General features: G+C 33.6%; 15 protein-coding genes and 2 long non-coding RNA genes across 24 annotated transcripts; 8 read left to right on the top strand and 9 right to left on the bottom strand.

The window, feature by feature from the left end:
* Nucleotides 1–17593: 17593 nt before the first annotated feature.
* On the bottom strand, nt 17594–18141 carry LOC115700966 (small polypeptide DEVIL 3). Its single transcript, XM_030628648.2, has one exon. It carries the CDS (start codon nt 17943–17945, stop codon nt 17793–17795), a length of 153 nt encoding a protein of 50 aa, XP_030484508.2. The 5' UTR covers nt 17946–18141; the 3' UTR covers nt 17594–17792.
* A 29912-nt stretch (nt 18142–48053) lies between these two features.
* LOC115700529 (protein rough sheath 2 homolog) lies at nt 48054–49966 on the bottom strand. The gene has a single exon (XM_030628077.2). The coding sequence runs from the start codon at nt 49406–49408 to the stop codon at nt 48224–48226; it is 1185 nt and encodes a 394-aa protein (XP_030483937.2). The 5' UTR covers nt 49409–49966; the 3' UTR covers nt 48054–48223.
* Nucleotides 49967–51903: 1937 nt separating this feature from the next.
* LOC133029952 (uncharacterized) lies at nt 51904–54055 on the top strand. The gene is made up of 2 exons (XR_009683879.1): nt 51904–52084; nt 52805–54055. It is a non-coding gene; the product is annotated as an uncharacterized LOC133029952 (long non-coding RNA).
* Nucleotides 54056–59912: 5857 nt separating this feature from the next.
* Nucleotides 59913–61464, bottom strand: LOC115701529 (protein rough sheath 2 homolog). The gene has a single exon (XM_030629344.2). The coding sequence runs from the start codon at nt 60773–60775 to the stop codon at nt 60164–60166; it is 612 nt and encodes a 203-aa protein (XP_030485204.2). The 5' UTR covers nt 60776–61464; the 3' UTR covers nt 59913–60163.
* Nucleotides 61465–69412: 7948 nt separating this feature from the next.
* LOC133029951 (uncharacterized) lies at nt 69413–70138 on the top strand. The gene has a single exon (XM_061101971.1). It carries the CDS (start codon nt 69800–69802, stop codon nt 70121–70123), a length of 324 nt encoding a protein of 107 aa, XP_060957954.1. The 5' UTR covers nt 69413–69799; the 3' UTR covers nt 70124–70138.
* A 130-nt stretch (nt 70139–70268) lies between these two features.
* On the bottom strand, nt 70269–71692 carry LOC115701324 (allene oxide cyclase, chloroplastic). The gene is made up of 3 exons (XM_030629083.2): nt 71506–71692; nt 71303–71430; nt 70269–71206 (listed from the first exon to the last, which is right to left on the bottom strand). The coding sequence occupies exons 1-3, from the start codon at nt 71525–71527 to the stop codon at nt 70805–70807; spliced, it is 552 nt and encodes a 183-aa protein (XP_030484943.1). The 5' UTR covers nt 71528–71692; the 3' UTR covers nt 70269–70804.
* A 638-nt stretch (nt 71693–72330) lies between these two features.
* LOC133030076 (uncharacterized) lies at nt 72331–74559 on the bottom strand. Its single transcript, XR_009683973.1, has 2 exons — nt 74374–74559; nt 72331–73130 (listed from the first exon to the last, which is right to left on the bottom strand). It is a non-coding gene; the product is annotated as an uncharacterized LOC133030076 (long non-coding RNA).
* Nucleotides 74560–79008: 4449 nt separating this feature from the next.
* LOC115700991 (allene oxide cyclase, chloroplastic) lies at nt 79009–80318 on the top strand. Its single transcript, XM_030628671.2, has 3 exons — nt 79009–79386; nt 79482–79603; nt 79694–80318. Exons 1-3 carry the CDS (start codon nt 79164–79166, stop codon nt 80096–80098), a joined length of 750 nt encoding a protein of 249 aa, XP_030484531.1. The 5' UTR covers nt 79009–79163; the 3' UTR covers nt 80099–80318.
* A 5172-nt stretch (nt 80319–85490) lies between these two features.
* Nucleotides 85491–90803, top strand: LOC115700500 (uncharacterized). Of its 3 annotated transcripts, none has more exons than XM_061101969.1 (8): nt 85492–86537; nt 88126–88419; nt 88936–89061; nt 89202–89282; nt 89639–89783; nt 89872–89947; nt 90035–90166; nt 90296–90803. In XM_061101969.1, coding segments are annotated over exons 1-6 (1530 nt in total). In that variant the 5' UTR covers nt 85492–85654; the 3' UTR covers nt 89873–89947; nt 90035–90166; nt 90296–90803. The 3 variants fall into 3 exon arrangements, with proteins under 3 accessions (XP_060957953.1, XP_060957952.1, XP_030483903.2); XM_030628043.2 differs by having other exon boundaries at nt 85496–86537; nt 89725–89783; XM_061101970.1 differs by lacking the exons at nt 90035–90166; nt 90296–90803 and having other exon boundaries at nt 85491–86537; nt 89872–89949.
* Nucleotides 90804–93055: 2252 nt separating this feature from the next.
* LOC115698717 (uncharacterized) lies at nt 93056–96126 on the top strand. The gene is made up of 5 exons (XM_030625862.2): nt 93056–93410; nt 93511–93555; nt 93669–93980; nt 94062–94240; nt 95642–96126. The coding sequence occupies exons 1-5, from the start codon at nt 93197–93199 to the stop codon at nt 95855–95857; spliced, it is 966 nt and encodes a 321-aa protein (XP_030481722.1). The 5' UTR covers nt 93056–93196; the 3' UTR covers nt 95858–96126.
* A 1144-nt stretch (nt 96127–97270) lies between these two features.
* LOC115699708 (uncharacterized) lies at nt 97271–106892 on the bottom strand. 2 transcript variants are annotated; one of them, XM_030627237.2, is made up of 9 exons: nt 106432–106892; nt 106299–106345; nt 106101–106203; nt 105722–105808; nt 104866–104949; nt 98273–98326; nt 97878–97958; nt 97698–97743; nt 97271–97516 (listed from the first exon to the last, which is right to left on the bottom strand). In XM_030627237.2, the coding sequence occupies exons 1-9, from the start codon at nt 106741–106743 to the stop codon at nt 97446–97448; spliced, it is 885 nt and encodes a 294-aa protein (XP_030483097.2). In that variant the 5' UTR covers nt 106744–106892; the 3' UTR covers nt 97271–97445. The 2 variants fall into 2 exon arrangements, with proteins under 2 accessions (XP_030483097.2, XP_060957951.1); XM_061101968.1 differs by lacking the exon at nt 97878–97958 and having other exon boundaries at nt 106432–106889.
* Nucleotides 100139–105248, top strand: LOC115699707 (histone-lysine N-methyltransferase ASHH2-like). The gene has a single exon (XM_030627236.2). It carries the CDS (start codon nt 101041–101043, stop codon nt 103957–103959), a length of 2919 nt encoding a protein of 972 aa, XP_030483096.2. The 5' UTR covers nt 100139–101040; the 3' UTR covers nt 103960–105248.
* A 2512-nt stretch (nt 106893–109404) lies between the features above and the next one.
* Nucleotides 109405–114269, bottom strand: LOC115700494 (uncharacterized). Its single transcript, XM_030628037.2, has 13 exons — nt 113692–114269; nt 113487–113584; nt 113287–113373; nt 113018–113186; nt 112227–112934; nt 111804–111946; nt 111413–111598; nt 111181–111271; nt 110733–110901; nt 110478–110588; nt 110296–110392; nt 110134–110183; nt 109405–109838 (listed from the first exon to the last, which is right to left on the bottom strand). The coding sequence occupies exons 1-13, from the start codon at nt 113890–113892 to the stop codon at nt 109801–109803; spliced, it is 2148 nt and encodes a 715-aa protein (XP_030483897.2). The 5' UTR covers nt 113893–114269; the 3' UTR covers nt 109405–109800.
* A 3803-nt stretch (nt 114270–118072) lies between these two features.
* LOC115700962 (RHOMBOID-like protein 9, chloroplastic) lies at nt 118073–120811 on the top strand. 2 transcript variants are annotated; one of them, XM_030628644.2, is made up of 7 exons: nt 118073–118304; nt 118441–118866; nt 119015–119210; nt 119306–119471; nt 119881–120051; nt 120213–120367; nt 120458–120811. In XM_030628644.2, the coding sequence occupies exons 2-7, from the start codon at nt 118452–118454 to the stop codon at nt 120708–120710; spliced, it is 1356 nt and encodes a 451-aa protein (XP_030484504.2). In that variant the 5' UTR covers nt 118073–118304; nt 118441–118451; the 3' UTR covers nt 120711–120811. The 2 variants fall into 2 exon arrangements, with proteins under 2 accessions (XP_030484504.2, XP_030484503.2); XM_030628643.2 differs by having other exon boundaries at nt 118982–119210.
* A 123-nt stretch (nt 120812–120934) lies between these two features.
* LOC115700964 (membrane protein PM19L) lies at nt 120935–122430 on the top strand. The gene is made up of 4 exons (XM_030628647.2): nt 120935–121613; nt 121714–121891; nt 121976–122024; nt 122110–122430. The coding sequence occupies exons 1-4, from the start codon at nt 121478–121480 to the stop codon at nt 122251–122253; spliced, it is 507 nt and encodes a 168-aa protein (XP_030484507.2). The 5' UTR covers nt 120935–121477; the 3' UTR covers nt 122254–122430.
* Nucleotides 122390–126683, bottom strand: LOC115700963 (ultraviolet-B receptor UVR8). The gene is made up of 11 exons (XM_030628645.2): nt 126376–126683; nt 126127–126271; nt 125913–126023; nt 125730–125790; nt 125216–125334; nt 124395–124480; nt 124087–124288; nt 123651–123704; nt 123455–123568; nt 122904–122960; nt 122390–122768 (listed from the first exon to the last, which is right to left on the bottom strand). Exons 1-11 carry the CDS (start codon nt 126402–126404, stop codon nt 122553–122555), a joined length of 1194 nt encoding a protein of 397 aa, XP_030484505.2. The 5' UTR covers nt 126405–126683; the 3' UTR covers nt 122390–122552.
* Nucleotides 126684–127544: 861 nt separating this feature from the next.
* On the bottom strand, nt 127545–129913 carry LOC115698665 (14-3-3-like protein A). Of its 4 annotated transcripts, none has more exons than XM_030625797.2 (5): nt 129762–129912; nt 128304–128817; nt 128087–128209; nt 127889–128005; nt 127545–127798 (listed from the first exon to the last, which is right to left on the bottom strand). In XM_030625797.2, the coding sequence occupies exons 2-5, from the start codon at nt 128787–128789 to the stop codon at nt 127730–127732; spliced, it is 795 nt and encodes a 264-aa protein (XP_030481657.1). In that variant the 5' UTR covers nt 128790–128817; nt 129762–129912; the 3' UTR covers nt 127545–127729. The 4 variants fall into 4 exon arrangements, with proteins under 4 accessions (XP_030481657.1, XP_030481658.1, XP_060957950.1 ...); XM_030625798.2 differs by having other exon boundaries at nt 129704–129823; XM_061101967.1 differs by lacking the exon at nt 129762–129912 and adding an exon at nt 129239–129263.
* Between the last annotated feature and the right edge of the window lie 13188 nt (nt 129914–143101).

The following is a 143101-nucleotide window of genomic DNA, read 5'->3' as shown; positions in this document are numbered from 1 at the left end:
TTATTGCATATGCAAACATTCAATATTTATTGTCGACAAAAATTTCAATAAATGATAATTTCCTCCCATATTGACATAACTTATAGAGATCTCTTTAAATTACATATTTGAATTCAAATATGTTTATCATTTATAGGTACCTATATAGAATCACTTCAGGGATTCAATTATGATCAAATGTGTTATGTCTAACTTCTCTTGGGAGTCTTTTTGAGTACCGTTTTCATCACGGTTATCATTTTAATACTTTATAACATTAAGGTATCTCCATGAGTACCTCTAGATTTAACAACTTCAGGGCAAATCAAATGAACATTTATTAATAATTTCTACATTGTTCATTTACGCTTCAGGCGTTTTCAACTCATTCTATCTCAACTTTGAATAATATTGATTTGCAGTTGGTATATATCATTTTGAACTATATTGTTCTTATATACTTTGTGCAAGGATCATTTTTTAAAAATTATCATCGATCCCAACTGCTCCTCTCCCCCTGATCGAGAGAATTTTTAAAAATTGTGATATCTAATAATATTAATAAACCTGTAGGGATTTCAGTATATCACAATGAATCAATATTTGTTTAAACTCATACATACTATATGACATTGAACTTCAGGTTCAATTAACTTCAGTTTCAAGTTCAATCCTTATGAACTTAATTCATTTCTAAGAATGAGTCATACGTGTATAATTAGAAATACATAAATTTACACATTTTGTAAATGCATGATTATATAATCTTATCACATCGATAAGAAACTATGCAATAAAAATCTAACAATAGCTCAAGATTGTTAAAGAAATATAATTTAAATATTTTCTCTGTGCAAATATATGCACATTCTTCTTTTGAGCCTTATAAATTAACAATGAGAAGAATCTTTTGGTTCTTCAACAAATTTTAGTCAAATCCTTTGACAATTTATTGCATATGATCATGTCAAAATAATTCAATTAATGAACTTCAGGTTCACTATAATTTGTATTTCAATGAAACTTTCAAAATGTAATGTAAATTTATTACAACATAATCATTATAAGTTTCATTTTTATATACACGAATAATATAATTATATTATTCTCCAAAACATATACACTCTTCAGGAGTCACTATTATGTTTATCAAACTTTATATTTCTTCAGGAATCACTATCATCAATTTAATGATGTGTATAATTTAAAGATACATGACAACTTCATCATGTTATTGTAATGGTCAAATAGATATAACCATAATATATCATTCATTTTTCCTGGTATCTTTTTAACAAGTCGTCTAATTTATTAATAGACTATTCATTAGTCTAATTATCATGACTTGATATATTATATATTTAAATGTTCAACCAGTACATACAATAAGCTATTTCTTATTACTTTCATAACTAGATAAAAGTTATACATCTAAGTACATACAAATATATTTTACTACTTCAAGTAGCAATTGTATGTAAGACTTCTTCAGGAAGCTTTTCAAATAATCATTTTGTGATTCTTTATCACTTTGATTATATTGGATCACTAACAAATATTAGTAAATTATATATCCACTTTTGGGAATATGCAAACTGAATTATATAGTAACTATATATATACATATCCTGTACTAACAATAGTTTGAAACTATTGATTTCAAGAAATAATAAAATATGTATATATTAATTTGCTTCTGGCATTACCAATATATGTGAAATCTATATTCTTTGAAATAGAATTTCATGCCTATTCATTCTCTTTAGGTAATGATATTTAAATATTCTAAATGTACAATAAGTTTGTACAAATCACATTCTATTAAATAATCAAGTATACTTTTATCTTGATTATAAGTGTGTCCGTACTACAGGTACGCGACCACTATTATTCAATTCCACACATGATATATAGATTTCATGCACTTTGATTGTGTGTGGTATCTCATCTTTTGGTTGTTTCCACTTTTTTCTGGAAATATTTGAGTAGCAAACAATGTCATTGATTATTTAAAATCATTACATTCACTTCGGGGAATGACGTTGAACAAGTAGAACATTATTATAAATTTCTTAAAAATTTATTACTTGTTCATATATAAAAAGAAATTACTCAGCAATTTCTTTAACAATATTTCAAAGAATATATGAATACAATTTTTGCATAATCTCCAAGATGTATGCAAAATTTGATCTTTAATATATGTCACATGCAATAATTTTCAACATTGCAAGCAATAACAGTGTATAATAACATGACTAATACAAACAATCTTTAAAAGTAGTTGACTTCAATTCGTATCATTCTCTGCAGGGAATGATGAACAATAAATACATGTCTCATGTATTTAAATAACATTAGTCATGCTCACTGTTATTCTTATACTTTGATGTTTCAATGCAATTTTTTTAATATTCTTTTTAGGTATTCAAAACCCACTATAAAATTGCATCAATAATAATCATTTTTAATGATTCTTTAGTTGTATTCACATAAATACAATCATTTTTTTTGACAAATATAAAACATTTACTTCTGGAAATGTTTGTCAAAATCTATATCGATATTAAATTACTTTTCATTGTCCTCAAAGAATACAAGAACATATATATAAATATGTATTCATCTCTTTCATTATATATCCATCAACTATATAATGGATATTACGTTTGCATAATCTTCAGGATATATGCAAGATTTTATTGAGGACGCATAATCATCAGGATATATGCAATATTTTATCGAGGATGCATAATCTTCAGGATATATGCAATATTTTATCGATGATGCATAATCTTTAAGATATATGCAATATTTTATCGAGGATACATAATCTTCAGGATATATGTATAATTTATATAGATTTTCTTTATCATATCATAGGCAAACATATATTGTAAATATTATGAATGATAAGAACATAATATGTATATATATATGAATCAATAATAAATATATAAAAACATATACATATATATAATATATAGATATATATAGATAAAAAGAAAAAAGAAAACCAAAAGATTCTTGAAATTGTTTTAGTCAGATAAGTATATATATAAATATATATTTAGTGTATCGTGACTTTGAAACAATTCAAGAATTTTAACAAAATACTTACATTGGGTCTTAGGCAGAGACTCATGCTTGAAGCTTGGGCAGAGACTCGTGCTGATAACGTGTTATAAAATAATATAATATAATATAAAGTAGATGAGAAGAAAGAAGAAGAAGATGAAGAGAGAAAGAGAAAGTGAATGAGAATTTCTGAGTTGTTTATTCCAATAGTTTGAACCCCTATTTATACAAATATAAGAGTGAGATATTAAGAAACTAAGAAAAAGGGAAACTAAGAAGAAGAGGAATGTTGATTACAATTAATGGTAATAAATAAAAGATTTGGACATCCACATAATTATTAATATTTATAACATTTCTGAAATTTTTTTTTCTTTTTTACGTTTTTTACTTATTAAAACTTTAAAAAGCTTTTTTTTTGTCTTTTTTTTTTATATATTTTTTAGTTAATTTTGGCTCTCTTTTTTCTTTTCATTTTTTAAAACAGTTGGTGACTTTTTTTTTCCTTTCTTTCTCATCTCTCTCTCTCTCTCTCTCTCTCTCTCTCTCTCTCTCTCTCTCTCTCTCTCTCTCTCTCTCTTTTTTTAATTTTTTTGTCAAACTATTTTTTTACTCTTTGTATATATATAAATATATATAATAAGTGTACATTTTTATATCTTATTTTTTTTACCGAAATGAAATTTTTTTTTTATTTAAACTATTTTTTTTTTATTTTTTTGTTAAAAACTAATTATTCCATTAAAAACAGCAGAAAAAAATACTAGTTTCATCAACATTATCCTGAAAAAAAAAATCAATATAAAAAATTATAATCTAAAAAGATTACAAATTTTAACAACTAGTTTCATCAAGAAAGAAACTAATAATTTCATTAAAAGAATAAAAAAAATATTAGTTTCTTTTATTCTTTTAATAAAATTATTAGTTTCTTTCAATGTTGATGAAACTGATTTTTAAAATTTGTACTATTTTTAGATTATAATTTTTTTATATTGTTTTTTTTTTTTCAGGATAATGTTGATAAAACTGGTTTTTTTTTTTTTTTTTTTTTTTATGGTGCTTTTAAAGAAATAATTAGTTTTTAACATAAAAAAAAAGAAACAGTAGTTTAAATAAAAAAAACAAGTTTAATTTCTGTAAAAAAAAAATATCTATCGTTGAGATCATTTTTTATTTATTTTAGTGTTTTATTTTTTTTTTAAAAAAAAAAAGGAAAAAAAAAAAGAACCACAAATTTAAAGTTTTTTTATTGCATTCCTCATGACTTTTTTTTTTCCATATTTGTAAGTTTTTTTTTTTTAAAAAAAAAATGTCATATTTAGTGTAATTAGGTTTTTATGTCAAAACTTATCTTTATTTTCTCATATTTTTGTAATAGCTCTATATTAAATAATTGTAATACAATACAATACGGCATACCAAACCAGCTATAAATATTTTTAGCTTTACTAATTGTAATTGATATTCTAATTCCATAGCCCATAATTTTCAAAATGATCATTTCTTTAGATGATGCTATGATTTTGGAGGCCTGAACTTCCAAGATGTATTTGAGAGAATGCTCGGTTATGGCAGATGCCTTAATGATATTTTATTAAGAAAAACATTATTAGCATTTATATATTTATTAATGAGTATTTTATTTAAAGACAAATCTATATATCTAAATAAAGGAAAGCATAAGAGGATTGATGTGGCATCTTTTCCTTCCATTTCTCTATTTTTTCTATTTTGTTATGTTTTCTAATTTTTTTCTATTGAATAATAAGAAAAAAATAATGTAACCTCCCCATTCTTAATTTTTTATAAATAATCTATTAGTATTCTTTTAAACTATTAGTATTCTCATCTATATATATAGATAGATATTTTATTACACCAAAAAAATATGATATATGTATAGTAATTTTGTAAATATATATATATATATATATATATATATAAAGGAAGATTTTAGGGAATTTATGTGGCATGCCTAAGATTGTTATTATCTTCAATACTTATTTTTCCCTTTTTCTAATATTTTAATAATTTTGTATTTTTCTATATGTAGATAAAAAGTCATATGTATCATACCAACACAATATATTCATTAATCAATATCAATATATATATATATATCAATCAATTTATATACATATGTCAACTTAACAATCTAGGATTCTAATTTTCCTTTTTTTCTAATTTTTTTGACTTTATTTTATTATACTCTATTAAAAATTCTATATTTACATTATAAAACTGAAAATCTTTTTTAATTTATTTACATAATATGCATTAGTAACTTACATTTAAGCTTTCTTATGCATGCACGCATTAGTAACTTACATTACACTAGATATAAATTAAAAAAACGTTTTCACAACGTAAACTATTTCATTAAAAGACTTCAATTTTTTTATTTGATTTTATTTTTTTACTCTAAAAATTCTATTTACATTGTAAAGACTAAAAGTCACTCTCTATTTTACTTACATAATTCATGCATTACTAACTTACATTACACTATAGATTTCATTAAATATAAATTAAAAAACTTTTTTCACAACTTTCCTTTCTATTTCATTAAAAGAATTCAATTTTTTATTTACAATAAAGAAAATATATGTATACATTTCAAATTTGTAATTATTTTATATTCATAATAAAATATAATTAATGATAATTAACATTTTATAAATTCATGCGTTACCAACCTTTCTATCTATCCATAACCCCCTTGAGTATTTCATATTTAGTTACAACTATATAAATACATGTATTTTTCTCTTTTGTGAATCATGCTTTGATTATTACTTGTGCTCTACTATAATATTTTCTTATTACGTAAATTCGTATAGTTTTTTTTCTTTGTTGTGCTGTTTTTAGAGTGTGTATATATAAATATATGCATCTAAATACATGAATACATACTGATCACTCATAATTACATACACTATAAGCAATCTTTAACTTTTATAGATCGTCTACGAATGATTCTCTATATTTGAAGTCCTTTCTTTTTCCTCACCAATACCATTATGATCACCCTACTTTCATGTAAGTTATTATATCTTACTTTTGTTAAAATTTTAATGAAACATATATATGTTGTTTCCATTCTCACCAGTGAGCACAATTATTTGAGTTTTTTATTGGCTCAATAGATTGATATATAGTATGTCTTTGTGTGTGTTAAAGCATGGTAGCATGTAGTATATTATTTTTATGGTATAATATGGTATCTCTCAATATATATTGATCAGTAAACTAAGAACTTTCATGATTTAATTAATTCTATATTTGTGATTTTTTTAAGAGTGAAATAGTCTTTTCTTTTTTATTTTATTATTTTTCGAATAATAAATATATCATAATAAAATAGAACGATATTATAATATGTTATATTTTAAAACAAAAATTATCATATTCAATTATATTTATTAATCTTTCTCAAATTAAACTTTTTATTTTTTATCTCCCTAGATGCTAAGATTTTAAATAATATTCTCACAAAAAATAAATAAATAATTTAAAATACATTTATTTCATTTCTCTTTGTCAATTGTATATATGAAATAATAGTTAGTAGTTTAGACTTTTTATTTTTATTTTTAATTGTATTAAATATAATTTTTTTAAATTTTATTTATTTTTCCTTTTTTTTTTGTTAGTTGATATTCACCTTAACTCATAGTGTCTTTTCATTGACATATATGCATTAATAATAATAATAATAATAATAATAATAATAATATCAATATATATAAGGAAAAGAATAAGAGAGATTATGTGGCAACTTATAGGAGTATTTTTGCCTATTCTTTGTTTTCTCTATTTTTCTAATTTACTTAATATTTTCATTAATTTTTATCACTATTAATTAGTTACGTTTAACTATCATAAAAAAAATTAAAAGTCATGTCATTAAATATTATTTGAGGCTCTTCATTATCATTCTATATCTAAGACTACTCACATTCTTAACATATACCAATAAATATATATAAATATACCCTATTCATATTATTTGTATTCCTATATAGTTGTAGATTTAATTTAGAGTTTATTTGAGACTTTTAAATTTACTTTAACTATTTAACTTCTTCCTATACATATTAATTTTTTCCTATATATACATATGTCCATCTAGCTAATTTCTCACAAAAAAAAAAAAATGTAGAGATAGGAATCATTTTTTTTTTTTTTTTGTAGTTAGCATGTCTTTGATGGAGCCCCTCTTGACTAATTGGAGAGATGAGCTAGCGGCTATGAAGATAATAATAGTAAAGTTGAAATTAAAATGAGTTTATGTTATTATATATGTTTTTGTATAAATGGACGAGTTTTGTTCATTAATTTTGGATATTTGATCTATCTACAAATTTTTTATGTTGCAATTACATAATATATATAGGGTTTATTAAATATATTTTCATGTTATCCTCTTCTTCTACTAGAGAAGTTCCCTATATTTTTCATATTGAAATAATATAATTTAGTTTAAATTAAATAATTACACTAATATGTGTTTGTTTTGCATATACATAATAAGTAAAAATACCATACAAATCATTATTCTTTATCTCTTTTTTTTAAGCATATCTTATTATCTCTATTGATATTATTTATAAGTTTATTTTAGTTTATTATTTTTTTTATTTTATACGTATTTTACATGATTAGAGGTGATTCACTAAAAAATACAACTTTCAATAATTTAAACTTAATTAGAGTGCTCTAATTATCTCTCTTATTCCTTCTATTATATATTGATATTGACTGATGATAAATTATATGATGATAATAATATTATGATTATTAGTTTTTCATTAATCATCCACTTAATAATTATCACATATTTATAGTCATTTTTTTATTTAAAAAGATTAAGAGTGCCTTTTCATTTTTAGTAATTTAAATCATATAATTTATATCTATTTATATAGCTGTAAAAAAAGAGGTGACATTCTCAACATCTTATTTTAATTACTATATCTAATTTTCTATTTTTTAATTAATTTATAGTTTTTTTTTCTATTTTTTCATATTATTTTAATTTAATATAATCAATCAACCAATTAAATTATAAATATAATACTAAGAATACAAACGTTTGTGTTTTATAAAATTTTCAACAATAATTTTATTCATTAAATTATAAAACATTCTCAAAACTAATTATAAAACCAAAGGTCCATCTCAAGATTAGTTGTTTCTCTATTTGCAAATGTTGAGAACTTTAAAGAAAATAAAAAACTAATATTTAATAACGTACTAATATTATACATATTGAATCAAATAGTTAATTGTATTATATAATTCGTATTTATATATATATATAATTTTATACTAACCATCAAATTTAATTCATGTCCATAGGTAAGATGTATTGATGGTGTCATTTTTTTTTAAATAATTGGTAGTATCATTTAAGTTGTGTATATATCACTATTATATTATTATTACACCATATGATAATTTTGGATGTATATATATATATGTGTGTTCTTTTTAAGGATTAATTAATTACATTTTTTTTCAACTTATTATTTCTCATTGTGAGAATTTGTGTCAATTATCGTTTCTACATTAATCATAAAAATAATTAATAGTTATGATAATCATAATAATTTTATACTGTTGCTATAAATTATATTAATAATAGGGCCGAACCCGCGCGAAGCGCGGCTTAGTCCCCTAGTTTATTGATAAGGATGGGTCTTAATTAATCTTCTACATACCACACCCCAAGTATAAAATAATAATAATAATAACATATTTTGAAGCCTTATTAATTCTTTGTTATATTTTTGTTGAATGTGATATAGATAAGTAATAATATTTTGGTCACAATCACATTGTACAGTAAGTGGGTTGTCTTCTTCATGTGTCACCATAATGGGGAAGAGGAGGCATTCATGCGTCCATGATTAGGGGACAGTTTCATGCTCAAGAGGACCCTTTGCCTATATCCTCATAACCCAACTTAGTGGCCACTATATATAAATATCCTTGATCATTCTATAATAAAAAAATCACCAAGTTGCAACATTAGAAAAATTAATGCTTCTCTTTTTTCAGGATTTTTTTAAAAGAAAAAAAATCTTAAAAATAAAACTTATTAATGTTTATATTGGTATATCATGTATTTTTTATGTCCTTTAAAAAAAGAAAAGAAGAAGATATTTTTATGTGTATTATTTTAGGGCAATTTTTGTGAGTAGTGTTAAAAAGATATTTTAGGGGTTGGGGAAAAGGGTTTAACATGGTCACACGAACACGAAAACAATACGAATTTTATAGGTTTTGGTCAAAAAAATTAAGCATGACATCATCCACTTAACATAATTTGACACGTTTTGATAATTTTTTTTTTAAAAAAAGAAGAAAATAAAATAAAATAAAATATTATTAATAATAATATAATCATGTAAGAACATATATTTAGTGATTTAATGTTGAGTTAAAAGAACTAAATTTAAACAAATTGAAATTATTTTTAAAAAAATCTAGTTTTAATTATATATATTTTTAAACTACATATACACATAAGTTTTTTAATAGAACTCTAAATCTATATTTTTTAATAGAAAAATAGGTCAAAGTCATGAATTAACACAAATATGATACGATTTTTAATGGCCGACACGCCTGACACAAAATGTAAGTACAAGTCAAATAAAATATAAAATAAACACGATACAATAACATATTTTTCCACTCTTATATAGTACGTTTAGATAAATTTCAATAAATTAATTGATATATATTTCATTCATGACCTATATTATAATAAAATATTAAATGTTTATGTTTGTTTTACTTAATGCATTTGAAGGAAAATAGAGAAACTTTAAAAACATATTTAAAACACTTTAAAGCACTCATATCAAATGCTTTTATTAAAATAGAGAACCTGTTAAAATATTGAACTAATTAGACTAATGCTCAAAATTCATTATATATTTAAAGTTTCTTTAAAATTTATTATATTTTGTATTCTATATTTATAGAATACTATTCATTGGTCAAAATATATTTTACTAATTATTTTAAATTTTAATATGAGAAACATTAATTACAACCTCTTAGTCAACCTCCACACCTAAAATTACATGTCGAAATAATTCTTTGTAAAAATTTTTATCATAACAATATTCGTTATAGTTACAATTGAAGCAATGGGTAGTATTCTCAAAGGAGAATATTAGTTCTTCGATAAGAAGTCACTAATCATGAAAGCTTGCGATTCAGAAGTCTACTTCACCAAGGAAGAGGTTAGGAAAGTGTCAGTTTAGGTTCAACTTAGACAATTAGAGCTGAAATATTAGGGAGCACGTGTTGGATTAAAAATCCTATGTGGGCACATATGTATAATGTATATGCTATTATAAAGTGTGATACAAAATTAAGTGACCAATTATGTTATGGGTATCAAAAGGGTATTAAATTGTCATGGAATTAATGTGTAGATACCATAAGTTAATTTATAATTTGTTGAGGGGCCAAATTATAAATACCCAAAACTCATTCTAAGATGAGTCTATAAATAGGTAGTGGTCCCCAAGAAATACTAGGGTTTCTGTATTCTCTCCTTCCCCATCAGAGAAAATACTCTAGAAAATAGTGTATTCTTGGAAGATCAAAACCTTCTCTGCAATCTCCAACAATGGCTTCAAGTTAGTGCTTCCGCTCATCTTTTGTCATCTTCTTCTTCTTTAATTTAGCAAAGGCTGTATAGATTTATGATTTAGGGTTTTCTATATTAAAGCACTTTTAGGAATATGATTAGATCTGTGATATATATTTCTTAAGTGTTTTAATAAACCCTAACAGAACGATCCATGGCAAAAATTATAAGTACAGTTGGGTGAATGATCAAGCAACAATGAACAGGGACAAACTTGAGTTTGCCATAGTTTTTAATAGAGATAAATGTGATGAATGATTTTCTAAATCATCTCAAATTTGAAGATGAGAAGGGGAAGAAAGGTTTTATGGATGTCTCTTATGAGTAAAAACCCGAGAAATGTTATATTTGCAAATGTATTGGACACTCCAGTATTGCTTGCAAAATTATAAAAATGGTGGAAAAAGTTAAGACAATGTGGAAACTCAAAATGGTAGCTTAAAGTATAAACAAGAATCAACCTCCAGACAAAGGCAAAGATGTGTAAGGTTTCACCGTTGTCAAAAGGAAAAGGATCAAGCAAGACATTCTAGTCAAAGTGAAAACCATCAATACTATGTTTTGGAGGAGATTTCAATTCAATAAGTTCAAGTTGGGAAAGTGTTCTGTGAGATGCAATATCCATTATGGATGGAGGGGAAGATCCTCCACCAATAAATTGATGAAATTCTTATTTGGCATGTTAGGGGTATCAATAAATCTTCAAAGCAAAAAAGATGTTATGACGTTGATTCATAACAAGAATTTATGATTTATTGGCCGGTCTCCTTGAAACAAAGAATAAGGCTCATAGAATGGGAGCCTTATAACTTAATTAGAGATGGAAATTTATACCGCGGGGATGGGTAACCGCGGAGACCCGCCCCTAATGGGGCGGGGATTCCCTATCTTGGTAGTTAATGAGGCGGTGGTGGGAAACAATTTCAATACCCGAAGCGGGGATGGGGCGGGGATGGGGGCGGGAATAATACTATCCGCACCATATCCGACCCCGATATAGATATATATAATTTTTTTTATTCTTAAGATATATATAGTATATATATGATTGATAATCAAAATTATTTTAATTATCATCCATAATCAAAATTATATATCATATGCTTAAATTATGAAGATCTAATGACAATAGTGAAGTGATGATCATTGTGGATTACATGTGTAAAGATATTTTTTTCTCGATTCTTAATTTCATCTTTGTTTACTTTTTAATTTGTTGGAAGGCTTGAAAAGTATAAGACTATGATCCTATACTTGGGTTATGATTTTTTTGTTTTTTTTTTCAAACTTTGAGACATATTTAGTTTTTATTTTCTACTAGGTTATGCTTTTTTAGGTAGGTTTATCTTTTATCTTTTATGAATTATGAATGCATAATAAATATTTGTGAGAATATTGGTTTAATTTATTTTTTTCAATTATTTTTTTTTCATTTTACTTTAATAGATATCTGATGGGTTCCCCATAATCGATGGGTATTCCCCTACCCCGAATCCGTTGGTTATTAGACGGGGATGGGGCGGGGATGGGGGCGGGGATTGCATTCCCCGTACATTAACCGCCCAATTTCTATCTCTAACCTTAATTTGTTTAAGGAGTGGTGTTTCACTACTAATCTTGCTCATCATCTAAATAGGTAGATTATTATTGTTTGGAATCCTACTAATTTGGAGGTTGATATAAATAACTAGCCAATTGATACATTCTGTGACTAAGCCAAAATGAAATAAAAGCTTTTCACTAACTATTGTGTATGCGGTTAATGAAAGGAAAGGTAGAGATCATCTATGGAAGGACATTATTAGAACAATTTATAAAAGTATGCAAATACCTTGGATAATAGCTAGGGAGACTTTGATGAGGAGCTAAAGATTTTTTTATGAAGGAAATGCAAATGAAATGGTGCATTTTTAAACGTGTTGCTAACTGTGGATTGGAAGACATCAAATATAATGGAAATTTCTTCACATGGAATAACAAGCAAGAAGGAAACATTGAGTCTATGAAAAATTAGACAAAATTATGGCTATTACTGACTGGATGAAATTATATACCACTGCATAGGTCACTTTTCTTCAAAAAAGGGATTTCGATCATTCCCCAACGATCCTTTCCTATTATCTGAATATTCAAAACAAATAAACCATTCAGGTACTTTAATTTTTTTGGAAGGATTTGAATGGTTTTTCTAATGTTGTGAATAATCATTGGAAGGAGATGGTTGATTCTCTATGTATCGCCTTGTCTCTCACTTGAAGTAGCTCAAAAATAGTCTCAAAGTTTTAAATCGACAAGACAAAGGAGATGTGAATATTAATTGCAGAGCAGGAAGCTTTTATTGAAATGGTCACCGTGCAGCAAAAGCTTCAGCAAAATCCTAGTAATATGTATTTAATAAACTCAGAATTCAAAGCACGATATTTGTATATGTTGAAGCCCACAGAAACTACAGCCAATTCCATTGGTCAAAAAACTAAGATTTCTTAGATTGAAGGTGGGGATGATAATACCAAGATGTTCCATGCCAGTTTGAAGAAAAGGAGACAACAAAATGCAATACATTCCATCAGAGATTAAGCTAGGAATCGGATTGAAGACCAAGATGGAGTCCTACAAGATTTCTTAAGATTTTATGACTCTTTTAAGAACAAAAACTCGGGAAAAATACCAGAGTTCATTCTCGAATTGTTAAAGATGGATCGAGAGTAAATCAGGATCAATCAAAATGGTTAATTCAAGATTATTCAAAGGATAAGGTCGAAAGGGCCTTGAATTCCATTCCAGATGATAAAGCCCTAGGCCTTGACGGATATAATAGTGCTTTTATAAAGGACACTTGGGAGATAATTGGTCATGAAGTGATTGGAGCTATTCTATCTTTCCTGAATTCGGGTAAGATTTTTTAAGAAATAAATGCTATTGCGGTAAGTTTTACTAAAATGATTTGTTCTGACTCAGTGAATGATTATAGGCCCATTTCTTATTACAATATGGTCTATAAAATTGCACCAAAATGATATGTAATTACTCAAGAGAAATTCTTCTAGGAATCATTTTGAAAAATTAAAATAATTTCATTAAAGGAAAGCAAATAGCTCATGACATTATGATTTGTCAAGATGTAGGGAATACGATAGAAAGAGTGTGAAATAGACTTTTTTTATTCAAGATACATCGTTAAAAAAAACCTATGACACTCTAGATTGGGAGTTCTTGGAAGAAATGCTAAAGGCTCTTAACTTTCCAAAGAAATTTGTGGATCTCATTATGAGCTTCTTAACAACAACTCGCTTCTCCTTCTTTATAAATCGAGCACTTCATAGTTTTCTTCAACCTCAAAGGGGTCTAAGACAATGTGATTTTATGTCACCTCTTTTGTTTGTTATTGACATGGAATATTTATCAAGAAACTTGAAGAAAGTAGCAAGAAAGAAAGACTTCAAATTTCATCCAAGGTGTAAAAGCTTGAACCTTAACCTCCTTTTGTTTTGTAAGGGAGATTTACATCTCAGCAACTCTTTAATTAAGAGGTTTCAAGCTTTTCGCTAACTCTTCGGGCCTTCAAAATAATCTCGATAAATCAGCAGTGTATAGGTTAGGTATGGATTCTATTTTTGTTTTTTTTTTTGGATAAAATTGTTGATATCTTCAGTTGCCACAAGAGTTTTCTTCCTTTAAAATATCTTGGTATGTGAATTTTCTCCAAAAGCTTTCCAAGGCAGATTGTGAGTTGCTTGTTGATAAAATGACTAGTAGAATTTGAATGAGGATCAGTAGAAATCTGTTTTATGCGGGTAGGATTATCTTCATCAACTTAGTTCTCCTCACTATCAATGCTTTATTGGTAAATAGTGATTCTTCTTAAAGCAATTATCCACAAAATTAACTAAATCTATCGTGCTTTTTTTTGGAAGGGGGCTGATTTGTCTAATGGTTCAGGGTTTGTTTCGTAGAATAAAATATGTAAAGATAATGAAGGTAGATTAGGCTTAAAGGATATTGTTTAACCTTTGTGCTCTTAGTAACCTTAATTAAGATATTTTTTTTTTCCAATATCTAAATTAAAATAAGTGTTTTTCAAAAAATAATAAGAATAAGAAGAAGTTAAATTGAATTGAATGAATTATAAATAATAAAGTAGCTAGTGAGTAATGTACATAAGAATAAATTTGGAATAATGGGGTATGTTCACACATGATGAGAAAGAGATATATGTGGGGACATTGATATTGTAGTATTAATGAATTGCACGTGGGCATGATAATAAGGCTGCCCTGTTGACCAATCAAACCTTCTCACGGGTCCTCTGTACAATGAGATGGCAACTACTCATTGGCCCCAAAAGAATTTAATTCCACCTTATTTTGGACCATTCCCACTTCAATTTTTTGCCCTTTTTTCATTTTTGAACTCTCTGTACATGTTGTGATGGTCCAATTTTTTTTCATTTCCAGTGACCAAACCAAACTAAAAGCATTAGTAGTAGTAGTAGTAGTAGAATTAAGTAGGGATAGGGAATCATATACTGTGAGAATTGGACATCTCTATCATGATTACATATATCGTTTGCACGTGCAAATAGGGTTAAAAAAAAACTTGGGCACATCATCATCATCATGGTCCATAATATTATTTTCTTCACTATAGTCTTTGGTCAGTAGTGTACGTGTAGTGTCTGTGTTTTTGATCTTATATTATTTATTGTCGCAAAGAGCCGAAAGTGCTTACTATTTGCCCACTATTACATGTTTCACAGTCTCAAATAAATAATAGATTGGTGTCTCTAATTAATTTTTTGGTCCACCTTAACGGCTTGACCCTTCCTTTTCTTTTAATACTTTGTTTTGTGTAGTACTAGAGATCTCAATAAGCTAGCTAGGGAATGAAGAGAAGGATATATATATATATATAAATATATATATACATGTGTTATCTATTTTAACATGAATAGAAATAAACTAGAGATTTTAATTGTAAGTATTATTGATATATATAATATACATATGTATGCTTATATGTATATAATTTTACATGTCGGCTATTCCAAAACAATTATAGTGTACTCAAAATAAACATTGCACATTAATGACGTGGTACTATTTTAAATCAAGTTTTAGATAATTACGATTGATTTCCATATTTTCTTTATTGTATATATAAATGTACATATATATATATGTACTACATACATGTATGTAGTTGATTTGCATATGTCGGCCGGTACAATATAAGTCTAACTCTCATGTTGTTAATTTTTATTTTATTTATTTTTACAGAACAAATGTTATATATGGGAGAAAATGTTTAAGAAAAAAAAAAACTTTTCAGAACCTTTTTTGAGTTGAGGTGATGTGAATAGTTTTTTATGTCTTTTAAAGTGGGATATACTGTGCATGTTTACATATAATGTATATATTTTGTCCATATTCTAAAACGAGTGTGCGCTCATAAAGATCACTCAACCAAATTTAAATTCTAATAACACAATTAAGTTAGTTAAATTTTTAGTCATGTACTTTCCAACAAAAAAAAAAAAAAAGAACAACTTCTTGTGGATCTCAAAACTTTTATATATTTCTTTCACATGTCATATATATGATTGATTACATGTCTTTGTGATAATTAATTTGGCTACTACATGACCCATAAAAAGTACTAGGGACTTAATCTTCTTTTTCGTTGTATAATAAACAAAATGTTCCTTTTCATGAGAGCACAATTGAGATGCATTAGGGGTGAAAAAGCCAATGATTAACTACCTAGCCAGTAGCCGTAGTTTAGTATAGGAAAGGAGGCATTGAACACATATATATTACCATATATATCACTCCAATATAAATAATTAATATATAAACTGATTAGACTTTGGATGCAGTCCATTTTTCGTTGCACATTAATATTGCGCTAATTATTAATAAATAATATGCTGACTAACACGTTGTATGGACAATAAAAGATTATTTTCGATTAAAATATAATATTTAAATATAAGTTATCACAAATTTATTTTTAATCACAACAAATTATAATTTTTTTGACTAATACATTTAGCCACAAATTTTTTATTTTTAGTTACAAATTTATTTATACTTATGTTATAAGTAGTTAATTGCACAAATTAAATTATAGCAATTAATTAACAGTTCATTATACAGGAAACCATTATTTTTTTTTTGTTCCAATTAACTTGGAAACTATAATCTGTCGAAGATAGAAGACTAAAAAGGGTCTAATTATCGAGTACAACTTGCATGTGCTCACAATATATACACATAGTCTCTCTCTCTCTCTCTTTGTTTTTTTTAGTTCATCAATTTGTATGGAAGTGCAGTTCATGGCTAGCTGAATAGACAAGACCAGTACAATCAAAGCAAAGCAAAGCAAAGCAAAGCAAAGCTAAGCTAAGCTAGGTAGCCTACAAAAAACGACAATAATCATTATATGTCATCAACCATTCATCTCCACTTTCTTCCGGGAATATCTCTTCTTTCTTTAGATATATTTGGATTGAGTGGAATATTGATCTATATACATGCAGTACTCTTCTTCTAATCCTCACAATCTTACTTTCTTCCTTTCTTTCCTTATGTTACTTTTACATTTAACTATAGAAACATTATTAGTCTAATTCATTTTTTAAATTAAGGAGATCATTAATTATTATAACAGAAAATTATTCTCTAGCTTAGCTGCTATAAATTAATATATATTTATAATCTTAACCCCCTTAGCTAGGTTACAACATATAGCTAGTCTTATATATAGTTTAATTAATTAGTTAAGATTTGGTGTTCCTTTTTAGTAATATAATATGTAAATGATCAAGTGCTGAGATAATATGTATACAAAAAAAGACTGATGTATATATAAGATTAATTCGATATATTTCTCATTTCTATTTACATTTCGATCTGGGGAATTAATCATAAAAGCCCCATAGACAGAGTAAATATACACTAAAATTAAGTAATTATAGCTCCAAACTATTCTCATCATCATCATCATGAGTACTAAACTAGTATAATTATTGATAATAATGTATGACTATAGTATATATTGACTAGTCATGCCAGCATAGAAGCATGACAACACATCTCCTGATAATGTAAAGCCTTCCTTTCTGTTGTTTAAGATACCCACCAAGCTTTCTGCATGGATCTTTCCTTTTGGACTGCTCAGCTCCCATGGCTACACTACTACTGTGCATCTTCATATTTGTTGATTTGAAATAGTAAAAAGTACTATATGTAGTATAGTATAGTGTAAAATTAAGAGTGTTTGGCTTGTGAGAAAATGAAGAGAGAAAATGTAAATAGTAAAGAGAGAGAGAGAGAGAGAGAGAGAGAGAGAGAGAGAGAGAGAGTTTTGTATAGTGTAGTGAGTTTGAAATGAGTAGGATGATATGAAAGTGTGGCAGAAGAGGTTTGTATAAATAGAGGAGAGAGTGGTCCAGACTATAAGCTCAGCGTTCAAACAAAATATATTATGAGGCCCCCTCCCTCTTCCATCAACCACATTATGGATATATATTAACATTGCACATATATCTATGCGCCCATGGTATATATTATATATATATATATATAAATATATACTCATATCTTCCAATTCAATCCTCCAAAGTCCAAACAAAAGAATCTTATACTTTATATGTGTACACTTGTATCATAACTTTAGAATTAAGCGAGAGAATAAGAAATTACAGGATACTAGTATGTACAATCTTCTTCTTTTTTTATAACTATTAGTCATTAATTATAAGAAAAAAACTGTTACTGAAAAAGCATCATTTTGCCTATATATTTCCTTTACTCAAATGATATTCTCTACAGTAGTTTTAATAATAGTCTCTGGTACTGATGGTATCTTTTATAAAAGACCAGATGGTCTAACTCTGTTTTTGGTTTATAAATTATGTCAAGACTTACAATTTTTTTGTTTTTTTTTTTTTTTGCCTAACTATAGAAATAGAAAGTTATCAGTAAAAATATTGAAGATACAATTATTATTATAAGTATATGCAAAAAAAAAAAAAATGTGTTGTCCCTAAATTGGCTTATTATATCCTCTCTTATCCCTACACCAATTGTGTTAAGACATATCATCTATATCTATTTTTTATTATTACATAATAACTAATAAAGTAGCATCTAATCTCGACTTAATTCGAGTTTATGTAATGTTAACATATTATCATCTTATGGAGAAATTATATGAGACAATAAAGCTTAAAAGTGGTAGGCACTTGGTTTATAATAATGAAATTTTTTGGCGCATAAAATTAAAATATTAAATTGCACTGTAGACTTAACTACCCTCATTTTTCTTAGTATTATTTTTTCCTTTACATAAACAGCCACGTCATCATTTAAACCAGTAGAAGCATTTATTTGGCTGGGCACCTACCAAGGGTATTGTCTGCCATACATAACGAAGAAATTTAGGGTTTTAAGGAAAAAAACAATTAGAAGAGATTTGGGAAATTGAGAATTGGAAATTGGATGTCTCTTTATTGAAGTATCTTTAAACAAGCATGCATGTAGTAGTGCACTTCTGCTTGCTCCATCAGTCTCAACCATTATTATTAAATAATACATTCCATACAAAAATAAATAATAGCATGGGTCTAGTATAAATAAATGTGTACGTATTTATATCTTTTATTATTGGTATTATTATTTCTAACGATATGTATACATAATTAAGTATTTCATATTGATTAATATGCATGCATATGATAATTGAATATGGATGATAGAATTGTAACTATGTGGTAATTGTTTTAGTGTGTAGAGATAAGGCCATAATCTGATCTTAAAATTGGATATCTGAACACAGCCAATTGGAGGCCATTTGTGTCAGAGTTTGGATTATTTGGCGCATTTTTTTCTTCTCTCCTAATTACAATGCATGTGTAGATATACTAGAGGGATTATGAGTATTGGTTGGTTAAAAAAAAAAAAAGTTTCTTTGACTTTTAAAAAAATGAAATTTAAAATAATTATATATCTTGAATATAAAGGATAATTTACCGTATAAATATTTAATTTTAATTTTTAATTGTAAATAAATATTTAAGTTTAATTTTTGACAATAATATTACTTAAATTATATTTTTAGAATTTCGTAAGTATTTAATTAGTCGAAGTTATGAATTTTTTTTAAAAAAAAATTAATTTAAATATACTAATTAAAAAATATCAAACAGGATAATAATTTAATAATTAATTAACGGCATGTATTAAAAAGTTCTATAGCTTAAATTTATAATTGTTAAAAATTCAACTTAAATATTTAATTATAACCAAAAATTAAATATTTATGCTGAAATTACTTAAATAGAAATGAATACAAATAAGACTATATTATTATATTTTATACGCGGATACACTAGCAAAAAAGATTGCATTGTCCATAGTACTTTGTACAAAACCCAATCATATTGGAGGTTCCACATTTCCACGTACATACATTAATTAATAAAAAAATTAACTCAACTAAATAAATAAACAAATGTACTAATTAAATTATTACTACAAAGAGTGACAATTATATAAATATAGCTGTGTTCTCAAAGTAGTTAATTAGTAATGTATATATACCATTATTATACGGTATATAATTAATATGAAAGCTCAAAACTCAAGGCTATACAATTACATTAATCTGAATGTACTTCGTTGGTGAGTATATAGCCAAACAAAAGTTGAAACTAATTAATTGAGTGTTACAGTCTAAACCCCTAAACTAAAGCATATAATCAAACATGTTTTGTCTCGTGCTCCTCAAGAATCATGTTAAAAAACGTCAACTGAACCAGACATGAACCTGGTCTTTCCTCATTTCAATACAAACGGAAAGAAAACTAGCTAATTAAAACACACTAATACAAAATATTGTATAATTAGCTAATTAAGTCAACAAATAATTTTTATTGAACTTTTACCATAAAAAAAATAATTATTTAACAATTGAAATGGTTCGAGATTTGAAATAATCAAGTTTGAAAATAATAAAAATTTTAGCTATCTTTTTAAATATGTCTTTCTAAATCTCCTCTCTGGGCTATTTCTCCGCTAGGGTAGATTGTAAGAATATTATCAGTAGCTCCGAAACTATCACCCAAAAGATATATAATAGCAAAGTCTATATAGTAGGTGTCAATCTCAAGACCATATCCTTCAGAGGCTAAGAGGAAAGGCCAGCGTTAAGGAATATCTTGAGTTTGATTCTGACTATGTAGATCAGCGTTATATCTCTTCAATATATTACTCCATAACTTCAATATAATGAAATGGTATCAGAGCCCAGATAACGTTCCCAATAATTGACACCGGTAGAGAAAGCCCACCATCTTACATAATGATGACTACACCTTCAGATATTATTGAGTCTTCCAGCCAACTCTCCACTCATACCACCCCAGTTTCCATGCCTCTTACAGCTAGCCCATCTTTACGACGATCTTCTGCGAGCAAACTTGATGCTCTATATGAAGTCTCATATCTTTCTGATGATGGGAAAGTCATCCTATCCGACCTTCCTTTAATAAACCCATATCAAGCTTTCTCCAAACCCCAAAGCCTTTTTACACGATCGATAAAAACCCTCATTAAACAAAACCTTAAAACAGTCAAAGAATATGTCCAATCGACCAAATTTGACCAATGCAACCTCCCAGCAACAGAGCAAGAACAGTTAGTTACTCTCCAAATCCCTCCTGAATTTCCACAACAATGGATAGACCAAGGTCTAACTCATATCCATTTCGGAGCAGTAAGACTCGCCCTAACCCATCACGGAAGAAAAGGCTTACCAGTTTGTGCAAGAATAACATTGCTTGACACGAGAATGAGGAAGTTTCAGCATGCCTCCATCAGCACTCTAGAAGCAACACTCAATGCAGGCACAGTCATTGTCACATTCTACCCCAATTTCTGCATGTCCTTACGGGATAAACGGTTGCTAGATGCCTTAAAAGTTCAGCTGCAAATTGTGGGCATAGACCAAGATCCTGATTCCCTAGGATCCACATTACACTATCAAATGGCTTACAGGGTGCAAAATCATGCCATTGACATCTCAATTCCGGGAAGTTCAGATGCGTTGATGATAACTGTCGATACAAACCATGTACCAACATGCAAGTTTCGTTTGCACATAATTAGTAGCATATAAATAAGTTGCACTTATTTTGCATGTCATTAATTTCTTAATAAGCTATATATGTAGCTTTTCTCAATTTATTTTTTTTGGAATAATGATGAAATTTTATTAAATCAAATCATCTGAAACTAAGGATGCATAAACTATAGGTAACACATCCCTAGTATAATTATAATCAGTCTCAAGAAGAGAAGATCGCGCAAGGGCATGCGCAACCTTATTAGCAGATCGTTTTACAAAATTAAAAAAAAACATCAACAATATCCGAACACATAGTCATACAATCCGAGATAATATGGCCATAAGGAGAAGCCATATATTTAAACTTTTAATTGTAAATCTCTAATGACTCTCAAGCAATCCGACTCCACCACAACATTTGTCCAACCATTTATTTAATCCAACTTAAAGTCTCATTGATGCCAATGACTTTCACAACATGTGGCTGCAAAATACCCACTTTAATCGATCTCTTGGCTTGTAAGACTACCCCAACCGCCGTTCTTACTACCAAACCAATACCAAAATGCCTTTCATTTGTAAAGATTGCTCCATCAACATTAACTTTAATTGTAGGAAAATGGGGAGGGGTCCAATGCTCTAAAACTACATCAGCCGAATCATTAACTCTATGAGTAGGGACAGTATTCTTTTGAGCATTAATATACCAGTCTATAAAGTTCAATTTAGCTAATGGCAAGCTCACTAACCTCAGGCCTTTTAGAGTTCCAAACCACCTTGTTTTTGTGCTTCCCAATCAACCAACAAAGCATGCGTGATAGTCAGTAGTCTCGTGATGCGTAAGGAGAAATACCGGGTAAGCTGTGAAATCCCACATCGCCTGGGGAAGGTCAAGTGTGATGATTCTGAGGCTGCGTATGTATGGGACTACACAGTTGAAGAGGACTTAAATGGATTGATTGGAACTACCTATATCAACAAGGTGCATCTTGTTTTTCGGTAGCCCATCACAAAAGAACTCCACAGTTAACTGGGCTTGGCCTGGAGTAATTTCAGGATGGGTGACCTCTTGGGAAGTTTTCCCAGGAAGCGTGCGAGTGAGGACAAAGCACGCTGGAAACACTCGTGTTGGTCTGTAGGGTCAGTCATCAATCCAGGAAGCAGCCAGAGTGGCGTACTCGTGTATAAGAGTCATTCATTCCGTGAGTGTAAGGACCCAATGAAGGCTTGAAGCGGGGACGTTATAGCATGGCAGCCTCAAATTTTATTAATTGACCACATATATATAAATCAAGAGAACTATCAGAAAAGATACCACTAAGATGTCATATTATTGTAATTCATTTAATGTTGCAAATTTATACTCATATATACTTTTATTTTAAAAATTTGTTTGATTTGTTTATTCTTATTAGCTAATTAAAGAGTATTAATATATTTTTGAAGTAGATATGCTAATAAGACTAAGTTGATTTTTGCACCATGATTTGATGGTTTTGATGTCTTTTACAGTTTTTGTACTATTTATTATGGATTGCCCCTAATTTTTAGGGTAATTTTGTAGTATGGTCAATAGGCAAGAGAAATGATCTATTTTGTGCTCATAACTTCAACTTCAACGACTTTTCAGTTTTGACAAATAAATATTTCAAAATTTTTTTAAATCTTTCTATTTAATATGAATTATTTTACCATCGTTCTTTCACATTTTTTAGTTATCATTAAATTATGTTGTAATAAAGTTTTATTTATTATTATCTTGTAGGTTGGTTTTGTGGAGGGCCTAAGATTATAGAGACTTTATCGATAAGTTTAATTTTTATATAATTTGTTGAATATTAATTTTTAGCAGTTTTGAATTATTGGAGTGCTAGTAAGTTGTTACTAGCCAAAACTCTCAATTTATTTAGATGAACACAACTATCTTCCATGGAAGCACCTAGTCTTTGCCGCCAGTAAAGGAAGCAGGTTGCAAAGATTTCTTGAAGCAAATTGCACTCCTTCTCAATTTCTCACTGAGGAAGACAAAGTAGTAAATCGTGTCAATGTAGAGTACAAAGATTGGGATCAGCAAGATAGAATCTTGGTCTCATGGCTTTTGTCATCATTGTCAAAGAAGATCTTAACAAGAATGGTGGGGTGTGAAACAACTGCTTAGATCTAGAGCACTCTCAAAGTATATTACACAACCCTAAATCGAGCAAACATTGGCCTATATAGAACCTTTCCTCGCAACACGAAGATTCATAACTCTCTTGGGGACTTTCTTCTCAAGATCAAACGAATTGTTGATACTCTTGCTTCCATTGGACACTAGATGAGACCTTAAGACCATATCGAAGCCATCTTCAATGGTCTACCAAGTGATTATGATGTTTTCATCACCTCTGTAAAAACACGATTGGATGTCTATTCAGTAGCTAAAATCGAAGCTCTCTTGATGGCTCAAGAAGTTTAATTGGAGAAAGGATCCAAAGAACTGGACATCAGTGAACTAGAAGCCAATCTGGCTCACACCAAACCATATCATGGTATTCTCTTCTCCTTTCATTTCTCAAAATTCAACTAACTATCCTAGTGCCATTACCAAAAATGCTAGTAGCAACTCCCAACATCCTCCCCTGTACTCTGCCACAAGTGCTTTACCAGGTTTTGGTTCTTTTCCCAGTTTAATAAATGGTCGTGCTTCAACACCAGGAAGAGGCCAATCTCTTATAAATCATGGTCGAGACTAATATTCTACTTGGGGTAAAAAAATTTCAGTGCTAGCTATGCCATAAACTTGGCCATACAGTCACTCACAGCTTTTACAAATTCGATAAGTCTTTTATAGGACCTGCCACTTTTTAAACCTTTCCTGGAAGTGCACACTTAGCTGAGATGCCTCCCTTGTATGCTAGCCCTGAAACTGTTGTTGATGCATCTTGTTACCCTGATTCTAGAGCAACTCACCACCTCACTCCTCGTTCCCAAAACATGCAATACAACAAGGATTACAATGGAAATCACTAAATCCACATGGGAGATGGATCAGGTTTGGCTATCAACAATGTTGGTCAGTCATTTTTCAATTCTCCTTTACATTCTCAGCAGCTTGTTTTACACAACTTATTTCATGTTCCTCACATAACAAATGATTTGCTAAGTGTTTCTCAATTTGCACAAGACAATAATGTGTATTTTGAGTTTTACCCTTTTCACTATTGTGTAGAAGTACACGACTCCATGAAGACCTTGTTGGTTGGGAAGCTTGACAGGAGCCTATATCACTTTGATTCCATTAAATTTGCCATCTAACCAAAAATCCAGTGAAGCCTCCATCTGCACCATCCTCTCCCAACCCTGTAATTCGAAGACCTATAGTAGAATGTAACAATCATCAAACTCATGTTCATAATTCCCAATTCTCTCTTTAGCATAATAGACTAGGTCATCCTAGTACTAATTAATTGTACAGTATGCCTTAAAATCTTGTAATATATATGTAAGCAATAAAACTGAGATTAGATGTTCAAATTTGTTTCCTGCTTCTTGTTTAGGGAAGCCTCACAAACTTCTTTTTTCAAATTCTAATAATGTCTATACTGAACCATTATAATTGCTTCATTCTGATTTATGGGGTGTTGCACCTGTTAATTCCTCCAGTGGATACATGTACTATATTAGCTTTGTTGATGCCTTCTCAAGGCACACTTGGATCTACATGCTTAGAACCAAGTGTGAGGCATTACCAACCTTTATTACTTTCAAAACATTGGTTAAGCTTCAATTAGGTATCAAAATTAAACAAATCCAATCTTACTGGGGGAGAATACCAAGCTTTCACCAATCTCTTACAAGAACATGGCATAATTCATAGAGCCTCATGTCCTAACACCCATGAACAAAATAGAGAGGAAGCATATGCACATTTTTGAAAGTGGTTTAGCACTTCTAGCTCATGCTTCTTTACCACTTAAATATTGGGATGAAGCCTCTAGGGTTGCTGCCTTTCTCATAAATAGAATGCCTACTCCAGAGTTACATTTCAAGTCTCCTCTTGAGATTTTGTTTAACATACAACCTGACTATTCTACTCGTAAGGCCTTTAATTGCTTATGCTATCCAAATCTTAGACCCTATAATTGTGTTAAACTCCAATATAGAGCTATACCATGTGTCTTTTTTGGTTTTAGCATATCACATACGAGATACAAATGCTTTTTCAAAGATGGCAGACTCTACATCTCAAGGGATTTTCTTTTTGATGAGAATGTATTTTTGTTGTAATTTCAGCGGAAATAACCTTGAGGATTCAATCATAAAATCTGCAATGAACTCAAAACTTTGACAGTAAAATGAACATAAACCAATTAATCTCCACAATGAATCAAATCTGAAATCAAACAAAGAACAACACACGATTTTATCCTGGTTCCGGTCCTAGAGATCAATATGATCCCTGGCCATACTCCAGCTGAGAAACATCACCAATCTTCATTAATATGTGAATAAGAGAGCAACAGTACAATTACAATAACCAGAGCAATCACAGCTCAGATGGTACTCGATACACACCAGAGAAAACAGTCACAGTTTTCTCTCTATCAACCCGAGTACACCCCTTGTTCTTGACCCTCTTCAAGAGCAGAACTCTCAGCTTAGAACCCTAAGCAATTCCCTCTAATCTTCTCTCTTATTCTCTCTCTGTCTTCCTTATGTTCTTTTTCTAGAAGTGAAAAGACTAGACTTATATATAGTCCCAACTCAAACAAGGATAGCACCAACTAACTAACTAACTAACATAACCGACAGTTAGTTAAGTTAGTTGGTTCAAATGAGTTGTAAAGAATAAGTTGGTTTAGAGGATCAATTTCCACAAATTTCCACCTTGATTCTCTAAAGCAATTTATCAGAGTCTTTTCACTGAAGCCTTGATGATGTGATATCTCGAAATGTTCAGCAAGAACCAATGTTCAGCAAACTGAGACAATGCATCAGTTTACTGAATGTAAGAACCTTTGTTCCCATGTCAGCAGGGTTGTCACTTGTGTGCACCTTTTCCAATTCCAGAACCCTGTCCTCAATCTTCTCTCGAATCCAATACAATCTAATGTCAATGTGCTTGCTTTTCTCATGGTATACGGGATTCTTGCACAAGTGAATAGATGACAGACTATCCGAATAGACTGTCCCTTTGTCTTTGAGCAGTAGCAGCTCTTGCAGTATTCCTTGTAACCATATAGCTTCCTTGAAAGCTTCAGTGGTGGCCATGAATTCTGATTCAGTAGTGGACAGTGCCACCACTGGTTGTTGTTGTGATTTCCAACATATGCAGCTTTTGTTAACCATGAATACATAAGCAGTGGTAGATCTTCGATTGTCCCTGTTTGATGCATAATCTGCATCAACATAGCCTTCTAATCTCACATCAGATGTATCTTTCTGATAGATCAGACCATACTTGATTGTCCCTTTCAAGTATCTAATCAGCCACTTTACAGCATTCCAATGCTCTAATCCAGGGTTTGCCATAAACCTACTCAAAACACTTAGAGCATGTGCTATATCAGGTCTAGTACTGACCATGATATACATTAGACATCCAACAGCCATAGCATATGGTACACCTCTCATATTTTCCCTTTCAGTTTCAGTTTTAGGGCAGTACTCATTAGACAACTTGAAGTGCCCTGCAAGTGGAACTGCAGTGGCCTTAGATGACTCTAAGTTAAACTTCTTGATCACCTTCTCAATGTAGCTTCTTTGAGTTAGCACCATCTTTCCTTCTTGCTTGTTCCTCATGACCTCAATCCCCAAAATTTTCTTGACTGCTCCCAAGTCCTTCATTTCAAATTCAGAGTTGAGTTTGTTCTTAATGACTTGTATTTCAGCCTTGTCTTTGCTGATGATCATCATATCATCAACATATAGTAGTAGGTACACAACCTTAGGTGTTCCTAGTTCCTTGTAGTAAAGACAAGAGTCAAATTTTGACCTTGAAAAACCAAATACTCTGAACAAATTGGTTAAACCTTTGATTCCATTGTCTAGGTGACTGTTTCAACCCATACAATGACCTTTTAAGCAGGCAAACCAGATCAGTTTTTCCATTTTCCACCTGAAAACCAGGTGGTTGCTCCATGAATATCTCTTCATCCAGAAAACCATTTAAGAAGGCAGTTTTGACATCCAACTGCTCAACTTCCAAGTCATTGTGTGCAGCAATGGCTAACATCATTCTAATGGTCTTGTACTTCACAACAGGTGAGAAGATATCTGTGTAATCAACTCCCTCAACCTGTGTGAATCCCTTAGCTACCAATCTAGCTTTATATCTAGGTGGTTCACCCTCTGACATTCCTTCTTTCTCTTTGAACAACCATCTGCAGGAGACAACTTTCTTGTCTTTTGGTCTTGGCACCAGAATCCAAGTTCTATTCTTTTTTCAAGGAATGCATCTCTTCTCCCATTGCAGCAAGCCATTTCTTCTTTGATTGACATCCAACTGCTCAACTTCCAAGTCATTGTGTGCAGCAATGGCTAACATCATTCTAATGGTCTTGTACTTCACAACAGGTGAGAAGATATCTGTGTAATCAACTCCCTCAACCTGTGTGAATCCCTTAGCTACCAATCTAGCTTTATATCTAGGTGGTTCACCCTCTGACATTCCTTCTTTCTCTTTGAACAACCATCTGCAGGAGACAACTTTCTTGTCTTTTGGTCTTGGCACCAGAATCCAAGTTCTATTCTTTTTTCAAGGAATGCATCTCTTCTCCCATTGCAGCAAGCCATTTCTTCTTTGATTTGCATGCAATTGCTTCTTCGTAGGTAGTTGGTTCAGGTTCACTCTCAGATTGTATCACAGACAGGGCATAGGCTATCAAATCAGCTTCAGCATACCTACTGGGAGGTCTAATATCTCTCCTTGATCTGTCTCTAGCCAATTGATAGTTGGTCAAATCCGGTTGATCATCTTGACTGGTTTCCACCTCAGCTGTATCTATACCAGCCTCAGCTGTGTCTGCACCCTGTGTTTCCACCTCAAGTGATGTCCTTGCTTTTGGTGTGTGGGGTAAATCAATGGAGACTTCAATCTTGTCAGTGTTGATCTCCAACTCAGCAAGGTCATCCCTGTTAGTACCTGCAACATCAGAACCTTTGCCTTCCTTGGCTATCAAGTGCATGAAATCATGCTCATTAAAGACTACATCCCTAGATATGATAATCTTAGGTTTTCCATTTCCAACATGACATAGTCTATATCCTTTAACACCCTTAGGATATCCAAGAAAGAAACATTTAATTGCCCTAGGTTCCAATTTGTCAGGTTTCTGGTGTGCATATGCAATGCAGCCAAATATTTTCAAGTGATTCAGTTTAGGTGCAGTGCCATGCAATTTTTCATAGGGGGTTTTTAAATCAATCACTCTACTGGGACTCCTATTAATCAAATAACATGCAGTGATCAAAGCCTCTCCCCAGTAGATTTTACCTAAACCAGAACTAATCAACAAGCACTTAACCTTGTTCAACAAGGTTCTATTCATCCTCTCAAAGAACACCATTTCTTTGGAGGGGTGTGCTTAACAGTTCTATGCCTAACAATTCCAAATTCAGAACATAACAAGCCAAATTCAGTATTAATGAACTCTAAACCATTATCTGTCCTAAGCACTTTCAATTTCCTTTCATACTGATTTTCCACTTCAATTTTTCATTCTCTGAATTTCTCAAGACATTCATTTTTGGTTTTAAGTAAATAAACCCATACATGCCTACTGAAATCATCTACAATGGACAAGAAATAGTGTTTACCTGAGTGAGTTCCAACCTTGTGAGAACCCCATAAATCAGCATGAACATATTCTAGTGGTCTTTTAGAACAATGGTGGCCAGCCATGAATTTCAATCTGTGATGCTTTCCCAACACACATGCTTCACAAAAAGGTAATGAGTTCGGTTTGAAATTGCCTAAGAGCCCTTGCTTGGTCAGTTCTTTAATCTCTTGCTCACTCATGTGACCCATCCTTTTATGCCACAGTTCCATCTCAGTTTCTTGGTGTTGCACAACACTAGCTTCACAAGCCATTACTGTATCTCCTTGCAGAATGTACAAACCATTCTTCTTTTCACCTTTCATGATAGTAAGAGACCCCTTTGCAATTCTCATATGACCATTGTTAGACTTGTAACTGAAGCCTTCATCCTCAAGAGTACCAAGTGATATCAAGTTCCTTCTAAGTTCTGGTATATGCCTTACTTCATGTAGCATTCGAATAGTACCATCAAAGTGCCTAATAGCAACCTTTCCAATGCCAATTACCCTACAAGAATTGTCATTTCCCATTAGTACAGTACCACAATTTACTTTCCTATAGTCAATAAAATTTTCAAGAATAGGACACATATGGTATGTGCATCCAGAATCAAGAATCCATTCATTTGTGATTCTTTGATCTGAGACCATATACAAGTCACCATCAGATGAGCAACGATCTGATTCTTCAACATTAGAAGCTGAATCATGCTTCTTTTCTCTGTCTTCTTTGAGTTTGTTCTTGAACTCAATGCAAAACCTCTTGATGTGACCTACTTTCCCACAGAAATAACATTTTCTGTCCTTATGGTATTTTCCTCTTGATTTCGATCTTGATTGGGATCTATGGTTGCCTTTGAAATGGTCCTTTCTGTAGTGATCTCTGCCCCTATTGTTGTCTCTTCCTCTGGCCAAGTAAGCTTCATCTTTGACATTATCTTTCTCCTTGGACATTTCTTGTTCTTTGGACTTCAAGGCTCCAAGAACATCATCAAGGGTGAGAGTATCTCTTCCATACTTGATCACAGCCTTTAATTCTTGGTATGCAGGTGGCAAAGATCTGAGAAGAATGACAGCTTGGCTTTCTTCATCAACAGTGTGCTTCAAGTTAGCCAACCCTATAATGATTTGGTTAAATACATCAAGGTTATCATCTAAAGACAAATGAGAAGACATTTTAAAACCATATAAAGATTCTAACAAATTAATCTTGTTAGTTAGAGAGGGTTTCATGTAAATCTCTTAAAGCTTGCTCCATAGTTCTCGAGCTGTCTTCATATTCTGAACCTTTCTTCTCACTGTATTGGACAAGTACATTATGATAGTGTAATATGCCAATTCCTCCATATCTTCAAGTTCTTCCTTCTGCAACTTGTCAGTGAGTTCTTCCTTGGGTTTCAATGCCTTGGCCACTTTTTGATGAACAAGAATTCCCTTCAAACTTTCCCTCCATAGGCCAAAGTCCCCTGTCCCATTGAACTTCTCAAGTTCAAATCTTGCTGATCCTGTCATAACTGGTTGCAGATGAGTCTTGATAGAATCTTGATTCTTGAATTCCTCAAATGGATCTTGAACCTAAGCTCTGATTTTGTTGTAATTTCAGCGGAAATAACCTTGAGGATTCAATCATAAAATCTGCAATGAACTCAAAACTTTGACAGTAAAATGAACATAAACCAATTAATCTCCACAATGAATCAAATCTGAAATCAAACAAAGAACAACACACGATTTTATCCTGGTTCCGGTCCTAGAGATCAATATGATCCCTGGCCATACTCCAGCTGAGAAACATCACCAATCTTCATTAATATGTGAATAAGAGAGCAACAGTACAATTACAATAACCAGAGCAATCACAGCTCAGATGGTACTCGATACACACCAGAGAAAACAGTCACAGTTTTCTCTCTATCAACCCGAGTACACCCCTTGTTCTTGACCCTCTTCAAGAGCAGAACTCTCAGCTTAGAACCCTAAGCAATTCCCTCTAATCTTCTCTCTTATTCTCTCTCTGTCTTCCTTATGTTCTTTTTCTAGAAGTGAAAAGACTAGACTTATATATAGTCCCAACTCAAACAAGGATAGCACCAACTAACTAACTAACTAACATAACCGACAGTTAGTTAAGTTAGTTGGTTCAAATGAGTTGTAAAGAATAAGTTGGTTTAGAGGATCAATTTCCACAATTTCCCTTCAATCAAAGCTGCCCTTTTGACTCAACGTGCATCTGGTATTACATCTGCTCACACACATGTGCCTGCAAATACATATTCTATGAATATGTATTAATATTATTTAGTATTTACCAAATAAAATAATAATAAGTTAGATAGCTGGTCAATAAATATTCTATAAGATATAATGAGTTTATTGATACATGTATTAGAGGTGTTGTTTATTTGTAAGAGTTAGTGGTATCAGGTATAATGTGAGTACTGGCCCATTTTCTAGTGTTAGTACGTAGTGGATTAATAACCCTATATAAAGAGCATAAGCTTGTATGAATTTGTGTGTGAATAATAAAACAATAAAAATCTTTTCTAATTTACTTTGTCCTGTACCTATTAATATAATGTATATGTATTAATAAACTAGTAACACATTATTCTTGTTTGATAGAACTTGATATAACTTAAACTAGCTAATTAGATTGTCTAACCCACAATTAATTAAACATACTTTTTATTCACTGTATGGATACTAGCTAGACCACGTATTTGTGTTTGTTTAATAAAAAGAAGATATTTCATATACATTGATAAGAAATATCCAAAGTCTACCTCTTTTCTAATAATGTGTTGAAAAAAAGAAAAAAATAAATGGATCATAATCCAAAATGTTGGTAAGATATTTATACGAAAAAGAAGAAATAATATCCAGGTCTTTTCTAATCATGGGGTTCGAACCCCTATTTTAGCTAGCTAGCAAAAGTTATTACGATCACACGAATTTTCCAAGGATCAAAATCAATTAGTAGTAGCCCTCATGAAAATGTTGTTGTATATAGTTTAGTTAGAGAAATCAGTGGACCAAAAAAATAAAAATGAATGTTTAGAAAACGACACATTTTAATTTTATATAGCACAAAGACGACATGGCTGCGTGAAAAGCTCGTGAGAGCCATGGCTGCTGCCTTTCCTATACTAAACATATAACAATATATAACCAATATTTTTGGCACTGTGTTCTTGTTTGTGGGAGCCTCTTGTCTACATGTTCTCTTAATTCATATATAATAATAAATATACATATAATTATATTATATACATACATACGTTTTAAAGTTAATATCAATATTTATATGTATAAATATTATTGCATTATGCATGGAATTGGATGATCATCACATCTTTGTCTTGAATTAATCAAAGATTGTGTTTTGTCCGTATATTATACTCCAACTTTGTACGGTTCATTGTATTAAGATGTGGCCAATTGATAAGCGGATCTTCCATCCAATGATGATTATGATAAATCCCAATTAGGATTTGTGTTTTCTCTAATTAATTATATTAAATCAATAATTAATACTCTCTGCATATGGACGTACGTACGGGTTTTGCAAGAGATTTTTATCATGATGTGTATGAATTTGGTTCACTAATATTAATTAAGAGGTTTTTTTTAAAAAAAAAGATATGTTATTATTCATTTTTTAAGGTGATTAACAAGAGAGAAGCAAAAGAGAAAAAAGTGTTTTTAAAATTTTTTAAAATCATCAAAAATCTATTTTTAAAATTTACTCTATTTTAATTATTATTTTAAAATGTACAGAAAATAAAATGGAGTTATCAAACACAATTTTTGTTTGTATTTTCAAATTTTTGATTAAAAAAATCAAAAACTATTTTTAAAATAGTTACCGAAAAAGCCTAGATTAATGTTGAGTTTTTTTTGGGCATGAGAAGTTGTACATGAATGTACATCAATTCAATTTTCAAAAAAGAGAAACGAATGTATCAGTTCAAACTTCAAAAGTCCCTCTTAATTATCTTTTTCTTGATGCTACACTACAAAAAACTGTTACTTTTAGTGACAATTTTTTAGTCACAACATAATTTTTTGAGTAATTAGCGGCTAAACCCTCCCAACTCTTATTTTACTTGCAATTAACCATCCAAATTTAAATTTTGGTGGGAAAACCTACCAAACTCATATTCTGTTTGCATTTTTAAGGTGCCGTCCTATAATCTCTGTTAATTTGTCATTTTGTCTACGTGGCTAGTGACACATCACCACTAATTCCAACGTGGCTGCCAATGTAAATGGTACATATTTACACAAATGTACAATTGATTTAATTAATTTATATTATTTTAAATTTAAAAATAAATTAAAACTAAAAAACATTTCTATTAACTCTTAATAATAATAATAAAACTTAATTTATCTTTCTCTCTCCTCTCTCTCTCTCTCTCTCTCTCTCTCTCTCTTCTTTCCTTGTTTCTATCGACACCAGACCACCAGACCACCATAACCACCATACCCATTACCACCACAATACCACATTCCTCCCAACACCACCATTTTTGCCACCACCCACCACCACTACACCTCTAATCACAAAATAAAACCCAAATAATAATTACAAACTCTTATTTTTTCAACATTAATCGAACGCAGCGCACCAAAACTTAGATCTCAGATTTGAGATCTCCACAACCCCGAACACAGAGAGAAACATGAAAAACTACAGATCTGAGCATAAGCCGCCATGTACGACCTGCACATTCCAGGGAGACTCCAAACGGCAACAAGGAAGAGGAGGAATCAGTGTCGCACTTGCCCAGATTTGTTCATCTCAGAACCAATGTGTGCCCGAATCCGAGTGCCTAGATCACCGAACTCCAACCGCAATGAAACAATAACCCACCCATTGAAGAGCCAAGATCCAAAGTTGGGGAGCCCAATCCCACCGTGTCACACCGCGATCTGAAACCCCGGTGGAGTTATGTCTGAACCCGATTTCTCTTCACAATGGACCCAAATAAACGTCACCCCAGATTTCTCTATCCCAAAAGCTAACTCATGCATTAATTCTTGACTCATAATCAACTCCGAACCAAGAATTGATGCATGAGTCAAGAATTGAGCATGACTGTCTTCCCATCTAGCCACTGTCTTTGAGCATGGCTGCTTGTTGAAGAAGAAGACACGAGAGTGAAAGAGAAAGAGAGACAACTTAAGTTTTTTCTTAGTTTTTTTAATTATTAATTAATTGTTTTTGTTTTAATTTTTTTTATAAGGATTTGATTTTTTTGTAAAGAATAAGACTCTGAAATAATTTTTATTTTTTAAACTTTAGTTTTTATTTTTCAATTTTAGATAATATAAATTAATTAGACCAATCTAAATGCGACACGTGTATATTTGTATACATGTACAATCTATGTTGGCAGCCACATTAGATTCTAATAGTGATGTGTCACTAGCCACATAAGCAAAATAACAAATTAACAGAATTTGTTAGACGACACCTTAAAAATACAAACAAAATTATAGTTTGTTAGGTTTTCCCACCAAAATTTGAGTTTGGATGGTTAAGTGCAAGTAAAATAAGAGTTGGGATGGTTTAGCCGCCAATTACTCTAATTTTTTTGTGACTAAATGTAACTTTTAGTCACAAGAAAATGTTATTTGTCACTAAAACATAGTATTTAGTTACAAGTTGTCACTAATTTAATTTTAAGTCACAACAAGTATTATGACTAAAAATACAATTAGTCACAACAAATTGTAATTTTTGTGACTAATAAATAAATCATAATTTATAATTAGTCACAATTTTTTCACTTTTAGTCACAAATTTTGTTGTGACTAAAAGTAAAAAAATTTTGTAGTGCTATTTATGGCCATATTATGTTTAAACAAACAAAAATAAATAACCTTTACAATGTCCTCCCTTAAAACGAATGTATTGATGTACTTTTATTTGTTTTGGTATCCAATAACTTTTAATCAAATTTTTCTCATAAGCATATGCGTTATGGTTATTTAAGATATCTTATCAAATTTAAAAAATTTAAAAAAATTTAACAGATCGAAAAACAGAATTCAAACAATATATTGCACACACATGATTATTTTATTTTATACATATGTGACATAGAATGTTTGAATATTACTTTTTAAATTGTAAATTACTTTACAGTTTTTAAAAATTTTTAAGATGTTTTAAATAATTATAATTTACATAAATATTAAAAAAAAATATTAGATGTTAAACCAAATAAATAATGCATTGTACAAGCATATTTTGCATTTAAAAACTACATTTATTTGGGCCGGGTAACCATGAAAATCAAGGATTGTGGGCTTGTTATGCTGTAAACCGTGTGTAGAGTTGTCTTTATGCTATAGGCCTTGTTTAAGCCCACTTTGAAGTTTTCTAATGCCGAGTTACATTTCTTCAAAACAAATATCTTTATAAATAACAAAAAGAAATATAAAAATACGGTTGTACGGAATTTTAAATATTTTTATAAATTTATTTACAGAAAATACAGTCTTTTTATGTTGTACACTTGTTAATTTATTGTTGAGGTTTTGTGTAGCCATCTTCGATACTTGATGCTATGCTTTGTAATGACCGAGAAATGTAATTTTTCTATCTATATAACGTTTTATTTTTAAAAAAATAAAAAAGAAAAAAAAATTATTGAATTTTGTATTGACACGTATACCAAAATTAGAAAGAAATATATCTCTAGCTAATGCACGAAGTTGTTTGCTTTCTCCTCTACAACTCCCTCCCTCTTTCTCGATATGTATTCTTTTTTTCTTTTTCTTAGAAAACAATATATATAACAAAAGTTAAAAAATATATAAGTGATGGTGAAAATTTTCTTTCATTCTTTTCTAATAAAAAAACACTCAAATTAAATATTCACGATCTCTCTCTTAATAATTTTAAAAATCTTTTTTAACTACACCTATAATTATTTGATGGGTAAATACCATTTAGGATCCTGTATTTTACAAAAATTATCAATTTGACCTTCTGTTTTGTTAAATGATAAAATGGACCCTCTATTTTCTAAAATGGTACAAATAGAACCGTAAATTGATTTTTTATCAAATAAAATTTAATTATAATTCAATCTAAAAGTGTTATGACAAAATTGTTTATATTTTCTCATCTATTCGTACTAGGAATTATTTTCAAGTTGATTATATTAAAAAAAAAAATTGTCAAAAATTAAGCTCAGGATCTTATTTTTACTATTTTGAAAAATACAGGGTCCACTTTATCATTTAACAAAATATAAGGTGCAATCGGTAACTTTTGCAAAACACAGGATCTAAAATGGTATTTACCCTTATTTAATCACAAAAGTTATTCTATCATAGCCTACTTTATTTTTTAATGTGGTTATTTTAATTTAAGAAAAATATATCTTTTCAATATCACTAAAAAAATGATTGAAGCAAAAAAAAAAATAATAACTTTTAGTTTCTTTTGACTAATTAACCAAAAACTAATCAAAATTATCATAAAATTAATTATATTTCAAAAAAAAAATTCCAACAACATCAGTAATTATTTGGGCTCACAAATTAACTATCCTGATGTACTTTTTAAAGTGATTCTTTTAATATGTGAGTATATATTTTTTTTACTATTTTTAAAGAAGATGATAAAAAATAAATGTCAATATTAAGTTTTTTTATTTAATTATTGTAGAAAAAATCTCCCAAAAAAAAAAAAGAGTGTAACATTAAAAATGTTAAAAAGACCAAAAAAAAAACTATATTTTTGTAATATTAACATCAACTTTATGGATGACACCATCTAGCCCATCTAGTTATACCTTGATTTGAGCCCAATTTCGCTTTGGGCCTCCTTTAGAGGTAGCACATGTCCTGAATAAAATGGATAATTACACCACATATTAGAATTTTAATTTTTTTTTACTTTTATATTGTGGGGCAGAATTTTTTTAAAAAATACTTTGTAAATTTTATATTATGTACTGTGTTTAATTTTAACTGTTGTTCTACGGTTGTTTTATAATTGTTCCACCATTGTTTTTATTATGTTTTGTGTTTTACTGTTGTTTTATAAAAACACAGTATTTTTTAAAAAAAATTCTGAGTGACAGTATTTTTATAAAAGTTGACCCAAATTCCAGTATTTTTGTAAATTTTTCCTAATAAAAATAGGAAACTACACTACATATCTCTTTTAAATTGATGTCTTTGATTTTTACCTCATTTTTTAAAATCTGTTATGTTTACATTTTTTTTAATTATTTTACTAATTTTACCCTTATCATTTCACGATGTTTTCTATTTTTTCTCCAATTAAAATTTTGCCAAAACTTTTTTACAAACTTACACATCCATTTCCAGAAAAACATAAATCTATTATGTATAACCCCTTAATTATGAACTACGTGAGCAATGCAATTATCAGCTGGCAATTTAACTGAAAACATTGACAAATAAAGTAAATAAATAATTGAACTAGAAAGCAAAGGAAACGAAATAATTTAGAAATGGATTTGTTATTGATGTTTGGGGACCAAATTGAGTAATATATACTGACTGCCAACAATTTATGTACCATTGATAATGTTCCATTATAAACTGATCACCACAGAGTTATTATCTATTTTAACTCTCTCTTTGTCCACAAAGCTTTTAAGTCGAAATTGATAGTCCAACCTTCATAAATATAATATATAAATACACAATACTCTTTTTGTCTGGCTACAATAAACCTCTCTGCCATAATTACAATATCAAGCAAACCAGATTATATATAAATAATTTATAAAAATATAAGTTGTAAGCTTACCCTAAATTAATATAAAGCTACGTGAGTACCTTAACGTTATCACATATAGCACTTTTAATGGATATGGTAATTGGTTTTAGCGGAGAGAACTTAGAAATGACTATTAGGTATCAGTGGTGTTTAGCACTTTTCTGACATGTCGCGTTGTTATTGGTTAGCGATACTTCTTAAAAGTAATTATACTAAATTATATGGGACTCAATACTTAATTGAATATTAACATATAAGAGAGTATTAGATACCATTAGTTTAGCATTTCTCTAATGAAATACTAAGAACAGAAATGAAAGCCATACAACCAAACTCTATAGCCACATGTAATAAATACATAAGATAAAACTCAATGTTGACAGTTGTGATATATGTATATTAATGTCATGTGCTCCATTATTATTGTGTATTAACACTTCTCTGATGACTATACGAACGTGCACCTAGTTTTTCTAGGGAGCCTATAATATATGTGGTGTTATTTGTCTTTTCTTTTCTTTGCTTCTTGGAATAAGAAATGAAAAGAAGATGATATAAATGAGTAAAAGTAGTATAGGTACTAATTATAAATTTGATTTTTTTAAAAAAAAAAAAAAAAGATACTAATAAAATTGTATGAAAAAAAAAAAATATTAATGATGAACAAAGATTATTATTATTAAAATTATATTTTGGTAAATGAAAGTAAATTGATTGCCTACAAATAACAGTACAGAAAAAGTTCTCAAAGAAAAGAGCAAGCCGAGAAATTAGCTCAGAAATTGCCTACAAATATTCTCAATCCAAAGAGAGTCAACAAAACTTTTTTTTTATTAGGACTCCTACATATAACAATACAATCTAATTTCATGCATGTTTAATATTATGTACAGTAAAATGCACCATTAATTGGAACGAATTGTTCCAAAAAGAATGATTCGGAGCCCCCCAAAAATGATAAACTACAGAATACCAGAAATCAGCACCAATCTTGTGGTTCTGCACAACCAGTCGACTATGTCAGCAATCGAAAGACAAATGATCATGTGTCTCATTCTCCAAGTTAAACATGTTGAAGCCTTCAATGATCCAGCTTTTATATTCTTAAAATGATATTACTGAAAACAGAAATGTTATACTTCAGATTTTCAACATTCTTCTCTGCTCATACGTACCATATTTTGATTAGGTCTTTAATGATTATTTTTTTAGTATATAATTATGTTTATATACATATTTTATATATTAAGTGATTTCGATAATACTATATGTAGAGGTGGTAACAATAGTTTTGAAACCAGTATATTGTCAGCTATGTTATTGCTTAGTAGCTCGGTGTCTTGAGTTAGTTAATATATAGTTAGGTTGTGTTAGCTCCACTCTTCCACTTTGTTGGGCCTCCATCTTACTATAAATTTCACATTAGTATATGATATTGTCTATTTTGTGTTAAAATCCTCACGATTTTGTACAAAACTTACAATATTTTTACGTTTAAAGACATCTTTTTATATATTTACGGTTTTTCATAGAAACAACACGAAAACAATAAGAAAATTACATAAAAATAACATGAAAATAATATTTGAATAACATCAAAACAACAACAAAAAATAACATACATATAACAAAAAATCAACAACAAATTAGAGTACAACATAAAAAAAAACCGTATTTTCTGTAAATAAAATCAAAAAAATTTTAAAAATATTAAAAATTCTATGAAACTCTACTTTGTAATTTTTTTTGTTATTTTTGTGTATTTGTGAAATAATCTCTTTTATTTTTGGGCACCTTCTCAAAAGACTTCATATATAGAATAGTATGTGCTGAGATTTTCGAAAACGAATTATTTATAATAGAGATAAGAAAATACGATTAAAAGAATCAAATATGAAAAGAATACTGAGAGTTTTTACGTGGTTGGGGTGTTAAGGAGTCTTAGTCCACGAGTCAATATTATTATCAGATAGCCTAGAAAAGCCTAAGGGCCATTACAATGAATATGATCTCTCTATTCTCTTTTTTGAACTTGTGAACCAAGAAAATCCAACCATTTGCATGAAGGATTCAGTGTGTAGTTATAGAGTATAGATATTATACTTAGTTACCATTTCCCTCTAATGGGATATTTACAGATAATTCATTACTTTGAGCTTATCAAGTGAAGCTCAGCCTATGAGACACTGACTGTATGCTGACTTGGCATGTTAATCACGGTCACATCTATTGTTACCATGTTCACTGATTAATTGTGAATAATTAATGCAATATTAATTACTTGATCTTAAATTATGTAGTTTTCTATTTTATCTTGATATTATTCTCTGTCTAAGATCTTAGGAAAGTGATTTCTTTATTTTGCATGAAATAGTAAATAGGAAACTACAGCTAGCTTCTAGGCACATACTAGAGGGTTCTTCTACCTACACAAAGCTATGATCCTTCGGGATAATAACTAACCTTAACGAAAACTTGCTTGAGCAAGAAGTATGATTTCTTTCCCAAAAGGCCACGTTGATGTTGGGCTTGGCCTAGTTCATGTTGTTTGAGCCCACTAATGGACCTTAACTTCTATTTGGAACCCACGTGTCCCTTTCCGGAAACACAGGTAACATTTACTCCTCAAGCTTCTGGAATGTTATGGATTGCGAAGGCTTGCTTCAGTCTGTATAGGTGGACAGGTTCAAGCTAAAGGTGAAACCTTTATAAATTCTAAATATTTTCTGTGAATAGAAGACATCTTTCCATTTCTCGAACCTTAGGTTCTACGTGGAATTATTTTATTGGTTCATGAAGCATATGTTCGGCTAACAAAGTGCGTGTAGAGAGGCAAAAAAATTGACGACTATTCACTTTGACGCGAGTCTCGAGGGGAATTTCATCATTTAATCTTCCCTAGTTCCAAATACAGTATTAAATGCTTGACTGATGGGTTTCCGAGATGTTAGATCTATTTTGCATTTTTGGAAGATGAAATTTAATATTTGATCTTGGCTTTACACAGATTATTTCTTGTGGGTATAAATGTTTCTTAATACCAACTTTTAGCATTTTTATCCAAGTTTTCAAAATTTCTTATTTCAAACCCAAACCTTTCGAAAGTAAGAACCAGAATCAAAAACAAATTGAATCACTGTGGAGCGTGATATTGATTTACGCATTCATCTTTTTCTTCGAATCAAAGCTTCCTAACCACCCCTAGTGATCTTGACTACATCGCCAAGGGAAGTTACAAATCTGGATATTAGTTTTGAAATCGACTCCCTTATCGACCAGGCCAACGCCATTGTTGAGAGGTTTGATCGACTCAAAGCTCCTCCAATTAAGAGAGTTTCCATAGAACTGCCTTTTGATGTCAATGTGTGCTCTCCCAGGCTGTATTTCTACTCGAGCCCAAAGTTATCGCCTAATTCACCACTAAGTAAATTTCTTTCTTTTTAATTTCTTGAACTATGTGGCATGTCTAGATAGAAGGATTATATGTGTATTTTGCTTGTTGTTTATGAATAATGACTTTAGGCCAATGACTAGGAAATTGTTTTTGATAGGATTAGGATATTCTGAACAGATTTAAGAATTAACAGGAATTAAATTCTTTTGTTGTACTGTTCTAGAAAAATTCTACTTTGCTACTGAAGTACTGGCAAAATTTTTTACTCCCTTGTTTGGAACCTTTATGGTTCTAGATAGTATATGAGCTTTCTATGTTTCTTTTATTCTTGTGTTCCCGATTCTACTACCTAGAACAAATGCTCCCTGAGGGTTTTATTTTAAGATAGTGAATTTAGTGGGGGCCTCTCCAAGCAATTATGGGGAGAGGATTCCCATGTACCCTCACTATCTTAGTTGGTCTAAGTAAATAACTACTTGGTGTTCTTTTAGCTTCCATAATGTCTAAGAGAGCTTAGCGAAGAGTAGTGGAAACAAACAAAGAAGATGTGGTGGTGGAGCAAGCCCCTACTCCAAAATTAATGTTCTCTATGGGAGATTGATCAATACAAAAACAAATTTTAGACTTATGATAACCTCCGTAAGTACGAGACATTGAGAGGACTTGAGAGTGTTCTAGGACTATTCTAGAGCAGGTTTTCTGTCTTAGGAGAGAAATTGAGCCAATGTGTTGAAGGAGGTTTTGATGCCTGGAGCTGGGTTTACGTGGAGATGGGTGCCCATTGTTTACCTAGTTTTTTGGCAACCAAATATTTTTAGAGCTTAAGAAAGTAATGAAGGCATAAATATTGAAATAACAAGCGAGAAAGTTTTACGTGGTTAAGGCGTTAAATATTCTTAGTCCACGAGTCTATTTTATTAGGCTCATCGGTCGGTGGCTGTTTATACAAATACAAATACAATGGACTTTTCTTGTAACATTTCAATTTCAAGCCTCCATTGGACCCTCTTCAACTGTGTAGTCCCATACCTACACAATTAGAATCATCACACTTGACCTTCCCTAGAAAAAGTAGGATTACACAACTTACCCGGTATTTCCCCTTACGGATCACGGGACTATTGATTGTGTCACACTCACTCCCCCTTACAGGATTCGATGTCCTCATCAACCACACTTTCGGCTGGGTCAAGGCTTTGATACCATTTTGTAGCGTCCCCATTTCAAGCCTCCATTGGGCCCTTACACCCACGGAATGATAACTCTTATACACGAGTACGTCACTATGACTGCTTCATGGAATGACGACTAACCCTACAGACCAACACGAATGTTTTCAGTGTGCTTTGTCCTCACTCACACACTCCTTGGAAAAACTTCCCAAGATTATAACGTCCCCGCTTCTAGCCCAATGAAGGCTTGAAGCGGGGACATTACATTTCTCCTATTCCACTGTGTTCCTCTTGAAGAAGAGGAAGCTTAGTAGAAATATTCTGGAATTAATAATAGGGTTACAGAAATGTGATTGCTTAGAATGGCGAAGAGTAAGTCTTTAATCCAAAGGTAAAGTCCGAAAAAAAAAAGATCCCTCATTTGTGCTTCTTCTAAGGTATTTATATGCCAACTTCATCGCATGAGCTGTCTTGGGTGGATCTTCGTAAGGATGAAATCCCATCATTGGATTGGTAGGTGGCATACTTCCCATGTGGCTTTTATGGGTGTTAGATTGTACTAGTTGTACAAGCTGGTCTTTGGAGGCGTGTCACTTCAGGGCCATTCCTATTTGAATTTTTCTTATCCCTAGCCGTTGGATTATTTATCTTAGTACACAAGGACACACATTCTCTGCAGGATAGCGTGGCGTGGCTGGGAATTTTGACTCAAATTCTTGGTCATTTGCTTGGAGTAGCCTAACTTGTATCCTCTACTAGTTTTTGAGGAGTAGAGTTGAGTGTGGCCTTGTCTAACTTAAGGAAGCATACTGCTCTTCTAGGAAGTTCCTTGAAAGCATACGACAATTTCCACGCTTTCGTGAGAGGAGGCCTTAGGTTTTTTGTGGAAAACACGATTATATGATAGGTCCCAAATTGTCCCTTTGTGACATAAACCTCATAAGGGAAATCACAGGGCTTCTTGTGGCGCAGGAGGCTCTTAGTTTCCCGAAGGGAAAGTTGGGCCTGTATCCCCGTGTGGGCAATTCCTTTTTACGCTGAGGTCTAAAGATCATGTAAAGTCCTTTGATGGCCAATCTTTTGGCTTTCACTGGAAAGGCTAAAGGAGCACAAAGAATTCAGACATTGACCTTGCTTGCTGATGACGAAGGGCAAAATACTATTGGGTGCGCGAGAGTCATGTTGAATTTTTATGAAGCAAGCTTCGGCTTCTGGAAAGGAAGGCTGAAGTTGCATAAAAATTCAAGTTTAGACTTCGCTTAATAAAATTAAATGGAAAGCATCACGGGGAGTAGAACAGACATCAAGCAATCCTTCCATTACGGGAAGGAGGGTTGATGACGTATCGTAACCCCAGTGATGATTCTTATACGCGAGAGTCATGTTGAATTTTTATGGCCAAAATACAATTTTTGATCTCTCCAAAAATACTAAAAAAGGCAGACCGTTTTATTCAGCTTTAAAAATGGTCTACTATTTTTTGCAGGAACGAAAAATCTCAAGCTTCAACTCCTCAAAACCCCACCGAAACCTAATCAATTGATTCCAAACTTCATAGAACAACTAAGCAACATCCATACAACAATCTCTACGTAATAGAAATCGAAATTAAGCTCTTAAATAAAAAATGCCATTAAAGCTCAAGTTTTAAGCGTTTAAAGCTCAAACTTGATTTCTAACTCAAAATAGTGTAAAATCATCACAAAAGCATCAAAACTAATCTCATATCATCCCAAAAAAAAAATCATAAGCTCACAAACTCCACAACAGCTCCAAAATACAAATTTAACTTTTAAAACATTAATTTTTCCATAAAATCATAAACTAACCCTTACCTTAAGCTTCCAATCTTCTTGATTCACCTCTAGATGTTATTAGCAGATTAAAGGGCTAGTTTTTGGATTGAAAAAAAAAAAGAATTAATTGTTTGGTAGTGAGGGTTTGGTTCGTACGAGAGAAAGCTTATGAGGGTTTGTTTTTAAGTTTTTAAGTTTAACATATATATAATTAGATAAATAATAATAATAATAATAATAATAATAATAATAAGATAATGATAAAATAATAATAAAAAAAAAGATAATTTTATCATTTTTTAGTTAATAAGAAATCTTTAATCCTAAGGTATTTGGTTAACTCTGAGTGTCTTAAAATACTCCAGTAATTTTATAATCAACTTATCTTAATAATCTCATCAATATTACTAACTAAATTCGTTGTGACATTTTTGATTATCGATTGGGTCTCCAAGATTGCTGAATCTGAAAATATTTTTATTTCACAAATAGTTTACATTATATCTACATATTCCAAATAAATCTCTATAATTAATAAATTACGCTTATTTATCCACTTATGGTAAAATTTATAATTTATGCTAAATTAGGTTAGTAAGATCATAATCATACTCATTACTACCTAATTAATCCCATAATATATAATAAACTCAAATTATTCATAATTAAGTTTCTGAGATATTACATTTCGAAGCAAAACTCAAGCCAGACAAAAGATGACATACCTTGGAATTGAAAGCAAAGACCTTTTAGAAGTGGTTGAGTGACATCAAGTTCAATTCGGACCCAAAGGTAAGGACCCCAACATTCCTTCAAAGAAGCAGTGTCAACTTCAATGAACTGACCCAAAATGACCCAAAGTTTGTGGGCTAGCGCCTTAGAGCGATGAAAAAATAGAATCCCATAGACTTGGATCCAAAAGAGGGTAGAGCTTAACATGCCTGCAGATTGCAGTGACAATGGAACCTGCTTCGAGAGGAGTCATGACAATAAGTTTGTAGTTAAAGTGCCACAGTTGGCCAATCAAGACGCGCCTTTGATCACCAAAACAACCAAATTAATTAAATAGTGTAAAAGTTTGGAGTTTTTTCCATAATGTTAATGGAAAAACATTCAAGCCACATTTGGTGAAGGCGTTGTTTGAAAGCATCGATATTGAAATGGAAATTAATGAGAAGTTTGATAGCAAGAAAGGCATAAGGCTCCTCCTGAGATTCCTCAGAGGCTTCCTCAGGCTGGTCAGATAAGGAATGAATTTGAGTTTCCATTTCTGTAAGGTTTAATGCATCTTGCAAGGTATTAGAGAGGTCGTTCATGGAATGAGAAGAAGGTAAGACAGTGACAGATGAGACAGGAAAGAGAATGTAAGAAGAGACAAAGAGAAAAAAAAACAATGTGATAGTGAAAGGTCAAAGCAAGAAAAGAAAATGAATGGATGAAACCTGAATACATATAAGCTTGTTAAATAGGAGTGAATAAGCTCGAGTAAAGGAAGAAGACATCGCCTAGCATTGAAGAAGAAGCTCCTCATGTCAGAGTAAGCAATCATGTACACTATATGGTCTACGGTTATCCTATTTCAGTTTCAATAAAACCTAGAGAGAGGAGAAGGCAAGCTATACTAGTAGGTTTGATGATGACCCAAGGAGGTGCAGGGGGATAAGAAGAAGTGAATGCTAAAAATGGACAGATTCGAATAAGAGAAAGGGGGAATAAAAATTTGGGTGGAGGATTAACTGTAGAAGGAAACCAATTACAGAAATTAAACACTGAATAGACATATAGCAGGAAGGTAATGGTGATTTGAGACTTATCTGCTTGGCGGCGAGACTTATAACAAAAGGAAAAATCTCGCCATGATCTACATAAGAGAAAGGGAGAATAAAAAATTGGGTGGAGGATTAACTATATAAGGAAAGCAATTGCTGAAATTAAACACTGAATAGACATATTGTAGGAAGTTAATGGTGATTTGAGGCTTATCTGCTTGGCGAAGAGTTTAATGGCAAAAGGGGAAATCTCGTCATGAGACACTGTTGAAGCAACCGTTAGAACTTTTCAGATGCTACCGCCACCAGGGGGAAATGCCTAGGAAGGAAATAAATGTCGATGAACGGCGACAACAATGACGACAAATGACGCCAAAGGCACAAGAAACCCTAGCATAGCGATAGTTGCTGGACTGTTTAAAAGGAAGTCCACCCATTCTTTTCTCTGCTCATCCACAATAGCCATAACCAAAAATTGTGTTTCTTTTTCCCAATTTAAAATACTAAAAGAAAAGATAAAAATATATGATTATTTATAGAAAAAATTCTCTTGAATAAATAAATAAATAAAATAATAAATGAAGAATTGAATTGTCATTGTCACATAGCTAGGGAGGACTCCCGGTCTACCCAGTAGCCTAGTGTATGTAAATTGTTATGTAGGACAGCATCTGTACGTAGCATGCATCTATCTCCTTATCTCACTCAATCCCCCCTTCTTCACTGATTTCCCTACCTCTTTCTCTCTCTTTCTCATCAATTTTTTATTTTTATTTTTAGAACTCCTTTAAGAAATAATCTACGTAAAAAAAAAATAATTAGTTTTATTTTCATATCATACCATAGGTTTTATATATGAATACGTAGATATTATATATTGTGACCTTTACTTATATATGCATGAATGATGATATTTATTCAATACTAACTTATACATCATATGATATACATAGGCACATTAAAACTTCAATAAATTCTCACATAATAAATCTGAGAACAATATAATAGATGAGAGAGAGAAGTACAGTAAAAACCCTAGAAAGGAAGACAGACTAGAGAGAGCGCGCCCCATGCATCAAAAGAAGTGTTTATGGGGAATTTTTAAAAGAATTGCATTAACATTAAATGGGGGGGGTGAAAGGGGTTAGTATAGGGTGACGAAAAGGGTGTGGTATCTCTGTTGAGTCTCCCTAGTCCCTTCACTTCACACCGCTTTTTCGCTAACAAAAATGTAAACAACAACAACAACAGCAGCAGATTAGACAGTACATCAAAAAGCTCTCTGTTCTCTTTCATCATCCCTTACTAACTTTGTTCCCTTTACCCTCAGCAATATCAACGTCTAATCATTCAAACCCCTCTTTATCTTTTCTCTTTTATATAATTACTTCTTTTTCTCTTGGAACAAACATGATCCACTACAAAAACAATACACTAAATTCTCAAAATCTAAAACTGTCAAAATTAAATGAACGTGATCATCATCATCTTTATCATGTAATATAAATTAACCATATAAAGCAAAATTGATTCTGAATATTTTCATGCATATTGGGTGATGTGGGGTTAGTAGTTCAATCACGATCACTTGAGCCCGCCATTAAATATATATTTTTCAATACAAATTAAAGAAAGAAAAACAAAAAAATAATAAGAAAACTAATTTGGACGAGTACTAGTGTTGAGGCGAAGAGAAGAAACTCCAGCAGCGTGGACCCCAATCTGGTCAACGAGCTTGGCAAGCCTCGCGTGCTTACCGCACCAAGCTTCGACCAGTTTCGCCTCTTTACTCTCCGCTTCTCTCTGCAATTCACTGAGTTGGTCTCTGTACTCGTTCTCAATTCGACTCAGTGACGCCATCTCTTCCTCTCTCAAGCTCCTTATCTTGGCTTCCGTTTCCTCTATTTTCTCTCTCCTCTTCCTCGCTTTCTCTGACTCCAGCTGTTGCTGCAGCCGGCTCAAACGCCACGTGGCCTCTTTCTTGTGATGCAGCCAGCTCAACCGACCTTCCTCCACCTCCTTACAGTACTGAACCAGACTACCCAGTTGCTGAACTGGAACCAACCGGTTCATTTCCGGGTCAATAACGGGTTCGGACGGCGACAGTGAGAGACTCACCGAAGGAGACGGTGTCGAAGAAGTGCAGGATGAAAGAGACGACGTCGCTGCCGCAGAAGACGAGTTCATCCACGGCGGAACCACGGCCGGGACGGTAGAATTCACCGACCCGAGTGATAAAACCGGATCCGGATCGGTCACCACCATGTTAGGCATGAAAGCTGGGCTGACGCAGCCGGTAGCGGCGGCTGCATACAGCTTGGGCTGTACGTATTTCTCGGCGAAAGTCTCCAGAATGTGGTCGTATGGTCCCTGGGCAGCGTTTTCCGGCGATCCAACTCCAGTTATGGGAATATTACCTTCTGGGTATAACTGATGATGATGGGATTGCAAGCTATTCGTAGCACTGATCAGCAGGGAAGAAGATGATGATGAAGATTTGTTGTTCTTATTCAACTGCTTGAGCTGCTTTTCCTTAAAGACCTCCCACCACTTTCCGAGTCTCTTGGCCGTACGGCCTGGGACCTCGGCGGCGATCTTCTTCCACTTGTTGCCGTACTTAGCCTGAAGAGAAATGACGAGAGACTGTTCTTCTGGGGTTAGAGAGCCTTTCTTGAGACCGGGCTTTAGGTAGTTTTTCCAGCGCTCGAGGCAAGATTTTGGGTCGCGTTGGAGTGGCTTTCCCATGCGCTGGGAGATGAGATTCCAGTCTTTGGGGCCATATTGCTTAACGTAAGCTCGAAGGAGTGAGTCTTCTTCCGGTTGCCAACGCTGACGCTCCTTCATTTCATCACCATTTTCGCACTTGAAATCTTCTTCTTATTATGGGTGTTGTGGCTGATGATACTCAACAACAACATCATCGTCCATGATAATGATAATAATAATAATAATAAAATGGTCACATTCACAGAGATAAGAAATTGATAGACATTAATAATTTTGAAGACTTATAATCTTTATATATAACATATATATTATGTATTTATGGGGCGAGGGGAGAATGGGATGTTTTGGGGGTGTTTTTATAAGAAGTGGCTTTAGGTGGACACGCGGTGCGAGTAGCGTGTAGAGGGAAATTTATGAAAAGAATAGGTAAAAAAATCAAGGGAGTGAATGTGCAATAATGTTTTATTTCAAGGGGTGTATATTGTAAAATTAATAGGGGTAGGGATGGGATTTATCATTAGTTTTGTTTTTGTTACAGTGAGAGACTGAACGTTGAAGAGAGTGAGAGATAGAAGAGAGTGGTGTGGTGTTTGTGGGGTTTGGAGTGGCAGATTGAGTCAGATATGGGGTGGACAAGACTGGACCTTTGAGCCTCTTTTCCCCTCCTTTTATTATTTGGTGGTATTTTTTTTATTTCTGCTCACTTATTACTGCATGTAGACATTGAAAGATGCCAAAAGAAAAAAGGAAAAGAAAAAATAAAATAAAATAAAGGAGATATGGAGTATAGTCCTGCTAGGGATTTTTCAGTGAGGGAAAAAGCATATGATGGGGAAATGTGCCCTTCAAAAAGGGAGTATTGTATTAAACTTAGAGCTAAAACTATGTGTGCATGTTAATTAGGAATGTAATATGTACGGACTACTCTCGGACCTTTGGTTATCTTTACTTCCTCTTCTCATTTTTTGGGTTATTTGTCTTTTGGATATTAGCAAAATCGTAGGGTTTTTAACCACTATATTTGGCCTCCTTCCACTTATTTTAAGGATGAAACAAAAATGAGTAAGAAAGTAGCAAAAGGGTTTTCTTAATTTTTATTTTTCTTCTATTGTTATATAATATATAATATTAAAAAAAAAAGTTATATATATAGTGGTGGAATTTGGTATGATTGTTTGAATAGTTTGGGGCCACAGCTCATAGCTCATTTTTGAATTGTACATTTGTACAGAAGCAAAACGCAAGACGCATCAACGCATTTCTCGGATCTGTGTGTGGGGGCTAATTTGTCTTTTTGCTGCACTCTCCCTTATCACATACACATAGGGCTGCCCTGTTTATGTGTGCCAACCAAATAGCTTAAGCCTAAACATGTCACAAGGACTATAGCCTCCTTTAGGGACAGTAAAGAATAAAGATCCCTTTCCCTTAACATCTTTTTAATTTTTGATTATTTTCTATTCTATACATTTTTTTTATTTATAAAGGCAGCATCTAACCCAATCTCCATCTTCTCCCCAATCTATACAGATTGAATTTAGTTTTTTTTTCCTGGTGTGAAACACTGTTGCCCATGTAACTAATTGTCTATTTTTTCTTCTTAAATGAAAAAGAAACTTATAAAATAAAAGAGAATAAATAAATACAACATCCATAAATTGACCCTTTCAAAAAATAAATAAAAAAGATCCATAAATTAACCATCACATTGCCATACTTTCATAAATTCAAGGCATGAAGTAAGATAGTGCCCATCAAACTCAATCTAATGGCCCTAAAAGAAATATATAAAAAAGAGCTTTATCTTAAAAAAAAAAATGAACCTCATTCATTTAAAGGTTAAATTGGACAAATGAAAACAAAATTACACAAATTTGTAATATATACATAAATAAAATTTTTCTTTACTATCACAAATTGTACATGGATAATGGTGGCATAAAGATTTAAAATTTTAAATTTGTAATCGGCATAAATTTTATAATTTTGTTTAGCACCATAAATCTAATATTAGTAAAATTATAATTTTTGTGGTAGAAATTCTGTTTTAAATTTATTAATAGGAGAATTAAAAGTAATTGGTACTACATATTTTTGTCTAAACCCAATGATTAAAATTCGGGTGTTACATGTGTCTTGTTTAAGATACTCACCTTGTAATACCTTAAGAGTCGAATTAGCAAACTCTTAACCCAATGATTAAGAGTCGGATTAGCAAACTCTAATTAGGTAAATGTGTATTAATGTGGAAATTGTATTATTATATAATTTAATATATATGAGCTATACTAAGAAATGACATGTTAAGACCTCGTTAGTGAGTCAAGAGCATTTTTCGTAATTTTAAACCGAGAAGGGTAAAATCGTAATTTTGACCTGTAGGTGTTTTTTGACAAGTCGACGCGGTATAGTCACAACTGGGTATTTTGGTTCGAACCGAGTTCGGGACCCAAAATATATTTTTGGAATTTATTTATGGCATTTATATGATAAATGGAAAAATATAATTTACATGATTTGTATGTGTGATGAAATGACAACCTTGCCCTTAGTTATGTGTATATGGTTATATTTGGCTATAAGCGTATTTTGGACATTTGACCATGTTTTGTATTTTCAAAGAAAAAGAAAAATTGGATTTTTGTTAATTGAGAAAACCCATTTCTTGGATTCAGCCTCTCTTAGCCGACCCCTCTCCCTCTCCCTCACATCTCTTGTTGTTTTTTCATTAAAATTGGAAGGAAAGCTTGATTAATCTTGGGTGATTGCTGTACTCGGAGCTTGAGAATTGTGGTAAAGCTTTCTAATTCCTCATTGATAATGTTAAATACTGTTAGTGAATGCTCATTGAATGTGTTCTTGATGTTCTTATAAATTATTGATGCATATTGAAGATTTGAAGTGATATCTTGATGAGTTTTGTGTGTTTAAATTATTGGAAGTATGAGAATTGCATTTAGTATGTTTTGGGGGATTTTAGGGCTAAGTAGTGGGGTTTAATTTTTAGGTTTTGACTCTGATTTTCTAGGCAAATATTATTGGTTTGAATATTTTGAAGATTGGAATTTAAGCTTGATTATAGTGAAGCTATATGGCATGTCCAATTTGTGTATCTTTAGTGTTGTTTGAGCTTGGTTTGATGCTCAAAATTGTTACCAAAGTTAGTTTGGTTTGTCTTGATTTAAAATTTGAGTTTATGAATGGTTTTGTTTGAGTTTTGGGTATATTTTGGTTGAGATTCGAAAATATGGAAAAGTTGGCATTTTTAGACTTCAAAAACTCGTTTTCTTAGTTTTTTGAACCCAGTGGCCGCGTCCAAAACCTAGCAGAGAACCATCCTATTTTTCTGATTTTATTTTGGCCATAACTTTTGATTTGGGACTCCGTTTTGGACATTTTATATATCGTTAGAAAGCTCGTTTCGAGCTCTATATGTTAATTTTTAAATGGAATTCTAATTACGTGATTATTGAAAGTGAATCTTGGAATTAATCCTATTTGTGAAATCTTGAGAATGTGTGACTAGGACTACCGACGTTTGCTCAAGAACACTAGGGGATTTGGAATCTCCACATACTTGGGATACCAGGTAAGACAGTAGTTAGTACGTAGAGTTAAGCATGGTGGTGCTCGTGATTGATATTATAGTCAGGGCGGGCCCTGAAATTTAGTGGACCATAGAAAAAAAAATATTTTTGGGCCCTCATATAGGAAAAAATGTTGTATTTTTCAAAATTGATAAAAAAAAATGTGTAATTTTAAAAGGGAAAAAAAATTTTTGGGCCCCTGAGCTAGGTGGGCCCTAGGCACAAGCCTAGCCCGCCTATGCTCAGGGTCGGCCCTGATTATAGTTGTGATTAATTGGAAATTGGGATTAGGGTCATTGCCCTAAAGTGAGTGGTTATATGGCCTAGGGTTATTACCCTAGTGATTATATGATTTTAAATCCTATGACATGTTTTATATATATTGATTGTATGGATTATGCATTCAAGACATAATTTGGTTGGACTCAGTAATTAGAATAGAGATAAACTGTTCTAAGGCCTTAATGTAATTAGACGTGTGAGTGTAACACGCGGGTTTATGCCACATAGACATAAATAGGTGTGTGAGCGTAATACGCAGGTTTATGTCAAATAGGCAATAAGTGTAATGGCATTATTATATATTTGAAATGTTAATTACGTTTATTGATATTTATATTTTTTTACTCGGCTTGGCTCACGGGTGCTCTACTGTACACGAAAGGGTTAATTTGTTTGTAATCAACCATGAGTTCGAGAGCTTGGCGGTGCTTGTACATGTTCGGGCCACACTAGACCAAGCGAGTTGGGTCTACTAGGGATTGTATTTTGTAATCTCAGATTTTGCCGCTTAGGTCGGCAAATGAAACAACTTGTAATATTTTGTGAAAAGTTTTGTGCGATCCCAAAACTTGTTATCTTTTGGTTTGTTTTCTAAGTTAAAAGTTATTGCAGGTTTTATTTTCATTCATTTGCAAATAAAGTTTAAATTTTCCCGCTCTTATCTCTTTAGTAATCACAGTTTAGTGGGATTAGGGTTTATTATTGATTGGTGTAACGTGCCTAATTTTAGGGCTTTACACTTTAGTATTAGAGTGCCAAGGTTTTTTAACCTCCTGTAGACTGGCTGAACATGTACAATCATCGTCAAAGACAAGCTCGACTCGTGGTGCAATAAGTGTTGAGAGTAAATACTTAACTACTTATGTGATTATTTATTTACCGCTTTCTATTTTAAGCAGTATGTGGGCATCTAATATATTTGTGATATGAAAGCCATGTTTAGTATATTAAATTGATAAATATTTATTTTATATGAAATGAAATAGTCGAGTTAGGGTTTAAGGCAATAAGTGCGTAAGTGTGGTATTGGTGCCTAACTCGCTGGGGTTGTTTATTACAAGGTTATTTGTGGAAATGGACCCTCCACAATTATCTAGACCACTAGGTGAGCAAGTAGAGCCTAGTGTATACCAAACCAATCCATCGGCACCGCCTAGGCCTCCACCGAATCCAGGGGATAACACGAGGGTTGGCAATGCTAACCGCCTACTGATTGGCAGCAGATGTTTCAAGAAATGTGAAGTATAATACTTCGTAAAGAATATGTATTGTGTCAGTTGAGGCAACCGGCACCGACAGCTCCTGCAGAACAAGTGTTACCACTAGATCCAGTGCCAGTGGTGGGTAACCAGGGATTCATACTGCCGCACAGAGATTCAATATTTGAGCGCTTTGTAAAGCTGCAACCTCTAACGTTTCTGGGAGGTACTGATATAATTAAAGCTGAACAATGGATGAGTACTATCACCTGCATCCTAGATAATATGGGGGTGACGGGAACAGGGAGAGTGAATTGTGCTGCTTTCATGTTACAAGATCATGCCCGCGTCTGGTGCGACATTGTGGGGCAGACTCGAGATGTTATAAGCACGATGACTTGGGATGAGTTTAAGAGTCTGTTTGAGGAAAAATATTATAACATCGCTCTGCGGACTTCACATATGGAAGACTTTGTGAAAATGACTCAAGGAAAAATGATTATGGCCGAGTACACTTAAAGGTTTTATCAGCTATCTAAATTTATTGGTGATCTAGTGCCAACAGATTTCACCCGAAAACATAAATATGTGAGAGGACTGAATGCCACAATGAGTCGGGACTTGAAGATTACCACTGCTCACGACACTTTATATAAGAAAGTGGTCGAATTAACCTTGATTGTCAAGAAGGCTGAGAAACATGTGATTAAAGAGCAGACTGCAAAGGATGTCGCCACGACATCGAATCCTCTTATAAGTGGTAATATCAGTAAGGGGTAATAGAAAGTTTTGGGGAAAGAAAAGTGGCCGTCAAGGCCGCAGGTGCACATTCTAATCATATCTGAAGTGTCCCAAATGTAAGAAGCACCATCAGGGTGAGTGTCGGGCCAAGACTTGCTTTCAATGTGGCATGGTGGGCCACTTTATCAGAGATTGTCCATAGGCTAAGAAAAAGAAGAGCCAAAGAAGAACACCAACCAGAACTCGGGGCGTCTATTTACTATGACTCAGGCTTATGTTAATGCTAGTCCGTCTGTGGTGACAGTTCAGTAATCCATAACGGTTGTTCTTATTCCGTGTTATTTGATTCGGGAGCTACTCACTCTTATGTGTCGAGTAGAGTAATTGAAGGTTTTCATAAACCATGTAATGTATATGCTTCAAGGTTTTGTACCCTATTACCTTCGGGAGACCTAATAGTATCCACTCGGTGGATTCAATCTTTGTCTTTTTGGGTTGACGGTTATGAGTTGGCCGCCGATCTAATTGAGTTATAATTGTCAGATTTTGACATAATCCTGGGAATGGATTTCTTGTCTAAGTATGGGGCAACGATCGACTGCAAGCGGAAGATGGTAGTGTTTGAGCCTTACAGTGCTAACCCGACAGTGTTTGTGGGTAAAGTACAAGGATCGCGCATACCTAAAATTATAACACTCTTAAAAGCTAAGATCTGATGCGCAAATATTGCCTAGGATTCTTAGTCATTATGGTGGATACTAGCCAATCTGTGTCATATGGACCTGAAAATATGAGATTGGTGTACGAATTCCTGAGGATTTACTTGGATTACCACCTTCCTGTGAAATTGAATTTTTGATAGAATTAGTTTCGGGGGCAGAACCAGTATCGAAGGCACCGTATCAAATGGCTCCAGTAGAATTGAAAGAATTAAAGATCCAACTCCAAGAGTTACTTAACTTGGAATTCATAAGATCGAGTTATTCTCCCTGGGGTGCTCTAGTGTTGTTCGTGAAAAAGAAAGATGGGTCGTTGCGGACGTGTATCGACTATCGAGAATTGAACAAGCTATGTATTAAGAACAAGTATCCTCTACCCCGAATGGATGACATATTTGGTCAACTAAAGGGTAAGATAGTCTTTTCAAAGATTGACCTTCGCTCAGGTTACAATCAACTGGAGATTTGGGAAGAGGATATCCCGAAGACTGTATTTCGTACTCGGTATGGACATTATGACTTTCTAGTGATGTCTTTCGGACTCACCAATGCCCCAGCGACATTTATGGATCTTATGAATCGGGTATTCAAGAATTACCTGGACAAGTGAGTGATAGTGTTTATTGATGATATTTTGGTCTATTCTGAGTGAAAAGAAGAACATGAACTACATCTCAAATCAGTATTGTAAATGTTACGAGATCACAAGCTGTATCCTAAATTTAAAAAGTGTGAGTTATGGCTATCACGTGTTTCTTCCCTAGGGCACATAGTGGATAAAGATGGGATCATGGTTGATTCGGCCAAGATCGAAGTTGTTCAGGATTGGCCAACACTAAAATCGGCTACTGAAGTTAGAAGCTTTTTGGGTTTAGATAGTTATTATCGTTGGTTTGTTGAGGGTTTCTTGAAAATTGAAGCACCCCTAATGGAATGACCCAAAAGAATTTGAAGTTTGTTTGGACTGATTAGTGTGAGAAAAGTTTTTAGGAGTTAAAGCAGCACTTGATTACCGCTTCAGTATTAACTCTTCCTTCAAATAAGAAAAAGTTTGTTGTTTATTGTGTTGCCTTGAGACAGGGTCTGGGCTGTGTTCTTATGCAAACTGGAATGGTAATAGCTTATGCTTCTCGACAGTTAAAAGAGTACGAGCAGAGGTACCCTGCTCACGATCTAGAACTCACAGTAGTAGTATTTGCGCTAAAAATTTGGCGGCATCACTTATATGGCGAGAAATATGAGATATACACTGATAATAAAAGTCTGAAATACTTCTTTACCTAGAAAGACCTAAATATGAGACAAAGGCATTAGCTAAAACTAGTAAAGGATTACGACTTTGAGATTCTTTATCATCTTGGGAAGGCCAACTTTGTAGTTGATGCCCTGAGTAGGAAAGGACAGAGTCATATGATTCTCCAAGCAAGTAGTAGATGAGATGACCCGAACTAAGATTGAGTTCGTTGTGGGGCAATGGGCTAACATTACCCTGCAATCTACTCTTTTAGAACGAATCAAAGAAGCACAACTACAAGATCCAGAGTTAGTGAAATCCCAAGGCAGGTTTTGGCTAAAAAGACTAGTGACTTTACAGTGTATGACACGGGAATGTTACGGTTTATGAATTGTATTTGTGTGCCTATGGATGATGACATTAAAAGAGAAATTCTAAATGAGTCTTATACGACTCCTTACTCAGTTCATCCTGGAACAATGAAGATGTACCAAGATCTTAAGGCCATGTTTTGGTGGCCTGGAATGAAAAATGATATAGTTGAATATGTTGCAAAGTGTTTAATTGTCAGCAAGTGAAGGTTGAACACCAAAGGTCTGCAGGTTTGTTGCAGCTACTAAATCTTCCAGAATGGAAATGGGAAGATATTGCTATGGCCTTCACACACCTTTTCCAGTGTAATGTTAATGTCAAATATCATTGTCTTACTTGTTGCAGAATTGAATATCCAGTTGAAACCCTCCACAACCCAAACACCATCATATAGTATAGGCACAAATACAGTTAAATCTGTCCAAAAAATTACAAACAACAAGTAAACAATATCGCACAATAATCACACAAGAAAGTAATGATATCGCACAAAAAACACAACAAGTAAAAATCCACCCAAATATTGCACAAAAATGACCCATAAATTGCACAAAATCGCAATAGCATCGTTCAAATGTCGCATGGATTCATCCCTAACCTCTAACTTTAGATAGAATCCCAAAAAAATTGACAATTATTGTTTAAACGTCGCTAAAAAATGGAAAACACAGAAGAAAAAAAAATACAGAAAACATATCATAGTCTACTTTCAAATCAGGACACAAAGTGGACAAAATACAACCAAGAATGTACAGATCCATATAACTTACACTAAATATAACAAAAACCAACAACATGTTCCATATAAAGTACTTATTCATTGATTTTGTGTGAGAAAAATGAATGTGGAGGTTGGTTGAGTGTGTGGGAGGTTCGGCTTGAGGTCAGAGGTCGTGGTGGAGAAATAAACGTTTGGCCTGAGGTCTGAGGTCGTGGCTGAGGTGAGAGAGAGAGAGAGTTTTTTTTAGTTTAGAAGAAGGGTATGTTTGGAATGAAAAAGAATTAAAAGAATGTTTAAAAAAATTATAAAATGGTAGTATAGTTATAAAATTTGTGTAATTTTTTATTATAATTTGTCAAATTTTCTTTAAATAATTACAATCATATAAAATATATTGAGAATCACTAAAATACAATGAGTCTAGCACCGTTCTCGGTATTATACAGTTATTCGTATAATTAAATACACATATAATTTTAAAAAATAACTTTAAAAGAATATCGTTAACTAATAGTGAAATATCACTTATAAAATGTACTGGACAACACTATTACTTAATAACAACACAAAAATGATATTAGGCTTAAGATTATTTAAATATCCACAACACTATGCATTTGGTTGGGAGGAATGAAAATATAGGAATAGGAATGAGAATAAGAATAGAAATAGGAATGGAATGGAATAAAATTTAAAATGTATAAAAAAATTGATAAAAAAATAATTAAATTTTTTTTCTTGTTATATTGGAATGATTATTCCTTTCTTTTTAAAATGGAATAGTCATTCCACCAAAATAGTGGAAGAGCATTCCATTAGAATTTCATTCTAATACTTTAAAATACAACCAAACAAAGAAATTAACATAAATAGAAAGTGATAAAAAGAGAGAAAAACACCATGGAAAATTAAATAATAATAAAAAAGAAAAGAATTGAATTGTCGTTATCACATGGCTGGGTAGGACTCCCGACCTACCCAGTAGCCTAATGTAGGACAGCATCTGTAGCCAAAATAGACCCTACCTCACTCAATTCCCCCTTCTTCACTGATTTCCCTGCCTCTCTCTCTCCTCATCAATATTTTTTCTTAATTTTTTAGAACTCCTTCAAAGAAAATTAATTACTTTTGTTACAATATCATATAGCATAGATTTTTATATGAATTGTATCTACGTAGATATATGTGACCAGTGACCTTTACTTATATAAGAGAAAATTATTCTGCTGCATGCATGATATTGATGATATTTATTCAATACTAACTTATACATCATAAGGCACACATTAAGAACTTCAATAAATTCTCAGATAATAAATCTGAGAGCAGTATAATAGATGAGAGAGAAAGACAGACTAGAGAGAGCGCCCCATGCATCAAAAGAAGTGATTTTTTTTTTTTTTAAGAACCGAGAGCAGTACTGTTTTATGGGAATTTTTTAAAAGAGTGGCATTAATATTAAATGGGGGAAGAAAAAGGGTTACTATAGGTAGATGTTGTTGATGATGACGAAAAGGGTATGGTATCTCTGTTGAGTTTCCCTAGTCCCTTCACTTCACACACCACTTTTTCCCTAACAAAAATGTAAAACTGCATGCAACGACAACAACAGTACATCAAAAAGCTGTGTGTATTTCATCATTCAAACCCCTCTCTATCTTCTCTCTTTTCTATAATTATTTCTTCTCAAATTCTTCTTTCTCTCTCTGGAACAAACATGATCAACACACAAACATTTTATACACTAAATTCTCAAAACCTAAAACTGTAAAAATGAACATGATCATCATCCATTCATATATAATTATCGTCATGCATAAAAATTAACAATGAAAAAAAATTAAGTTGGGTGCTGAGCATTTTCATGCATATTGGGGGGACGTGTAGTTAGTCTTGGATTACAAAAATATCGGTAGTTTAATATGAAATCAATCACGATCACTTGACCCCATTAAAGTTTTCTTTTTCTTTTCAATAATTCAAAAGAAAGAAAGGAAATGAAAAAATAACAAGGAAACTAATTTGGACGAGTACTAGTGGTGGTGGGGAGGCGAAGAGAAGAAGCACCAGCAGCGTTGACCCAATTCTGGTCAACGAGCTTGGCAAGCCTGGCGTGCTTACTGCACCAAGCTTCGATAAGTTTCGCTTCTTTGCTCTCCGCTTCTCTCTGCAACTCACTGAGTTGGTCTCTGTACTCGTTCTCAATTCGACTCAGTGACGCCATTTCTTCCTCTCTCAAGCTCCTTATCTTGGCTTCCGTTTCCTCTATTTTCTCTCTCCTCTTCCTCGCTTTCTCTGACTCCAGCTGTTGCTGCAGCCGGCTCAAACGCCACGTGGCCTCTTTCTTGTGATGCAGCCAGCTCAACCGACCTTCCTCCACCTCCTTACAGTACTGAACCAGACTACCCAGTTGCTGAACTGGAACCAACCGGTTCATTTCCGGGTCGATAACCGGTTCTGACGGCGACAGCCAGAGACTCATCGAAGGAGACGGGGTCGAAGAAGTGCAGGATGAAAGAGACGACGTCACCGCCGCAGAAGACGGGTTCATCCACGGCGGAACCACAGCCGGGACGGTAGAATTCACCGACCCGAGTGACAAAACCGGATCCGGGTCGGTCACAACCATGGTGAGAATTAATGAAAGCTGGGTTGACTGCGAAAATCTCCAGAATGTGGTCGTACTATTATTCCAGCGATCCTACTCCAGAATTACCGGAATATTTATCTTCTGGGCGTAACTATTGGTACTACTGATCAGCAGCGAGGGAGACTATGATGAAGATTTGTTGTTCTTACTCAACTGGTATGTGGGTTTGGGCCTTTTGGGTGTTTATAAGAAGTGGTTTTAGGTGGTAAAAAAAAAAGAACAAGGGAGTGAATGTGCAATAATTTTGTTTTTAAGGGGTGTATAATGTAAAATTAACAGGGCTAGTGATGGGATTAATCACTAGTTTTGTTTTAGTTATAGTGAGAGACTGAGCGTTGAAGAGAGTGAGATATAGAAGGGAGTGGTCCGTTTGGAGTGGCAGAGTTAGTCAGATAAGGGGTGGACAAGACTGGACCTTTGAGCCTCTTTTCCCTCTCCTTTTATTATAATTTAGTGGTATTTTTTTATTTCTGCCCACTTATTATTACTGCATGTAGCCATTGAAAGGTACCGAGTGAAAAAAGAAAAGGAAAAAATAAAATATTGTGTATAGTCCTGCTAAGGGATTTTTCAGTGAGGGAAAAAGCATATAATGGGGGAATGTGCCCTTCAAAAAGGGGTATTGTATTAAAGCTAGAGCTAAAACTATATGTGCATGTTAATTAGAAACGTAATATGTAGGGACTACTCTCGGACCTTTGGGTATTTTTACTTCCTCTTCTCATCTTTTTGTTTTTTTCTTTTTTTTGGTTTCCTTTCACTTCTCTCCATGGTGAAACAAAAATGAGTAAGAAAAGGATCCAATAGTAATTTATAATGCTATTTTCTAATTAAAGATCAAAAAATGACAAATAATCAGCTCTTTCAAATGAGTTATTATAACTCAAATTAAAAAAAATGCTACATGCAGATAAGAATTATTCATGTTTTAAACAATGTTTAATTAATATTTTATTCATACTTTATATATATATTTATTATTGTGTATTTTATATATATTAAAAATAATGATAATTAGATAAATGTAGAAAAACAATAAAAAAAGTTATAGGAAAAGAAACATGGTCATTTCCCCTCCTCTTTTTATAATGTTTAGTTTGCATATAATTTTTTAAATATTTTATATTTTGACCATATAAAAATATTTTTTATTTATGTTTTTTACACATTTATATATTTATTCCTATAAAATTTATATATTTTTTTTATTTCTATCCCAGATATTTTTGTTTATATCCCTATAAAATATACATGTAAGTTTTTATTTTCACACATTTTTTTCTTTCTATTCTCACAAAATTTATATTTTTTTTCAATAAAAAATTTATTTTTCATTAATACTCCAAAAAAAATTATTAAAAATTTTAAAATAATTTTTATATTTTTTAAATTATAATATTAGGTAAAATTTTTACTTAGTATAGAGGTTTTACCAATTTAAAAAGTCAAGTGTAAGTGAAGTGATAATTGAAAAAGTTTAACTGTAAAAAATTTAATATAATATTGTTTTGATAATTTATTTGAAAGGATAAAGTAGAATAGTTGATAAGAATGCTCTAAAAACACTTTGTTTATTTTTATTTCTCTTCTCTATAGATATTAAAAATAAAAAGTGGTATATAGCGGTGGAATTTGGTATGATTGTTTGAATAATTTGGGGCCACAGTTGATAGCTCATTTTTGAATTGTACATTTGTACCAAAGCAAAACGCAAGACGCATCAACGCATTTCTCGGATCTGTGTGTGGGGGCTAATTTGTCTTTTTGCTGCCCTCTCCCTACTTATCACATTCACATATACATAGACCTGCTCTCTATGCTTTTTCATTTTTGAGTTCCCTATCTGTGTTTATATGTGCCTGCCCAATAGCTTAAGCCTAAACATGTCACAAACACTATATTTATAGCCCTTCTCCTTAGGGTCAGTACATAATAAAGATCCCTTTTCCTTAACAACTTTTAAATTTTTATTATTTTTCTATTCATCTATACATTTTTCACTTATTAAGGCACCATCTAACCCAGTCTCCATCTTCTCCAACTCCAATGCTATCTGTATTAAATTCTGTTTTTTTTTTTTTTTTCTTTCTATGGTGTGAGACACTGTTGCTTAGGGTACTCCATCAAACCGTTCATACCATATTACATCGCATTAAAATATGTTTTTTAGAACTTCTGTTATACGGTTGCAGTTTAAAAAATTTCCAAAGCATTTGGGATATCACATGCAGTGTAATCCACAGTACATTGCTCTTTAAAAAAAATACTAATTTTTGTAATATATTTGTACTTTTATTTAACTTTTAGTTTTGTTTAATCTAATATTATTAGAAGTGTTAGTTTGTTTAAACATTATAGGGTAAATACTATTTTGGATCCTGTGTTTTGCAAAAGTTAACAATTGGACCCTGTGTTTTGTTAAATGACAAAATAGACCCTGTATTTTCTAAAATAGTACAAATAGGACCCTGAATTGATTTTTTGTCAAAATAAAGTTTAATTATAATCCGATCTAAAACTGCTATGACAAAAATGTTTACTTTTTTTTTGTATCTGTTCGTATTAAGCATTGTCTTCAAGTTGGCTGTATTAAAAAAAAAGTTGTCAAAAATTAAGCTCAGGGTCCTATTTTTACTATTTTAGAAAATACAGGGTCCATTTTGTCATTTAACAAAACACAGGGTCCAATCTGTAACTTTTGCAAAACACAGGGTCCAAAATGGTATTTACCCAACATTATATTCATCAATTACGTAAACATATATTTGTATTAATGGAATAAAAAAGAAGTACGTTTCTAAATTAATCAATACCTTATTTGGTGAGACCCGACAATTTAGAATTGGTTTGGTGGCTCCACAAAAAAATAGTGTTAAGGTTAATGTTGACGCAATAGTATTTGGTGAGACCCAACAATTTGGAATTGGTTTAGTGGCTCGTGATACGCGTGGATTGCTTATTAAAGGCTGCACCAAGACTTTTCATGTTCATTTTGTTCAGGAGTTTCTATGCAAGAAAAATTATGCAATATACTACACTTTAGAAATAATCTTTAAACACAAGTTCAAGTACATTATCTGATCTAAAACATTTAAACACATTGAAATTGAGTTTGGACATTTGACAAAAATTGAGATATGATGAGAGTAGCATCAGATTTTTATTCAAAGAAGTATATCCAAGATAATATCTATGATTAGAATGAGAAGTAATGTGATATATAGACCCCATATGTCACAGTGAATAAGATCAAAAATATTTTCAGCAAAAGTTTGATGATTGAAAAATGGTAATTTTCTTTTATTTTGCCATAGGACAAACATAGTAAAGTTCTTTTTTATTGATGGTTTTACTGTTACATTGCAATGAATCACTAAGTAAATCTAAACATTTATGAGACAAATGATCAAGTTTTGAATGCCAAATTTTAGCTGAGACAATAAAAGCATTAAGAAGATGTTGGTGTAGGATCCAAAATGTAAAGGCTATTTGTGGATTCACCTCTGCCAATCATCCTCTTGCTGGTTGTACTCTGTATGGAAAAAATATTGTTATGAAAAAGAACAGAAAGATCCTTATTTTTAGTTAAACAACTCACTGAGATTATGTCATATTTGAATGAGGGCACATAAAGTACATATGTGAGAATGAGCTGATCAGAGATAGACATTGTCTCACTATATTTGACCATTAAATTATCATTGTTTGGCAGAATCAATTTAGTAGAAATGATAGGACCAACAGACTGAAACATATTTATGTTAGAACACATATATTTTGCAGCACCAAAATCTATAATCCAAGCATTAGATTTTGGCAATATAGAGTTGCATTATAATACCACACTAGTGTTACCTCCTGATGTATTTGGATCAGAGGTGGGCATACCAGCATGTTGTGAAGATTGAGCGATTGTTGATATTGTGTTGTTGTCAGTTGGGGAAAAAGGGTGTTGTTATCGACAATGTGATTGCAGCCTTCATTGCTGGTTTCCACTTGATTTGCTACAACATCCTTTGTCTTCCTAGTCTTGTTATATCGTGGAGGATATCTATGTATCTTGTAACACTTTTAAATGGTGTGACTATGAATGTTACAATGTGTGCAAAAAGGTTTGCCCCTTTTAGGTGGATGTAATTTTGAAGCTTGGAAATTAGGCCTGTTATTGGATGGATTTTCTTTCTAGAAAGCAAAGGCCAAATTTGGATTGGGGTCAACAGTAGTGTTTAGGTTTCCTCTTTGAGTTTCTTCTTGGATAACAAGATGAAAAACTCTGTTGACTTCTAAAAGAGGATCCATGATCAAGATACTGCTCTAACTTGTGAATAAAAATCAGACAATCCCATGAAAAAAGACATTATATATTACATATGATAATGTTCTTAGAGTTTCTTGACTCCTCCACAAGTGCATCCATTACAGGTTGAAGTAGGCCTATAGTTTGAAAGTTGTTCCTAAATAGTTTTAAGTTTAGTGAAGTACATACTCATTATTTGATTGTCTTTTTTCAATTATTCATGAGTTATTTCCTTAGATTAAAGATGTGAGGCCATTTCTTTGGTGAAATTACATTTTTAGATCAGTCTATATAGCTGCAGCAGATTCATCATTTAGAATACTAAAAGAGATTTTTTTAGATACAGAGTTTAGTATCCAAGAAATAATAATGTTATTATTTCGAACCCAGACATTGCATAAAACATGATCAGAAGAGGAATGTAAAGACCGCTTAAGATTAATGTTATGGATTATTAAATAATTAGGGTTTATGCATGAGATTTACTTAATATTTATGAAATGCATATTTTGGAAATATATTTAGTATCATATATGTTATTATGCTATTTTATGCAAATTACCCAATTTTAGTGTTTGTGTTCGGAAGCTGTGGAAAGCGATGTTGGGCCTTTAGAGAGTCGTATATTGTATGTTATAGCATTTTATTATTTTTGAGGCATCATAGTTAGGGTTATTAGTATCGGGTTTTGACCGGAATAATTTTTAAAACTAAAAGTCCTTAGAAGTTTTTATCAAATCTTTGGTATTTATATATGGGGTGATTGATCTTTTAATTTTTATTCTTTTATTCTTATCTTTATTTTCAGCCTAATAATTTAATTTATTAAGTAATAGATTTAGATAAAACCCTTTTCTCTTGGAAAAGCTAGAAAGTCCTAGAAAATAGAAAGCTATCACTCTTCTTCAACCCCTCTCCCTCTCTTGCTCTCGATTTCCCTAGGAGCAGCTTGAAGCTGTGAATTTTTCAGTTTATTAACAAGAAGTCTAGCTGAATTCCAAAGTCTCAACTCAAGTTATCTCTTTCTAGCTACCTTCCTTATGTTTTTCTTAGGTTTAGGTTGATTTGTGAGGATTGAGTTGATGGTTTTGGTGGCTGTTTGTTCAAGAGTCATTCTAATTTGTAATATGGTGTTGATTATGTTCTTTGTTGCTGTTTTGGTTTAAATTAAAGGGTTACCTTGTTGTTTGAGTCAATTGGAGTTTATGAACTCCAACTTGGGCTCTAATGGTGATTATATGTTTTGACTTGTTTATTATAATTTGATGATTGGAATGTGTTATTTGGGGTATGAGCAGGTGTTCTGGAAGTTATAGGGAAGTTTGGGCTTGATTTGAATTAAAGGGGATCAAATTTTTGTTCCCAGCTCAGAACCGGTCGACCGGTTCTGGGAAGCCTCTTGCAACCGGTCGACCGGTTGGTACCCAGGAACTGGGGCTCCGGTTGGGAACCGGTCTGCCAGTTGGGGCTTTTTCCCGAGCCTTAGTTTTTCCCGTTTTTACGTAATTTAGGGTATTGGCATCCTATTTATCGATAGGGTTAATCTTAGTTTCAATTTTAAATCCCCGATAAGTGTTTTAGCGTATCTCTCATCGAATTCTGAATATTATGGTTTAGGGCCCTGTTAAGCGTCGAGCTGCATTTCTACTCAGGCTGACCGGCACACTTGAGAACGGAACGAGGTAAGATAGGATAAGAATATATATATATATATGAATATATGCTTGTTTTAGATGTTTGCACTACTAGCACTAGTATGAATGTGATTTATAGAGTGTTAGTGTAGTGTTGTTTATAAATGTAGTTACGGTGTTACCAACACGAGTACCAGGGGTACGTCGTGCATGTGGTACAACACTTAGTAGCTTTCGGGAGTACAGTTATGGCGCTACCAACACGAGTACAAGGTTGATACTTTAGTGCATTTGGTACAGTGGTCGTACTTCCTTAAGAACGTTCTTATCCACTTGGTGAGCTTAATTATTGAGCTCAGGGCGGCTTAATCATAAAGCCGGCATCGCATTATTTACATATATTTCTTGCATATCTTACTGAGTCTGTTGACTCATGAGTTTGCTACCTTGTGTAGGTAAAGGAAAAGTAAAGCTGGAGGAACAGTGAGATGGAGCTCGGCAGTGATTGTACATATCGCGGCAGTGCAACCTGGAGGTTTCGGTCTTTTACTATTTTGAGTCTGTATTTTTAAGTTGCATGCTCGCAAGTTTTAAAAAAAAATTATTATATGTACATATTAGTAAAATACTTATAAATTGTATTTTGATACTCGGGATCCCGATCCATATGGTTATAAAGATATAATATATTAAAGTTATCTTTCGGGTTTAGTAAATATAAAATACGGGCGTTACAAGGAAGGTTTAGGAATAGAACTGTCCAAGAACCTGAGTTTGTTCTTAACAAAGATGGCCAACTGCATTGCTCTACTCCATGCAATGTAATTGTCTTGTCCTATAAGAGGTTGTGACACCAAAACGTTTCCTGGATTATTTTCATGGTGAAGGTTGTACAGATTTGTAGGATCTTTAAGTGTATTTTTGGTTCTTACAACTTGTATTCCCTAATTGCCTTATAGAACTGGATCAGGAGGGTTGTCGATTAATGTCTGAGCTGTAACTCCATCTCCAGTACGAGAACCTTGATCTTTTGAAGACATCACAGATCGTAGAGAAGTTTAAAGATGGGAAGAGATTCTGAATAGTCGAATCAAAGATGAAAAGAATCCTTTGAAGCAGTATCGAGATCTCGATGCTGAGAGAAGAACGTCGCCAGAGAAGAGAACACGGCGATGAGAGATAAAGAATTAGGATCAATGGAAAGCATTATTTTTCCGCTCTAATACCATATAGAGAAAGAAATAATGAATTGTATTAAGCAAAATTCTCTCTAATACAAAGTATGAAAGGCGACTATATATAAGGAGCTAGTGAGTACAAGAAAGATAACAACCGAATCAAGAAAGCTAACATAAGATAAGTTGAGAAGATAATTAATCAACTAACCCAAAACCAACTTAACTAACAAACAGAGTAAACAGTTACAATAGAAAAGACCAACTTACTAACTAACACTAAAGCCTACTGAAATCTATTATCAGTCCCCTTCACAAGATTCTCTCAAACTTAATGTGGATGTTGTAATATACTGACAATGGTAAAATTGGTTTAGGAATGGTTGTACGGGATTTTTTGGATAAAGTTGTGGTAGGGTGCTTTGATTCATGTACCCAGTTTGTTAAGCTCAACTTATGCAGAAGCTTTAGGCCTTCACAATGCTTTGGAATGGTGCAAAGTGACAAAGTTACTTATTCATGTAATTAAAGTGGATTAAAAAATTGTTATAGACAAATCAATCAACAAAGATTGGATAACTCCTCATTGTAAGATCTGTTAAGTTTGATTTTTAATTCTATATCTTATTTTCCTAATGTAATTCTTAACAATGTACCAAGAAATTATAATGTGTTAGGTCATAATTTATCTAAGGGATAATTGCGGTAAAAGTCCCCAAAAACTTAGAGTTGATACAGATTAATCCCCAACCTCAAAAATTGGCGGTAATAGTCCTCAAGCTGACATTTTTTGTTAGTCCGTTGGTCCCCTTTTTAACTGATCCGTTAAACTCAAATAAAATGCCACATGTCAATTTTTTATTGGTCCAAACAATAATTTTAATTAAAAAAATAAATATAAAATTAAAAAATTAAAAAATATATTTTAAAAACATAAATTTATTTTCTTTTTTCTTTTTAGCTTCTTCTTCTTCTAAACCTCCTCTGATTGCCAGTGTACCCAATCGACCCCAACCACATCCAGAGTAACAGCATTCACCGTGACCCCGTACCCCTAGCCACCTCCACTCTAGCCCCGATGTTGTCAATCGGCTTAGTCCCCACTGTCGATTCCTTCATGTTTACCCAGATCTAACAAAACGAAAATTTAAAAAATAGTGTTTGGGTAGAAAGAAAATGAGAAGAGAAAATGGGTATTTGAGAACAAGCTCAAAAGACCCCAACCCAAAAAAAAAAATTAAGAAAGTTATTTTCAGAGAAGCCAAACATGGATTTGGAGATATGGGTTTGGAGTGTGAAAAAAATGACCAAAATTTAAAAAATCCAAATGGATCTGAAGAGAAAGTTTAATTGTTGATTGAAAAAAAAAAGAGAAGCCAGCGAGATTGATTCAAAATAGCACAAGTACTTGCCTACAGTAATATATGTTAGAAATAAATGTAGACATCAATCACAGCACAATGGTTAAGAAGCTTCAGTATATTACTTTTCTTTGGTACAATACGAGAGAGAGAGAGAGAGAGAGAGAGAGAGAGAGAGAGAGAGAGAGAGAGAGAGAGAGAGAGAGAGAGAGAGAAAGAGAGACCAAAGTGGGTCAGAAACACACGTCGTGTTCAGGCAAAATCCATGTGCCCATATGGACGATTGTGAAGGGGGAAACGCAGTACTACTACTGCGTTGGGGACACCATTATATTATTAGTCATCGCCTTCGTTTTGAGCCACTATCAGAGGAACCAAAAGAAGAGAGTCATTGAAATAGAGAGAGAGAGTGTGTGTGTTTTCACAAAGCTTTGTACTGTAAAACTCAGAAAAAGCTTGAGGCTTGTTTTAGGTGACTTGGGTGTTTTTCTCAACTGGGGTTTGATTGTTTTTTTTCTTAGAAAGGGAATTGGAAAATGAAGGAGAAAAGTGAAAGTGGAGGTGGAGGTGGTGGTGGGTATGTGAGAGCGGATCAGATAGATCTGAAAAGCTTGGATGAGCAACTTCAAAGGCATCTGAGTAGAGCATGGACTATGGAAAAGAACAAGAAAAAAGAAGAGGAAGAAGAAGAACAAGCAAGGTCTACTGTCTCATCTACCAGACAAGAATGGGAGATTGACCCTGCTAAACTCATCATCAAGAGTGTAATCGCTCGTGGAACTTTCGGAACTGTTCACCGGGGACTTTATGACGGCCAAGACGTTGTGATTCAAAAATTGGCAGTTGTGATCTTGGGGTAGTCTAACTCGAACGGATCTAAGAGAAGTTGAGCTTGAAGGATGGTCAAAGCTTCATGGTGGCTATGGAGGTTTAGGCGTAGAAGGAAAAAAAGGAAGTGGAGAGAGAAGAGACGGGTCTGGACTAATGAAAAAGGAAAAAGGAAAGAAGAAGAAAAAAAAAATAAATTATTTTAAATTAAAATTATGATTTTAACCAATAATTTGTCAACACATGGCATTTTTTTAAATGAACAAACGAAGCATTTAACTAGGGACCAACGGACTAACAAAAAATATCACCTTGAGGACTATAACCACCAATTTTTGAGGTTGGAGATTAATCTGTATTAACTCTAAGTTTTTGGGGACTTTTGCCGCAATTATCCCTTTATCTAAGAGGACTTTTGGACTAGAAAGGAAAGGAAAGTGATTTGGAATGGATAATGTTCCAATTATATAGCACTTGTAACCTGCACTTATTGGTTATTTTAATATAGTACAAGCTGTTTTTTCGGAAAAAAAAAATAATACAGCTTCCTCATTAAAACATTAATAAAACATTACAACTCATGGTTCAATTTAAAGAAGAATAACAATCCTAAAAGTTTATTATACACCCACTTAGGATCCTCATCATGACAAACATAAAATAAGAAATAATCCATCTACCATAGCTATGCAAAATATTAATTATATGCAAAATCAATTAGTATAATTAGAGACACAAGCATGGGCCTCACAGGCCTTAGCAGTTGGACTGGGCTCAACGGTGGGATTGGGCTGAACGGGCTTCACAGCAAGCTCGGCCGGTAAGTCTTTGATGCCCTTCAAGTAAAAAGTATAGAAGAGCTTAAAGGGGAACACAATCTGCTGCAGTTTCACCTCACCGTACACACCCTCAAATATTCCAGTTCCACCAGTAATAGAAAGACATGTGTCCTCGTAAGTCACATAAGGACCCTGCACTGATATGTGGCCGTGGTCTCCGAAGTAAAAGCTGAAGATGGCCTCGTACCGGTCACCTTTCATTTCCGGTTTGTTCTGAATTAGAATACACATCCCTGCTGTTATTCCTATCCGTTTCTGCAAGTCTCCGGTATATATCTGCCCCCATAAAAAAAAAAGAAGAGAATTTAAATAAATTTACTTATTAATAGTTATTAATTAAAAATAGTTTGATTTAACTAATAATAAACTAACCTTGTTGCTAAAGGGAACGAGATCACCGAGTGAATTAACTGGTTTTTGGCTTAAACGGAGGAAAGCAGGGCTTCCACGATCTCTTTCATTGAACTCGTACACAGACATTTCTTGAACTGGAACATTAGCTGACCACAAAACATATATGTTAGATTTATTAAATTTATATACATTAATACATATAAGTGTTGAAAAATACGAACCGGGTCTTTGCGAAGAAGCCATATTGGAGTTGAGAAGTGTGGTTGGTCAATAGTAATTGAGAGAGGAATACCAAACTTTATAGGATAAAGGAATTGGATGCTACTTACTAATGAATGGTTGGAAAATGTAGTTGTGTTGTAATAGGAATTTATAGAGATATTTATAGATTTTTCTTCTCATGAGATGGGGATACGACATAGTTGTTGAGATATTAATTGGGATTAAAGAGTCATGAACTTCCAATTTCAGCACGTGTTTAATTGTAATTATAATAGTTTTTCTAGAGATGTACACAAATATTGTTTGTTTAGTTTAGGATATATATGAATGGGTCGGTGGGGTGTGTGTGATGGTGGACCTGCGGTGTGCGCGCATATTGTTGCGGATCGTGGTAGCCTAGACTCTATGCTCCCACACATCTATTACATTTTTAAATGTAAGCTTCTTTTTTTTTTAATTCGACGGTGTTAATTAACACCATAGTTACAAGATTAATTTTTTAAATTTTTTAAATGTTTTGAATAATTTATCATGTCGTAAAATAAGTTTGAATTTTTTTTAACACCTATGGTACAATAAAATATTTGAATCTCTATTTTTCAGTTAACCTATTCAGATTTTTTTTTAAAAAAAAAATACATCGATGATATTATAATTATAACGAATATAACTATAAAAATAAAAAATTTGAAAAAAAAAAATTCAACATGTGATTTCAAATGCAGAAAGTAACTAAGAGATTATAATTAACATTTCACTTTAATATTGTTAAAAATTTAATTGGGAGTGTTAAGAGCAGAAATTTAAACTTTAAATCCATTACATAGTGAAAATATAACTTGTAATTATTTAATTTTACAAACATTCCAAAAGAGTATACATGTTTCGAGATCCCGTAAAAACTTTCACAAAACATTACAAGTCATCTTTACATGCTGTCTTAGGCAACAAAAACTCAGAATACAAAATACTTCATTCGGTAGACCCAATCCGCGTGGTCTAGTGTGGCCCGTATTAGAATATTTCTAATTAAGGAAATAAAATAATATTATTGATTCTGATAAATGAATATTTTATATTCATTGAATCTGGACAGAATCAATTACGTAATATTCTATATATGGTCAGATTTCTATATTCATTACCTGATTTGATTTTCTGAATTAATTGTCAAAATATTCTGACAATTAATGTGGCACGAATGCTTGATGGAGTATCTCACCTATAAATATAGGGTCTCGGTCCCCGAGCTCCTCACTCATTCTGTTCATAACAGCAAATTCCATCTAAAGAGAGTTGAGAGAGCGAGGAAGCCCGATTACCCATGGTAGTCAATTTCCTTTGCAGATCAAAGCTTATGTGGGTTTGAAGCTCAAGATTCAATGGCTGGAGGTATTTCGATCCTTATTCATAGTGTATATATGTTTGATTAATTCCGCACTTAATACTTAAACATATACATTTCAGTTTATACATATAAAAGTCTAACAGTTGGTATCAGAGCGGTTTTTATCTCTGCCTTGATTTTAGTTTGAGTTTCATATGGTCTATTTTAGTTTAAACATGTACAATACACCGCCAAGCCCTCGAACTCATGACTGATCACAAACTGATTTACCCTTTCCTGCACAATAGAGCACTCATGAGCCAAGTCTAGTAAGACAGTATAAATAACAATATGCATTATATTCTCAATTCAAATAAATATTGATGCCACTGCATACATTGTCTATTTAACACAGACCTACGTGTTGCGCTCACACGTCTATTTACAATAAAACCTTAGATTGGTCTATCTCAGTTTTGATTACCGGGTCTAACCTAATTATGTTTTACCCGCATAATTCTTTATCTCAACATATATAGCATGGTATTGCATTCAAAATTATTTAAACATTAAAGTAGTAACCCTAGATCGTATAACCACTCACTTTAGGGTGATAACCCTAATCCCAGTTTTTTACTTAATCACAAGCATAATATCATACATGAGCGCCACAGCGCTTAACTTTACGTGCTAACTACTATCTTACTTGGTATCCAAAGTATGTGGAGATCTCAAATCCTCAGGTGTTCCTGAGTAAGCGCCGATAGTTCTAGTCACACGTTCCCTGGATTTTACAAATAGGATTAATCCCAAAATTCAATTTCACATAATTTGCATTTCAATTACAGATAAGCATATAGAGCCCGAAACGAGCTTTCCAACAATATTAAGAACGTCCCAAACGGAGTTCCGAGTCAAAAGTTATAGCAAAAACAAAAACCCGAAAATTATCGACGAAAGTAAGGCCTCGCCGCGGCGAGCAAGCCTGTGGCTGCGGCGGCCACATTTAGGTTGCCCACGCCACGACGAGCCCAGCCGTGGCAGTGGCGAGGGCCCCGAAAATCCCCAAAAATTGTCATTTTCAACATGCTTGAATTTTTACCTAAAATTCAAATCAAACTTAATCCAATCATGCATAACCTCAAATCCATACCAATACTAACCAAATAATCAAAAGGAGACCATATAAGAACAACCTATGCTCAAAATACTAACTCAAAGCCCACACACAAAAGCATGTCACAAAATCAGCAAAATTCTTAAATTCACATGCTTGAACATAAGGCATTCAAACCAACAAGAAATGCCCAGAAAAACAAAGCCAAACCTAGAAATTCAAACACTATTTTCATCCCTAAAATCATACAAACAATCTAGATGCAAGTAACATACATCCATAAGCTCAAATACAACAAAATCATCAATAATCCTTAACATTACAACAACATGCATCATCAACTCTCAACAACACCAAGAATACATTCAAAGAGCTTCAATTAAAATCAGAATCAACACAATTAAAAGAGATAAAGAGTTTTACCGCAATCTCCACAAGTTTCAAGCAAGAATTCACCCATAATCCACTCTAAATCAAAAGTTTTCTTTCAATTTGAAAGAAATCAAAAATGAAGAGGTTAAGGGAAAGAGAGGGGGTCGGGCAAGAAAGGTTCACACCAGAAATTGGTTTTCTCATTTTTCCAAAAATGATTTTTTGTTGAATAATAATGGTCAAATGACCAAAATACCTCATTGTCAATTATATCCACATATAAATAAACAAGGAAAAATTTATCAATTAACACACACATATCTATACAATAATACAAATTTTCCCATTTATCATTATAACGCCATAAATTAATCCCAAAAATATATTTTAGGTCCCGAACCCGATTCAGCCTAAAATACTCGATTGTGACTATACTGCGCTGACTTATTAGAAAACACCTGTAGATAGACAAAATAAACATACTATGTAATAATATAATCCATAAGCACGATATATCATAAAATTATGATTTTACCCTTCTCGGATTTAAATTACAAAATACTCCTAACACACCAACGAGGTCTTAAAATACAACATATCCATATAGTTTCACATATTAAATTATATAATAATATAATTCATCAATAAAACATAATTAACATATTTAGGGTTCCTAATCCGATCTACTAACCCGAGGGTATTACAATTTCGAAACTATTTCAATGCTCTATCAAGCTATTGACACCAAATTTCACCTGTGAGGGAGTTATGAAAATAAGCATCGGGTTACCCTGAGCAAGTCCCGCCATGCTCCAAAAAATGAATATCACCATCAGAAGCTAATTTTCACCATTAGATCATTATCTACGGCCAAAAACATCTAATTTGTATTTTCTCCTATTTTAGTGGGCCTTCTTCACCTATAAAAGAAGAGCTTTCTTAGCTCATTTGACACATTCAGAAAACTACCCAGAAGGTCAGAGCTTCTCTCTTTAGTTTCTCTTATAAAATTAGAGTTTCTGACACTTGGCCTTTTTCTGTAATACCATCTCGTTAGAAATAAAAACTCAAAGTAGACGTAGCTCCATTACTGTCGCGATACAGGGAGTGAACTATGAATTTATTGTATTTCTCTTATAATTACTTAACAAATATTTTATTCTCGCCAACTCCTTGTCGGATGATTTTCTTTAACAAGTTGGGTTTAAAAGTGTGGTCTCCACGGAAACCTTCATGGATCTCATGGATAACTGCTCTGATCTCCGTTCTGACAATACACTTCAAATATGTATCTAACAATTCTTTTTAGTACAATCATCCATCCAGAATAACATATCTAGGAGCCTAATATTAAATATTCCTAGCGATAACCCTATCCGTTGGTAGCTCTTCAAAATTGAGAAATTGGTAAATCATGCCCATCTAGGAGATGGAGTGGTCAATGACATTTACGCTTAGTACTTAGGTACTTAGGACTTCCAGATGCCCAATGGCCACGACTTCGTATTGCTCAATCTCTGAATCTATTGCTAACTTTGCTAACATGTACGGGAAGGCTTTCTGATCCCTGGGGACTTAGAGGATAATGTATCTCTTGAAGTTTCGTAGTAACTCTCTTGGTCGGGACACGTAAGCAGCCATTTTTTCACCTTTGGCCTAGTAGAGTCCAAATATTTGATTCACCACAAGCTGGGAGTCACTATGCACTTCGATATTCTAAGCACCTACTTCTTTTCCGAGATGCAGGTCGCCAATCATTACTTCATGCTCCGCTTCATTATTGGAGGCTGTGAATTTGAAGCGAAGGGTCCTCTAGAGCTGATCCCCTTGCAGAGAATCTAAGATTATCCCCGTTCCGACATTCTTCTCATTCGATGCTCCGTCAACGAAGATTTTTTAGATTTCTAGTTTTGGGACTGGTTCTTCTGAATTATCATTTATTCTGGTACATTCCACAATAAAGTCTATTAGGGCTTGCCCCTTGATGGAAATTTTGGGCTGATACTGAATATGGAATCTGTTGAGTTCTATTGCCCATTTTAACAATCTTTCAGAAGATTCCAGTTTCTTTAACACCTAGCGGAAAGGGTAATTTGTTAGTACCTTGATGGCATGGGCCTGAAAGTATGGTCGTAGCTTCCATGAGGTGATTAGCAAACAATAGGATAATTTCTCAATCATTGGATATCTGGGAGAATAAACGCACATCTCGCCAGATGAAGGAATCGTCAAGCCAAGTCAGCATACGGAAAAGTGTCAATTCCATGTACCTGGAAGGGGTTCTCAACGTGTATCCGAAAGCCAATCCCAGTTTCCCTTGTACTGCTCCACACAAAATAAAGAATACTTCCCTAAAATATTGGACAGAGAATATTATCTTGCCTAAAAAGGAAAATTGAATAAATTGAAGATTAAGTAATTAATATCACATTAATTACCCGCGATCATAGGACATGGTATGAACAACTATTACCGTGATCAGATCTCCACATTAGCGTACACGTATTACCTCATGAGTTGGAATTTATCAAATAAGTCCAAAATTATATATTATGTAAACTCCTCATTAGAGGGAAATGGTTATTAAGTATGACATCTTGTGCTCTATAAATACAAATTGAATTTTTCATACAAAGGGTTAGAAATTTTTGACTTACTTGCTTAAAAAGAGAATAGAGTACTCATATTCATTGTAATCGCTTAAGTTTTTTTTTAACCAATTTCATAGTAATACTGACTTATGGACTAAAACTCATTAATAACTCAATCACGTAAAAAACGTAAAAACTCTGAGTGCTTCTTTAAATTTTATTTTCTTAGAGCATCTCCAATAGAAGTGTTGTTGACCGAGGTTTTCGGAAACCAATAAAATAATAAGAGTTTAGAGAGCTGTAAAAAATTAAGAGAGAGATTTTTTTACGTGGTTGGGGCGTTAATGAGCCTTAGTCCACGAGTCTGTATATTTATGATTGTATTTAATACAGAGAATGTTCTTGGTGAGTATTTACTCCTCTTGCACTTCTGCAACCCAGAATTCTCGATCCCCATTAATGAGCTTTGAGGGGGTATTTATAGTGTTTTTGTGGGGTGATCCCCAGAATTATAGTACATGTATTTCTGTAACTATCTATAAAGTTGTGTATTCCCAATGAATATACCATGGGTAATGCATGCTCAAATCCCTATGTGTTGTAGGGATTTTATGAGGGCTGTCCTTATTCTTTTTTGACTGATGTGATTCTTCACAGAGTAGCCGTCATTAGACTTTATTGGTCATAGTCTTGTAGGTGCAGATCGGGGGTTGTGTCGTCAGGCTTTATTGCATGTGGCAGTTCCAACACGCCTCCTCCCATGCGACATTAAATGTGAGATGACTGCTCCGAGGAAGCCTGACACCGCCCGGAGGTGCTTTGATGCTGTCTTGATCTCCGGGAGCATATAAAACCTTGCATGCCTTCTCCGAGAGGCATATCCAGGATTATGCCTTTCTTCACAAAGACTTAGCTATTAATTTAAGTGTTAAACCCTTTGTGTCCACTTGTCCTTGTCTGGTTGGTCCACGTACATTGGGCAAAATCAGGGGCAACAAGTGTAAATAAGTAGTGAAAAGCTAAAATATAGCTCATTTAACAAAAAGTGTGCTCCAATGGTGTGCCAAAATGTAAATTTAGCACATAGCAAATTTTGTGCCAAATTTGGCACAACATTTGTTATGATGTAAAACTTACACCGCAATAAATGCACTGTTTTTTTCATTTATATTTATGTCATTTATATTATTTTATTAGTATATTTAACTATCATATTAAATTATAAAATATTTATATTAATTTTTTATTATCTTACATATTAAATTATAAAATATTTATATTATTTTTTTATTATCTTACATATTAAAATAATAATAAAATTAATTATAAAGTTATTATATTTTATTTTTTTAATAAAACATTAATTAGATATTAAATTTTACATCAAAATAATTTAATGTAAATTTTTTAAAAAATTACTTTTTGTATCAAATATAACACAATTTTTAAATCTTTCAATAGAGAATAGAGATGGTCTTAATTACATTTTATTTTAGCTCTAATATAAATAATTAGTTTTTCAAAAATTTATCTTTTAACATTTCTCTACGTTTTACTTATCCTTTTTTTTATTTCGATTAAATTTGGTTGGTTAAGTACTTAAGTATAACCAAAAACAAAAAAAAAAAAATCTACCAATAGAAAAGAAAGTCAAATCTCCGTCCAAAACCAATTTCGGCTGTTCAATTCCAAAAATATACATAAAATAAGACTATTTCAACATATTTTTAGTATAGCCTTAAAATATAACTTTTGTATAGACACACATTACAGTTATTGACTTATCGTTTCAATAATTATTTTGAGAGATTTATTATTGCCCAATTGAATTCAAAGTAATTATTTCCTTTCAAAAAAATCAAATTAATTTTAATTTTAAAAATAAAAATCAAAGTAAATTTTGTTGAACGTTCCAACTCTTTTTTTTTTTGTTGAACGTTCCAACTCCTTACTCGTTAGACTTTTAACATGCCACCGTCTGTACGACTACGAATCTCCGTCCATTCAAGTTTTTCATATTAAATGTTTTTTTTTCCGATAACCGTCCATGAAAAGTCAGAAAAAAAAAAAACAATTAGCACGTGGTTTAGGCATAAATAAGCTTCCCCTCCTCCACATGTTCATATAAATAAGTCCCCACCATTCTCATTTTACTCAAACACTTTCCCACTAACTTTCTTTCTCTCTTCCCAAACACAATTATTCTCTACCTCTCTCTCTCTTTAGTCAACAACTTTTCCACCATCATCAATGGCTTCCGCTAGCTCTGCCACTACTCTCAAAACCCTATCCTTTTCCTCTCCCAAACTCCACAACACCAGATCACTCTTCTCTTCTTCATCTCTCTCTTTCAGTAAGGTCTTAACCCCATCGCTGATCTCAACTCCCAAGCTTCAGATCACCTCTAATCCATCCTCCAAAACAGCTTTCTCTTGCAGAAGCCAAGCCACTTCATCAGAATCAGAAAGACCCAGTAAGTAATTAGTAATCATTTCCCTTCAATTCTTCCCCTCTGTTTAAATTAATTACATAATTTCAATCTTTCTTTTTCCTTCTTTATATTTTCAGCTAAGGTTCAAGAACTATGCGTTTACGAGATAAACGAGCGGGATCGCAACAGCCCTGCTTTCCTTAAATTAAGCAAGAAAGAAGTTAACTCACTCGGAGATCTAGTCCCTTTCAGTAACAAAGTAAATTAACTCTTCACTTTACTTTAATTACAAACTATTGAAATTCCATCATCATCATCATAATCAATCTTGATTTTTCTATAATGGCAGTTGTACACTGGTTGTCTTCAAAAGAGGATTGGGATCACAGCTGGGATATGCATTCTGATCGAGAACAAATCGGAGAAGAAAGGTGATCGTTACGAGGCGATCTACAGCTTCTACTTCGGTGACTACGGTCACTTATCCGTACAAGGCTCGTATTTGACGTACGAAGACACTTACCTTGCTGTGACCGGTGGGAGTGGAATCTTCGAAGGGGCTTACGGCCAGGTGAAGCTGCAACAGCTCATCTTTCCATTCAAACTTTTCTACACTTTTTACTTAAAGGGTATCAAAGGGGACTTGCCTGAGGAGCTTTTGGGGGTCCATGTTGAGCCCAGCCCAGTTGTTGAGCCCACTCCAGCTGCTAAGGCCTGTGAGGCCCATGCTGTTATTAAATCCTTCACTGATTAAATCGACTTAGTTAATGAATAGTTAGTTTAGTTTTATGTGTTCTTTTCTTTTCTCATTTTTTTTTCTTAAGAATTTGTGTTGGGGTCCCTCTCTTTGATTCTCTGTTGATTCGTTTTTGGGAGTGATATCCTTTTGTATCTTTCAGAATCGAGAGAATTATCTTGGGGTTTGAGTGTGGTACTTGTGGCTTTAATTTATGAAATGAATATTTATTTATATATTTATTGTCCTTTTATTGCTTTGTTCGTTAGTGGAGTGGTGTTTTGCCTGGTCTCTTCTTATTCTTTTTCTTTGTTGGCTAATGAGAACATTAACACTAAGCTAGTCAACTTCCTAATCAGTGGCCCTTGTTTGTAACATAAAGTGAATTTATTACCTTTACCTATTGTTTTGTGTTCCACTTAGACCATCACCAAATTTGGAACCCAAAAAAAAATAAAAATAATAAGTTTGTGATATTAGATTTTGGTAATTGAATAAATGCTATGTTTGGTGTTTGGTGTGATTTTATTAAAATAAATATGCCACATTTTATGTTCAGCTAAGACTATATCCAATGGTAGAAGTAAAATTAGGCTATATTTGACATAAAAAATAACTTTTTAATAAATTTGTATTAATTTTTAACATTTTGCTTTAATCTATTATTGAAAAACTTAATTTAAAATTTAATATTTAATTAATTTTTCATTAAAAATATAAAAACTAATAACTTTATCATCAATTTTATTATTATTTTAATATATAAAAATATAAAAAAAATAATATAAATACTTTATAATTTAATATTATAGTTAACTATACTAATAAAATAAGAGCAATACTATTCGGCACCAGTGGTGCCCATCACCTTCTATAAGTGGCGCCTCACAATTTGTTAACGATATTCTCTAAAAACTATTTATATGAGACTTAATATTTAATTACATTAATAACGGTACAGAATATTAGGCACCAATGGTGCTTTTTAACAATTCTAATAAAATAATATAAATGTCATAAATGTAAATAAAAAATAATATATTTATTGTGATACAACTTTTGTAGCATAGTAAATTTGCACGTTTTAGCATACTATTGGAGTATATTATTTGCATCTCCATTTATAAGACCATTAAAAGTTAATTTATATTTGGTACAAATAATAATTTTGTGACATTTTACATCAATTTTTATTATTATGCTCCAATATATAATTGCAAACCTTGTAAAATTTAATATGCCATTTAATATTTATCTAATAACTTATTAAAAATATAAAATAATAATAATCATACAAAAGTAAATATAAAATTTAATAATAAAATAATAATAATTATGAAAATTATTTAATGTAAATAAGCATGCTAATTGAATTTTAACAATAAAATATTAAAAATGGCATAACGATAGATATAAAATCATAATATTTATTGTGATACAAATGTTACATCATGCTACATTGTGATCTAAATTTGGATCACTTTTTGTTATGTAAGATATTTGCATCATAATTTAGCACACTATTAAAGTAGACTTTTGACAAAGTGAATTATATTTTACATTTACATCACTTATTTGCATCTCCATTAGAGATGCTCTAATGCTCTAATATTTTTAGACCATGTACAATATGTGTGGGAGATTTTAGTAACTTGGGTACTGTTGTTGTTAGTATCATCTAGTGACATGTTAGATGTTGTAGGTATGTCCAGTTAGCTCCCGAGTTAGTTATTTTAATTTACTAACTCAGGTACCCCTCATATTGAGTTTCTTATATAAGGCTTTGAGTAGTACTTCTTTAGGTAACTCAGGTACCCCTCATATTGAGTTTCTTATTATTTTTAAAAGATTACTTGATTTTAAGCATAACTCCATCAATACTAATCTAATTTAGATGATTCAAGTTGATATAGATATCTGAGAAAGAGATATACGAAACTAACATGTCCTTGGCCGAATGACATTTCATTGTCTTGGCCAACTAATCCAATTTGGATGATTCAAGTTGCTATAGAAAGCTAAGAAAGAGATCTAAAAAGTTGAGATGTCTTTAGTCATGTGACATTTCATTGTCTTTGCCAAGTGACTTCCTTGAAGCCTTGTACCCCTTCTGTATTTTGAGCATAACTCTATCAATACTAATTTGATTTGAATTATTAATATTGCTATAGAAAGCTAAGAAAGAGATCTACAAATTTGATATATCCTTGGTCAAGTGACATTTCATTGTCTTGGCCGAGTGATTTCCTTAAAACTTTGTACCCCTTTGGTATTTTGAGCATAACTCCATCAATACTAATTCGATTTGCATGATTCAAGTTGCTATAGAAAGCTAAGAAATAAATATAGAAAGTTTAGATGTCCTTGGCCGAGAAACTTCTTAAATGGTCATGTCCAAGTGACCTTGGGTCAAGCATGGTCGAGTGACATTCTCCCTTGGCTTGGCCAAGTGACTTTAAGGTCCTCTTGAATGGTCATTGTTGAGTGACCTTAATTCAAGCATGGTCGAGTGACCTTCTTCTTCATCATGACCGAGTGACTTCAAAGTTACCATGGTTGAGTGACTTCATTCTTGGTCATGTTCGAGTGACTTCAAAGTCACCGTGGTCGAGTGACTTCATTCTTGGTCATGGTCGAGTGACTTCAAGGTCATTATGGCCAAGTAACTTTTCTTCTTGCCAAGGCTAAGTGACTTCAAGATTGCCATGGCCGAGTGACTTCATTCTTGATCATGATCGAGTGACTTTAAGGTCACTATGGCTGAGTAACTTTTCTTCTTGCAAAGGTTGAGTGACTTCAAGGTCACATGGTCAAGTGACTTCATTCTTGGTCATGCCTGAGTGACTTTTGTTCTTACCAAGGTCGAGTGACTTCAAGGTCACCATGGCCGGATGACTTCAAGGTCACTATGGTGAGTGACTTTTCTTCCTTAGCTTGGCCGAGTGACTTCAAGGTTGTATGGTCGAGTGACTTTCTCTCGTGGCCATTGCTGAGTGACCTAGGGCCATGCATGGCTGCGTGACTCTCTTCCTTAGCTTGGCCGAGTAACTTTAAGGTTGTATAGCCAAGTGAACTTCTCTCTTGGCCACTGCCGAGTGACCTAGGGCCAAACATGGCTCAGTGACTCTCTTCCTTAGCTTGGTCGAGTGACTTCAAGGTTGTATGGTTGAGTGACTTTCTTTCTTGGCCATTACCGAGTGACCTAGGGCATTGGCGGACCTAGAATTTAAAGTGAGGGGGTGTAATTTCTTTTTGGTAAGTGAGGGGAGGCAAAAGTAAACTAAAAAAGAAAAAAAATTCTTTTGGTGAGATTAGAACCCTTGTCCTCTAACATATACGCTAATTAGCTTAATCATTACACCAAAGTTAATATTATATTTATAAATATCATCTTTTATTACAAATATATGTTGTAACTAACTAAAATGCATATATATTTTTTTTTCTCGATTTTTTGTTCAGGGGGCGACTGCCTCGCCTCGCTTATACGTGGGTTCGCCCCTAATCTAGGGCCAAGCATGGCTGAGTGACTCTCTCTCTCTCTCTCTCTCTCTCTCTCATGGCCGAGTGACATCTCAAACACATGGCCGAGTGACATCTTAAGGCTCGTGATTGAGTAGTCTTTCCTCAACCCTGGCCAAGTGATCACCCAAGCTAGGGTTTGGTCGAGCAGTCCCGGGCCATATGTGTTGACTCATTCATTCCTCGACTGACTCTTAAAGTCAATGTGTCTTGCTTCGTTATACTAAATGTTGACTAATCTCGAGAGTTAACCCTACTGATTTTTGGGGTTAACACTTGCCCCTAGTCTATAAGAACTCTTTTAAGTGTTCTTGTAGACTATGTTCGACAAGTGCTTTCCCTTTCACTTGGTATCGTGGTTGTCTCTTTAGACGCTTGTGCCTTGAGATCTTTTGTACGAGGGAATCTTCTGCATTTGGGCTTTCTTAATCTCTTATTTGGTGTAACCTCATTATTAAGGGAGTATAGACTCTGTGAGCAGTCTCAACCTCTTGCTGGTTACTTATTGAATGTTAAGGGGAGTTGTATAGCCTTTTGGGCCGCGCTCAACCTTTTTCAAGTTTCCCATTGAAGGTTAAGGGAGTTGTTTTGCCTCTTGAGTCGCGCTATGCCTTTTTCAAGTTTTGTGATGCTATTGAAGGAGCTTATAGCCCTTAAGCGGTACTCGATCTCTTGCATTACATTCATGGCACTTAAAGTGCTTTTTGAATGCGAGAAAATAGGTATGTATTATTTAATAAATCATAATAATTAAATAAAAAAATGTAGAATTTATTGTGAGTTAAATTTGACACAGTTTTAAGTATGTATTAAATTTGACACACTTTTTAAATTACTATTAAAATAATATTTTCTTTAAATGTACTAAAATATGGTAATATACCATTTTTTTAAATCTCTAATGGAAATGCATTAGAATAGATCTCCCAAAATTGATAACTATAGTGATATACCAGTTAGAGAATTAATAACTATGTGCAGCAGTGTAATTTTTTTTCTACTTTTTTGTTAAGTTTAAGTTGTAATTTTTCGTTTATTCCTAAAGATTATAATTTTGCTGCCCATAACGTAGCTAAATGGGCGTTTGCTAACAATATTACTCGCATGGTTAATCCTTCTTCTATACTAGCAACTGTCATTTGTAATGACTATGAGATCTAGCTTTATTTTAGAGAAATTTGCGGTAAAACCTCTTTAAGTTTTAATTTTTATATACTTAACCCTCTTATTTCTTTTTTGTGGCAAAACCCACTTAAGTTAATTTTTTTTTGCAAATTTAAAGTTTCAGTTAGATATTACCGTTAAATACCAACTGAATTACTACTGTATCGACTTCGAAGTTTTACTGTTACATATACACAGGTGTATACAATGGTCATCCAGTTGATATTTAACAATAATATTTAACTGGCATGTCAAATTTACAATAAAAAAAAAATAAACATAAAAAAATTTTGCTACAAAAAATAAAATAAAAAAGTGTATAAAAATTAAGGGAAATTTACAAAAATACTGGAATTTGGGTTAACTTTTACAAAAATACTGTCACACGGAAAAGTTTTAAAAAGTACTGTGTTTTTATAAAGCACTAGTAAAACACAAAATAGAACAACTCAAAACTACAGTAGAACAACTAAAAAACACCAGTAGAACACAAGTAAAAATTTAACACAATATATTGCATTATGAAACTTATAAAAAAACACAGTAAAAAAATTAAAAATACCGCCTGACAGTATTTTTGTAAAAAAATAACAAAAGTTAGTATACCATGTAAATTTCCCAAAATTAAAACTTAAAAGAGATTTCCGCATAAATTGCTCATTATTTTATCTATAAACGCTGATTTAAAAAAAAAAAAAGCAAAAACTCAAATTAATATTTAAAATAATAAAATATGATTAAATAATAAAGAAACGATCGTCTACTATCTTCAACTTCTTCTAAACTGTCAATGCCTAAGCTAAACCAAAGAAACACGACAACACCAAATCTCAGCCGGCGGTGGTGGTGGCGGCGGCGCTTGTCGCCGTGGTGTTTCTCTCCTCTCTAATGGTTGTTGTTCAAGCTTCCAAGCTCAGGCTCCCTAATCCTTCTCTCTCTTCTCCTCACGTATCCTCTATTCTCTTCGACCCCAACTCTCTCTCTCTAGCTCTCATGCATTCCGACACCTCCTTTTCTCTCTACCCTTCTCTTTCTCCTCTTCATCAACTCTCTTCCCTTCCTTCTCCTACTCAAACCATAGTTCCTGCTCCTTCTTCTTCGTCCGCTTTTGTACTTCTAAAAAACCCTAGTCCCGCCAATCCGAAATATGGCTCCGAATCTGACTCCCACGTTGTTTTCGTTGTTTCGGGTCCTCATGCCGGTGGGTCTCGTGTCCTTCTTCGATTCTATATTTTGCAGAGGCAAAAAAAGATCTTCTCTAGGGCCCAAGTGGTTTGCAGTCAGAAGGACCTTCGATTTGATCAGAGATTGGGGGTTTTAGTTGATTCTGTTCATGGGGTTTCGATCAAGCTTTCTGGGTCAGTCAATTTCATGGCGATGTACTCGGCTTCGACCTCAAAGGTTTGGGTTTTCGCCTTGAAACTGGTGGGTGATGATTATGGTGATGGGATCGCTGTGAAATTGATGAGATGCGCCGTGATTGATTGCTGCAAGCCCCTTTTTTCGATTAGTGTTTCCTTTGGATTGCTTATTTTAGGGGAAGAGAACGGAGTTAGGGCTTTCAATTTGAGGCAGCTCTTGAAAGGACGAGATAGCAAGGCCAAACGTTCGCAGTTGAATTCGAATGTTCGCAAATTGGGTTTGCCTAATGGAGTTGTTGGAGTCGATGTTGGTGGTGATCGGTGTGGCAAATGCGACGTTGTTGAAGGGACATCGGAGTTAACTTGCCATTGTTATTTGGATGGGAGTAAGCAGAAGCATCTTTTATCTGGTAAGTACCTATGTTGGAAGTATTTTTTATTCTTTTACCTGCAAGTAGTCTACATTTAATTATTTGTTAGGTTAGGATTTGTATATTTTGATTCTTTAGTTGGAAGTGCAATTGAAATTCCTGTGGAGTAATAAATATGTTGGCTTGGAAATTTACTGTCTCGATCTTTTGTCAATGTATATCTTCATTCTTTAGTTAGTAGGATTGGATAGTGGAAATTTGCAGTCTTGGTCTTTTGCCAATGTCTTAATTCTTTACTAGTAAGCTTGGATAGTTGAAATTTGCAGTCTTGATCTTTTGCAGTCTTTACTAGCTTTTTTTTTTACAAAGTTCATTCTTTAGGTAGTAGGAATTTACAGTCTTAATATTCCGCCAACGCTAATGTTTTATACTGTGAATTGTTAATAATTATGAGCTCAGAGTTTGTTTATGGTAGCTACTAAAAAAACAGAATGTATATATTTGTGTATATATATATATTGAATTAGTAATAAATCACAGTCCGCAAGAATGGACATGGATTGTACTACTAACCTCTGATAACTATAGTTTTTCCCTGGTAACGTATTCCTCTATAGTTTTGGATTTGTGTAACTAAATGGATGGTTTTTGTTCTTCAGATACTAGATTTTTGTGAAGAATTTTGAACTGATATGTAATATTTGTTCAGTATTTCAATTTCATTAGTGCAGCTTACCTGTAAAACTGTCAACACTCTTGTGGGGGGTATTGAGGGTTGTTTGATAATCATACATTTAAGTTACTACTTGGGTATTGAGAGTTGTTTGATAATCATACATTTTACGTTACTATTTGAACTCTTTTTGCATTGGATAGTAGTGTACTTTGGCTTAAATGGAATCTATTTTGCTGGATAATTATTGTTGAATGTCCATGTTGGATAACTTAGTTCTTGAGGGTCACCAGTCTTGGCCTCTTAACTTTGACATTTTATACTCACAATTGCATTCTTTAGATGTACAATAGATTTGACAACAATTTATCATTTCTTGCCTTTTAGGATAATAGACAAAGAAGAAGTAAGGCAGTTGATTGTAACATTGTGCTTTGATCGAAGGTTCAAACACAAAACAAAGAAAGAAAAAGGAATACTGTAAACATTTTTGTGATGTATTTGTTTACAGTTTATTGACAGCATGACCTGTTTTCAAACTAGCTGTAACAGATTTATATTGTTACTTGTAATTTCCACTGACAGCTCTTTCTTAGATTATTTCTTTTGACCAGGACATGGGTGATACTCATATTAAGCAAGGCGCTGTCCTTTGGTTAAATTCATAAGGATGCCTCTAGATGGTAAATTACTAATTGTTAGAAAAAAAAAAGAGCTTTAGTGAGGGATTGTCTCTTCTCTTGTATGAGTTTGAAATTTTCAATTGGTAGATATGTTACTCTAATTTTGTGTAAGTTTGTGATATAAAAGATTGTATTTTCAGCAGTTCAAGCAAATCACGTTTTCTTTTTTGCTGAAGATTCTCACGTCAAATTTTTAGTTGTGAGATTTGTGAGGCAACTTTATTAGTTCTTTTTTTTTTTTCCTTTGCTAATAAAGTGTTTGATCTTGCAGAAAAACAGAGGGCAATCAGATTGAGACAAGACTCGAGTGAGTTTGGAGCATGCTTTGTGGCATTCAGTGGCAAGGATGCTGAAAAATTAAATGCAAGGGTGACGAAGTCTGTGAAGGCAATTTCAATTCAGGCAATGTCTCCAAAAAAGTTTATTATTTTGGACTCCGCTGGAGATTTACACTTTTTGTGCTGGTCCAACCATGTACCTGGACTTGACAAGGCCAGTCACATGCAACGATTGCCACGAGTAATGAATGTGCAAAGGCTGGCAGTACTTGCTGATTCCTCTATAAGTATTAATCTTTCTTTCTTTTTTTTTTTTAAAAGACTATGTTTGGAAGTTGGATTTTGGTGAGAAAAGAAAAAGACAAGGAAAATGTAGGAAAAAAAGTGTGGAGAAAAAGAAAAATCAATTTTTCATGTTTAGTATGGAAAATTTTGTTGAATCGAGTTTTTTTCCATACAATTTTCCTTCCTTACCAAACATGAGATTTTTTTTTTTTTTTCCCTTACATTTTTCTTTCCCCACCAAAATCCAACTTCCAAACACATGCTTAATTAATTTGTGAATATTAAAGTGGTGGATGTCCAGAGGTCTTCTGGAAAATTGGTTAATCGGCCAGTTTGCTCATTTATTTTCTTTTGGGTGGGGCAAGCAGGGCTTTGTGTTGTTTCTTTGTGTTGCCAATAGTTCACTATCTGAATTTGTATATATTACTTTTGACTTCGCTTGAACTACAAGCCAAGTTTTTACTACACCACTGCTCATCACCCTTTGTTGCTAAAGGATGCTTGCAATCATTTTGCAGGAACTCAAACTATATGGGTGTCAGATGGATGCCATTCCTTGCACATGATGGAAGCATCAGACATGGACACTGTGGTTAATGAAAACGATAGGACAGATAACGAGGAAAAGCTGATGCAATTCTCAGGTTTTTTTGTAGTCCCGTTGTTTGCTAGTTAAAGTCATTAAATTAATAAGTCTAAATTGTGTTAAACAACACACTCACTTGAAACCTATATGCTTATTGCTACTTTTCTTTTGCTTATTTATCTCCATATTCTCTGCTAGTTATTCGAGCAATTTTCACTAGTGAAAAGATTGAAGATGTCATTCCATTGGCTGCAAATTCTACTTTAGTTCTCGGACAAGGTAATATATAGTATTCTTTTAACAAAATTTACTTCTTTATTCCTGTTTATTTTTGGACTTCTAGTCATAATTATAATTATCGGTTAGATTTACGTGTTAATCAATTGACAACCTCACCCAAAGCCACCACATGATGGAAGGAATGAGAGTTTATTTGTTAGATTTGTTATGTTAATGGAAGTATTTAATAATATGTTTTGGTCTACCAGTAACAATATATAACACTACTGATCACGGTTGCTGAAATTTGATGTCCATAGTGTAGTGCACATCCTTACTCAGATGTTATAAACTGATATAGGGGCAAATGTTTTGAACAGTAATTCAATTTCCTAAGATACTCCTTTATTTAGCAGAATATCGAGTTAATCCTCCTTTTCCATTTATGCATCATGCTTCATTTGCGCCTACTGACATCTGTGCTTTCCATCCTGTGGTCCAGGTAGTTTATACACATATGAAATTTCTTGAAGTTGCTCAGCTTTCAGTTCTTTTGCAATGGTTAGCACATTTACATAATATCTTTCTTTCCTGTAGATGTATATTTCAGCTGCTCTGAGCTAATTGTCATTTTTGTTTTTAATCTTAGAATCTTAAGATGAGGCCATACTAGATGTTTATGGCAGTTTGACAGAGGTTCTTGGTTGCTGTTGTTTTTTTAAAATGTAAGTGTTCCTCTTGTCCCACCAATGAGAGTGTGCCACCAAATCATACTTTGTACTGGACTAATTATCATGTCTTTATTCTCCCAGGTTTCCCTTCACGTGTTCTCTCTCTGGTTATTATGGTTATGTGTGCTATTTTGTTGCCAAGTCCATGAGCTACAGTTTCTTCATAAATCTAGTTGTGAAGAAGTGGTTGGGAAGTACACTGAGCTCTTGGAGGTATGTATCTTAATAATGTAGAAAAGCATGCTGAAATGTTTGGACAATATAAGCTTCGTATATACCATAGTCAACAGATTGCCTAGTCCTATAAATTTGTTTTAATCATTTTACCTTTTTCACATTCAGGTAATAGAATCAAGAGGACCAGTTGGATACTACTTATCATCATCATCATCATCATCATCAACATGGGGTAGTGCAGTCAGAGTTGAACAACTCAGCCGTGCAATCTGAATCCAAACACTACTACTTTGTGGTGTGGATGAATATAATATGGACTTTTTTGGCCGTTGATTCTTGATCATCATCTTCATCATCATATTGTCTTGTCCCCTCCTTTGAAGCCCTGGTTTAAATTTTCTGCTGGAGGGACCAATCAGCAATTCAGCTAAAGTTGATAACCAACCAACGACTTGGAATTTTAGATATACAAGCTTTGAGTTAATATTTATGCAATGCATGGTATGTAACTTGAGTGGTTAGTAGTCATACGTTGCAACATCAAATTTATGTGAACTTAAACTTGGATACTAATAATACATTATAAGACTTGATCAATTTATTTTTTCATGTGAACTTAAACTTGGATACAAAAAATTACTCGGATACCAAAATAGCAATCCTATCTTTTACATATTTTTTTCTTTGAGATTAGAAGATAAGAAAGAGAACCTTTAGATAATAAATGAAAGTCAGATGGACCCTTACAAAGGAAAGGGTGTGTGTGTGTGTGTGAGAGAGAGAGAAGCTTTCCCTTTCATGAAACCTACATTGCATACAGATCAGACAAAATAGACGGCCTTGATGAGGTTGTAGGGGGTGGGGGGGGCCACCTATTTCCATGAGAGGTGGGTCCCACCCGCAACACTTCTCTTTCAACAGGATGATGATAACAACCCCATCACATGCAAATGCACTGCCACACACAATCTCCTAGCCCAGCCCTCACTCACTCACTCACTCACTCCCCCAATTTCTTGCCATCCACACTTTTTTTCTTCTTTGTTTCTCTCCCATCCAACCCACACTGAAAACAACTTAACATTGATATATGTGGTAAGATCAACTTGTAAGAATCCATATACTTCTTAATCTGACTAATCTTAAATCATATGGGCCACACCTCTGTTGGCAATGACCATGTGGAAAATTTGGTTACTTTAAATGAAAAAATATAGCTAAAAATGTCAATATTCACTCGCTCTATTAAATATGGTATACACCCTGCTATTTCAACTCAAAACAATACTTTTTAACCACATAAATCTTCAGTTATTTATGCTCTAAACTATTATTTTGTAAGTCTTTCTCTCTCTTTATATATATATTATATATATATATATATATTCTGTCTTTGTAGATAAAGTATTTTAATTGAATGGAATACATTAAAATATAATATTTAAATAATCTTAAAAAAAATAATAAAATAAAAATTGATGTAAGATGTGCTTAGACCTCGACACTCCAACATAAGAAGAAGAAGAAGAAATTTACATCTTGTGGCTGCAGCTTAATTTCCTGTAATTGTAATATATGTGATTAATTTGAACTCTATTGGTACCTTGTCATTTTAACTAATTCTTGTAAATACAATTTGTGAGTATCCCTATATCATTACTCATTTGTTAAACTTTGTGTAAATAAGGTATTAAAGGAAATGATCAACTACATTTTTATTTAATCAATACTGTAAGTAATTATCTTCAACTTCTAGTTTATTATTTTATGGCCGTTAATATATGATCAAGGTATCTCTGCTAGTATGTTTGAGTCATTGATTTGTAGTTTGTACTCTATTAATTGGATCATTTACTCTTTTGTCCATCAAATATGCAGGTATTTTATAGCTAGAGATAGCATTTATTGTCTTCACCTCAAATTTTTGAACACATATTTTCTAACTTTACTTAGATATTTGACAATTGACACCACATCCACGTACAATTAAGTGTAGATATCATCAAAGGACAAGGAGTCACTAACATAAAGCACATGCACTGATAAATAAATTAACATTACCAACCATTCCATGATTTCCCACCATAATCACAAATAGATAATTTATTCAGTCATTATGATTTGGGAGACACTTCTCAAAATATAAACTTTTTATATAACAAAAAAAGGGAAAATTGGGTTGGGACATATATGACATGTATTAACACATTCCAACAACAAACAACTACACTAATAATACAACATTATTAGCAGCCTTTTTCTCCACAATGCTACAACAAATTGGTGACCCACAAATCCACAAATCACATCATATTATTCACTAATAACCCTTCTTTCACTACTTGATTGAAAATAATGTTATTGCTTTTTTAAGGATTAGTCATAATTATGAAGTTTCTACATTATCAAATTAAGGATAAATTATGTAAGTACTTTTTTTTCTTTTTAAAGTAACCATAATATAATTGAGAATATATGTATGTATGTATGTTCATCCTAATACTAGCTTAGCTCTGCCGTTATATAGGTGCAACCACCTAAGTTGAGAGTGATGATTTCATCACTTTTAGAATAGGACACGTATGTTCTTTTGTCTAACTATGCATGCGTTTGTTTTTATGATAGTTTTTTAATTTCAATATATGATTATTATTATTTTTTTTACGTGCACAATATCTTTTTTAATATTAAAAAAACAACCCTAGTTCCGAATTTTCCAACTATTAATCATTAGCCAACCAAAATATAAACTTTAAGAAGCATTTATTTTTTAAAAAAGAAACAAGTTTAACCCCTGTTTAGATCACTGTACAATTTCTTGTCTTTCTTAACTATATTAAAGTGAGAAAAAAACAAAAGCAAAGCAAACTGCCAAACACCATTTGCCGATGTGGCATGTGAAATTATTGGCTTATTGCAGAATTTTAGATACTCATTTAAAACTAAACCAACACACACACAAGTCCCCATTGAGAAAAGCAAAATAAGAAGAAGATTTTCTTAGAGTTTACTCTTGTGTTATGCTCTGTTCTTCATGAGCTTCATTTCTTCTTCATCACCATAATTATGGACCATTCACCTCAACATGGCTTCAAAAGACCAGAAGAAGGTGAGTTCAACTTGAGAGAATGGGGTCTCAAAGCTAGAATTAGCCGAGAAAATACCAATTCTAGGAGATATTCTGCTTCATTTATAAGAAGTTTTAGAGAAGATTCTAAGTCTTTTAGATCAAACATAACCATTTCTAGCACAGCTTCTTCCCCTGGTTACTCCTTAAGAGGTAACTTTTAATTTAGTTTTCCTACTCTCTCACTGTTTCAATCATAACCCAGTTTAGAAAATTCACTATTGAGCTGATTTATCCCAACTTTTTGTTGCAGATGAAATCGACCCATCTACATATTCATTCACCACAGCAATCCAAGGTAAAAGAATTCTCTCTTCTTCTTCTTCTTCTTCTTCTTCTTCTTTTTCATGGACATGTTCATGAGAAACATTGTGAAATGAAAAGGGTGTTTGTGATTTTCATTGATTGCAGCTTTGCAAGCAAGGTCAGCAGCTTACAACTGTTGGGATTGCTTATCCCCAGATGGGTTTGCTTTAAATTCAAAGTGGAATGAAGCAGAGAAATACATTTGTAACCCTCTTTCAGGGGAGTTTCCAATGGAGTGTTTGTCTGCAAAAACACTCAGTGGAAGATCCTTTCGTAATGTAACAAATAGAATAACAATGTCAGCTCCTCTCATTTACTCTTCTTCTTCTTCTTCATTCTCAAGGCATATCCAAACAAGGCCTTCTAATACTAATAACAATGCTTTAGAAGACACACTTCATAAGTTTCCTATTCCAGGTTGGTTACCTTTTGGTCTGTCCACACTTACAATGTTTTTTGGTTCTCTTGTCTTTGACTCTATTAATATTTTTCTTACAGAAACGAAAATGGAGGTCATGACTAGAGATGTGGGGACTCAAAGCACCCCACCGGAGCTTAGTTCGAGCAGCCTTAGCCCTGCTTCAACACCACCAATTACAGAAAGATCATTAAAACGTTTTGGGATTGAAGGAGGAGATTTTAACAATTCAAATGCAGAAGTAAAACCAGAAGAACTGGTATGTTTCTTTATAGTGTTTACATTGGATTAGATGTTGTTCAAATATTCATTTCAATGTTTTTGTTCTTGATACATTGTGAGATGTCACATCACATCATTAATAATAAGAACACAAAAATCGTTTGTTAATCCAATCCCTCCTGTCAATTCCTTATCCTGTAGGACTTGTTTTTTAAACAGTTAATTAAGTAGCCAAGTGCTTGGACATGAGACATTGATCAACAATTCAAAAAAAAAAAAAAAGTAATTTATTGAGAACAAATATCTCACCAACCTTTTGCCTGTGTAAAAAAAGCTTCTTTACCCTGAAAAAGTTACTAGAGCAGGAATTTCTTTATTGGGATGAGACAATCAGAAAGGGTAAAGATAAATAGTCCTATAACATGACCCCATGGCCATGCATTCCTAGGTGTGTGTGGCCCCAAAGTGGCTCTTCTAGTTATTATGGCAGTCACACCCTTATTTAATATTAGTCTTGGTTTTCATATATGAGAGACATTTTTTTACTGTAAAAGAGGGATAAATGAAAACCCAGATGGAACCTTTAGGGAGAGTCACATAACAACAACCATAATCTCCATTATCCAAATCCAATTACAAAAAATAAACCACCTTTCATAGTTGGATACTACTTTTGCTTTTTTTTTATTACCTCTTATTAGTGTTATGCTTGCTCCTTTGTTTTTGTTTTACACAAGCTCATCAAAGATTCTGTGACCAAATATTTAAAGCCACTTTCACTTCTTTTCTATTTTTTTTTCCACTTTAGCTTTCTCGAGGTTCTCTCTATGAAAAAGCCATATCAATACTGCGTTTCTTCTTTTTGGAAAAGATGGTCATGTGTTTCAGGGCTGATCATCACAGAAGATGATTGTATATTTTCGCATACATATAGTTCTTGTTGCATAGTTTTTTCGAATCTTAAAAGAGCACATGTCTTGTTTTCAACAGATATTCTAATAAATAGTTTGTAAATTTCGTACTACATTTTTAGGAGAATGTGCATATCTTTTATACAAATAACATATACACACACATATATATAAATATATTTGTACGCATGTGTGTGTAACTGATGGCTGATAGTTATTACAAGAAAATGACAAAGTTTTGGACATTACATCTTTACATCTTCATTTAACTTTTCTTGGATTGTAGTAGGATAAGATAAGGTAGAATTTTGAACCTTGGACTCTCTTCCTTCATTTACTTCAGGAGGTTCCTACAAATCTGAATTTTTGAGAAAGGTGTTCTCTGTTTAGATAATGATAATAACATAACAAAAAGCGTCCTTACAATTAAAACCTTATAGCCCCATTCTCTTGTTATATAATGTCATGACATGTTATATATATATATATATTATAAATTGATGTGAGCATGCATGCATGGAGTGCAGGTGAGTGTGAAAGTGAAAGAAACAAGAGAGGAAGAAGATGAAGCAGTGAGAAAGGAAGAAGAGGAAAAGACAAAGGAAAAAGATAAGCAAAAGCAAAAGCAAAAGCGCAGGCATATTGGGTGTTGTTTGTCATGGTCATGGATGAGTAAAAGGAATAGAGATAAACACAAATTGAGAAGCAAATTCTTTGTTCCTAATAATCTAAAAGGATGCTAATTCAAGGGCTACAAAGATTCTCTCATATATCTTAACCAGGAATCTTGCAGGGCTAGCTAGTGATTAAAAAAAGAGTCCATGACAGGTGGGGAAAATAATAGTATATATATAGCACAATCATGTAAGTCTATATGGGGTCTATGATTGTTGGTTTCTTCTGAGTTTTTCTTCTTCTGGGGCAGTAGTGCCCCCACTGATGTTTATGTTTTTATTCTTCTTGTGGTGAAAACTTGGCCTGACAGCTTTGAATTCACGTGCATGCTTTTTAATTGTTGCTCACTCTTTCAAACTCTCTCCCTCACAAATTCACCATTTCTGAATGTATGTTTAAACTCCTTAAAACAAAGCTATTCCATTCCACAATTTGATTAACAATGACAGGAGCTTTAGGACATTTGTACGTAGCATTAGCTGGTTTTGGTGGAGCCCATTTAAGGGAATATCTTTTTTTTGGCACTCTGCTTCAAGTGACCTCAATACAAGTACAGCAACTAATATTCAGCTAAGCATGACACCAAATGAAGGACTAAAGAGTAGTTTGTTCTTAAGTTCTAACTTCTTGATCCACTGTTAATTTATGATTATACAATCTAATGAAATTCTTATCAGAACCAGTACTCTTCCTCGAGAGAATATTTGAAAGTACAAGTTTTCACATTTGGTTTACTGTTTGTTATCAAAATAATCCATCTTCTCTCACGTTCCAATGACCAGAGAAATAGTAAAATTACAAACTGTATTAAAAGCCAAGCACTGTGTCTCAAACTACCAAGGAATCGCAGTTGATACTTCATGTCTTTTCTTTATCAAAACTGTGCTTTTAAAAACAATACAAAACAAAACACCCCCTCTAATTGTTTTTCAGACAACAATTATTTTTAATAACAAAATTTCAATATCAATATCATAAAAAATCTTTATTTCTCTATCTCAAATTCTGTTGTAATAATGTATGGAAATTGCCTTTTCTTTTCTCCATTAAATTTGTCCCTGTTGTAACAAGTTAGTACTCTATATTTTACCCACTTTAATTATGCTTCAAAGTATTTCAAAAAAATAAAGCTCCAATTCAAAAGGGCAAAATAATTACAAAAAACCAACTAAGTTATTAATAAAATAATTTATTTATTTTATTTATGTTTATGGGAGTAGAAAGAATGATTTTATTTTGAATAAAAATATAAATTAAAAAAAATAATTAATAAATTGTATTTTAAGTGGCAAATGAATAAATAAATATAATATTAATTGCATGCTAAATTTAACCCATACTATATTTTATACTATATTTAATACAATTTTTAGCAGGTACAAATGTTTATACACCACCATGATAGATCAATAGAGATATTGCTGAAAAATACATATTCATTGGGGATGCTCAGGCAATATTCAAACACTAATTACTCAGCATGGTCAAAATACTTTTTTTTTTTTTTGACTTTTGGAGGGTTGGGATCTCTTCAAAATTCATATAAAATTTCTTGTAATTTTATGTCGAATCAATATATAAGCGGAAATTTTACAAGTGATTATAAGCTTATAGCTTGTATAGAGAATGAAAACAAACAATGAATGGTACAAGTTACTAAGGTGATGTGGTGGTACTGTTAGAATTTGAGATAAGTCGTACTTCATATAGATCCTTCTCTCCCTTTGCTGCACCCAATAATAGTTCATTATCACAAGAATTAATTACCAAAGAACTTGATCAGCAAATAATTTCTATACGTGCATGCAAGCATGCATGGCATACTCTCTATGCATCTAATCTATTATCCATTTCCACTATATATGAAATATATCTCAACTTCATGAGGTAGTTAAAGACTAAACTCACCAATTTCAGCTGTAATCCCCGGTCCAAAGAATGAAGTGAATTTAGCCTGGAGGAATGTTTAAGCATCAATATCATACTGACTAAAAAAAAGATCCATGAAGTGCAAGTAATTATCACTATGAAAGAGAATGATAATTTGATGGGAATGCTTTTGTGATTATAATATAGTTTTAGTTCTACCTGTCTGCGCTCAAAATCTGACAACTGCAAAGCTTTTGCCTCAAACACTAGAACTAGACAGTATTTACCATCTTCCGAGACCTGGTACGAGTAACAGAAAGATAATTGACAACTCAACATGGCCCCAGATAATATAACGAAGTACAGACCCTGGTGGTGGTCATATCAGAAACGGCCTGCAATAGGTTGTAAAGGGTACTGCCTTTTGTTTTGAAAAATACAGTCTTTTATAGTTATTAAATTTGTTCTTGCATGTGATGGTACAGTGAAACTCATTTTTCATTTGCAATAAAAGATGAAAAATATAATCCAAATGCATAACTCGACAATGGAAGATGCAATGCATTAGATGAAGAGTGTGTGGATGAGATTAAATCCATGTATGAGACACGTACTTCTTCCCGAATCATTTGCAGAGTTGGAGCACTTCTCCGTGGAATTCCTCCACCCTGAAAAGTGAAACCGGTAATTAGAAAAAATGAGCACACATTTCTGAGAACTGAGGAAATTGTAATTTTCAGCAGTTTTCCCAGCAAGTAATTTTTCTTTCAAAAACCATAAAAAGTTTTTTTCAGGCTAGGCTCCCCCACCTAACCCTGCAATATTTAGAAATTAGAGCGATTTAGGTGCTCATAAGGGACACAAATGAATTTTGTGGGAGCAAACAACATATGTCACCACTTGAAAACTACTCTTGGGTTAAAAGAACAAAATATAAGGACTATTGCAACCTATTTAGTAGCAATATTAAAAGAACAAATATACCTTTCCATAATACATGCTTATAACTTTATTGAAAAAGTATTATAGTATACATATGTTACGGATGTAGTAATATACCAAATGATGTCTAAATTGAAATGGATTCTCTAAGTTTAAAAGCCCAATAAAATTAAGCTCATAAATATAGTTTTCTTTTAGGATTATACTAAAATGAGTCCCTGTAAAACCAAAAAAAAAAAAAGAAAATAATCATGAACAAAAGCTACATGGCAATTATCCCCTGAAATTCGCGTCGTTCTTCTCCATCAGTCGGTCTCCATTATCCACTCCGGCTAGGTAAGTTATCTTTCTCACTTTGACAATTTGTTTAATAATTATATAGCATTTCTGAAATTTAAGGGTTTGTAGATTTTCCTGAAATTAAATTTTGATCATCATCTTCCAATTGGACAAAATTGTCTTCTCAAACAATCATTTTCTCTATTTCATAGAAGTTTTTAGTCTCGCTCACTAGACAGTACTTAAATGTACATTGTTGCTTTGCGAGTTTTTAGTCTCTTGTTATTTTTATCTATATTTGTAATTAAGGTGGAAACTATAGTCAATAAACGAATTCTTCTTCACTACTACTTCTATCGAACCATTGATAATCTTGTCAGACAGGTTTGCGTTTCATTTTGTTTCTATATTTATTCAATGTTAGGTTTTTGATATTTGAGTCTTAGGAATTAATTCTTAGCAAATTACAATTTTTTTTTCTCTTTTTTCATACTCATACAGCTCTCAATGATCATTGTTGGAGCTGTTTGTGAGCTTAAGTTGGCACACATATGAGATGAGAATGAGACTAATAAACTTTTTAATATCAATAATGGATTGATCGACACAATTAAAAGATCAATCTGAAACTAAGTCAGACATGCAATCCCCAACCCCATATAACATAATTACAGAACAAAGACAATGGTTTTAATTTACTATATGAGATGACAAAAAGATTAGAAACTTTGAAAGTGAATCATAATTTCATAGTACTTTTCAAACAAAATTATTATAGTTAGTAGACATTTTAAAATCAGCCATGCAGTCAAAAAATAATAAAGGCAAAATATGAAAATCTGCCATTGAAATAAGGTCAAAACAATCTACCATCTATTACTAATCAAAGTATCTCAGCCAAAAAAAAAAAAAAGTGTTGATAAAATAGCCGATCCAATTCAATCCGCACGCTCCAATCCAATCCGATCCGCGGTTTGGATTGGATTGGAAAATTCAAAATCCGCACTTGTGCGGATTGGATGTTGATTGACATGTAAAAGTAACCGATCCAATCCAATCCACACATATTTATAACAAAATTAAAAAAATTATATATACAAATAACATTTTAAGAAAATAGTAATTTAAAAGTCTAATACATATAATACAATTATATTGCAAAATTTAATAGATAAAATGTATATTCTATTCTTATTTATTTTTTTTCTACACACAATTTAAAATAAAATTAAATATTTTTTTTATAAATACAATTTTTTTTCTTCCTCCAAATTTTTTATTTGTTATTTTATTTATTTAATGTGTTGTTGAAGACATAAAATAACTATAATTTGTTTTATTTTGTTGCTAGTTATGTAAAAAAAAATATTTTTTCATAAATATTAAATAATTTAATATTAAAAAGTAACAAATCCAAAGTAACCGATCCAATCCGCACTTTTGCGGATTGGATTGGATCCAAAAAATAAAATCCGCACTAAGTGCGAATTGGATGTTGTTTGACCAAAAAAGTGCAGATTGGATCGGATGAACAGCCCTAAATTGTTAATATTGTGTCTAATAAATATAGCAAATATTGATGAAAAATATTAATTTAAATAATTATAATAATGAAAAAATAACTTTAATTTCAATTTTTTTAAAAATATATATATATATATATATAAGATTTAATTCATTTTAAATTTGTATCACTTTTTTTTAACTTAAATTTTATCATATATTTTCAAATTTAATTTTTTTTTCTAAACGGTGTCAGTTAAAAACACCCCAAAAGAAAACTCTTAAACTAAATTTAAGTTTGAATGAAAAAGATATATATGTGAAAAAGACACGTACAGGAAATCATAATAAAGTAATAATTGAAAATCAAAGAGAGATTACATGTCTCGTGATCTTTTTAGTCATTTACCCTATAAATATATATAAATATTTATATTGATATTGGAAACATAACAAACTTATATCAAAATTTGAGGAGAAAAAAAAAATCACAACGATTCCGTCAAATCTCTTGTTTGTTGGGTGAATGTGGTTGTTCTAGGGCTTATTCTATTATTCCGATTACAGAACTCTTGTTCGATGTAACCAGTTAATTGATTAATTGTAACATATATAGACCAAACTACTTATTATTTGTGTAAAAATATATGTTTGTAGTATGGAGGGAGGTGGGGATAGGGAATGCTCAAAGGAAAACAAGCCACGTGGAGGGGAAGAAGATGATGGGTTCTTTGGAAATCTTGGAACTACACAGGTAAGTACTATTACTACTACTAATCTAAATGGTACATGTGTTTTGGCATTAGATGATCATAATTCTGAGGTCAGTGAAATTGGTGTTTCTACTGATCAAATTCAAAGGTGCAGAAAGAAGAGAGGTTGTTTGTCCAAATCACCTCGTTCATCTGTTTGGGGAACATTGGCAAACCTTACACAAATCTTTGGGAATACTAAGGAAGGGACAAAATCATCTGCTGCTTCAAATAATAACAATAATATTCGTTTCAAGGTTAAAATAGGGAAAGATGAATGTCAAAGTTCTGTTATGACTGCCAATGGTTGTGAAGAAGAAAAATTACTTCATCCATTAACAATGAACAAATCTAAACCATTAAAGCTATATAATAATGGCATTAGTTCATCAAGTGAGAATCTTATTTCATCAGCTACTGCTACTGTTTTTGCTGAGACATTCCAAGTTGAAAGTGGTACAAAAGTTGAAATACCAAGTTCTGTTGTTGGTTCTAATATTGGGGACCAATATCTTAATGCTTGGGTGCGTTGTGATAATTGTCATAAATGGCGGTGCATACCATCTAAAGATGCAGATACTATAGAAGAAATTAAGTGCACATGGACATGTAAGGACAACATGGATAAAGCCTTTGCTGATTGCTCAATCCCTCAAGAGAAGTCTAATAAAGATATTAATGCAGAATTGGGATTATCAGAAGAGGAGGAAGAAGAAGAAGAGGAAGATGTCAAGCCTCCAACTGTTGTGCCTGCGTGTGTCACTATTAGGACTAATCAATATCTTCACCGCAGTAGGAAAACACAGACAGTTGACGAGATGATGATCTGCCAATGCAAGCCACCTTTAGATGGTCGGTTAGGTTGCGGTGATGATTGCCTGAATCGAGTACTAAACATTGAATGTATGCAAGGAACATGTCCATGTCGAGACCTTTGTTCAAACCAGCAGTTTCAGAAACGAAAGTATGCAAAATTGGAGAAGTTTAGCTGTGGGAAGAAAGGTTATGGGCTTAAGTTGCTTGAGGATGTATCCAAAGGATATTTTGTTATTGAATATGTTGGGGAAGTACTTGATATGCAATCTTATGTGTTGAGGCAGAAGGAGTATGCTCTGAAAGGACATAAACATTTCTACTTTATGACACTTGACTGCAATGAGGTCATAGATGCATGTGTAAAAGGAAATAAAGGAAGGTTTATCAACCATAGCTGCGAACCAAATTGTCAAACTGAAAAGTGGATGGTGAATGGTGAGATTTGTATAGGACTCTTTGCATTGAGAGATATAAAGAAAGGTGAAGAGGTGACATTTGATTACAACTATGTCAGGGTGTTTGGTGCTGTTGCTAAAAAGTGTTATTGTGGTTCTAATCAATGCAGGGGTTATATTGGTGGTGATCCTCTTAATAAGGAGGATGGTAGTCTTGAAAGTGATTCAGATGAAGTCGGGAACAGTTCGTGTAATGATGTCATAATAGCACCAATTTCTGAGTGCGATGTTTCCCAACAAAGAGAAGATGTTACTCAAAAACTCATTCCATCTGCTATTGAAAGATTGTCAAGCTCTTCTCAGAGATTCAATCGAATTTTGCCTGTTGAGATGCTCAGCAAGTCTGGCATAGCCGATGATAGGTTGCTTTCTTCTAAAGCTCATCCTAATATGAAAAAAGGAAAAGTTAAGACTAATCCCTCAAATGCTAGCAAAGTTCTGATGAAGTCCAGAAAAGCAATAGAAGGATCTTTTGGTAGCTGCTTCTATGAAGTTGAGGAGAAACTTGATGATTTGCTTGATGATAATGGGGGAATAAGTAAGCACAAAGATGCCCCCAAATTCTACTTAAAGCTTTTATATCATACTGCCAAATCAGGTGATAATATTGTCAATGGCGAAACTATTCAGAGAAATAGAGATCTTTCAATGATTCTTGATGCTCTTTTGAAAACAAAATCAAGGCTGGTGTTGAATGATATAATCAACAATAATGGTTTGAGAATGCTACACAATATAATGAAGCAGTACAAAGCTGACTTTAAAAAGATACCAATTCTTAGGAAGCTTCTCAAGGTGTTGGAGTATTTGGCAGTTAGGGAGATTATTAACTGTAGACATATCAGCAAAGATCCTCCTTGTCCTCAAATGGAGAGTTTTACTGAGTCAATTCTATCACTGACAAAGCACGGTGATAAACATGTTCATCAGATAGCAAGGAATTTTTGTGACAAGTGGATTAGAAAACAAGGTAGAAAACTTACTCATATTGACAGAGACGAAAACAAGACCGAACTTTCTAGGAGTTCAAACTGCAACAGATTTTCTGTCTCACAGAATGATTGGTCTGATCATGACAGGAGACCTTCAGAAGCATTTGATTGTGTCAAGCAACCGGTCATTGCTTCAACTTTGGTGAGTGCAGGCATCCAGGAGGGAAGTTCTGCATCACATACCAGTGTTTTACCTATCAGTGGGACAAGAAATCGCAAGCGTAAAAGCAGGTGGGATCAGGTAACATGGGATTATCCTGTAGTGACAAGACCAGTACTGAATGATCAGCTTGATAAAGGTGATGATTTTCCACCAAGGTTCTCATTATCACTTGGTGTTTGTCATGTTGGGCAACCACAGGAGAAATTTCTCTCTGGCTCACCTGTTTCATATGGAATTCCTCTGTCCATTATAAAGCAATTTGGTCAAGTACCTGAAACTGGGGGGAGTTGGGTTGTTGCTCCCGGCATGCCTTTTCATCCTTTTCCACCATTGCCACCACTTCCTCCTGGTGAGAAAGACTCCTCACCGGGCCATAGGAGACATAACAAACGAGCTTAACTTACATTATTTAGAAGCAGAATGCCATTTCTTTACGTTGTGGAGTGGAGAAAGCTGGTAACAATTGTCATCAGCATCCAGAGAACCACAATCAACATCGATTTACTTGTTTCCTTTCTTTCATTTCATGTATTCCCAATTCTTTCATTGCATCCAATATTTAGTAATATCTTGTATTTACTTTTCATTTATATACATTAATTTTTTTTCCTTATTTACATTTTTTTTTCTTCAACGAAACTAATAACATCTAAATCTATATTTTTAAGGATGCGTGTATATTATGTGGTAGCTGCTTTTTGAATTTCAATTTGTAATACTTAATGGTAGATTTTTTTTTTTTAATTTGTATACTCTAATTACATAAATTATACCTCTCGGTAACCTATATATGTCGGATTATTTGCTCTGAATAAATGCTTCTGTAATTCGTTTCCTAAGTTACGAACACTTGATAAAGTATAGGAAAATTCATTCTATGTGCTAAAAGGGTGATACTCCAAGCAGAGCATCAATAGGAATACAAAGTTGAAAGATGACCGAATGCTTTTCCTAAACTCACATTCGCTATCACTTATATATTAGAAAAGTAATTTATAGACTATTTTTCTTGTTCATGCATTACTATTAAATGTGGACCAACTCAAACAATATCCACTCTGTCAATTAGCCAATCAGGGAGTTCCACAATTTTCATAGTTAGAAATATTCATACCAGAAGAAAGGCACTGGTGTCTTAAAGTATTGATAATGCAAGAATAATTCAATTTTTGCTTGTCCAATCCAATTATCTTTTACTTATCTTCTAAATATGGCTTTCACTCTTTGCTAGATTAATACACATCAGGCAGTCCAAATTATTTCCAACCAACCTAAGAAAGAGAATCAGAATACTGGAAAACATACCAGACCATACTGGAATATCCGTTTCAATGCCTCCTCCAAATGCTGCTCATCCCCATAGCGATATCTGATTACATCATTCCTGACCTAATTCATAGGAAAAATAATCCACTGTGTAAGAAACATCTTCCATGAAGAAAAAGATTTTGTAGGTCAGTCTATTAGTAATGGCACTAAATACACAGAGCATAACTTATGTATGAGAAGCTGAAGAAGCAATCAATAATACAGTATAACAAGGTATATGCCAGAAACATGTCAATTGAATTTTGTTCTGCTATTCACCAAATGGACGATGAGTTTTAAGGAAATGAAATTATTATTCATTTTTAGATTAAGATACACATATTATAAATCAAGAAAAGCAAATGATAAGTGATGGACCCGTATACTCGAGAATAGTATAGTTTTAAGCAGCCCACAAGAATAAGGTCCTTATTTACTTATTCTCCATTTTTATAGAAAACTTTAATTTGCATCACCAACCACCAAAAATACATCTGCTTTGCATGGACCCAGTTCTAATAGATAAATTCATGAAGATTTTCCAATGATCAAAGAGCTTTTCCGCAGAGAAGTGCTAATCTATTCTATGAATTGACCAATAGACTAAACTAGAGCCTTTGACTGTTTACACTGCATCCTCTACATAAATACAACTGAAAACAATTGACAAAGGCCAGTACAGGGAATTTGGGTAAAACAGACCTCAAAGGACTAATTTACTTAGAAAAGGGAACTAAACAGTGAAGTTGAAAATTTTCAAACAAAAAGCAAATAATCCAGAAAATATGCAGAATTATTATTGTAAATTAAAAATTATTGTCAACTAATTTTACAAAGACTTCAACAAAAGCACCTGTTTAAGAATTGGAGTAGCTGATGTTTCCCTCAATTGTAGAGCATCTGAATAAGTCACGCATGGCACTGGTTTGAGTTCTGCGTACTGCAACACAAAGTTAAAAAGCCATTACTGTTTTTTGGCCTAAACAGGCCATTCCAAACAAAAATATATCTCTTTCTCAGTTCATTCCTTTCTTTTTTTTACTTTCCTTTTCTATCTTCAATTTATTGGCATATCCTAACATAGTTAATTATTGAGTTTAATTCGTTATATGAAAGCAAAATCCTGCTGATTTCTAATCTCAATTGATATTCACAAATAGTAGCTAATAACAAATTGACATAATGAGTGGATTAACAAAGCTAACAATCAAAGAAAATCATGAAGCTCCTACCTTGAGAGCCATGCCAATAATTGCAAGAGGGAACCCATATGTGAGCATGATGGCAGACCATTCTGATCCTGGAAGAATATTGAAATATGCTCCAAAACCATACCTATATATATATTTATATTGTGCAGTAAACCATTATAATTTATATATAATCATTACACATAACCAAAAAAAAAGAAAGAAAGAAAAAGAATATACCCCAGGAGTGAAACTCCAAGACTTAGACCGATTACACCAAATGAAACCTACAAGCAACAATACAATTTAATCTTCTGTACCCATGAATTATATTATATTTAAAATAAAAAAAAAAACAAAACAAAATAAATACTTTGGCGACGGAGAATTGGTCGTCGGGAATAATGGTTTTATCGGCGGAGGGTGATGAGACAGAAGAGGGTTGAGTTGAATCGGCGGCTTTAGGGAGAGTGTACAGGAGCTTAGAATGGCGGCGAGAGGTGGGACGAACTCCAAGGGCAAAGCCGGTGGGTTCAAAGTGGATGAAGAGGAAAGGTTTGGGAGTGGAGTGGGTGGGGTTACGGGGGGAGAGAAAGCAGTGACGATTGTTGATGATGCGTTGGAAGAATGGTGGGTCGGAGCTTAATAAGCTTCCGCTAGCCATTGGAGCTGCTCTTATCGCCATTTTTAAAGCTTTTCGGTTGTTCTGAGACTGAGAGAACAAACTTCAACTTCAGGTGTCTGTGGGAGAAGGAGAAGAGAGAGTAACCAATTTTCTTTTCAACCGCCAAATTTTGTGATTACGTGTCTCCTTTTCATCCCTACTTTTTAAATCTAAATTTAAAAATGTTTCTTCTAAATTATCCACTATTAAATACAATATAGTGTAGGGAAATGTTTCTTTTAATCATCATCAGTAATAGATAATGGTTTTATTTTATGTAACAAATTTGTTATCCTGTTTTTATGGGGTGTTTCTGATTTATGTATATTGATCGTTCATTGTGGTTGTACATAGATTAATTGTGTATGCTAAATGACTTTTTATTATTTTATTCTTTGGGATGTTTAGTCCTTTAGGCTATATGATATTATTCAGTTATTTACAAAATCTTTTAAAAAAAAAAAAAATTATAAAATTTCAAAATAATTTATATCATATGCATATAAAATAGTCAGATGCTTAACACATTGTTTTAATCATATTTTCAACATGTTAAATTTTTTCAAATTTCTTAAAATTTTACAGTATGTTTTAAATAATTACAACGACCATAAAAAAAAATAGATTAATTTTTTTTTTCTAAATATTAAAACAGATAAGAGTACATCAATAAACATATATGGGATATTTTTTTTATACTTTTGGTTTTGCTAATTAGTATTATTATTATAGCTCTAATAATATTTATTTTTAGGACTTAAATTTAATTACTTTTCTAATGTGAATTTTCATTGTACATATAGAAATATTAGACTTTTGGAGGTTAAATTTATCTACTTCTCTAATGTGAATTTTTACAGTTGTATTATATTACTATTAGTTAAGTATTAAATTTTATATGTTATAAATCGCACAAGAAGCTCAAATATAATTATAAATCTACAAAAATAGCGAGATATTATCATACAAATTAAACTTCAATCACATCCAAAAATTAAGGAAAACGGTTGAGATAGCTCCGCGCTGGTCGTGTCTCTTGAAGCGAGAAGCATCGACTATTTTTCTTATATAAAGGGTCATCCAGGACCTGGGAAGTGAATCCACAATTTTGAGCACTTAGAAAAAAAATAAACACTTTTTCATTCATTGCAGTCAAGATCCTGTTCTTGACTTTTGCAACATTGATAAAATAAAATACAAAGAAAGTAGGTTATTATCGATATTTGGGGCCGAACCTCTTTAAATTCTAATGTCTTTTTTTATATTTATTGCATATTCTAGTATCATTAATTACATTTATTGTTACGTTTTGATTTAAATTTCATTTATTATGACTCCACGTTGATTAGCTAAAAATTCAGTTAACATTTTGTAAGTTAAAAATAAAAAATAAACTTATAATCCGTAAAAATAAACAATGTGAATCAATAATTCTTTAGCTTCATAAAATTTTACAATTTTAGCATATAACTCTATTCTCCTCATCTTTTACAAAGTTGTTTTTTTTTTAGAAATTTTAAATTCTTATTATCTATTTTTCGAAGTAGATGTCTAATTTTTTCTTATATTAAATTTAACATATTTTTTTCGAAGTGCTACAGAGTGTTTGGTTTGATGGAAAGTATGGGTAAGATAATCATTTTTAAGTAATTGTAATGAGGATTCATAAGATATAGTAGTGTAATAACTTTTTATACAAGTAATGTAATAGTGATTACAATGGAATGTCATTACAAGAGTTTAAAAGCAAACTAAACATTAGAATTGTAATCATAATTCCATTACAATATTGATTACAACAAACCAAACATGTAAAAGTTAACTTCCATATTTAAAAATTATATGACAAAATATTTTTTTTTCAAAAAAAATTGATAAAAATATTAGTTATAGTTACAATATCATTCATATAAAATTTTAAAAAAATTCAAATAACTTACAATGCTAAAAATAAATTTAATATTTTTTTAAACACGCGTAATAAATTAAAATATCAAGAACTTTATTTCAATACGTTAAATTATTCAGAAAAAAATCAAAATTTTATAAAAATATTATTGTATCTATAACAAATTTAAAACATTATAATATAAAATTGTAATTAGCATGTTAAAATATTTCTTTTCAAAAAAAATTATAACAATATTCATCATCTATTTAAATTTTTTTAAATTTTATTAACATGTTCGATAAACTAAAATATAAAACACTTTAATACAGTAAACTATTTAAAAAAATTAAAAAATTTATAAAATTCTTATAACTATAACAAATACCATTATTAAAAAATTTTAAACAGAACCATGTAATTTCAAGTACAAAAGTTAATTAAAAAGTTTAATATAATATTATAATTAGGATTCCTCTATTCAATATATATAGGGATATGATTTTGTCCTGTTATTGTACTTTCACGGATTGTAATTCGTGATGTACGACAGCCGTCAGATGAATGAGTTATTTGATCTGACGGCGGAAATCGATATAGGGGTAATTAGGGTTAAAAAGTAGAAACGTATCCTGACACTTATTTAATGTACCATGAGACTCATCTAATGTACCACAAAATACATTCCATGAAAGTACATCACAGAACAAAATCATATCCCTATATATATATATTATATGTATGAAATATGAGAAGGACAATAAAACTTTAAACCATTTATGCCAGGTTTGGTCTGGTGCCATAAATCCATCCATTTTAAACAAAATAACCTGATCTTTCAAAATAACAAAACAGCCAACAAGATTTTCCTACAAAGAAATCAGAACCAACGAGGTTAACTGTTTGCATAGCAAAATAGCCTGTAGTACATGATGTAATGCATCAAAAGAAAGAGCAATTGAAAATGAATAGGGAGTACACTGTACAGCATTGCAATCAAATTACAAATTTAATCAACGTCTAGTTCCTTCTGTTGCCTAGACTTTAAATGGCTTACTTCCTTCTGCTCTATCCAATCAATGCTGTAACAAAAGAAAAATGTACTCTAGGAAAAAGAGAGAGTTTCACTTTTGCATTTACATACGTGAATAGCGATGAAGACCGAAGTTCAATTGTGCCTTTCAAGCAAGTTAGACGGAAATTTCTGTTTCTGAGTTTCTAAAATCAGCTGCATTGCATATCAACAACATATTAGTTTAACTCAGTGTGAAATTTATTGTCAAGAAAGTAAACAAAATTAATATTTTATCAATTCTTTCAGTTCAAATTAGGCTTTTGTATTTTTAGACCCATCTAGAAGCAACCCTAACTCGAATGAATTCCAAGTAAAACCACACATTAGTAAAGAAACAGCCTACCCTTTTGCATTAATTTCCATACTAAACTATCCTTAAGACTCATTTCCACTTGGCGTCAAATATAAAAGACGTGAAATTTTGATATAATCTTATATCTTGTCTTACCTTGATTAGTTAGATAGCGAGTGAAACTTTGATTCCTAATGCACTTTGCCCTGCAAATCAAACGTAAGATGCTTGTGAGCATGTCTGAAATCATTTATCAACAACTGCAACAAACAATAATTATTTTGCTTTTCTTTTGGTAAGCATATCCAGTGTGTCCACCTTTTAAAGGAAAAGTATTTCTGAATTTCTTCTTTCATGTCAGAACAATACGCAAACCATTTTTCAGCTGATGAGTCTACAACAGATGCTCCCATATCTATATCAGAGAAAAATTAATTATAATTTGGAAGTTAGTCATTGAACAAATTTTCAAAAGAAGCATGCTCAAAAGATAAACTTACCTTGTTGTAACATATCTATTTCACCACCACAGCATCTAAGTTTCCAGAAAACATGACCATCACCATCCGAAAATTTAGGTTCTGTTCGAACAGCATCACATTTTCTTCTACCTATAAATTATTAAAGGATCATCATGCGAGTAAATTTATAAGACGGACTCTGATAATTAAATCAAACAAATGAGATTTTAATCAAATAATATTTATCCTCTAGGGCTGATTTTCTTAGCCAAATCATTTTTGTTAAAAACATACTCTTAGTTGCATTGTCAGTTGCCTTGAGTATTTCAGCATGAGCTTCTGCCACATCTCTTTTAATCTGTGAAGCAATAGCCTCATGCTCTGAAACTGAGAGCGGAATGCCATTTTTCGCAACAATAGCTGCTACAAGTTCATCCTGCATCTTCTGCTTGAGGAGTTTCTCCTGCAAGTAAAATCATTACAATTTATAAGCAAATTTAAAATGAAAAACGATAATTACAACTACTTTGATTTCTATTTTGGAAACATTTGCAAGGGATCGAGTTTCCTTTTTCATTTACTAAATAAAGTATTAGAGGCCCATAAAAAATGAAAGTGAAATAGTGTAAAAAATATATGAATAAATGAGAAATTGTAAAATTTCCTTGTTCATTTTTTACACTGATTATTATAGTAGTGACCTAAAAACTCAGAAGATTCTTCCTTTTAGTTTGCATATTACCTTACTCTTCGCTGCAGCAACCTTTTCCTTCGACTCCTTCTCTTTCTCAAGAAGCTTTGAATTTTCATCATCAATGTAACTTCTCAATTTTCTGAAAGAACGGATAAAAATTCAATCATAACAAAAACTGGGAAAATTTGTACTAGTAAGTAAAATGGGCATCAGAATTTAAAATATAGATATAAAAAATGCAGTAACAAAATTAATTATCCGGTAAAGGTCATAAACTTACGCGGTGCAGAGAACCTCATCACAAAGAAAATTTAAGATTCTCAGTTTTTTTGAGAACGCCAAACTACCATATCCCTTTACCCCTTTGCCAAACCAAGTTGACAGTTCCTTTGATACACATTCAGATTCAGAGATGCAATTCTCCAAATCCTGAAGCCAAGAATTATTGTCGCTTATGGATGAGGGCCTAAACAGAAACATATGCCAAAATGAACTATATCATTAAACTACTCTGCTGCAAAGAATTTTTTGGGAAAAAAAAAACAAAACAATAAACTCTTTCACTACAGGTTTGAATCAGATCCATTACTTCACAATCAAACCTTGTAAAATATATGCAACCTTGTACAAAAATAACAAATAAAATGAAAACATAGGAAAAAGATTTGTACTCTTCGCTTGAATCCTCTTGTATAAGAGACAAGAGTTGGGTATGAAACCGAATTGCTGAGGAGTACTGTCCCCGACGAAAACTAGATCCACGGTTTAATTCTCGAAGTATTGCTTGAGCTTGCCCATTCCTGACATCAAGAACCTAAAGAAAACAATTGAATTTTGAAATGTCAATCACATTACTTAGGGTGACAAAAATATATACACGCATAATTTTTATATTATATATATATGTGTGTGTGTGTGTGTGTGTGTGTAAATGCGAGCATGCATATCAAACTAATATGAACACTAAAATTTATGTCAAATAGTCCAGGGAAACCACAACAATATTGTAATTAAGTCCAAGACTAATGCCGCATCCAATAGCAAAATGAAATTGGTGAATACTCAGTCCCACGTTTAACTAAAACTAGAATTACCTTTCCAAAAGTTAAACAAAATTCCAGAAACTGCAGAGCATGTCCAACATCTTCCGGAGACAATTCAAAACCCCATACAGTCGTTAAGAGAGTTCCCTGAGGCAGAGGAACATCTTCAACTTCAGTCTGCTCAAGAACTGCACACTTCTTGATTTCAAGTGCCTTAGTCTTGCGAACTTTGGCCTTAGCATCTTTAGAAGAAATCAAAACTCCTGCATCTTGTGATATCCCAGTCTCATTCTTCATGCCATCCTCGGGTGGTTTGATGGACTGGAGTGAAACATCATCAAGAACATCATTCTTTTTGACAAGACAACAATCTTCCTTACCGGTTTTCTTTTTCTTGGATACTTTTCCTACAACTTTACCATCATTCATGTTTCCATCTTCCTGTTTTATTGATGGGAGCGAAACTTCATCTGAAACCCTTTTCTTAGAAAGCTTTTTTTCCCCTGTAACACAATCATCCGCAGACTTTTTTGTAGAAACCTTAGGCTTTTTTGGGCTACTCTGGGTTGAATAGTCCCCAGCAACTTTCTCAGCATTACCCATTTCAATTTCCTTTAAACCGTCCCTCTTTGTTTTCTTACTTTTCTTCTCAGTGGATATGGGTGCTAAATTCTTAGGGGCCAAGTTTGCATCAGCATTTCCATCAAAAGAATTTTCCTTTCCAAGTTTCGTTGGCGGTACAACTTTAGACTCAGACTCCTGCCAATATTCAAAAGTAGGGTTTCATAAGCATAATTTCAAGGCAGATACGGTTGCAATAGACTCAGACAACTAGAGCATACCTTGTTTAAAATAACAGACTTTTTAGGCGAAACAACAGTTTTTTTAGAACTCCTCTCAACACCCAAATTATCTGCACCTTTCATTAGTATCATTTCAGAAGCAGAATTCAATCCAATTGCCTTGGCAGCATGAACTAAAATACCGGTGGGTTTATGACCTCGTTTCTTCCTGGAAAATAGATAAAATTAACTGCATTAGATTTAGTCAACAATAAATAACACTACAAATTAGTGAAATACACTAGCCTCGCAAAACATCGAAGACTTACATACAAAAACTGCAGTTGCATATGCCTCTGCATTTGGGGCATGTCCAGTCATCCAACAAATTCACTTCTTCTGCCTTTTCTCCATACCTAATCAATTTTATTTCAATACTTAGCATTAACATTTGCATCACGCATCAAATATAAATCCCCAAACATTTTACAAGAAGAAAATTTAAAAATGCTCAAACGATATAAATAACCTGTTCAAGAGACATTTGTGACAAACGTTAAGGGTGCAGATCTTCCCTCCCTTCGTATTCTTGCACGAGGCCACAAAATCCATGGTCTTTTGACGGCACTGCATAAGAAAACGACTCGTTAAGCGATGTAACAACCCATAACAAACTATTCTTCATTTGAAAAAAAAAAAAAAAGAAAACAAAGCAATAAAATAAAATAAATAACCTGGTGACAAGTCTTTCCATTCTCAGAATCGTAAATTCGGGCTCCGACGACGCGAACTCCAGGAGATTTAATTCGCTTGGGCTGTTGAGCATTCTCCTCGGCAACAGCAGCAGCCCGATCAGTATTGTTGGTTACTTTGGTACCCTTCTTGTGAGGAGAAGAGAGCTTGGTTTTGGATTCAGATTTGGAAGGAACAGCCATGGCCAGTACTGTAACTTGTTGCTTCAGACGAAATAGAAGAGAATAATAATGAAAATCTAAAGCTGGGACTCGTTGGTTTTGAAGTTATGATTCAATTCATCTTTCGAATTGAGAGGCGGGAATCGCTGAATTGATTTTGGTGCCAAAATCCAAATTTGGGTTTTTCAATTGGAGAGCGGCAATTCCAAGTTTTGATTTTGATAGACTAATTTGGGGCTAGAAATTTGGGTCCATACCACAACTTCATCCTATCTACACTTTTTTTCCTATTGGGTTTTATACAAGTAGCCTTTTTCCTTCTCTCTCACTCAACTTCTTTCTTCTTTTTCTTTTTTTAACACTTGTTAGGATATTTTCAAAAAACAAAAAACACTTGTTAGGATTTTGACACTTTTCTTAAATGTTTCTCTATCTTTAATTTAATGCTTCAAATTTCAATTGAATGATTTGTAAAAAAAAAAAAGAAAAGTTTAAGTGAACCAATAAATACACATAATAAATTATTAAATCAATTTAATTATTTTAAATTATGTGGTTGAAATTAGTAATTATTTGTAGAGAAATATAATAAATTATAAAATTATCTGATTCATAGCTTATTTTTATAGATAATTTAACGAGTTTACAAACTTACGTTAGTTGGAATTTTTAGGTAACAAATATATTCTTTAAAGAATACACTTTAAATCTGTTTTTAAAATTCAATCTAATCTGTTTTTTAATTTTAAAAATAAAAAGTAAAACTAAGTTACCCAACACTATTTTTTATATGGATGGACAGAAAAGTGAAGTATTTCCAATTATATTCTTTAAATATATTCTTTGGCTAAAATAAAAAGTTAAAAAAATAAGTTGTAACTGTGCAAACAACGACTCTTTATAATAAAGAATAAATAGGAAGCTCTCTAAATAAAGAACTTCTTACTTTTTTGTTAAATTTTTTTACTAGCATTCTGTTATTTTGTTATTATTTTATATAATTAATTTATATTTAATAAATTTAAATTATAAAATATTATTAAAATAATCAAGTACTAATAAAATAGAGAGTATGATTGGAGCAAGAATCAAAAAAATATTTTTTTATTAAACTTTTTAGTTATTTTAGCTGAAATATTATTAAAGATGTTTATTCGTATTTTTTATTTAGTAAAATTGGTAACTATATTAATTTATATAATTGACTATTTACATTTTACGACTAATGAAGTTGTATAAATCCAATAAAAACTCACTAAAAGTGTTACTCACCTATTTATTTATTTTAACAAAATTGGTAACATTAAGAAGCTTCTTTCTATTATATAGAAAGTAAAATTATTGCAAGGTGTTAAAAGGACTTAAGGTGTAGTGTACTCAGCTTGGTTGTCAGTCTGTCAGTGAGCTGTTTTTCAGCTGTTCATTTTCTGTTGGAGTTAGTTATGTAACTAACTCTTTTCTGTTATTAAAATTTGATTGTAATTCATTTTGACAGAATATATATACTCTGTTCTTCAATCAATAAAGTGAATAAGTCATTTCATTCCTTTCTTCTCTTGATTCTTGTTTCCACAGTATGACCAGGTACGCCACAATGTCGGAGACTTTGGCAGCGTGCTTCTTCACTGGTGCAGAAGCAGATTTGGAAGATGACATCGTGAAGGAGCCCTAGACCTTCAAGATCTTTTCAGCAGTAAGAAGGTATTGTTAATAAAAAGTTTGTTTTTAGTATTTTTTTGTGGTTAATTTAGAGAAATTATATATTATTTATGTTAAATATATTTTATTTTGATTAATTTTTCTTAATTTATGATCGGTTTTATATGGTGGTTATGGTATTTTTCGATCTAATGTAGTGGTGGTGGTTATGCATGTTCTCGATTATTTGTCGACAGATTCTCGATAGGTTATCGACAAGATGTTGTTAAAAAAAGTTTGTTTTTAGTTTTTTTTTGTGGTTAATTTAGAGAGATTATATATTATTTGTGTTGAAATATATTTTATTTTGATGAATTTTTCTTAATTTATGGTCGGTTTTATATGGTAGTTATGGTATTTTCTGATCTAGTGTGGTGGTGGTGGTTATGTATGTTCTCGATTATTTATCGACAGATTCTCGATAGGTTATCGATAAGATGTTGTTAAAAAAAGTTTGTTTTTCTTTTTTTTTTTTAGTTAGATCGATTATATATTATTTGTGTTGAAATACATTTCATTTTGATGATAATTTCTTTTAATTTATGTAAGTTTGATTATCGACATATTGTCGATGGATTCTCAATAGGTTATCGATAGTAGTAATTAGTCTTTTAGTTGTCATGCTTGATGAGCGTATACTGATTATCGATGGGTTCTCGAAAGGTTCTCGATAGGATTTAGTGGTTATAGTGTTTTCTAATCTAGTGTGGTGGTGGTGGTTATGTATGTTCTCGATTATTTATCGACAGATTCTCGATAGGTTATCGACAAGATGTTGTTAAAAAAAGTTTGTTTTTAGTTTTTTTTTTGGTTAATTTAGAGAGAGTATATATTATTAGTGTTGAAATGTACTTTATTTTGATGAATTTTTCTTAATTTATGATCGGTTTTATATGGTTCTCGATACGTTCTCGAAAGTATTAATTCATGTTTGGCGAGTGTTTACTGATTATCGATGGGTTCTCGACAGATTCTCGATAGGATTTAGTATTTTTTATCATGTTTTCTCTTACATTTTTTTTAATTATTGTATTGTTTATATTTTACAGATGGCTCCAGAACTTATTATTCCAACTTCAGCCCATTTTTTCAGGTCGTGTGGCATATAGAGGGAGTGGAATATTCACTTAAATCGTTTAAAAGTTTAAAAAACATGAAGGATTAATTGAAAGGATGAAGGGAGCCCCTTTTGCCCAATTTTGGAAGGCTGAAACTTTTGCTTTCTCTTCAGTAGATTATTGCAAGGATGAAGGGAACTCCTTTTGGCCAATGTAGATTGATAGATGATAAATTCAACAAAATAAATATTAGAGCTAATAGCCTAACACTAATAACAAAGAAAAAAATGAAACTCTGCAAGTTCGCTTTTATACACCCAATTAAATCCTTCAACACTCCAAGCACTATCATAAAATACAACCAGAAACACAAGTGATCTTGCAATTCAATACAAACTACCAACAACTAAATCAGAATAACCAATTGAGAACTTGTAGAAAAGCAATCAATAATCGTGGAAAATAATAATCAGTCAATCATCGAGAAACAGTCGATAACATGTCGAGAAATCATCAATAACATGGGACAAGAAAGTTTAAAAACACAACTATACACACTATCAAAAAAACTATCGACAAACAATTGAGAACGCAATGATAACATGCCAAGAATGACTTTTTTTTGCTAAAACAAACCTCAATCATGATTGGAAATGCAAAATCATTTGCCATTTCGACAAACTATCGATAACCTATCGAAAAGCCTTCGAGAAAGGTCTTCCCTGACCTTGGGACATCCGAGTGGAGAACCTTTCGATAACCTATCGAAAAGCCTTCGAGAAAGGTCTTCCCTGACCTTGGGAGATTTGAGTCAAGAACCTTTCAAGAACTTATCGATAACCCGTCAAGAAATGTCTTTACTGACCTTGAGACATTCTCATCGAGAACGTATCGAGAAACTGTCAAGAAAAATACGAACACACAGAATACTCCAAAAAATGAAATCTCGCGATTTTAGCGAAAATTACATTAAAAACAAAAAGGTAAAATGGAAAATTCGTGTAATCAAAGAAATTAATTGGTACAAATTAATAAAGGGAGTCAAAATTGATATGAGGTGTTTTATTAATCATAAAAAGTAAAATTTTCCTTTTAATTTCAAAAACATTTTTTGATGTCGGCCATGACATTTCATTAAAGATATTAGGTCTGTATATAATATACCCTACCTTACACCCTACCTTACACCGGACTCCAATATTTTTGAACTATTATTATTCTATTTTGAGCATTATTTATGACACCCAACTTGAAAATTTAACGTTGTAACTCGTTACACGTGTGTGATATTTCTTTTTGAAGAAGATTTGCTGTGAAATTAATTGAATGGTGTGTGTGTGGTGATACTAGTTTTGTGTTTCTTTTGGGGCCTCAAAACCACCCCAAGTGGGTTCCACTCCACCACATTACATTTACACCTCTTATTAGATTTTGTTAATCAGATATGGCAGCTTCTCAATGGACCAACTTAGATAAGGGAAGGATTTATTTGGATTTCGTTAATTTCTCCTCTTAATCCTTTCTTACTTTTCTCATGTGATGATTTTGTAACACTAATATTATTAGGAACAGACCTCTCTCTCTCACTTTCATGAAAACTGATAATGGAGTTCTCCAATACTACTAGCCCAATCCCATAGAGAGACACCAACACACACTGTGATTTCATCAGTTCAGGTACTTAAAACTTTATTAGTGTTCTTTTTTCTCTATTTATGTATTTGGGAACTAAGACTTTGAACTACTTAGTTTGAGAATCTATATGGCTGTGGTTTTCACTCAATCCTTAATCTATTATTTATTTTTCTTCCAGTGTGTATAAACATGGCTGTGGTTTCCATATGCTACAAAATGCCTCACAGAAACCAAACTCAACACATTCAAAATCTAATGAGACACAACGAGAGAGGCATGATGATAACATGTGATAGTGTGAAACTTTTCTCTGTATACATCTACAAGAAGTGGAGCTCTTCCTCCAACATAAAAGGACCGATTCTTTTGCAGACAAGGAGTGATTTCCAACACAATCTAAGATCGATTTCGGAAACCAAATCTCATGTGGGAATCTTTTGTGCTAATCAGAAACAACTGAGATCATTGTCTTCTTACTTTGGAAAACTCCAAGATGCTAATAAACTCAAGTTACTCAACCCTGCAGAGTCTTCCAACAAACCACAATTGTGCTCAAACAAAAAGTTGGATATTCTAGGTGCTTATCTTGACAAGCTTGATAAAGGTAAACACACTACTTTTCTAGAAAAAAACATGGTATTTTAGGTGTGAAAATACGAGGTTATTTAGTATTAAATTTTACACATTATTTATGTTTCCAAACACAACCATAATGACAGATGAAAGCTCTGCTGACAAGGATTGTTCAACAGCTGCTGAGCCAACACTGTCTTCTTTCGAATGTCAGCATACAATCAAAGAAGACTATGAAAGGAAAGAAGATATGAAAATGAGGACTTACATGAACAAAGGAACTAGAATTGGTTCCCATGGTCCAAAGGAGTCTCAAAGGCTACAACAAGATGATGATGATGATGATGAAGATGAACCCTCTAATCTGTACTTAATGTAAAACAACTCAGCTTTTTACCTAAGTGAATTTTTATTTTTTAGATTAATTTGTTGTGATTATCTCCTCTGATGATAAAATATTGGATATGCAGAAGTACATTGGCTTCCATAAACATTGCAGTTGTTCTGTTTGAAATTGCAAGTCCAATTAGGAGCTCTGACATGGAATTGTCTTCTCTGCCATTACTATATGGAGCTAAAGTGAATCATTTAATCCTTGTTGGAGAATGGTGGAGGCTTATTACCCCAATGTTTCTGGTACAAGATTGACAATACATTGGGTTCGTGTTTATTCCATTCTGTATATAGTCACATTTTATTGATATGTTGTTTCACATATCCAAAAAAATAAAAAATAAGCTAATTTTCAAAACTAATGGATAGGTTAGAAGTAGTAGTAGTTTATAATAGAACATTGCTATTAGACACCAGTGGTACCTAGCACCTTCTCGACATGTAGCGTTGCGATTGGTTAGCGATACTCTATAAAAGTTTTTATATTAAACTCTATGGAACTCGATACTGAGTTGGACCAATAGCAATATTGACACATAAGAGGGTGCTAGGCAGTTACCCTTTAGCATTTCTCTATGTAATAATGTTATGGCTTCTTTTGCTTAAAATTTCCTTGAATTATGAGATACATGATAATTGGTATATATTGCAGAACTGTGGTGTTTTTGACATTGGTCTTGGTTGTTGGGCACTTTTTACATTTGGGCCTAAAGTCTGCAGAGGTTATGGGTCGTTTACATTTCTGTTGATTTACATCCTTGGTGGAATCTCTGGCAATTTGATTAGCTTTCTTCATACACCAAAACCAACTATTGGTGGCACAGTAAGCAACTTACATAAATCTTAACATTCTTAAAGAGCATTGCTACTATATCCCACTTAAAACGTAAGTAGGATTTAGTTCTAAATTAAATTATATAGGACCTGAAGACACCTAGTGTATACTTACTCAAGTTTTCTCATTTTATTATGATGCTTACACAGGCACCAATATATGCCATAATTGGAGCTTGGATGGTTTATCAGATCCAAAACAAAGATGTCATTTCCAAACAAGTTTCAGAAAACTTGTTCCAAAAGGCAATCATCATCACAGGTCTGGGCTTCATATTAAGCCATTTTGTTCCAATTGATGAATGGTAAGCTTAAAGTACTTATGTAGTGCAAAACAAATTGGATGAAAAAGCTATGAAGAAAATAAACAAGTAAAGTTTTATTTGTGTTTGCAGGGCACATTTTGGAGCAGCGTTTAGTGGTGTAGCGTATGGATTTGTTGCATGTCCAACACTTGAACTAGATGATATTACAGCTTCTGCTTCAAGTAGTAGTGGACAAGAAAAAGGAATAGCTCTTGTGAAACGACAATCTGATCCTTGGAAATCCCTCTTGTGGTTTAGTCTCTTCATTGTCGTTTTAACCTCTTTACTCTTCTTGGTCCAACCTCCTCTCAATGATATGGTTTTGGACAACTACTTCATATAGATAACAGGTGTAGGTGAGATGTGAGAGCTTACGTACGTAATGCCCTATTGTAAAATAATTATTAATTAATATATAAAGGTCTTTTGGTTCGTTTTTGACAATATAATTTCTTTCTTATTTCTTTTTGTATAAACAGTAATAGACATTAATTCACAACTAATGATTCGTAGAGTTTGGTTAAAATCATAACGACTAATGTCGAATCTAAACTTAGCGTAAAGTAAAACCCAAGAAACTATTTGGGAATATGATAACGATTAAATATACCTGTAACACACTCCTCTCGAAAGAGAAATTAATACCAAAATAATTTAACATATATAATACGTGGACCCCATGCATGGATTCCGCATGTCAAGAAAAGTGCACCTCTGTACTGCTGTAAAGAAACACTTTCAATAATCCAATTTCTCATAAACACTTAGTAACTACAAGAAAAAACGACAATAGGAAAGTGTATTAAAATTCTCATGTTTTTGGCCTATTTTGTTCACTTAAAAAGTGACTTAAAATAATCTTTCAGGGGACGCGAAAGATATGCCACACCTATTTAGTCGAGTTTCCAACAAGACTCCACGTAATCAAAAACTAAAGCAAAAGCTTTTCTTCTACTTCTTTCTTTTTCTTTGAATAACTCTTTTTGAGAGCATCAACCAACCTCAGAAACTATCCATATATAGCCTATATATACATAGATCCATTTATTTGTGCTGCTCATTCTATGTTGGGTAGTTGAGCTTATTGTGGGTTGTGGGTTGTGGGTTATTATGACTACGAGTGGGAGAGGTGTTAGAGACTTATTAGGTCCTCTTATTGTTGCTAACTTGGTAGTTCATCTAATTGTGCTTGGACTCGCTGGATGGTCTCTTGACAAATACATCGATGGAGAGGAAAACCATCCCCGTACACTCACTCTCTTCTCTCTCTAAATTTATGTGTATATATTTGGTTATATTTGAGAAACGGGTGTTTTATTTTATATCTTTTGTGTTGATAATGGCAGATTTAGGTGGGAATCCATCAACTAGATTCATGTTGGTGTTTGCTCTGGTAGGTGGGGTAGTGGGTGCTTGCTCTCTCATTTCAGGGCTCATCCATCTGCGTACTTGGCGTAGTGACAGTTTGGCTGCTGCTTCTTCCTTAGCTCTCATCGCTTGGGCTCTAACAGCTCTTGCTTTTGGGTACTCGTATATATATACAAACATACATTGCATGCATACATTAGTTCATGAGAAGTTACAGCCAAATAAATTCTCTTGTTGCAGACTTGTGTGTAAGGAAATGATACTAGGAGGACGCAGAGGAAAGCGCTTGGTAAAGATGTAACAGTATTGTTTAAACCAAATTCTCAGTGGAAAAAAAGATCTTGGTTCTTAATTCTTCTTCTTCTTCTTTGCAGCAAACATTGGAGGCTTTCATAGTGATATCACTCCTGAGTCAGATACTTTATGTGGTGCTTCTCCACGGTGGGGTGTACAGTAGTACTTATGGTCCAGGGTATCGCAATGACCCCCAGAAACCTGCCACATCAGCTGATATTTGATGCTTTTTTCGTTGTATGTTTTTATATATGTTGTTAGAAGAAAACTATATACTGTTATATGTTATATCGCATACATATACATTTTGCTTAGTACGAGTATATGGCAGAGGAACAAACCAACTGTACAAGTTTTGCATGCTTAAAAATAGTCCCAAGAATATTATTATGATTGCATACTGAAGTGTTCACTAGAGTTATAGTATATTCTTCTAAAACCCATTTGACCAACATTTACTGCGGTTATTAGTAGTTAAATTGAACAAATTCTCCACTAAAGAAAAGGGTTTGATTTGATTTGATCACTGGTTTGATTCATCATGAATCTGCCATTGGACAATGGCCAGAGTATGGCGACCTCCACAAGCAACAAGCTTAGCTATCCAACGTTCCTCACCTTCTTCATCATCAGTTGTAGTATTCTCTGTAGGAGGAGATAGGTCTATGGGAACCTCCATTGGTTGTCCGGTCGTCACCTTCCTCCCATATCCAAGCCGTCCATGGTCTCCCCGACCAAACTGCCATAGATAAGAAGTTGAATGAACGGTTGAGATCGTAAGTAAACAAGGTTAGAAGGAGACAATGCAAGTGACCAAGATGAAGGAATTTTATACATAAAAGATAAAAAAAAGCATATATGATGAGATTATTACCGAAAATATGCGACCATCACGGGTTAATGCAACCGAGTGAGTGCCTCCGCAGGATACCTATTCGAAAAAAGAGCATACCTTTTTATCTTTAGACAGTTTGAAAGAGGTAAAGACCAACCGTAGTGGTCAGAAGATTTGATTGAATTCAAACATGAATACTACCCTTCTATTAGAAAATCACTTTGAGTTACAAAGACAGTTTGCCAAAGCAAAATCATGGCAGGCTGACTTGCTGGCTAATGCAATTTAAGTAGTGAAATAATGATTCAAGATGATTGAACTCGAACCACTTTTAGTCCCCAGCTAAAAAATGCTTTGGGATATCAAGAAGCCCGTCCTATGATGCTTGCATACATTTTAAAAACAAAATAAGAAATATTTTGACAAGAGTAAATTTTTTAACCAAGGTAGCTTAATTTTCTCACACTTTCTGGTATCATACAAATCACTCTGATAAATGGATCATCTATCAACTGAAGAAGACCGATCAAAATGTTTATCCAGGTTTGATGAGACCATGTCATATCTAAGGAATAGTTCATTAATGGTACCTGAACAATATCCTCCCCAGCCAAAAGATTCACTTTCTGGGGCACCATTTTACTGCTTTTGTCATTATCTCCAAATCCAAGTCTTCCATGTTCCCCTCGTCCCCAACCATATACCTGAATTCAGATAACACAATAATGGAACCTTCGTTTTAAAGTGTTTTGCTCAAATTAGCATCCTGCAGAGTAGAATACTCACCTCTCCTTCATCTGTAAGTGCCGTAGAATGCCAACCACCAGCAGCAATATCAACCTGGATGAGAAAGAAGGACAATCTTATCAAAGCAAGCTACTCCAAAGACATAACAATAACAAACAAGAATTCAGAAAATTTAGACAAAAGAAAGAAAGAATAATGATGATGAAAATTCGAAATGAGCTAAACAAGGATCTGTCCAATGATTAGCGTAACTACTTAATTTTGGGGGGCTTCATTTGTACAAGTGAACAAATACTATAATTATAGAAAGAACCAACAAAAAATTAGTTAAACATATAGCTAGAGAGAAATCCAGTAAGCAACCGTGATACGAGAAAGAATAAAGTCCAATGATTCTTAGAACAAAGGAGAGCTTTCCCTGGAAGAAAGACAAAACATAGGACAGAAAGAATATTTTAGATAAAATAACACTAACCAGAGTAAGACCAGAAAGCCCTTGAACAGGAATTGGTTGGGATCTGGGTTGGGTATCTCCAGTTCCCAGTTGCCCATATTCATTATTACCCCATGCCCATAAAGTACCATCCTCTTGGAGAGCCAAATTATGGAATGCCCCAACAGCAATCACTCTGACAGCTTCAAGGCCTTGCACTCGGACAGGAATAGAAATCTGTTTTCTGTAAGAATTTACAAAGAATAAACAAAGTTTTCATAAATTTATTTATGCAAAATATACATGACTGTAAAACGGCAAAAGTGTGAATTCAAATTAAGACACCGTACATATCACCAGGAGGCCATGGCTGACCCCATGTCCATACTTGCCCTTCCCGAGTAAGTACCACAGAATGAGTACCTCCAGCAGCAACCTGTAATGTGAAAAATATAATCATATACGAAATGCACAATTCATATGGTTTAAAAGTATAGTATATCCTTTCAAAACAAGCAAAATTGAACAATCTAAGGCAACGTATGTTACTTGATTATGAAGACGAAAGTGCAATAGAAATTGAGGAAGAGCGCAAATATTTTATTCCAGGTCAATATCACCAGGCAGCTATAAATGAAAGGTGTGATAAGTAACATTACCGTGGATTTGTGATCTATTAAACTGGGCATGTGAAGGGGGGGAAATGGTAACAAACGTATACTAAAAACAAGAGCACAAAATACCTATTTCAAACTTCACAAGTTCACATCCATACGAGGCTTTAATAATTGTTTAGTTTCACAGAAAGGATATCCCTAAGAACTATTGTACAGCATTCCTAGTGACATTCTTTTTCATGACCTCTTAGTTAAAAAGGGTTGGAAAAATGATGCCATACTGAATACTGATCATACTTCACCGGAATCTCTTGACAGTATCTATATTATTTAGTAAACAGGCTATTATCTCATACTAAACATTCAAATGTTTCAAGTTTTTTTACTTGTAAATGAATTTTGTAACATTAATACGAAGATAACAAATCTAATATTCCATGCCTCCTTCGTGAAATAAACAGCCGTAAGCTAAATTCAATATAGAAAACGGAAAACATTCAATCTAACACGGTTCAGTATATGTCACACCATCTACCTGTGTCTTAGTAGCATACCTGGCGGACTACAAGCTTCGGCGCACACCGCTGAGGAATCACTATATCCCTTCTTAGAGGTCTACCAGTGTCATCCTTTCTCTCAGGTTCTTCACCACACTGGCCATACTCATTTCCACCTGAAAATATCAAAATGCATCCTTAGTCAATCAAAAACTAAATTCCCATTCAACTTCATCACACATTATGAGAATCCCACAATCCTTATTCAGACGTTTATAACAGTTTTGCAAAAAAAAAAAAAATAGTCAGCCATGTGGTTGGCTCCCACAAGGCCTGAGGTACGTGTCCCATCTGGTTACTTGTATAATTTCCTGGTCAGGAGGTACTTACATAACAATTGTTATTGTTTATTGCTTGGTCCCCAAATATTGTAGAGTTAGGTGGGTTATAGTTTAATGGAGACAAAATCCATTACCCATCATATTCAAGTAGTAATATTAGTCAAACAAGATTCTAAAATTGTAGCACAGAAGAAGAAAAAAAATACTAAAATCCAATATCATATTCATACCCCAAGCATAAGCCCGGCCTTGATCATCAACAGCCAAACAATGCCAACCACCAATAGCAGCCTGCACATTGAAAGTAAAAGAAAAAAGAGATGAGTTCAAACTTGAGGAGAAAAAGAAAACCTCCAATCGTTGATTTTTCTCTTAAACACGAAAGCTTGTTTCAAAGCAAAAAGGAGGATTACCTCGACAATCTTGACATTAGCCAGAGCCTTAACCTGGCTTGGAATATTTTCAGTTTTAGTTTCAGGAGGGTGTCCAAGTGTTCCTCTTTGATTCCATCCCCATGTAAACAACTTTATACATATACAGCATAATAAAAATACAGTGAGTAACGAGAAGAAAAAAGGGTAGCAGAAAAATATTAGTTTACGATGCTAAAAGGAGAAAAGGAAAAACCTTGCCATCTTCGCAAATGGCGAGGGAATTTCGGCTACCAGCAACTACAGAACGAACGTTTTGAGACTCGAGAGCTTTAACAACGGAAACCCATTCTTTATCTTCATTACTCCCCAATCCTAATTGCCCATCTTCTCCTGAGCCCCTGTTTTATGACATAATCCATTAAGCAAGTCAAAATCAAAACCATAACTTTTTTGCCCAATTATTGATGGAACAGATAACACGTGAAAAAGAGCGAGCAGAGACCAGGCTATAATGGCAGAATCCGAAGCCATGAGAGGTTGAAAGAGAGAGGTGTGAAGGAGAGAGTAAGAAAAAGAGCAGCCCAACCCAAGCACAAGCACAAGTAAAAGAGTAGTGAGTATGGTATTCAAACTCGGACACAGCGAACCCGATGCGGCAATGCGTCAGCCATTTAGTGGGCATGGGAACAACAAAACCCAATTTTATTTATTGTTTATTAAATGATAAAATCTTTTTAATTTTTAAAACGTTTTTTGAGTTTTTATGAGACAGCTGCCCTCTTTTGACCCTTGGTGAAATGCCACTTTCCTCGTTTAGGTTAATGATTTTTGTATGCATTATTAAGATTGTTAGATTTAAGAATTTTTATTTAATTTCATTCAATTTTACTATTTCAGTAATTATTTATGTACAAAACCATGCTATCATGCCTCTCGAATTTGACATGTACTAAATGATACCGAACTTTCATCATATTAAACTTTTTTTAATAAAATGATATTTTTGAGGATATTTTTAACGACCTTAAAAGTACAAGGTACATGATTTGATACATGTCAAAGTTCGGAGACAAAAATACTAATTAGTCTAAAATAAAAGATGGGGTATCAGTGTGAGTTGTAATTGTGACCCACCTAATGTAATCTTAGTCATTGCTGACTAATTCAGATAGAAGCGAAAATCCAAGTAATCCTTGCTGCTATGCCCCACACTACTTGAGGTACACAAGTGTTTGTTTTACAATCCTTTTCGGTCCCATTTTCCTCATTAAAATACAACTAATCAAGTTTAAAAGAATATTAAAAGCAAAAAGTTTGCCTTTACCATAATTTTCGGTAGACACTGTCCCCAATAATTTAGTTAAGAAATAACACTTGCTAATTTACCAAAAAAAAATGAGTTGTCTTTTTTAAGAGAATATATTTGATCTACACGTTCAAATCAAAGTGAGAAGCTGGCGATTCCGATGAGACAAATGACCTCATGAATCAAGAATGTTTAACTTGAACGTGCACAAAACGACTACAAAAACATAATAAAAATAAACACAACCCACTGACCTATTACATACATGCACCTCATTCAAAACTAAAATTGAATACTTCCAATGCTAGTTTGAAAATAAATAATTTTGAAAAAGGAAAAAAAAAAAACAGACACTTCTCACCAACTATGAAAAGCAAAATAGCAAAATATATAATACGTCGGAATAGTTCCAACCCTGAAACGTCAAGGACATCTGAGTTCATTCATTAAGAAAATGTGCAACTACAACCATGGTTGGATTGGATCTACTTAAAAATCACAATACAGAGTACACATTCTTCTTTAATCCATCCAAGCTTTTCTTCGGTCATCACTGCTGTCCAGTGCTTTCTCCGGTTTCACGTTTTGATGCTTCCTTGATCTCCTCCCCAGCATCATCCTAAAATTTCACCATAACAAAGAAAAAATTATTTACATGATCAATATGTATAAACATATAAAGATATTTGAAAGTGGGAGAGAAAGTTACCGTGATGTCAGAAGTCCAGAGTGTCAGGTTGTCTCGGAGAAGTTGCATGATCAATGTACTGTCCTTGTACGAGTCCTCACCTAATGTATCTAGCTCAGAAATAGCCTCATCAAAAGCCTGCATAATTTAGATTAGATTAGATATGAAAGTAAGAATCTTTATTGACTGTATGTAATATATGCAAACAAAAGTACATACCTGTTTTGCAAGATTGCAAGCACGATCAGGTGAGTTGAGGATTTCGTAATAAAACACAGAGAAGTTAAGAGCAAGTCCAAGCCTAATTGGGTGAGTAGGAGCCAATTCTGCAAGAGCAATGTCCTGCAAAGAGATAAAAAAAAATAAGATGTAAAAAACCATTACCAAAATAAGAAAATGCCAACAAAAAGAACTACTTTACTATGATAGTACACACCTGAGCTGACTTGTAAGCCAACAAAGTGCTCTCAGCAGCTTCCTTCCTTTCAGATCCAGTCTTAAACTCAGCCAAGTACCTGTGGTAATCACCCTTCATCTTAAGATAAAATACCTTAGACTCGGCAGATGAGGCTGAGGGAATAAGATGAGATTCCAAAAGGTTCAAAATTCCTTCACAGATCTTGCTCAACTCAGATTCAATCTTTCCCCTGTACTCCTTAATAATCTTAACATGGTCCTCATTTCCTCTACTTTCCTCCTTCTGTTCAATAGAGGAGATGATCCTCCATGAGGCCCTTCTAGCTCCAATCACATTCTTGTAAGCCACGGAAAGCAAGTTTCTTTCCTCAACAGTGAGCTCCTCAACATCAACGGTTTTGGCTACTTTCTCCATAAACTCAACCATCTCTTCATAACGCTCAGCCTGTTCGGCCAACTTGGCCATGTAGACATTCTCCTCCCGTGATGATTCAGTTGGCGACATCTTTAAATAATTTATGTATTACTGGATTCTGGAAAATAATCAAAAGACGTATAACAATTAAACTCCAAATCATATCATACATCTTTACAAGTAGGGGTCAAAATAAGATATAAAAGGCCAACTTTCTCTAAGGCAAACATTACTATGGAAAAACAAAAAAGTTATAGGTTACTAAGTAATTACACAAATATTTCGTAATTCAGATCTGAAGAAAATATACATGCCCAATAAATAAAACGACAGTAGAAGAAAACATCACTAGAATATCCTAAAGATCATTTCTAAAAATTAATTTTAATGAAATTCTAAATCATGTATCATAAAACGCTGAATCAACATCGTATATACAATAAAATTTGACGAAGAGAATAATAAAGCACAAAAGAACAAAGGTAATTACAGACCCACATGGGTATTCAGATCTAGAAAAGAAACGCGGACACACTTACATGAATCTTAACAGTAACAGACCTATATTCCTGAAAAAACAAAAGATTATACTCTTTTATACTGAAAACAAAAGTTAATACCTACTTACTATTGTCATTTAATTTTTTTTCCACAAATTATCTCGGCAACCAACAGATCGAAATCCAATCCATTAACACACAATTATATATGTTTGAAAAAAAAAATTATAAAGCCCAGACAAACTAGAAAAAACAAATTATTATTTTTACGATCAATCTTCTAGATCTAAAGAAACCATATAATTGTGATGAAAACAAACTCACCCAACCGCCAAATCAATAATAAAAAATTAATACAATATATATCAGAAACACATGAACCCGTTACCAAATCAGAAACAAGCCAAAAAAACAAAATAAAAAGCCGACTCATAACACTAGATCTTCAAAATGTAAACAAATTAGTAAAATCACAGAGAAATTCATCGAAAAGAGAAGGCAAACCCTAAAATCCTGAATCGAAATCAATGAGGAATAGGGGAAGAAGGGTTTGGGTCCATACCTGTTTAGAGTAAGAAAATAAGAGAGTAAGCGCGTAGCCGCACGCAAAGAGAAAATTAAAATGGAATGGAAAAAGTGGGGATGGTTGTGGTGCTTAAAAATTGTCGCCTATGAGAGGTGGAAGGGAGTAAGGTCCAATGAGAACACGACACGTGTAGATAACGGAGATTCCATGGACCTGTTATAGTAAATTTACATCGGTTTTTGCACGCTGCCGTTGACCGTCAAACGCCTTCATTATTGGAATTGTCCTTTTTTATTGGGTCTTCGTGGGCCGAACATTAAATGATCCAATGGGCTTTTTACCATTACCCTCTTTACTGTATCAACCATGAATATGCGTATACAGCAAAACCTAGTATTAAATTGTAAATATATTTAAGGCATAAATATCATATTTTTCAGTTTGTATGATTTTTTTTCCACGAATATTAACATGTACTAAATTATGCCTCCTAAATTTTTAAGATCGTCAAAAATGCCCCTAAACTATTGAGATTATTGGATTTAAGGACTTTTGTCCAATTTTAGTAAAAAAGTCTAATATAAATAAAAGTTCAGGGGCATGATTTAGTACATGTCAAAGTTCGAGGGGCATGATTTGATAGATATCAAAGTCTGGGGAGCATGGTTTAGTACATAAACAATCACCAAAAGTAAAATTGAATGAAATTAGACAAAAGTCCTTAAATCTAACAATCTCAATAGTTCAGGGAAAATTTTTAACGGCCAGAAAAGTTCAGTGGACATGATTTGGTACGTGTTAAAGTTTAAGGGGCAAAAATCTCAATTAGCCTATTTAGTTTTATACACATATATTACATTTTTTTTCTTGTTATGAATTCAATATCAAACGTTATGTTTTACATTTTCCTATCAGTAGTTCAGCACAACTCTGTTACCCACGAAAAAAGATATACGTGTTTACCTTGTTTATTTCCTATAAGAAAACATAAGAATTATTTTTAGTTGATTTAATATTTTATTTCAAACAGTTATATTAATAATATAAACTATTGATCTCGCTTTTGACCAACAATATAAAGTTAATTAAAGCAACAAGAATGATAATAAATTAATAATAAAAATAATAAAATAAAACAAGAATTATAAAGGTTCGGCTCCATATAGTGGTATTAGTATACTCTCCTTTTAATTGTATTACTTAGAGAAAACTACTAAGATCACAAGGTCTGGCCATGTGAGTTTCTTAATAGCTCTCGAGAGTATACAAAGATTTCTGCAGAGTAATCGCTAGTTAAGAGTACCAAAAAGCATTCCCTTTCGCATTGAATGACTTCACAATTTATAGGGAATATTGTGTGGACATTGTCCCACATGGAATAAATGGTAGAGAATTGAGCCATATATAAGAACATGGGCTACTCCACTCATTGCCAACTGGTTTTGAGATGGAACCCCATGATTCTCAACATGGTATCAGAGCCATATCCCTTGCGGACAAGCGATCATATCCGATCCGCACCTATACAGATAGTGACCATGTCCACTCTAATACGGTTCAAGATTGATGAGTAAAAAATAGCCATCATCTTGAGGGGGAACATTGTGTGGACATTGTCCCACATGGAATAAATGGTACAGAATTGAGCCATATATAAGAACATGAGCTACTCCACTCATTGCCAATTGATTTTGAGATGGAACCCCATAATTCTCAACTAGAAGTAATATATTTAAGTCTTAAAAAATAGAAGCAGTTAATCAAATTTCTATTTTGGTGGAATTGATTGAGGATCAGCTCCAGGCTAGCAATCTCATGAATCTCAGTTTAGCAAGTTAATCCCGAATAAATATGGATTATGGTTGCTATTTTTGTCGCAGTAGTTAAAGAAATAATTTGGAGAAGATTTGTCCCAGCGTATTTATCTGTACAACATGCTCAGTTGCACAGCATATCACGTGATACTATCCATGTCGAAAGAATGGTTGCAAGATAGCTTTACTTGGATAAATCTAACTTTGGGAGGAATCTGGTTGGCCTATTCGGGGGATATGCTCCAACCACATTTTAACGTATTTGCCACATGTTATTTTGTGAAGTGTCAAGCCATTTTGTGCAAAATTTGGAGTAACATAAACTAAATATACTCCTCATGATAGACTTCTTGTTTTATTGGATGGAAGAAACTCTTCCACTTTTTGTGTGCTAGCATTTCTTTGATCTAACCTGAAAAAATTACCCTTACAAAAAAAAAATATTCTTAATACCACCTATAATGAATTATAATAAAATAGAAGAAAAACTTAAAATCAAGCTAACCCCAATCAAACCTCCCGACCCCTACTTCCCAATCATAAAGTGAAGTTCTGTATTATATAATTACAACAATTGTTTAGCTAATCAATCAATTAAGTGCGAAATAATATAGTTGATATTGAAACAAATATTATGTAGCTAGACCAACAAACCAGTAAAGAACTAAAGTACAAAAAAAAAAAATACAAGTTTTTCATATATGGTATCAGTAATCCTTCTAGATTGCTACTAGTTTACGGGGTCACACCTAAAAATAAGCTTGATCTCTAAAGATGTAAAAAATACAAAGTTTTTGATATATGTATAAATAAACTCAATCGAATTTGCCACAAGCTCAATGTATTCCACATTGGCAAATGAACATTGTTGAACCTTCAAGAACTCAAACTCCCTTCGATAAGCTTGAAGTATGCCTGGTAACTCCCAAAGCAAGTCTTGCCATAAATTTCTTCCAAGCGCGATCCTTGAGAATAAACCTTCTCACAAAGGTTTTGCACTTTGATATTGTAGTCTTGTTTGATAACTCAAAACAATTATAAAGACACTGAATACAAAGGTATAGTTGAACATACTATCTTTTACATAACAATTATTATTTTTTCTAAAGATTACAATATAGAATAAAAAGTGAAAGAGTTAGGGCCCGTTTTGCATATTTTTTAGAAAAGTTAAAAGTTACTTTTTGAAAAAGCTGTGATAAAAATGTATTTGGTAAACAGTCAAAATAACTTTTAGAAAAAGTTGTTTTGATTAAAAGACTAATAAATTTTTTTTGTACTAAAACCATATTTACTTATTTATTACATATTTAAAAGAATAATTTTTTTTAAAATAAACTAATTCTAATAAAATAAATAATTATTAAATCTCTTATTTTTTTTTTTAAAAAAAAATATATATTTTATTATTAATAAACAACATCAACTTAGAATTTTTCTTATATACTTGAGTTTTTAATTTTTTTTTTACATTCGATAAAACATAATAAAAAAATATTATAAATTATTTTTATCAAATACATATAAATTTATATTTGAAAAAAATTAAAAATAAATCAAAAATAAAATATTATATAAATTAAGTTTTTACATATTTGTAATTATAATAAATTAGATTATAACATTATATTATCATTATAATAAATCTTAACAACTCACAGTACTTTGAAATTTATAATTTACCAAATACTCAACTCAATATTTTTCACAATTTTACTATAGCTGTTTTTTCTGATAGTAAACTGACCCTTAACCTAACCCTAGGAGCAAATATGAATATTTATAGATAGTACACTCATATTGGGCAGCTAATACACATAGTCAAACCGATCAAATCCCACAAGAAAAATTTCCTAAATTAATTCTTCACTTTGCTATGATTTTCTGATTTTGTAGCTACAGAACAGAATAGTCAATTTGAAGGGTATATATGTCAAAGTCTTTTCTTTGGTTTAAATGTGTATCAATTCGTCCCTATGAAAATTAGATCGTACATTCAAACTATAATAAATGGTCAGAATTAATACACAAAAATCGACTACAAAAAAGAAACCACAAGAGATTTGATTTGAAAATATTAAAGATAAAATATATTGTCAAACTTTCCAAATATATAAAATTTTAAAACATGTATAAATAATATATATATAGTCGAAATTAATTAATAAATTCCAAACATTTTTATCACATAAAATATACAAAAAAAAATATAATTTACAATTTCCCCCATTGATACATTGATGATTGATTGACAAAATATTTTGAAAGAAAACAAGTGTTAGAACCAAAATACTTGCTATGAAAATTTACTAACACATAAAACAAAGATATGATAACTTTTTAAGCGAAAAAAGATCAACTAAACCACAAACAAACAACTCCCATTGAAAATAAGGTCTAGAGTTGAAACCAAAAATAAAATAAAAAATACTACTCTTTATTTTTGTCTATCAAAATAATCAAAAATAACAATAACAATTAAAACAAGACATTAAAGTTTAACAAAACATAAATACTAACAATAAAAAAATATAAAAATCACTCCATCAGCAACTCTAGCCACTTTAAAAATATTTCATAATGTTATTTGTAACTCTCATAATTTTAGAGTATAAGGGTTCGTTTAGTACACCGTATTGTATATTGTATAGTATTATATTAAATTATATTTTATGCAATATTTTTATGTAAAACTATACGTGGTATTAACTTTTATGGACACCTAAATATATAATATTTTAGTATAAATTAAAGTTTAATATGGTATTATATAAAAATATGATATATAATCCAATTCAATATAATACAATACGACCTAATATGACGTTCCAAACAAACCCTTAATGAATACAATAATTTTTATACTAGTATATGTAATATGTTGATGTTTTGTACAATATATCTTTTCTTATACATATAATTGTAATGTAATTATTTTAGTTGTATATATATATGAAAAAAGTCATATTTTATAATTTATTATATAATTTCGGCTGAGGTGTTTATATTAGTTTTTATATTTTGTGTTGTTGACCGAGGTTTTCGGCAACTATTAAAATATAATTATAGTAAGGAGCTGTAAGAAAGTGAGATGGAGATTTTTTACGTGGTTGGGGCGTTAATGAGCCTTAGTCCACGAGCCACTGCTATTAATGGATGTATTTAATACAGATTCTACACTTGAGAGAATGTTTTTCTCTTAAATACAGAGAATGTTCTTGGTGAGTTTTTTCTCTTCTTGCTCTTTTGCAACCAAGATTCTCGACCCCATTAAATGAGCTTTGAGGGGGTATTTATAGTGTTTTGGTGGGGTAATCCCTAGAATTGTTCTTACACATGTATCTGTAAGTATCCATAAAGTTGGGCATTTCCGATGAATATACCATGGGTGATGCATGGTCAAATCCCTAGGTGCTGTAGGGTTTTTATGGAGAATGTCCTTTTTGTCTTGTGATTGATGTGACTCTTCGCAGAGTAGCCGTCGCTAGACTTAAATGATCATTACTGTAGCGCTGCTGTTCGGGGGTTGTGCCGTCAGACTTTATTGCGTGTTACAGTCCCAACACGCTTCCTCCCATGCAGCATTAAATGCGACTTGATTTCTCGGGAAAGACCTGACACATCCCGGAGAGCCTTCATGCTATACTAGCTTCCTGGAGTACCTTGTACTCCGGGTGTCTCCTCCGGGACCCATGCTAATAGCGCTTCCTAGTGGCATAAAAAGACTTAGCAAATCTTTCCAAGTTATCTGATCCACGTGTCCCTTCTCGACTGGTCCACGTATTTTGGGCGAATTCTGGAGCAACATTTACCCCCCAAGCCTTGTTTACTTAGTAAAAATAAACCAAGGTTTGTTCAAGTGTCTCCGGTTGACCCTTCGTTTCCCTAGCTCGAGCCTCGAGCGCGTGGGGGCAAATTAAATGATGTCATTTAATGCAGCGATTTGCTTTTTGCAGGAATGTTTCCAGCCGCCTCCTCGGTCTTCTGATACGACTTGGGGGCGCGTGGAGGTGTGTCTGATAATGGCATTAAATGCAGCGATTCGCTTTTGCAGAGGTCGATTCGTTTCACGCCCCATGATTGATGCGGCGCATTGATGGTGTCAGACGGATACTCAAACGTTTCCACCGCCTTAATGGTAGATTGATCTGGTCCGTTGATCTTTGGGAATTCGAATCGCGCGCTTCCCTCACCGTGCGATTGGTAGGTGAAGACGCCTGTTCCTCATGCACTTTTGCCTATAAAAGCCACCACCTTTCCTTCATTTCGGTTACTTTCCATTCCTTGCCATTTCTGCTCGAATTTCCTAGAGAGAAAATTTCTCGAAGTAGCACGAACTATCTTAATACTCAGACACTTCATTCAATTTTCCAGTGTTTGATTTTGCCAGTGCTTCTCAACTCTCACTCAACTACCTTCAGTACCTCCAGTTCAACGATCGACTGTAAGTTTCTTGCATCCTTAGATAATAACATGCTTATATTTACTTCGTTCGTTTTCTGGGTTCGCACTTAGAGGCTTCTGGGTGTGTGAGCGTTTAAGTTCTTCGAGTTCTGTTTTATGTTTACTGCTTTAGTTGTGGAATCGCCATTTATCATGCCCCTGTTGTAGTTATACAGTTCTGTTTGAAGAGGGCCATGTGTTCTTCGCTTAACCGTTGCTTAGGGCATAAGATGGCTTTTCTCTTTTTTTCTTTTTTTCTTTTTGCGAAACCACTTTCTGCGATTTCACTGCACCCGACACTTGTTGAGGGATTCTCTCCAGAGTTTCCCAGGTGACACGTGTCCGGAGGGGGCCTCTTTCCAGCGGTTAGGGGACCCCCACTCCCTTTTTCTTGATTTAGGGTTTGGTATGGGACCTAACTGCTGGGTTTTTCTTTTTCCCTTTTGTTTTTCTCAGAACATAAAATGTCTGCTTCTGGCTCGAAATCTTCAAAGAAGAAAGGGAAAAGTATGGCCACGCTGGAGGAAGTTTCTCTGGGACCCGTTGCCCAGGAGGGGTACAAGTCCCGTGCAACTGGTTGGGAAGCGGCTGATCTTCGATCGACCCTGACCTGTCCTCACCAGCTGGAGAACATTATTAATGTGGCTGGGATCAAACCCTCCACCTCGGGGACCTTCCACCGGCCTCCTCGTGACTCGGAGACGCCCAATCACAACTATGACGGCTTCGGGGCTTGGAGTCAGACCCATTTGATGGCCGGTGCCATGCTCCCGCTCCAAGATTACTTTGTGAATTTTCTTGTATTTGTCGGCCTTGCGCCATACCAACTTATTCCTCAAGCTTACCGCCTGCTCTCAGGCTTATTCATTTTTTACACCGCCCGCGGCTGGGGGTCTCCCAGCCCGGCGGAAATTTTATATTTTTATGAACTTGTATCCGTCCCCAAGAAAGGGGACAAACTTAAGGACGGTTTTTATGGGTTCCGGATCCACCCTGCTAACGAGGGGGTGGTTCCATATAATAGGCAGACTCATGTTAAGGAGTACCGCCACCGCTTTTTCTTCTCGTCCGGGTTCAGGGCCGTGGACCACCAGGAGCTTCTCACGGAGTGGGTGCGGATCCCACCTTACCAGCGGACGCTTCCCACTCAGGCTTTCCTTCGAAGGGCCCAAGCCTTCGCCTCCTACGACCACGCCGATCTTGATGTCGGGGGCCTGGTCACCACGGAGAATTGTAGGAAGGCCAAACTTATCCTTTCTCATCAATCCGTGGATGACTCCAACCTCTCGCGGGTCATCTGCCCCAATGTGAGGGCACCGGTTGCGGAGAAGGCCTTCCGGGATGAGCTCATTGCTACGGCAGAGAAGAAGTACCAAGATTATCTCTACCGGAAGGCCCAGGAGAAGGCGTATTCTAAGGCCCAGGCTGCCTCTGGGAGAGGGCTTCGCGTGGGGAGTCCGGTGGTGCGAAGGAGCCAAGCCATTGGCGGGAAGTCCGAGGCAAAATTTTTTGACAAGATACTTCAAGGAGAGATTGGGGGTCCTTCCGCCGGGAGGCCCCTTCGTCTTGAAGGTTCTTCTGAGAATCAGACTTCCCGGCCTCAGCCTTCAGCCCCCGAACCAAACTCGGGTGCTCCCGGTGCTAGCACTTCCGGTGCCGGTGGTAAGTCTCCCTTGATAATTCGCTATGTTCCTTCCGTTGATGAATATACCAGTCATAGGCCCATAGGGTTCGACGAGCGTCTCCGTAGGTTTAAGATTCCGTCGACCCGGTGGGGGGATCATTTGAAGGAATTTTATTTTACGAACTTAGGAGATTACCTAGGTCGGTCCCGGATGGGCTCTGGCCCTCCGGAACCTATTCCCTTAGGTCCATCGGCTTACATAGCGTCCAGCTGGTTTCGGCCCTCGGACAGTTATCTTGGAGATGATGCTGCCAACATTAAAGTTCAGGACTTTGCTAGGGCCGAATTAGGAAGTTCGGGTAGGAGTAGCTTATTTGCTGCATCTTTTATAAGCGGTTCCTCACGAACTTCTAACACTTGCTTATTTTTTGGAACAGGTACCTCCATGGATGCCATCCTGGAACAGCTTGCCGGGGTTCATACTCCCGTGGCTCCTCCGGCTTTCACCCCCTCTCCCCCGGCCCCTTCCTTGAAGGTCCCTTCCGGCGTTCCCCCCGAAACCATTGACTTAGTGGATGACGAGGAGGTGCTTCCGGGAGAAGGCCAAGGGAAAGGGTGGGGCTTCTCGGAGGAAGCCGTTGAGGGTACTGGAGAGCCTCAAGCCCCTCCGGAGGTAGCAGAGGAGGACGAGGAGGAGCCTGAAGTGGCTCTGATTCGCAAGCGTAAGGGCAAGATGATTGCCCAGGACGAGCCGAAGAGGCCTCGGAGGGCCGACACTCCTGCCCATGGCCTAGACGGCGGGGTCTCCCCGATGGAGGAAAATCCTGCTCCTCCTCACATTGATCTTACCCCGATTCCGGGGGATGAGGTGAGGCAGGAGCTTCGCATAGCCAAACACAACTATGCTATGGACGAGTACTCCCGGGGGTATGCTGAAGTGGAGGCTCTTAGGAGGATTCTGCGAGCTGAGGTTGAGGCGAGCATCAACCACCCGGACTACCATGATCCGTGGAACCTCAATCTGGACCCCTTAACGGACTGGTTCCGTCCCCTCCTAGGGCCTACCTTGGCTCCCTTCGCCGCGGAGATGACAGGTGAGTTCACTTCTCAGCTTACACGCTGTGCGCCCAAGCGGTTTGCCACTTGTGCTTCCCTGAACTCCATCTTCCAGGTCCAGGACCTCAGCCATTCTCTCACAGTGGTAAGTACTTTGCAATTTTTTGCGTTTCCTTTTTGTTGTTTGTATTTTATTTTCTTCCTTTGAGAAGTTTTTCCTTATACTTCGTTATGGTTCAGCTTGCTGCTGAGGCTGGTCGCCTCTCCAGGAACATCATAAACCATGGCTTCGCTCTGTCCGACTTTGGGGACATGAACGACGTCAGGAAGGTCCTCCAAGACCTCACAGCGGAGAGGCAGATCTACCAGGAGGCTGCCGAGTGCCAGGAGGCAGCGGCCAAGGCCAAGGAAGAGGAGGCCAAACGGAGGGAGGCTCAGGCGGAGGCCATGATCCGGGACGAGGCCCAGCGGAGAGACAGGATGGAGGCCCACCATCAGGAGGAACTAAAGGCTCAACCGAGGCTGTCGAGAAGGCCAGGCGAGATCTCCGGGAGGCTAGGGAGGCTTTGGATGAAATGGCCGCCAAGGTGAGGTCTCTAGAGGAGACTCACCAGTCGGATATCGAATCCAAGGCCGCTCTAGCTGCGGAGTTGAAGGAGCTTAGGGATTACAAAGATCAGTCTACCAGGAAGGCCAAGAGGGCCGAGCTCCTTTCTCCTGTTTCCTGCGCCCGGTGCCCGAAGCGCTTTGATGATGGTGTCTATATGGCTTGGGCCACCAATGATCAGAGTATCAAGCTTACTTTTTATCCCAAACCCGAGGATATGATTGCCAGATTCCGGGAAAAGAAGAAGAAGCTTGATGCTGCGCTTGAGGCACGGATTGGACCTCGTCTTCCTCCGCGGGCTGACTGAGCTGCCATATTATTGACCCAGATTCTACCCGTTCTTCTTATAACTTTTTTTTTTTTGTTTGTTTGTACATATTTGCTGCTGCCTTAGAACACTTTACATATAGGCAGCAGCTTTTATTTGAAGGGGAGACAGTTATATTTCAAGGCCTGTCTCCGGGCCATTTACATGTATATGACCTGCCCTTTGGGCTAGGATATTTTAACCTGTCCTTTGGCTCAGGGTTTTTATACTTATGCTCTTTATTTTTTGCGCATACTTTTTGACCTGCCCTTTGGGTCAGGATATTTTACTTAGATTGACCTGCCCTTTGGGTCAGGATATTTTACTTAGTTTGTTTTTGTTTGTCCGTGCGGTATACCCTAGTACCCCCCTGAGTGGCATAGAAACTTTGTTTTTAAGGCACTCAGTTTTATTTAATATAGAGGAGGCATACATTTGGACGGTACAAACCCTTTGAACAAAATCTAAGTTAAATTCGCTACTGGTAATACTTTCTGAGGTGATCGGCATTCCAGGCTCTTGGGACAGTAGTTCCGTCCATTCTTTTCAGTTTGTAAGTGCCAGAACCGATTTCGTCCTCGATTACATATGGTCCTTCCCAATTTGGTCCAAGTACCCCCACTCCGGGTTCTTGGGTGGCTGGAAAAACCCTTCTTAGGACCATATCCCCAATAACGAATTTTTTGTTTTTAACCTTGGAGTTAAAATACTTGGTCACCTTCTTTTGATAAGCAGCCATCCGTATTTGAGACTCATCCCGGAGTTCTTGGACTTGATCCAGAGCCTCTTGGAGCAGGGCCTGATTGGTGGCCGGATCATAAGTCGTCCTCCTGTGGGATGGGAATAACGTTTCCACCGGGACCATTGCTTCACAACCGTACGCCATTGAGAACGGCGAATGACCGGTTGTGGTTCTAGGGGTCGTCCGGTAGGCCCACAATACCCTTGGCAATTCTTCAGGCCAGTTATTTTTACAGGCCAGCAGCTTCTTTTTCAAGGTGACCTTTAGGATTTTATTGACTGCTTCCGCCTGGCCGTTTGTTTGAGGCCGGGCTACCGCGGAGAAGCTTTTTACCACTCCGTGTTGGTTGCAGAAGTCGCAAATTCCTCGCAATCAAATTGCTTTCCATTGTCTGAGACTATTTTATGAGGCAAGCCGTATCGACACACTATGTTTTTAATAACAAAGTCCAATGCCTTCTTAGCAGTTATTGTCTTCATAGGCTCAGCCTCTGTCCACTTGGTGAAGTAGTCCACTGCTACTATTGCATACTTTACCCCTCCTTTTCCCGTAGGTAGAGACCCGATGAGATCTATTCCCCAGACCGCGAAGGGCTAGGGGCTGGTCATCAAAGTGATCTCATTTGGAGGAGCTCTCGGTATGTTCGCGTACCTTTGGCACGAGTCACACTTTTGGACATAGTCTATACAATCTTTTTTCATTGTTGGCCAGAAGTACCCTTGCCTTAATATTTTCTTTGAGAGGCTGGGTCCTCCCGTATGATCTCCACAGAACCCTTCATGGACCTCCAGCATGATTTGTCTAGCTTCAGGGTCCGATACACACCTTAAATAAGGCATGTTGAGTCCTCTCCGGTAGAGAATTTGGTCCATCATTACATAACGATGAGCTTGATACTGAATCTTTCGAGACAGTGCCCTCTCTTGGGGCAACTCACCTGTGGTTATGTACTTTATGATGGGGACCATCCAAATTCGGGTTCTTGCCCAACCGTTTGTGTGGTCTCTTTTATTTTGATGCTTGGCTCTGCCAAGCGTTCCACTGGTACTACCCCCAGCTCTTCGATTTCGCTGTCCGAGGCTAACTTAGCCAGACAGTCCGCGTGAGCGTTCTTTTCTCGGGGGATTCTTTCTATTTTATAGTCCGTGAATTCGTGGAGTAGTTCTCGGACTATTGTTACGTACGCGGCCATTCTTTCGCCGCGAGTTTGGTATTCTCCGGAAACTTGGTTTACGACCAGTTGAGAATCACTGTAGACTTCCACCCTCTTGGCTCCTACAGCTTTAGCCAACTTTAGCCCTGCTATCAGGGCCTCATATTCGGCTTCATTATTCGAAGCTGTGAAGTTGAATCGGAGTGCTGCCTGGAGCCGCAATCCAGTAGGTGATATCATCGCCACTCCGGCTCCTGAACCGTTCTCATTAGAAGCTCCGTCCACAAATACTCTCCAAGTGGGGATTGGTGGCTCCGGTGTATTGGTCGTCGCCTCGGCTTCATTACATTCGGTGATGAAGTCCGCCAAGGCTTGGCCTTTTATGGAAATCCGGGCACGTAATGTAAGTCAAACCGACTCGGCTCCATCGCCCACTCGAGGAGCCTTCCGGATGCTTCAGGCTTCTGGAGAACTTGCCGGAGTGGATGATTGGTCAAGATTCTGATCGGATGGGCTTGGAAGTATGGTCTCAACTTCCTCGATGCCATCAGGAGGCAGAATACTAATTTTTCAATAACCGGGTACCTTGTCTCGGCCCCTACCATGCGCTTACTAACATAGTACACGGGGTGCTGAATTTTTTCTTCCTCCCGGACCAGTGCAGCACTGACCGCATGCTCGGAGACGGCCAAGTAAAGGAACAAGTCTTCTCCAAGGACGGGTTTTGACAGGATAGGAGGTTTGGCCATGTGGTCTTTTAACCTTTCGAATGCCTCCTCGCATTCATCCGTCCATTCGAACTTTTGGCATTTCTTCAGTATGTTCAAGAAGGGTATGCACTTGTCCGTGGATCGTGAGATAAAGCGGCTCAGTGCGGCTACCTTTCCGGTCAAACTTTGCACGTCCTTATGTTTCTTGGGGGATGGCATGTCCAGGAGAGCTTGGATTTTCTCCGGGTTCGCCTCGATCCTCCTTTGGCTGACTATGAAGCCCAGGAATTTCCCCGACTTGACCCCGAAGGTGCATTTTTTCGGATTGAGCTTCATGCCGTATCTCCGGACGACTTCGAAACATTCCTCTAAGTCGCTTGCATGGCTGTTGCATGCTTTGGATTTGACGAGCATGTCGTCTACATATACCTCCATGTTTCGTCCCAGGAGGCTTTTAAACATCTGGTTAACCATTCTTTGATAGGTTGCTCCGGCGTTTTTCAGTCCGAAAGGCATGACTAGGTAACAGTATACCCCCTTATCGGTCCTGAAGCTAGTGCACTCCTGGTCTGCCGTATGCATTTTTATTTGGTTGTACCCAGCATAGGCATCCATGAAAGACAACAGCTTAAATCCGGACGTGGCGTCTACCATCTGATCGATTCTGGGCAGCGGAAAGCAGTCCTTTGGGCAGGCTTTGTTTAGATCTGTGAAATCTATACAAACCCGCCAAGTCCCGTTCGGCTTGGGCACCAGGACCGGATTGGCCAGCCATTCCGGATAGTACACGTCGCGGATCATGCCATTGGACAAAAGTTTGTCCACCTCTTTCTCTAAGGCCTCGGCTTTCACCGAGTCGAGCGGGCGTCTCTTTTGCTGTACAGGGGGCATGTCCGGGTTGACATTGAGTACATGGGTGA

Source organism: Cannabis sativa, chromosome 8 (genome assembly GCF_029168945.1).
Source record: "Cannabis sativa cultivar Pink pepper isolate KNU-18-1 chromosome 8, ASM2916894v1, whole genome shotgun sequence".
NCBI classification, from domain to species: domain Eukaryota; kingdom Viridiplantae; phylum Streptophyta; class Magnoliopsida; order Rosales; family Cannabaceae; genus Cannabis; species Cannabis sativa.
The sequence above is the reverse complement of the archived record's forward strand: the minus strand, read 5'-3'. Positions and strand labels throughout refer to the sequence as shown.

Bases quoted from the DNA above. Each gene is read 5' to 3' on its own strand.
- LOC115700500 (XM_061101969.1), top strand. From the start codon at position 85,655: ATGGTTGTTGTTCAAGCTTCCAAGCTCAGGCTCCCTAATCCTTCTCTC. The intron at 89,062-89,201 runs GTTTTTTTGTAG...ATTCTCTGCTAG, and splicing joins AAAGCTGATGCAATTCTCAG to TTATTCGAGCAATTTTCACT. The intron at 89,283-89,638 runs GTAATATATAGT...TTTATTTAGCAG, and splicing joins TACTTTAGTTCTCGGACAAG to AATATCGAGTTAATCCTCCT.
- LOC115701529 (XM_030629344.2), bottom strand. From the start codon at position 60,775: ATGGTTGTGACCGACCCGGATCCGGTTTTGTCACTCGGGTCGGTGAAT.
- LOC115699707 (XM_030627236.2), top strand. From the start codon at position 101,041: ATGGAGGGAGGTGGGGATAGGGAATGCTCAAAGGAAAACAAGCCACGT.
- LOC115699708 (XM_030627237.2), bottom strand. From the start codon at position 106,743: ATGGCGATAAGAGCAGCTCCAATGGCTAGCGGAAGCTTATTAAGCTCC. The intron at 97,959-98,272 runs GTACGTGTCTCA...TACTCGTACCAG, and splicing joins TGCAAATGATTCGGGAAGAA to GTCTCGGAAGATGGTAAATA. The intron at 97,517-97,697 runs GTGAGTTTAGTC...TATTGGGTGCAG, and splicing joins GGGGATTACAGCTGAAATTG to CAAAGGGAGAGAAGGATCTA.
- LOC115698665 (XM_061101966.1), bottom strand. From the start codon at position 128,789: ATGTCGCCAACTGAATCATCACGGGAGGAGAATGTCTACATGGCCAAG. The intron at 128,210-128,303 runs GTGTGTACTATC...ATCTCTTTGCAG, and splicing joins TGGCTTACAAGTCAGCTCAG to GACATTGCTCTTGCAGAATT. The intron at 128,006-128,086 runs GTATGTACTTTT...TAAATTATGCAG, and splicing joins CTTGCAATCTTGCAAAACAG to GCTTTTGATGAGGCTATTTC.
- LOC115698717 (XM_030625862.2), top strand. From the start codon at position 93,197: ATGGACCATTCACCTCAACATGGCTTCAAAAGACCAGAAGAAGGTGAG. The intron at 93,411-93,510 runs GTAACTTTTAAT...TTTTTGTTGCAG, and splicing joins CCCTGGTTACTCCTTAAGAG to ATGAAATCGACCCATCTACA. The intron at 93,556-93,668 runs GTAAAAGAATTC...CATTGATTGCAG, and splicing joins ATTCACCACAGCAATCCAAG to CTTTGCAAGCAAGGTCAGCA.
- LOC115700494 (XM_030628037.2), bottom strand. From the start codon at position 113,892: ATGGCTGTTCCTTCCAAATCTGAATCCAAAACCAAGCTCTCTTCTCCT. The intron at 113,374-113,486 runs GTTATTTATATC...AAAATTGATTAG, and splicing joins CACAAATGTCTCTTGAACAG to GTATGGAGAAAAGGCAGAAG. The intron at 110,393-110,477 runs GTAAGTTTATCT...TCTCTGATATAG, and splicing joins AATAGATATGTTACAACAAG to ATATGGGAGCATCTGTTGTA.
- LOC115700964 (XM_030628647.2), top strand. From the start codon at position 121,478: ATGACTACGAGTGGGAGAGGTGTTAGAGACTTATTAGGTCCTCTTATT. The intron at 121,892-121,975 runs GTACTCGTATAT...CTCTTGTTGCAG, and splicing joins CTAACAGCTCTTGCTTTTGG to ACTTGTGTGTAAGGAAATGA. The intron at 122,025-122,109 runs GTAAAGATGTAA...TCTTCTTTGCAG, and splicing joins GACGCAGAGGAAAGCGCTTG to CAAACATTGGAGGCTTTCAT.
- LOC115700966 (XM_030628648.2), bottom strand. From the start codon at position 17,945: ATGAAGATGCACAGTAGTAGTGTAGCCATGGGAGCTGAGCAGTCCAAA.
- LOC133029951 (XM_061101971.1), top strand. From the start codon at position 69,800: ATGAAGGAGAAAAGTGAAAGTGGAGGTGGAGGTGGTGGTGGGTATGTG.
- LOC115700963 (XM_030628645.2), bottom strand. From the start codon at position 126,404: ATGGCTTCGGATTCTGCCATTATAGCCTG. The intron at 126,272-126,375 runs GTCTCTGCTCGC...GTCATAAAACAG, and splicing joins GATTCTGCCATTATAGCCTG to GGGCTCAGGAGAAGATGGGC. The intron at 123,705-124,086 runs GTTAGTGTTATT...TTTCTCATCCAG, and splicing joins GGCTTTCTGGTCTTACTCTG to GTTGATATTGCTGCTGGTGG.
- LOC115701324 (XM_030629083.2), bottom strand. From the start codon at position 71,527: ATGGCTTCTTCGCAAAGACCCG. The intron at 71,431-71,505 runs GTTCGTATTTTT...TTTTGTGGTCAG, and splicing joins GGCTTCTTCGCAAAGACCCG to CTAATGTTCCAGTTCAAGAA. The intron at 71,207-71,302 runs GTTAGTTTATTA...TTATGGGGGCAG, and splicing joins TCGTTCCCTTTAGCAACAAG to ATATATACCGGAGACTTGCA.
- LOC115700529 (XM_030628077.2), bottom strand. From the start codon at position 49,408: ATGAAGGAGCGTCAGCGTTGGCAACCGGAAGAAGACTCACTCCTTCGA.
- LOC115700991 (XM_030628671.2), top strand. From the start codon at position 79,164: ATGGCTTCCGCTAGCTCTGCCACTACTCTCAAAACCCTATCCTTTTCC. The intron at 79,387-79,481 runs GTAAGTAATTAG...TTATATTTTCAG, and splicing joins ATCAGAATCAGAAAGACCCA to CTAAGGTTCAAGAACTATGC. The intron at 79,604-79,693 runs GTAAATTAACTC...CTATAATGGCAG, and splicing joins TAGTCCCTTTCAGTAACAAA to TTGTACACTGGTTGTCTTCA.
- LOC115700962 (XM_030628643.2), top strand. From the start codon at position 118,452: ATGGCTGTGGTTTCCATATGCTACAAAATGCCTCACAGAAACCAAACT. The intron at 119,472-119,880 runs GTACAAGATTGA...TATATATTGCAG, and splicing joins TTATTACCCCAATGTTTCTG to AACTGTGGTGTTTTTGACAT. The intron at 120,052-120,212 runs GTAAGCAACTTA...ATGCTTACACAG, and splicing joins AACCAACTATTGGTGGCACA to GCACCAATATATGCCATAAT.